Source organism: Periplaneta americana, chromosome 14, assembly GCF_040183065.1.
Source record: "Periplaneta americana isolate PAMFEO1 chromosome 14, P.americana_PAMFEO1_priV1, whole genome shotgun sequence".
Taxonomy (NCBI): Eukaryota; Metazoa; Arthropoda; class Insecta; order Blattodea; family Blattidae; genus Periplaneta; species Periplaneta americana.
In genome coordinates, this window is record NC_091130.1 from 112850554 (window position 1) to 112994732 (window position 144179).

The following is a 144179-nucleotide window of genomic DNA, read 5'->3' on the forward strand; positions in this document are numbered from 1 at the left end:
CAAGTTTTTTTGAGTATGTTCAATTACATTTGTGCAGTGTTGAAGCCAAAATTATGAATTTTAGAGTGTCATTGATAAACAAAATAAAATGGTCACTGCTTTTGATGGAATCAGTACTTTTGGCCCCAACCAGCACGAAATGACATTACAGTAGAGCGTTTCGTTTAGGCACAGTGGAAACGTAAACAAAGTGCAGGTAACGTGTGGGAGGAGGACGAGCCGTATGATAAACACGAGGGATGCGAAAGGTTTTAATTACAACATTTAGGCATGGCGGAAGATTAATTGAAATTAAATTTTCCAAACACACACAAAACAAAAGAAAATAAATTGCATAACATTAACAAACACGCAATTGCAACGTTCAAATAATTCAATAGGCCTATAACAAATCAAATTTGCTACTTATATGATGTTGCTTACAAGCACCATTTTCTCCAGTCATGAATTTCATTCACTGTATGACTAACATAATATCACAGTCTTCTGTAGCAGAAAATTAACAAAACTGCAGTATATTGGTCTAAAGTGACAACACTATTTCCTAAATGTAATTATCCCTTCTCAAAGTTCAATTCATTAAGACCAATATACTGTAGTTTTGTTAATTCCGCCACAGAAAACGGTGATATTATGTTAGTCATAAAGGGCCATATTCATAGACATTCTTAGCGCGGGCTTTCGGTGGATGGTCAGCGAACTAACGTTTTTGTATTCATAAACCAGTGTTAATGATATGATATGATATGATATGATATGATATGATATGATATGATATGATATGATATGATATGATATGATATGATATGTTGTAATAATAATAATAATAATAATGATAATAATAATTTATTTTAGCTGGCAGAGTTAAGGCCGTAAGGCCTTCTCTTCCACTCAACCAGCAAAAAGTGTATATACATATGCATGAACTTACAAAGAATTCAACAATTTGATTTAGATGAGAGTTACATGTATACAAGAGTTATTTACAAATTAAACAACAAAATACTATGAACTATTAATTAAACACTGAAATAAACTGTGTAGCAGAATTAAACTAAAATACATAGAACGTTAATATATTTCAAATAATATTAAATAATAGAAAGAGATTATTATGAGACAATTAAAATACAGCACAATCAGGATGATGTCTAAAGAAAAAAATAACAATGTAGTTAGTGATATTTTAAATCAGTATGATTGGAGTGAAATGCTAATAAGGTTATCTTTTAAGCTGTTCTTAAAGGTGTTTGTTGTCTTGCATGATGTGATATGATATGATATGATATGATATGATATGATATGATATGATATGATATGATATGATATGATATGATATGATATGATATGATATGATATATGATATAATATATTATATAATATGAATCCTGTACAAGTTACCAATCGATAGCCAAGACTAGTTTAGCACGCTCGTAGCGCGGGTTAGCGAAATGTCTATGCATAGCACCCACAGAAAATGAAATTTATGATCGTAAAAATGCTGCTTGGAATCAACATCATATAAGTAGCAAAATTTGATTTGTTATATTGAATTATTTAAACGTTACAATTGATTCTTTGTTAAAATGTGTGTTTGATAACGTTATGAAGTTTGTGTTCTTTTCTTTTGTGTGTTTTTGGAAAATATAATTCCAATTAATGCTCCGCCATAAATGTTCTAACTAAAACCTTGTGCATCCCTCGTGTTTATCGTACGGTTCGTCCTCCCCCCACACGTTACCTGCACTTCGTTTACGTTTTCACTGTGCCTAAACGAGACGCTCTACTGTATTCGGTAATCTATTAATTTGCGGATCTATGTTTACTGGAAATGTTTTGCTTCCCTTCGTTTTTATTTATCATCCTTATATTTTTTTTTACCAGTTTTTGTGTGTATGTGTGTATGTTTGTAAGATTAATTTATCTGATAATTACGGTTATAAAATTTAATTGAATTTGTTCGTGTTTGTGGTGTCATCTATTTGTTTCGCGACGCTGCAGGCTGGATTGCATGTCGCACAAGGGAGCACATCCTCAACACAAATGTCGGATTGAGAAGTGCGTGTCAGCATACTGATAAGCTTCAGTTTGGTAGCATGTGTGCCTGTGTTTTCGAATTATGATCCAGAGATTTACTAAACGACAAAGAATATAATTTATTTGTTGCCGGTTTCATAAAAACCGAATCAGCTGTTTTGAGTCGCACTGTAAGATATTTCCGGTTGTTTTTGGAATTAATTCTCCACAGTTGAAAAACAGTTCTCAGAATACAGAACAAATTCAAAGCTACGGATGAATAGGCCTACTAGATATGTCCTACATAAAATATATTAAAATTTACATAATGTTTTGTAATCTAATTTTTCTATTTTAAAAGAAATGGGCATTATTGTAGTCTACGTTTTGCATAAATGCTTTTATAAGAAAATTAACTCACAAATGGACAAAATTATAAAGTACCACAACAAGACTTATTAGAACTTAAATATCTGAGAAATTTATAAACGAAAGGTTACTAATAATATTTTTTCAAACCAGTATTATTAGAGTATAAAAAAAATCTGCAGTTACATCTGGTAACCAAAACATTCCTATGGTCTCTCCGACATCTTTAATATTTTTCCTACATGTAATAAACACTTGTTTCTGAAAAGTAGACTACTCTCAGATATGTAGAGTTGTTTATTTTAATACAATTAATTTTTTATTTGTCCTATATAAAATATATTAAAGTTTACATAATGTTTTGTAATCTAATTTTTCTATTTTAAAAGAAATGGGCATTATTGTAGTCTACGTTTTGCATAAATGCATCTTAAATCAGTGTACAAAATTTCAGAATTCTGTCTCTAATGGTTATGGAGTTATGAAATAATATGTGTGAAAATGTTCAAATTTTGACAAATTTAATTTTTAAGTAAAAAGAGAATTCTTAAAAATATTATTAGTAATCTCTTTGTTATACTTTTATCAGATATTTAAGTTCTAATAAGTCTTGTTGTACCTTGTAATTTTTGTCCAAATGTGAGTTCCTTATCAAATTTTAGAAATTTAGAGCCTGCATTTTCTGATAATATTTGTGGTCGTTCACTTACATATACCCTTAAACTTCAAAAGCGACACCAATAAGGCATCACTCATGAGGCAACTAAGCCTAGAGTTAATGGGGTAGGATAGCCAGTTCCCTTCCCCATCCACTGCATACATCGCTGTCTAGTAACTTTTTATTTTTATTTTATTGGGTTATTTTACGACGCTGTATCAACATCTAGGTTATTTAGCGTTTGAATGAAATGAAGGTGATAATGCCAGTGAAATGAGTCCGGGGTCCAGCACCGAAAGTTACCCAGCATTTGCTCGTATTGGGTTGAGGGAAGACTCCGGAAAAACGTCAACCGGGATTCGAACCCGGGCCACCTGGTTTCGCGGCCAGACGCGCTGACTGCTACTCCACAGGTGTGGACGCTGTCTAGTAACATATTTTATTAATAATACTTAAGATGTATACAAACAATCTGTTATTCCTCTATTGCCTGTCAAACTCCTGCACTGAAAGTGTGAAGGATTGCTTATGTAGCCTACAGACCGATTATTTAGTCCTGACAGCTCAGCGACACGAAAGAGGGGAAGTAATAGGAGTAGTGGGGGAGAGCGGTCGGGGGATAAGCTCTATAACATATTTTTATAATTTTTATTGTTTTTTATTAGTGTTGGTTTTATAATAACTATCATTTTAAGTTTGTTAACATTTTATTTTATTTTTTATTTGTTTAATATTTAATTATTTTATTGGAATTTTTTATTAAATTATGCAGCACAGATAACCTGTACTAGAAACACAACGCTATCCGCATGCGTGACATCCGATCGCCCTGACTGCAGGCGACAGGCTAACATGAACATCTCTTGGCTTAACTTAATGGACTCGCCTGACCCAGGCGCAGATTGCCGGCGGCTGTAAGACTAAATAATCGTACTGTAGCTAATATAAAATATACAGACGACACCATCACTCTATGCTTGCGTAGTGGTGAAGGCAGTTCCTACGTCTCGGCATTACTTACTCTGTGTTGTTTACCCTGGGCGGCTGTGTTAACAGTGCAGTGGCGTTTAGATATGATGGCGTGTAATGCGTATTTAAATCTCGAGTGGGAAAACCAGTATTTCTGCGTATTGCATAATGGAAAAGAGCGATGTTTGATTTGTTCTGTGGAACTAGAGCAGGCATGCCAAAAATCAATGTACAGGGTTTTGGCATGCCTGAACTAGAATGTCTAACACATTAAACGACATTTTCCTCATTCGCATGCAGAAATCTACGGACGTGATAAATTATCAGGATCCGCCCGAGAGAAAGCCATTGACGAATATAAGTAAAAATTTGAGAATAACTTAATCCTTCATCTTACACTACAAAAGCCGTGGTTCCTACGAGTTATAAGATATGTAAACTTATTGCATCTTCGTCTAACCATTCACTGATGGAGAATTTGTTAGATTGTACAAGGACATCGTTTTATTTTTACTGACATTTTTAATATTAACCTGGCTATATCTTTAGAGAATCGGAAACACAGATTGCAACCCACTTCCACGACTGTCGTTCGATGATACTGGCGTAAAACCCAAACAATCACTTTACTAGATACAGGAGGGACGAAAAGTAGTTCACCCATTTACGTAAAGTAGGAAATATCGCGATATTGAATTCGATAATTTTCATTAGGTTTTTGTTTAATCTTAATACAGTACTGTATTGAGAATAAGTGTTTTTACTCACAAACTGAGTTAGCCATGCGAACGTATTCATTATGCAGTGTATATTATACTGTCTACAGCACATTAGCGTACAATATAGAGAATGACGTTAAATTGAAAAATAATGATAATATGGATATTTAAACACATTTTTGAAAATGGTGGCCGTTCATTTCGATACAGGGTTCAGTTCTTTTGTGCATATTATCGCACTATGGACTATTGCATCTAATTCCAATTGCCAGTTTCGTCCTTCGTAAAAATAACTCATGTTAAAATAATTTTGTACCTAGTCTATAAAAGAGTACCTTACATACTATAAATTCAATCTTCACTTCTGCCCAACCCGCACAGATAAAATTATTCAGACATGCTATCTACTGTCCGTCCAAGTGGTTATGCCGCAGGTTCGTAGATGGGGGGGGGGATCAAGTGACAGTTAATTACTTAACGAGGCCCTTTTATTTAAGTTATTTCAAACAGTTGTGTAATATTACGTAAACGTCCAATTCCTAACAGAAATTAATGTTTTCAGAAAAGAGATAATAGATAATAAAGCTGTAGAACAAGTAACAAATTTTAAGTACCTGGGATGTGATGTGAGTTACAAAAAGAATAATGATATAAAAATAAAATTACACTCATTCCAAACAGTATGTGGCACAATTAATAGAACTTTGAAGAATAAAAGCAGAAAGGAAACAAAAATGAAATTCTACAATGTAATGGCAGTCCCTACTATTTTATATGGAAGTGAAAGTTGGGTTACAACAAAACCTGAAGTTAGTAAAATACAAGCGGCAGAGATGAGATTCTTGCGAAAAGTAAAAGGATGCACGAGATTGGATAGATTTAGAAATGAAGATATTAGGCAGGAACTAGGAGTATACCCACTTATTGATAAAATAGACAATTACAGACAAGATTGGAAATTACATGTAGAGAGAATGGACGACTACAGACTTCCCAAGAAAGCAATAAATTATAAACCAAAAGGACGAAGAGATCAGGGACGACCGATGAAAAGATGGAGCGACCTTTGAAGCCGGAACGGGCAATTACTCATACCATGAAGTGAAGAAGAAGAAGAAGAAGAAGAAGAAGAAGAAGAAGAAGAAAAGAGCTAAGACAGCCCAGCTTTTACAGAGGGGCGAACAGAAGCAGGTGGAGGAAATAGGGATGCGACGTGGGCAAACGGACAGTACCTGTGCGAAAATATGATTCAATACTGAAAGCTCTTTCGTCACTGGAAAACGCGAACGTATTTCTGGAACGTAACTATGTTCACTAACTCAGTGATGTTTACTATATGCGGTCTTAGATCTGTGTGTAGAGGACAGTTGGAACTTCATTAGTAGAGGGGTGGGAGTGAAGTACATTAAAAAACTCAGGTACAATAAAAATTGAAGTAAAAATAAAATGATGTGCCTTTATATTAGCAGCAGTGAAGGAAATCCGTCCTGAACTGATATCCACGTTCAAAACTAATAAGCTTGTCTCGCAACATTGTTGCGCAACGAATACTTGAAATGGGCGACATTTGGAACAGAAAGTGTCGCATAAAGTCAAGAATTTTATTTCCTATTCTTTAGCCCTAGACGACAGTACAGATAGGAGAGATACTGTACAACTAGCGGCGTTTATAAGGGGTGTGAACATTAAATTTCTTGTTTTCGATGGTCTCCTTGATGTTGTTTCACAGAAAGATCGCACATGTGGATAAAATATTTTTGATGCTATAATGACAATAATGGCCAAATTTAAATTTCCTTTCCTAAACTTGGTCTCTGTAGCAACAGATGGCGCGCCGTCTATGTAGGGCCATAACTCCGGTTGTGGGAAGATTAATCAAATGTTTAAGACAAAATGGGCTATCTTCAAATAATGTTACGGTGCTACATTCACAGTGGGCCAGACTGAGTAAAAAATGGGACAAAATTGAAAAAATGAACATTTCTTTTACAATACTTTTGACAGTGTATACTCATAGTAGGGATCCTGGTGAGCACTAAACTCATGATGCATCATCGATAACATGTTTTAACAACTGTGGCTACAGCCTTGAAAGAGAGCTATTGTAACCAGGCGATAGCGCACCAGTCAGTCCTAGGCCGCGCGCTTGAGACAGTGGTGTGTGTTACGTGGTCATATTCGTGAATAAAGAAATAACAGTGGCTGAGAATGTTAGAACAAAGGGTAGGTTTTATTAGGAATACATGTAATTTTGAATTGGTTTATATAGAGTGTAAATATTTCTGATAACTCGGAGGGATGCAATTTAAGCTAATATATTTAAGTTTTCAATATTTAAAGACGGTTATAAAGTGCGTGTCACTCGATGTTACGAAAACTTTTGTGTCGATGGTTTAAACAGACCCCATAGATTACAGAAAAGTCGTATTCAGTTGCAGCTACTTGCACTTTTCTGTTTAATGTGAAAAAATTCAGATACCTACGTACAGTATTATTCATTACTATTCCAGATGACCGCTGTTTTTTTACACTGTGAAATCATGGAAGCCTTCCTACAAAATAATAATGATAAGACAGCTGTTCATGAGTTTGTTATTTCATAATTAGGATTACGTGAAAATTGTCAACAAGATTTTTCTTCAGAACTAAAGAAAAAAATAGTTCATTCTGCAGTAATTTGAATAAAAAATAGCAGAATTGCTACAGAATGAAAAATAAATAGCGAGAAAAATATAGCAGTTCATTGGATCAAGAATTTAAACTGCTCCCATGTAATAAATTTCATATTGAACATGTGGCTGGGTGTTCATAGTTGTATAGTCATTCTGGTCATCCAAGAAAATTGTTCTCTGAATCATCTCAGAAGACCAAGAGGAGGAAAACTGAACATCTCAGAGAAGCTGCTGATCCTGCTGCGCTTGCTCTTGCTACACAGATAAGTCTGAAGGCTTCTGGTAAAAAGAAGCAGCTAAACTAATGGAAAATGCTGTACGTACACTAACCCGTGCGGCAAAAATTCCAACTGCATATAAAGAGCAAAGAGTAGTTCCTGCAAAAATGCTGCAAAATACCTATAGTGGTGATGACGTTTTAGCCCTGATAATGGATACGAAATTATCTAAGTACCAGTACACTTTATTGAGACTACAAGCAAAATGTATAAATGTAGATTTATATCCAACGTACAATAAAGTTCGAGAAGCAAAGCTGCATTGCTATCCGTGTGATATTACTCTGACAGAAATAAGTGCAGAAGTGAAGTTACAGAGTCTGTTAGATCATACAGCCAGACGAATTTATAAAAAGGAGAAAGGAAGAAATTCAGAGTCGGTTTCCAAATGAGATGGGACTTCTTGTGGACAAACCTAAACCAGGAGAGAGTGGAACCTCAAACAACGGGAATACTCCTAGAAGATTCTTCTCAAATCCCGAAGTTACAGAGTCTGTTAGATCATACAGCCAGACGAATTTATAAAAAGGAGAAAGGAAGAAATTCAGAGTCGGTTTCCAAATGAGATGGGACTTCTTGTGGACAAACCTAAACCAGGAGAGAGTGGAACCTCAAACAACGGGAATACTCCTAGAAGATTCTTCTCAAATCCCGAATTAACATATCCATAATCAGGGTATATAAAGACTTAATTATGCGTTTTGCTGTTGTTCTTCGAGTAATTTCTAGTGGAAGAGACATTAAAATTGATTCTTTCAATCAATATGCGCTAGAAAATGTAAAATTGTTCATTCAGAAGTATCCCTAGTTTAACTTCCCAGCTAGGGTACACAAAATTGTCATCCATGGGTCTCAGATTATTAACTCAGCTCTGGTTCCAATTGCACAGTTATCTGAGGAGGCTCATAATAAAGATATTAAAATAATATATCGAGAGCCCCACACAAGGAAAAGTTCTCGTAAAAACACAATGACAGATTTAGTCAACAACCTTTTCATATCTTCCAATCCTCTCATTTCAAATATCAGAATGTCACATAAAAAAACCAAAACTCCCTTGTGGAAGAAAGGATTACAGCTATTGAAAGACTCTAGTGAGGAAGAAGAAGAAAGTGCCATTCATGAAGAAAATGTCAGTAATGAAAATGTAATGATGAGGAATCAGATATTGAATAAAAAACTATTATGTTGTGAAAGTGCTTTTAACTTAAAGAAAAAGTGAAAACTATTGAATAACTATTGATTTTATGCATCCAAGAAAACAATAGAGACATAAAATAATTTTGTCCCATTTTGAGTCGATTCTGGCCCACTGTGCATTGTGATAAAAACTTTATGGCTCAGCTCTGATTGTGCTCCTTAACACTGAATCCTGCAAATTACTTTGCAATTATTATTATTGTGTTCCAAAGTGGCAGCACAGCAGTAGTTTCTATTATACACAGTTGACAGACCAATAGGTATACTGAGAAATACGAGGATTATGTTAAAGTTATTAGAGAAATAAGCATACATCAAAATAGGGGTGCAAAGTATATACACAGCACCAGCCGCCACTGTTACTAGTACAACAGCTCTGTTTATGTTCAAGCGCTCGGACCTACCTTTCATCTACCTTGAGGCAATGCAAGGGGCATGGAGCAGTCAAAAAACTAGTAACCACCCCCTTCGTATGTTCACGCCTTGAGAGCATGACTTTGACGGGCATGAGTCTAACACATATCGTCGAGTGAGATGTAATGCCTGAAAATGCATATATGTAGGTAATTTTATCAGCCAGAGATATTGTACTAAGTAAAAATTAGAATACCAGCGTAATACGCGGTTCCTTTCGGCTTTTACAATAATAATAATAATAATAATAATAATAATAATAATAATAATAATAATAATAATAATAGTAATTACTTACTGGCTTTTAAGGAACCCGGAGGTTCATTGCCGCCGTCACATAAACCCGCCATTGGTTCCTATCCTGAGCAAGATTAATCCAGTCTCTATCATCATATCCCACCTCCCTTAAATCCATTTTAATATTATCTTCCCATCTACGTCTCGGCCTCTCCAAAGGTCTTTTTCCCTCCGGCTTCCTATCTAACATTCTATATGCATTTCTGGATTCGCCCATACGAGCTACATGCCCTGCCCATTCTCACAAGTTTGGATTTAATGTTCCTAATTATGTCAGGTGAAGAATACAATGCGTGCAGTTCTGTGTTGTGTAACTTTCTCCATTCTCCTGTAACTTCATTCCTCTTAGTCCCAAATAATTTCCTAAGAACCTTATTCTCAAACACCCTTAATGTCTGTTCCTCTCTCAAAGTGAGAGTCCAAGTTTCACAACCATACAGAACAACCGGTAATATAACTGTTTCATAAATTCTAACTTTCAGATTTTTTGACAGAAGACTAAATGACAAAAGCTTCCCAACCGAATAATAACATGCATTTCCCAAATTTATTCTGCGTTTAATTTCCTCCCGTGTGTCATTTATATTTATTACTGTTGCTCCAATATATTTGAATTCGAAATATAATAATAATAATAATAATAATAATAATAATGATAATAATAATAATAATAATAATAATAATAGTAATAATGGCTTTTAAAGAACCCGGAGGTTCATTGCCGAACTCACATAAGCCCGCCATAGGTCCCTATCCTGAGCAAGATCAATCCAGTCTCTATCATCATATCCCACCTCCCTCAAATCCATTTTAATATTATCTTCCCATCTACGTCTCGGCTTCCCCAAAGGTAATAATAATAATAATAATAATAATAATAATAATAATAATAATAGGTTAATAATATCAATAATAATAGGATAATAGTAATAATAATAATAATAATAATAATAGTAACAATAATAATATTATTCGTCGTTGGACTCTCACTTTGAGAGATGCACACAGGTTAAGGGTGTTCGAGAATAAGATGCTTAGGAAAATATTTGGGGCTAAGAGGGATGAAATTACAGGAGAATGGAAAAAGTTACACAACGCAGAACTGTACGCATTGTTTTCTTCAACTGACATAATTAGAAACATTAAATCCAGACATTTGAGATGGGCAGCACATGTAGCACGTATGGGTGAATCCAGAAATTCATATAGAGTGCTAGTTGGGAGCCTGGAGAGAAAAAACCTTGGGAGAGGCCGAGACGTAGATGGGAGGATAAGATTAGGCCTAAAATTGATTTGAGAGAGGTGGGATATGATGGTAGGGACTGGATTAATCTTGCTAAGGATGGGGACAGATGGGAGGCTTATGTGAGGGCGGCAATGAACCTCCCGATTTACAAGCTGTTCTTTGAAGAGGATCATATCCGGGTTTTAAATAATAATAATAATAATAATAATAATAATAATAATAATAATAATTTTCGAGAAGCGCCCTGGTGCTCTTTTATTTAAGGCTACACTCCTGACAGGTAATGGATAAAGGTCCATTTTGTAGGCGAGACTCGAGGCACAACCGTGGCTTTCAGGTAGCATTGATCTTCACATATCTCGTTGTGTACAATACTCCCGGTTTATAAAATTTATTCTGTGAAAATAGCAGACATTGCGAGGAGGCGTGACGGGGCGCACCAGGTGACATAAATCCACTCCTGGATGCGGATGAGAGATGGGAAATGTTAGCGCCAAGGTTCATATGAATTGGCCTATATATTTTGCTCTTGTGTGTATACATAATTCTATTACACAATTTCCTCTGCATTCATGAGGAAGAAATCCTACTCTTGACACTGCAGCAATATATAACATTCGTGGAAAGAAGAGGACAGAATGTTGGCCACCTGTAGGTGGGAGACTACATCCTTTGACGTCATTTTACTTCTGTTAGTTCCTGTTGTGTGTGAAGGGGAGAGAGAGAGAGAGGCAGCTCTATCTCGTTCGCTCAACATTTCAAAAGACACGTATTATTTATTTGTACATCTCGACCGTTATATGGTCGGCTTGGTTAGTGAAGTTGGTGTAGCGCTGGCTTTCTATGCCCGAGGTTGCGGGTTCGATCCCGGGCCAAGTCGATGGCATTTAAGTGTGCTTAAAGGTGACTGGCTCATGTCTGCAGATTTACTGGCATGTAAAAAAAGTACTCTTGCGGGACAAAATTCCGGCATACCGGCGATGCTGATATAACCTCCGCAGTTGCGAGCGTCGTTAAATAAAACAACATTTAACATTAGACCGTTATGGAGTAATGTTTGGCACATCTGACCGTGAAACTACCAGGGCCAGGTTCAAATCCTGGTTGGGACAAGTTATCTGGTTGAGAATAATTTCAAGGGAAAAATTGTTCCGGGGCCGGGTATCGATCCCGGAACCTCTGGTTGAACCTACCAGCGTTTCGTCAGCCCACGCGAGTTGTGTGGATATAAAGGGTAAAATTGAGTCGGTGTCGGGTGGAGTTCCCGGGTAGCTCAGTTGGGAGAGCGCTGGTACGTTCAAGCAGAGGTCCCGGGATCGATAACCGGCCCCCGGAACAATTTTTCCCTTGAAAGTATTCAAATCTGCTTTACAGGGAGCTTCACCTGAAAGACTAGATTTGCATAATACATACGTCACTGTGTACGTTAACAGAAAAACACAATTCCAAGTCACACAGAGATTGTGTGCACTCGATGTGGGTCTCTGGCGTTTCGTCAGCCCACGCGAGTTGTGTGGATATAAAGGGAAAAATTGTGTCGGTGTCGAGTGGAGTTCCCGGGTAGCCCAATTGGCAGAGCGCTGGTACGTTTTACCAGAGATCCCGGGATCGATACCCGGCACCAGAACAATTTTTCCCTTGAAATTATTCAAATCTGCTTTACAGGGAGCTTCACCTGAAAGACTAGATTTGCATAATATATACGTCACTGTGTACGTTAATAGAAAACCACAATTCCAAGTCACACAGAGATTGTGTGCACTCGATGTGGGTCTCTGGCGTTTCGTCAGCCCACGCGAGTTGTGTGGATATAAAGGGAAAAATTGAGTCGGTGTCGGGTGGAGTTCCCGGGTATCTCAGTTGGCAGAGCGCTGGTACGTTCAACCAGAGGTCCCGGGATCGATACCCGGCCCCGGAACAATTTTTCCCTTGAAATTATTCAAATCTGCTTTACAGGGAGCTTCATCTGGAAGACTAGATTTGCATATCTGGTTGAGGTTTTTTACACGTTTTTCTCAACCAATTGAAGCAGAATTGCTGGGTAACTTTCAGTGTTGGACCTCGGATTCATTTCACCATAATAAATATACTTCTCTCTTTAATCATCATTATCATCATCATAATCATCTCTGTTTATTTCCCATAATTCGGAGATACTCTATTGTTGAGTCGGGTGCGGATCGACAACGAACTTGGACGCAGTGGTATGCTGCCATTAGTTGCTAGTGCTAAATTACGTTCAAAAGCCCATTGTCAAAAATATTGCGTTCGATCTCTAAAATATTTTTCTTCGAATATAACTTTTGTAGAATTCGTTTCTTATTTTAATATATCAATTTTCCTTTATTATTTTAATCATTCCTTTGATCAAAATTGTCTTATTTAACACAAAATTGTGATTGTTTAACGATTAGCTACGGTTAGATTATAATAATTGTCTCCAAAACAAGAACTGAGGGAAACTCTATTGAAGTGCTTTTTTTGGAATGTGGCATTGTATGGGGCAGAAACATGGACATTACGACTAAGTGAAGAGAAGCGAATAGAAGCATTTGAAATGTGGATAAGGAGAAGGATGGAGCGTGTGAAATGGACAGAGTAATAAAGTAAGCTGTGTTGGAAAGAGTGGATGAAGAAAGAATGATGCTGAAACTGATCAGAAAGAGGAAAAGAAGTTGGGTGGGTCACTGGTTGAGATACTGCCTACTGAAAGAAGCATTGGCAGGAATGGTAAACGGGAGAAGAGTTCGTGGCAGAAGAAGATATCAGATGATAGACGACATGAAGATATGTGGATCATATGAGGAGACAAAGAGGAAGGCAGAAAACAGGAAACACTGGAGAATGCGGTGAAAGACCTGCCCTAGCAGAACACTATGAATTAATGAATATAAAACAAGAACTAATTCAGTCACTAGTGATAAAGTAAGTTGTACATGGTGAAGAATCAGTAGAACGGAGAAAAATTCTCTCCGACACCAGGACTCAAACCCGTGTCTACAGCTTTACATGCGGGCGGTTTATCCATTAAGCCCATCGGATTCAAGTTCCGATGCCGGATTGAATCCCTGTCATTTTAAGTTCTACCTACTGTGTTCCCCTACGTTGGCCTACCCTCGTGTACCGTGTCACAGTATGTGTGACAGTAGACACAATGTCCAACCACAAGTACAGAGGTGCACTCATTACGAGTAACTAAGTGGCCGGGATCCGACGGAACATGGCGCCGCCGTCTTGAATCATAAAGTGATTAATTACGCTTTATCAGTGCTGTCATGCATCATATGGGAACCTACAATTTTTTAATTAAACGTATGGTGAAAAGAAAATTTTGTCTGTATGGAGCCATACGGCATATGGGTGCCTAAGTATTGTACGCGGAGATCTGTACAGATCTAAGATCAACTATTGCTCTTCCTAATGTATTTTGTTGATGTTCATAAATAAAAATTGTCCACATCTGCAGCACTGAAATCCAGAATTATATACAATAATGGTTGAAAAACAAGAAGTGTTGCAAATACACACTCCAAGATTCATCATAAGCCCCGGATTTTCATGTAATATGAAAGTGCAAAATATGTACATTAAAAATGTAGTAAATATCGGGGAAATATGTAATTAAATATGTAACATTGATAAAATATTGTGGCAGCGACGTGAGATTCGAACTCACGACCAGCGTCCCGCAAGAGAGCAGATCGCGCGGGCTCCACGGAGCACTGAAGGACGGCGCGCGGCGAAGAGAAGAGAGGGGAAAGGGCCTACGCGGCGAGGGAGTTTGCGCGCGCATCTTCTGCTTTCCTAGAGAGGCCGAGAAGTCCGTCGAAGTGGAAAAATCGCGAATTCGAACTTTCCAGGCTACGTCGCTGTGGTTATAAAAGAAGAAACGCGAGCGAACTTGGGCAGTTTTTCAGTTTATTCAGCCATTCAGTGAGTAAGCCAGAGCAAGCCAGTCTTGTGTACCGGAGTTCGACTCGAGTGTGCGTCCGCAACTGTGTCAGCATCCGAAGGCCTGAGTTCGAGTGCAGTGGACCGCAGTTGGAGGGACCTGAGTTCGAGTGCAGTGGACCACAGTTGGAGGGACCTGAGTTCGAGTACAGTGGACTGTCTCTGAAGGTCTGTGGTTCGAGATACTGTGAACTCGAGTGACTGAGCTAGAAGAACTGTGAACTGAAAACTGACAGTTCTGATTTGTAAACAGTGCTTTGTAAATATTAGTTAAGATTAACAGTTCATTGTTGTTCGTAATAGTCCAAGTAAATTGTCATTGTCGTTTGTGGAGTGCAATAATGAACGCTGTGTTGCTGTGCGGAGAGCAAATCCCATTGTTGACGGGAGTGAAGTTAAATTTTAGAGAGTGAAGAATAGTTATTGTTGAGATAATAAAGTTACATTGTTGAGTTGAAATAAAGTCACAATATGTAAGGTAGGTGTCCCTGATATGGCCATGCTAAGGTTTGGAAATTTTTCTAGCCGCCATTTTGAAAAAAAATCTAAACCACTTTTTTCTTACTCGTTCTCAGTCTAATGGACTTTCTTAAAACAATTTCGTTTCCCTTTAAAAATAGCTTTAATTGTCCAAAAAGTCCCAATTTCCGAACGTCTACCTAGTGGCCATATCAGGAACACGTGCACATGATATGACTACCCTTGTTCCATGTTCTACAAATCGTGATTGTTTTCAGTTTGATAGCGTAGTTGTGTTAAAATTAAATAATTTTGGTGTAAAATGAATAAACATGACACTTAGGCTAATAATCATTTCTATAATTCATAAGTGTAGTGAAAACAGGTTTTTCCATAAAAAATTAAGTTGTTTTTCTTAAAATACAAAATTTTTGCGTAATCCCAGCTATAAGGCGTGCAAATTTGTCAGGTGAAAAAATAAAAGTGAAATGAACTTGAAATGGCCATGGTGCATTTAATATGGCCATATCAGGAGCAGGTAAGCTTTCACGAAAATCGTTTGATTATGAACAACTCGTAAAAGATACGCCATCAACGACAACACCAATCAACAGAACATTAAAAACTTAATGGAGTACTATGGTTTTCACGAACAAGTCTTTGAAAAACATGCATAAAACAAAGGAGACTTACCAGAGAAAAATAAGAAGAGATCACATGAAAACCGCAAAACAGGCAACTGTCGCCATATTGCTCAACCTGACTGGATGGAAAACGGTCAAGTGACATACCAGGAAGCTCTTTCACTGGATGCTGCTGCAATTTAGCGGATTTTTTGGTTAACTAACTCACAATAACGGGGTGGCCATATTAGGAACATGGCCATAACAGGAGCACCCACCTTAATTTAAAATCACTATTATTTATTAATGAATTCAATTCACAAAAATGTCGTCACAATTTAACTAGTCAGTTTAAGTGGGAGGATATAGGCTGGAAAGTGACTTGCCATTTCCACGTCATTTTATAGTTTGCAGATACAATCTGTCTCGGCGACAATTTATGTTTTTTTTTTTTCTTGTGCCTTAAGATTTCCTAGAAAAATGTTTTTCTGTGACACACATAATGATACAGTATTTCGATTTGCCTGATACCCGACCCAAACCTCTCGCTAATAGCCTACTTTACGCTAGTGGACAATAACACCCTTCTCGTAATTGCAAATTTGTGCGCAATTCTCATATTATTATTATTAATAGCCTACTTTCAATTTGTAACATAAGTTAGTTAAATGACCGGCGCACCTGACCATCCCAGATTCTAAGAAAGCATTAGTGTAAATGTATAGAGTTGAGGCACTCCGAACTACTATGTTTTACAGACAAAGAGTTGGAATGCCTAGTTTTATGTTTATTTTTTATTTATAAAAGAACTATTGCATTAAGCCAGCTTTAGAAATTGAAGTATTTTCTATAGTTGTGAACAAAACATAACGACGTCAGTTACCACCATCGTGTACTACAGTCAGAACAAAAAGCGGCCCTCCAATCCGAGTAATGGGACAGGCACGTTAAGACATATGTCCATGAAAAAAAATTCAATAATTTACTCTGAAAAACAAATTAATAAAACATTAAAAACTGAATAACTGCCTAGATATGTGCAAAAATGTTACATTATTTACATAATATGAAAAATATGAAGTATTACTAAGAATATGTAAAAATATGTAAAATGAAACTCTACTATAACCATACCAGAACCAAAATTCGCTGACATTTGTCATTTTCAGTAGTCTACAAGTAAAGGAATGCAATATGTAATTACATAAGAATCCGGTCTCTACTGCATGTTCAGTTCAAAGTGTGTCATGGTTCGCTGCATGCCGTCATGTGGCTAGCCGATGAGCCTAGAGAATTCAATCTTCCTACACTTCCGCAAAGGCGTATTATCTAAGTGCCAGAGAAGTTGCCTGACAAGTACGGCGTTCATTCTGAAGAGTACTTACCGATACGTACGGTAACGCCGGTAGTGGCAGGAATGTGAACTGTTTGGAAACACGTACTGAGGTGAGTTTTTTTCTTACTGTCGGGATATGGGGAGACGGTGAAGACGATTACTTACGTACAGTATTTGACATTAACTTTGACGGTCAACATGGACACGGAGCATTTGATTTGTGTTGTGAAATGTTGCCATACGTAACTGATGATAACAAATACCCTGCGTACGACTTAGCCGCGTAAAACACAGTTCGAAAGAGGTTATGGTAGCACACAGACCGTACAGACCGCCATCTGTTGCTACGACGTTCAAGTTATACCGTACACGTTCTCAAGTTCAGATTGAACGCCTTGAATAATAGGCAACTTCTCTGACATAAAAGCTGAAACTCGCTTCAAATCGCTGACTCACGACAGTGACGTTATGACACACTTTGAAATGAACACCCAGTATAGTGAGAACAAAAAGCGGCCCTCCAATCGGAGTAATGGGACAGGGATATTAATACATATGTCCATGAAAAAAAAATTCAATAATTTACTCTGAAAAATAAAAAGAATTTAATAAAAAATTAAAAACTGAATAATTGCCTAGATATATGTAAAAATGTTACATTCTTTACATAATATGTAACATATGTAATATTACTAAAAATATGTAAAAATATGTAAAATGAAACTCAACTATAACCATATCAGAACCACAAATCGCCGACAGTTGTCATTTTCAGTAGTCTACAAGTAAAGAGATGCAATATGTAATTACATAAGAATCCGATCTCTAATCATCAATACAAGTGTGCATTTATGGTGGGGCTACATGGTGTATTCTTTAAATCAAGCTTGTTGTACAATTAAAATGTAAAGCAAAACAATTTCTTTATTTCTTCTTTAATATTAAGCGACAGTCGGAGAGATAGAGAGAGGAGAGTAAAATATATTTCAAGAGAGAACCAATGAAAACACTGCGCTTAATCACATTACTATTATGTACCGAAGTACATATGAAGTTTCAGTGCAGTGATTCTGTGTTTCCATACGGTGAAGAACAGGTAGAACGGTGAAAAATGCTTCACCATATGGAAACGCATAATTACTACGGTACATCATAGTAATATAAGTTGTACATATTGTACTTACATTTTGAGTTTCTAAATACTGTAGCATTAAACTGATTGAATTTCAGTTCAAGTGCTGTTCTTTTTTTTTCTTTCTTTTTTCTCTCTCTCTTCTTTTCCTACTCCTTTTTTTGGCACGTTCGGATTATCTAATTAGTGGGATTCGGACTACCGAGGTTCCACTTTAAATGAACTGGAAATCTGAGTGAAAAAGTCTACAGAAGCAGTGGCGAAAATGTGACTCACGAGCATTTTGTGGCTCGCAATGATAGTTGTGCATTTCACTTGCTTCCTACCTCCCCCAATCTCCACCCTCTCACTCACTGGAGTCAAATTCCGTTCCGTTTGTATTTGTCTCTCACATGCGAGTGACGTCATCGCAATGTATCTCTCGAAACCATGTACCTCTACAAAAATGAGAGTTTCAAGTAGGATGAGACGACGCATTTTTTTGTTGCTAATATGATGAGAATATTAAATGTATGATTTGTTTACAAGTATTACGAGGAAAACGGTTGCATAAAATAAAAAGGCATCATACTACATATCACTCATGAAACGTTAAAAGTTTAAGTGTTGTTGTTGTTATTATTATTATTATTATTATTATTATTATTATTATTATTATTATTATCTCTGTACAATCCTTTTTCAGCAGATCTACGAATAATGTGGTTAGATCTTCAATTTAACCCACAGATTTACAAGATGTTAAATGAAAGCTAGATGTAAGGACTTGACAAATGTTGAACCTTTCAAATCTTTGCCAAAAAGTAAATATCTGAAGCTTCGTTCTTTTGCTTGCTCTGTTGAAACCATGTTCGCTACAACTTACGTGTGTGAAAAATTATTTTCAACAATGAAAATAGTAAAAACCAAATTTAGATCACAACTGACAGACAAATACCTTCGTGATCAACTACGACTGGCAGTAAGTGACATAATTACTGATTTTGAAACTCTATCGCAGAGACATTCTGAAGATAGTTAAATTTAGGTTGTGATAATGTGTCATGTGTTTTATTGTTCATTTCTTTCTTCGTTACACGTACTAAACATTAGTTTGTAGCCTTGTACTGCATAAAATTATATTTAGGTGCTTGACGTAAGGAAAATGAAAGTCCGTTAATAAGTCAGACAGTAATTTCACTTCTCCTTCGATTGTCCGCCTCCCTCCATAGGTGCTATGCACGTTGCAGATTACACAGTGACTCGGCGCACGATCATATGCTGGTCTACAGCAATAAATCTTAATTTATCTTTTATTAAACAAAACATTTAATCAGAAAACAATTCATTAAATAACAGAAACGCTCCGTTTATATTTATTCAAAAGCCTTTTGCGATGGAAGAAATGTGGAAACATATTTGAAATCAGCGCGGAATGTCTGTAATTATCGTCCATAATGTTATCTTTTTTACAGATAAAAGGTTTAAATTTGTTGACCAGTGTAATTATTTGCGACATGATAAGCAACTCCAGATCGTATCTGATCATCATAGTAATCATGATGCACGTTATTCCAATAAATGTAGTGTACATTTTTTAAAGTTGATGTCATAAATATAACAAAGATAGTGAAGAAAAACTCAAGGACAAAGCATTCGCAAATCTGTTATTACAATTGATAAAAGATTAATGAGAATGTAGACATCAATTTCAGAACATGTGACGTCCTAGACTTTGATGGTGGTTCTGAAAATGAATATAAGTGCGGTGAACTGATTCCTGAGAGTGAAAATACTGATTTTTATTTTATGAAGTAGCTGTTTGAAGTTCAATATATTACATTCTTCCTTGAAAGTAACATTCTTTCTAGTTTTGATGATGACATTATTCTAATCAGTGGAATTAGCTTAGAACGCTTTATCAACTGTATTGGTTGTCGAGTGTCTGAGTCAAAAGAAGGTGATAATGAATCCAGGGTCCAGCGCCGAAAGTTACCCAGCAATTAATCATAATGGATTGCGGGAAAACCCTATTACATATAACACCAATAAGAAAACAACATCCACACCTGTGGAGTAACGGTCAGCGCGTCTGGCCGCGAAACCAGGTGGCCCGGGTTCGAATCCCGATCGGGGCAAGTTATCTGGTTGAGGTTTTTTCCGGGGTTTTCCCCTCAATCCAATACGAGCAAATGCTGGGTAACTTTCGGTGCTGGACCCCGGACTCATTTCACTGGCATTATCATTCAGACGCTACATAACCTAGATGTTGATACAGCGTCGTAAAATAACCCAATAAAATAAAAAGAAAACAACGGAATAATAATAATAATAATAATAATAATAATAATAATAATAATGTTTGAGAATCAGGTGCTTAGGAAAATATTGGGGCTAAGAGGAAGAAATTACAGGAAAATGGAGAAAGTTACACAACGCAGAACTACACGCATTGTAGCCTATTCATCGCCTGACATAATTAGAAACATTAAATCCAGAAGTTTGAGATGAGCAGGTCATGTAGCAGGTATGGGCGACTCCAGAAATGCATATAGAATGCTAGTTGGGAGGCCATAGGGAAAAATACCTTTGGGAAGCCGAGACGTAGATGGGAGGATAATATTGAAATGGATTTGAGAGAGGTGAGTTATGATAGGGACTGGATTAATCTTGCTCAGGTTAGGGGCCGATGGCGGGCTTATGTGAGGGCGGCAATGAGGCTCATGTTCTTTAAAAACCATTTGTAAGTAAATAATAATAATAGTAGTAATAATAATAATAATAATAATAATAGTAATAATAATAATAATAATCGTAATAATAGGAAGAGCAAAGTGTAGGTGTTCTAAGATTTAAACAATTATAATTTAGTGTGAAATTAGATTATTCGGATAGAATAAATAATTAACATAATGAAGGAAAATTGATATATTAAAAAAATAAAAATTATATTCTACAAAAGTAATAATTGAAGAACGATCATATTCGAGTCATGAAAAGCATTTTTTTTCCAATCGGCTTTTTAAAGTAGATAAAATCTGACAGCCATTTTACAGTATATAAACTAGAACACGCTATTTTTATCATTTATACTTTGAGCAAATATATATATATATATATACTATTTACAAAATAGGTGGGCTATAGTATTATTGAGGAAAATACCTTACATTACAATACACAACACTATACATAAAAGTGTAAATAATGTGTGATCAATGTATTATTAAGTAAAATACCTTACAACACTACACATGAAAATGTAAATAATGTGTGATCAATGTATTTAATGTGTGATCATTGTATTATTAAGTAAAATACCTTACATTACAATACACAACACTATACATGAAAGTGTAAATAATGTGTGATCAATGTATTTAATGTGTGATCAATGTATTTAATGTGTGATCAATGTATTATTAAGTAAAATACCTCACATACCTTACATTACAATACACAACACTATACATAAAAGTGTAAATAATGTGTGATCAATGTACTATTAAGTAAAATATTTTACATTACAATACACAACACTATACATAAAAGTGTAAATAATGTGTGATCAATGTATTATTAAGTAAAATACCTTACAACACTACACATGAAAGTGTAAATAATATGTGATCAATGTATTATTAAGTAAAATATCTTACATACCTTATATTACAATATACAACACTATACATGAAAGTGTAAATAATGTGTGATCAGTGTATTTAATGTGTGATCATTGTATTATTAAGTAAAATACCTTACATTACATTACACAATACTATACATAAAAGTGTAAATAATGTGTGATCAATGCATTATTAAGTAAAATGCCTTACATTACAATAAACAACACTATACATAAAAGTGTAAATAATGTGTGATAAATGTATGCCTACATTCTTTATAATAGTGTAAATAGAACTCAAGACAATAACCACCGTAGGCGATGCCACAGTGAGGTTGAAACTTTGGCTCATGTCATGGGTTCATGTCCATTTGGCGAAACTCTTCGTAACAGCTGGCATCACAAGATCAGGTCTGTAATCGCAACATGTCTTAAGTCCAATGACTAAACTACCGATGAAGCAGTCCATGGATAGCGGATACCGGAAGTCTTCGGCACATTGATATTGTAACATTTAAACCTGGAGAGACAAAAGGTTATATTCTGCATCCGATCATCAGATTCGTGACGCATTAGAATCAACTCGAGGAGGTTAATCTAGAGAAAAGGGCAATTTATGAACCAACTATCCCTTATTACCAAACATCGTATAAACTCAGGGATATAGAAGTCATCGGATTAATGGTGGGCGCTATAGGGACCATAACAAAACAATTCGTGTCATTCTGTCATAAATTTGGAGTCCCAACAACAACAATTAAGGAAATTTCTATGATAGCTTTGAAGGGTTTTCTGTAGATTTTACGGCGGCACTGTCTTGTAGGCCTACTTCAATTGAAATTACGGTTGAATTTTCTCAGTCTATTTTATTTTTATCTATTTTTTATTTTACTGCAAATTTTCATTATTGTAAAACATTATCTATTGTAAATTTTAGTTTATTGTAAACAAACTTCTTGTAAAACATGTTTAATGTCATACCTTAAATGTTACTGTTTAACATTCTTTGTCTTTGACAACCTCACCAAGTTGAGGCAGATTTATTAAATTAAATTAGCGTATTCTAGTGTAGATAGTGTAAATAATTGAGAATTGTAAATATAGTGTAATTGTTAAAACAGCCAATGTTTTGTTTTGCCCAACCTGATCAAGTAGGAATCGCGTGAGCAGCCAGTCAAGTACTTCGCTTGCATTTCACGGGCGTAGTCCACTTAAAAAACTCCAGTTATATACTTAACCTTGCTCCCTCGAGGGACAAAATACGGTCCTTAATCATCATTTAAAAGGGTTGAACTCCATAGTGAACGTATGGGCGTGAATAAGACAAATTTTTATCAGAATTTATGTTGATATATTTGTAAACTAACTGTATTAAAAGATAAGATATAATAAGATTAATCCCAACGATAAAACCTGACGTGGTTTCCAGTACACTCTTAACAGCAGTCTGGGCAGTACATCTCATGATTATGATAACGTAAGTTCATGTACACACGGTATTTCTAGTGTTTACGTAATAATATGGTCATTTTTTTACTTAAGTAATAATGTATGTGCACAGTGCTGTTTGTACTTGCAGTTTGACATCTAAAACACAGCGATAATCAATATTCGTAGTTATGAGGAAGATGAGATCTAATTCATTTTGTGAGTGTCGTCGTTAAAAACTTTAATATAAACCATGAAACTTCAAATTATTTCATTTGCGGAATTTTAAAAATAATTGTAATAAGTTATTGAATTGAATGAAACTAAATACTTCATCACATACGCAATCGGGAAAGCATTAAAGAGTTTCTACACAGAATTACAAGAATCTCTTCAAAATACCATGTAAGTATTATCCTGCACCTATTGATTTAAATGTTAGAAACATTCAAAATTATAAATTAATTGAATCGAAGAATACTAAAATGTTCTAAGTGAGTGCGTCCTAATTTATGGAAAATCACAAAGAAACTGTCTGGCAACCCGAAGGACAATTTTAAAAAATATAACAAAAATATATTTTATTGGGATAGTAATTACAATTCAAATTGCGGGGTAAGTGTTTGTTCTTTTCTACAATTTCATTAGTTATTTGATAATTAAAATGTCCGACTTAGGACCTTTTAGCTCACTTTCAAACTTTTGGAAAAAAAAGTGACACTTTTCATATGAAAATATTATTTTACAAAAGTCAAATATAAAACATAATTTAGGGTTGTTTAAACTGATTTAAAACTTGTTCTTTTTTGCAGGTTAATTACTTTTTTTATAAAAAATGTCAGACTTAGAATATTTTAGTTCACTTTCAGGCATTTGAACAAAATTGATACTTTTTACATGAAAAATATATTTTTTTTTTCACAAAGTCTGGACGCGTAAAGAATAATTAGGAGTTGTTTTAAACTTCTTTCAGCTTACTTAGAATAAGAATTTTCCAACATAACGCTTCATATAGGATTGTTTCCGATCTCTGATAACGAATTTGAATGACATCATGTACGTCAGGAGTCACACGACTGTGGCGCGAGGCGACAGACCAGTAGTGAGTGATCTCATAGAGTGCACGGCGACTCACAGCAGAACTTCCCAAGAAAATCGAGTCTTTTTGGGAGAAGCACATTACGACCATTGCCAAAGCCAAGTACAGTTAGGTGAAAATAAAAGAAGCCTGCAATAAACGAGGTTTCGTTATTTCCAAGAAAGGCATCTTCTGTGTACTTAATAAGATTGGTAAAGCTCGAATGCAATTAATTTGTATCATCTCGTGGGGTGCGGCGACTTGTGGCGGGGTGTGGATTTGCTTGCTTTTTCCACTCTGGAATTAATCCCATCCGAGCTTTGCCAGTCTTATTAGGTACACATAAGATGCCTTTCTTGGGAATAACGAAATCTCGTTTACTACAGGCTTCTTTTATTTTCGCGTAACTGTAGGCTACTTGGCATCGGAAAGAGTTGTTATGTACTCCTCCCAAAAAGGCTCGATTTTCCTGGGCATTGCTACTGTGATACACCGTGCACTCTGATTATGAAATTACTCACTACTGGTCTGTCACCTCTCGCAGCGATTCAGCTGTCAGCACATGATGTCATTCAAATTCGTTATCAGAGATCGGAAACAACCCTCTGTACAATATGATTAAATTTTTAAACTCGTTTCTGACAAGAAAAGTTAAACCACATCTCTTAGTCAATGTCATGGTCTTATTCTTCACTCACATCACCTGTAGACCAGTCCATTAGGGTTTCGTAGAACTCCATAACTCCATTTGTATGTATGGTGAAAGTGCTCTGATGTCTCTCAACTTTTGTAATTTAATAGGCACCTTGCCTGAAGTATAAGCCAGACGTGTTGGAAAAACTAGTTGCGGATCAGCGAGATGGGACAGTTTGTATGTTTGGACCACTAACCCATCAATGAGATTTCCTGCAACAATACAGCCTTTAATATTACTACCATAGGTAAAGTACATTAAAGAACTTATTCCAAAATGGACTTAGTTTCCCTCTTGCTTTCTCAGAGATACACATGTTTTTGAAATACTGTTGCTACCAGTTCTTACAATCTAGGATTTCAGATGTTTAAACTTCCTTCACTATGAACTCAGTGACTCAGAAGATATTATATTTATTTTATTTGCTCCTCATTCTCAATGTAAATAAGTCAAGACTTAGAATATTTTGTTTGCTCTATGATTATACTGCCTCGTGCATTCTGATAAAGAGACTTATAACTTCGAATGTTTGTAATACTCACCTTCAAAGAACGACTTCCCGCCATTAATTTAATTTCCTAAAAATGTGACTTGGAATGTTTTAGTATTCTTCGATTCAATTGCATTTTCTACTTTATCAGTGAACGAATTCAAAGAATATAATTATTGTGTTCAATAAATTTGGCTTCTTCATTTCCAGATAGCCTATAGGCCTATTTATGATGCTAAATTTATTATGTTAATTTTATTTTTAACCTATTTTGTGGCTACACACACACAGCAGCACATGCATTAAACATGACTATCTTAATTTGCATCAAATCTCAAAAGTTCTGTGACAAGTTTGAGTTTTATTGCTTTATCCATTAACGGTATATAAACTTATGTTTCTTTACCATTCTCAGCAATGTAAACAACGACTTAATTCACAGCACTGATTTAAAGGTTTTTAAATCACAGCAGTGAATTCAATTTTTTTTAATCTCTCTCTCCATGACAGCTAAAACATTAACAGCTATAAAACCCATATATTCACCCATTCATAACTTACTCACACAAAAAAACAAATTACAAAGGAAAGGCCTACAGTTTATGTTAAATTTAGATACCAGTAATAGATAAAATAATATAATAGCACACAAGAGTAAATCCCGAAAAGACAAAGTATATGATTATGTCTCGTGACCAGAATATTGTACGAAATGGAAATATAAAAATTGGAGATTTATCCTTCGAAGAGGTGGAAAAATTCAAATACCTTGGAGCAACAATAACAAATATAAATGACATTCGGGGGGAAATTAAAAGCAGAATAAATGTAGAAAATGTGTGTTATTATTCGGTTGAGAAGCTTTTGTCATCTAGTCTGTTGCCAAAAAATCTGAAAGTTAGAATTTATAAAACAGTTATATTACCGGTTGTTCTGTATGGCTGTGAAACTTGGACTCTTATTTTGAGAGAGGAACAGAGATTAGGGGTGTTTGAGAATAAGGTGCTTAGGAAAATATTTGGGGCTAAGTAGGATGAAGTTACAGGAGAATGGAGAAAGTTACACAACGCAGAACTGCACGCATTGTATTCTTCACCTGTCATAATTAGGAACATGAAATCCAGACGTTTGAGATGGGCAGGGCATGTAGCACGCATGGACGAATCCAGAAATGTATATAGAGTGTTAGTTGGGAGACCGGAGGGAAAAAGACATTTGGGGAGGCCGAGACGTAGATGGGAGAATAATATTAAAAGTTATTTGAGGGAGGTGGGATATGATGGTAGAGACTGGATTAATCTTGCACAGGATAGGGACCGATGGCGGGCTTATGTGAGGGCGGCAATGAACCTCCGGGTTCCTTAAAAGCCATTTTTAAGTTGTAAGTAAGCACACAAGAATAAATATATTCTATGCGCTCGTGAAAATTAGCACCCTCGACTTCGCCTCGGGAACTAAACTTTCCACTCGCGGACAAAATCTAATGCTATTCTCTTTTATTATTAATTACTGTTTATCACGCCACGACGACTAAAATTTAAACGAAACATGATATTAAAAAGCTCAGTTTTAATTATATCAAGATATTAGATTGTTACAGATAGGCTACTATAAAGTAAGTGATAATAGTGAGTAGTGTCCAAACGTTAAGTATAATTAAGATATGAGAAAATATTTTATCAATGAAGTATCAGAGTTACGCAAAACATAGTAAAAGAGTAAATCGAAAGCTTATCTCGCATGAAAAAAGTGGAAAACATTAAATTAACTATTAATTTTACTGCAAAAACACATACGCAAAAAATACCAAAATTTTAAGATTACATTCTGAAAAGAAGAAAGAGGTTAATGTGGGGTTTGGTTACTCCAAACACATGCCTCGCAACGACGTGACATCACAGTCTAGTACATACAGCCACGAAGCTCAATACGTAGCAAATATGCATCCATATATAGTTGCTAACCACTAGGATCGCTAATATCGCCCCATTACAGAAAATGCGAAATAGTACCGGCACAATCTATTGTTCCTAGCACCCTCACAACTCAAGCTTCGTGACTGTATATACTAGACCAGACATCTCCAAAAGCGTACTCGCGAGTAAGCCCCTGAACGGGACCGAAGCCAGTACGTAATGAGCGCGTTCCCCTCACCCATCCCCACCTGTACTGTACTCAATGTTTATGCTCAAACGAAGAGCAGTGGTGGACTGCCATTATCATTGTGTTGGTCGGAGTGTTCGACCGTTTCACAATGTCTTCCAATCATGGACGTAGTACATTCAAGAATGAATAGGAAGAGAAACTTTTTTGTGTTAGAGGGGAGAATGTGAAATGCTTAATTAGTTCGAAAATTCTTAAGGGTGTGTTAAAATTCGACATGCGACGACACTACTCGACTCTGCACAAAGAATATCATACAATTACAGGTATGTTGGACATGTGAAAATAATTTATTTTGGGGCTATCTGTATAACTGTTGGTTCTACATAATAATCAGTATATTACAATACGTTTACACTCAGTTCCGCATGACAAACATATAGTTTTTCGTTTAATTTTAGCTGAAATGCGTAGGCCTACAAATATTTTGATAAATAAAAAACAATACAATATAAAAACAAAAATCACACACGTGTCCTCAGTCTTAAACAAAAAAGCTTCTTGCTATCTATGCTCTAGCTTGGAATATTAGAAAATCAATGAAGCCCTTTACAGAAGCATCTTTTCAAAAATAGTGCATACAGGACGTTACTAAAATACTGTGTCCAGAACAAAGTCAAAGTTTAAGAAAATTAAATTGTTTCCAATTAGAGTTCAGAGAAAGAATTTCAAGATTGCAAATGTAATTGAATCTGAAATCGAAACCACAATTAACCAGTTTGTAGCTTACTCACTTGCATTGGACGAAAGCACAGATAGAAATGACAAAGCTCACCTAGCCATTTTCATCCGAGGAGTTAATGAACATTTTACTGTGTCTGAATGTCTTCTAGATGTAATTACAAAATACAAATGGAGAAGATCTTTTGCAGGCACTGAAAGGCACCATAGAACAGAAGAGGTTGAACTTGCAATGGCTTGTGTCAATAGCAATAGACGGGGCTCCAGCTTCATAGTATGTCAAAATAATATACAAACGTATGATATTTTTTATTCTTTTCATGTTATTATTTGTAAACATAAGCAGACCGTTGCCGCGATCCCCCACTGATCGCTTCCATCTGTTGAGGTATGAGTCCCTTCCCCTGCTCTAGCCTTACAGCAGACTGTGTTCGGCGGGCAGTATCGAGAGCACGAATGACGATACGCTTTTTGGAGACCTCTGTACTAGACTGTGGGGACATGCTCTGCACATAGTGGTACAAGAGCTCTACTGGCAGTTGGTTCCATTCCTCATGAAGAGCAGTGCGGAGGTCTGGAATTGTCCGCGATGGAGGCTGGCGGGCTACAATTCTTGCCTCCCAGTCATGCTCTATAGCAGCGGTACTCATTACGCGGCGGGCCGCATCCGGCTATCGAGGACATTAAATTTTATTATGGTTCATAGAATAATTTTACTTTTATTACATTTACATCTAAATTGTAACTAAATTCTAAGTATAAATATATTTTTATGCTCGATAATGCCGAAATGTAGTAATTATACATCTGGTAGCAGCCCTTTAATGGACCTCATTAAAGTACACCTATTCATTAAAGTTCAGGTATTCCACCAATCAGAAAATAGCATTGTAGCAATATCAAAGCGCAAGTATCGATAATTCTCGGATATGAAATCGAAAGACAACTAGCGAAACGTCACGGAGACTGGAAATCCAATACTGTCGCAGAAGGTTATGTTGAAGAATCGATCCAAAATAAAATTGAAATCTCAAATACAATATTAAACTCAGTCGAAAAAAACAACACACAAATTAACATCAATTCACCGTCATCTTCCAGCCTTTCACAAAGCACATTCCCGCAAATTCATTTCACCAATTGCACAATAAATCATCTATATTTGAAATAAAGTCAGTTCTGTTACTATAATAATTAGCGTTATTTGTAAATAATATTCAAATAAATTCAATTTGTCATCTTGTTTTTCAATGTCTAATTTAATTTCACTCTCTAGATTATATCAAGGTCAATGTGGACATTTGTTTCTCGGAAAAAAATCAATACTTTCGCGTCTGCGCACATCTCATAATTTACGAGCTATTGCACAAGGTCAGTTCCGCTCCTCAGTCAGATAAGAATAAAATGAATACTTCTGAATAATTTCAAGTTGGAAATATGGTCGAGCATAAAAAGTCTTATGAAACTTGACTATAATGGTAATTAAGACGCTCGTATGAAAATTATGAAACTCGCTAGCGGTCGTATCATAAACATACTCGCGTCTTTACTACCATTATTGGCTCGTTGGATAATGTACTATTATTGAAATTCTACAAAACTTTGGTTAGGCCTATCTCTGTACCATTCCTAGCAGTGTAGTGCAGTAGCGCACGTGTTCAACAATGCAATGTATTAAATTTCAATCTTCAGCCTTATTGGTTTTGATGAGGTGTACGTATGTTTGGCAGACCGTTTGAATTTGTTCAATTCGTCGGAAGTTTTCAAAATGATAGCTCCTATGAACAAGCGACTGAATACTCGGTTACTGTTATAGGCTACTACTATTCAGTTGAATAGTTAATTGATAGTGGTACGTTTATTACAGTGCAGTGTTTAATAAATTGAAGTTTCAAATGTTGGCAATACATATCAGTGCTACTTGAGCATGAGTTTTTCAAACATTAAAGTTACTGTATTTCAAAATGTACTTTTAGTCACTTAACATAGTCTTCAACCGAACTGCTCATTTTTTAACTATTGAAATCTTGAGAGTGCGTAGTTTTCAATCACAGACATAGAAATAAATGAAATTTCAGCATTTTCTTGTGTTAAATTGGGGTAATATCAACATTTAAATTTTAATTGTACCTAATTTTTTTTCGAATGATTGAACACTGCAAAGTTTTTCCCTCCCTACAAGTGAAGGTAGATATGTAACATCACAAATTTTGTTCCAATAAAATTATGTTTCTTTTATTGCAATTAAAATCAAAATATGAGTGATATACAGGTTGCTTCCGGGCTAGTGTTACAAACTTTCAGGGATGATGGGGAAGGGCACATGTAACAATTTGAGAAAAGGAACCGTGGTCCGGAAATGATTGAGTCGAAAGTTATAAGCAAAAATAGTTGTGTGGAAATGGAATTGTAATTTCGCACCACGTGCCCTCCTTCCTTTAACCTTTGGAACAGTAGTGGAAAGATGGTATGGGTCGGATGTCTCCTACGTGGGTACTAGGACAGATGTATTCTGTGAGCTTGTCTACTGCTCCCATTGGCTCATCCGTATTCGAAAATCAGGTCTGCATACGCCGCTCTCGTGTACTCCTCCATTGCACTAGGATTGATCGACTGGACACTGCAACTTGTACACATACACTGCTGTCTACAGACGTGCATATCAGGGCCTACCATGTCCGTAACACATTACGCCATTTACACTGCTTCAGTGTAGTTTCCTGTACAGTATATGTAAGATGTAGAGATAAATAAGGCGTACAGAGGAATAAAATTATTTCATTTCCACACAACTATTTTTGCTTGTAACTTTCGACTCAGTCATTTCCGGACCAGGGTTCCTTATCTCAAATTGATACATGTGCCCATTCTCATCATCCCTGAAAGTTTGTAAGACTAGCCCGGAAACACCCTGTATATATAGGTCTAACTATAGAAAGTCTAAGTGAAAAGAAAGGCAAGGTAAATATTTTAACAAGTGAAATTCTCTTGCAAGAATTACCCAAACCAAATTGACAGTAATATATTGTGAATTTTATATGTGAACAATATCTCAATATTTTTAAATCCTACAATTACAATAGCGTAATAATGCAGGGGGTGTACAATGAGAGTGGACACAATATTAATACTATTTGTTTCTGTTATATATTGGTGTACTTCGTCTGCAGTTTCGTTTCCTAGTTCTTCTCACCGACCGACAACGAAATATAAGAAATTAATTTTGTAGTATACACCCTAGATATTACAAGCCACTTATACAACAATAATTTTCGTCTTAAAACTACCGGTATTCATGATTTCTGAAAATAATTTGCAATAGAGTTCATAAGTTGTTTGTTTAAATATGTTACCTACATATTAAGATACTCCAAACAAATTTGTGTTCGAATGTCATCAAAATGTTGGAAACACCTTATTCATTTTACAGATAAATTAAATAAACCAGAAAGTAATGTAACAAGTCAGTAAACAACTACAGACGTGGACAAATTATTAGACTAAAAGGTTTTTCTTGCAAACATAATATAAATCGTCATATCAACTATCAGTATAATTCACAGAGTCTCTATTGTTGTAAATATGATTGTTTACATCTTCTGGTATATTTTTCCAATGGTTAAGTATATTTTGTCTGGCTATGTTGGTACTAGCACATCATATATTTACTGCAGGAATAGATGTTGATACACGAGCATATTTTACATCAGCTATTATAATTATTGCAGTGCCCTGGTGTTTTAATTATATACTGCACAAGATATTCAACAGTCTGTTCTCCCATGGCCTGCAAGGAGACCGGACATGAACGAAATTATAAATCTGTAATCTATACTGAAGAAGAAAGTGAACAAAAAGAGGCTTACAAGAAAACATGGACTCATTTAAGCACTGTTGATATCTGGCTAAATGATGCTGATATTCAAAGAAAGTGTCAAACTTTGGTTTCCAGCATCCCTGACAAAAACAACATGTTAACGAAGAACAAGAGAATGTTCACAAAATGTTAGTAACCTGCAGACTCAATTTTAAGTCCATTATTTCTGTACAAAATACATTTTTGTTCACTATTTCTGCCGATAAATACAGCTTTGTAGCACATAGGCCTATAATTAATTTAGTCTAATAATTTGTCCACGTCTGTAGTGTGATTCATTAGTTCCACTAACGCGTGCGCTTTTTCTGGGAAACTGCTTATCTTCGGGACTCAGTTGCAAAGGTCGCGCTGATGTTAGCATTTCTGAAGTTCCAGAAGGACGTTTTATCGCGTTTTCTATAGAAATCCATGTTATCAACGCAATTTGTAGCGCGCATTGATAACGCGTAAGCTTATCACAACATTTTTTAAGTTATTTACTCCATGTTAGACAAAGGATTTAATTCCAAATGCGTTTGAATGTGCGTCAAAATTACCTCTTTTATAAAGTTTTTTACTATTCGTCCAAGTAATTGTTTACCGGTATAATTGTGCTGTGGATATCTATCTGTATGTTTGCATTTCTATATCTCCGTTTGCAAATTTTATCTGTATTTATAACTGTTCAAATAAAGACCTTGTCCATTAGTCACTTTTGAGTCATTGAGAGTGTAATATAAATTTCTCGTCGAAGTCAAGTAATATAGGTATGTATGGTTTAGTAAATATATGTTTTCTCTATATATGTATACAAATCATAAATTTGTTAAATTGAAAGCGTTGTCTCCAGAATGTGTGAAGTTATTTAAAAGGAATGTACATCTTGATTACACAACTTTTAACAATATATCACTTCGGAAAACGATTTACTGTCTTTCACGTGTTAAATTTTATATTGCTTTGTTAACATATTTCAGCCTGCTATTGGCCATCTTCAAAACTAGTTGTTGCTGGTCTTGACGCCTTTTGTTTTGTTTCCTGTGGGGATGTGTTTGTGTAGTGTAATGTGGAGTCAAAGAGTGTGTGTGTTCTGAAATTGAGTTGTGTGTTGAGAATTTCATTTGGATATGTTTTTGTGTGCCTGTATATTTCGTATTGTTCTAGTGTGTTTAGTTTCTGGCTTTTTGGTTGGATGTGTAGAATTTCCATGTCTCTATAAGTGTGGTTAGAATTTGTGATGTGTTCTGCACATGTGGAAGCGTTTTGTAATTTTGTTATGGCTGTGATGTGTTCTATGTAACGTGTTTCAAATGACCTGTCTGTCTGTCCTATGTAGAAGTTGTGCAGGTGTTGCATTTTAGTTTGTATACGCCTGTGTGGTTGTATTTGTTTGTTTGTGTTGCTTGTGTATTGCGATGTTATTGTAGAGTGTTATTTGTTCTGTATGCGATGTTATAATTTAATTTCTTGAATGAGGTTGCAATTTTGTGCGCGTTTTTGTTTTCGTATGTTAATGTGACGTATTTTTTGTGTTCTTGTGTTTGTGTTGTATTTTTATGTTTTTGTGATTATGTTTTGTCTTTCGTATTATATTGTCTATTATGTTGGGGTTGTATCCGTTTTCTTGTACTATGTATTTGATTGTGTTTAGCTCTTCTTTGTTAGCATGTTGGTTCATTGGTATGTTGAGTAGTCTGTGTACCATTGTTCGGAATCCAGCAGGAATGCAGGAATAATTTCAATGTGTAAGTTTCGAAATAATAACAATACGGAATGTAAAAACTTTCAAGACTTGCAAAATATGCTGCAGACACTTTTATTTATAAAATAAAAACTAATTAATAGCTGCTGCTACTGCAGTATAAAGGGACTTCAAACGCCGACTACTTACAAAAAACGATTGCCAAAAAGACTGCTATTCGTCTCTAGAACATGATCTTTCTTCAAATAACACTTTTGTGGAATACGACTTTCATTTTTAACACGAGTATATCAATTATTTTATTGAACACTAAATTGTAACTGTTTAATTCTTCTAATTACACGTAACTAAACACATCTACATTTTGTTATTATTATTCTTCTTCTTCTTCTTCTTCTTATTATTATTATTATTATTATTATTATTATTATTATTATTATGTTTTTTGTGTTGCTGTTATTCATATTTGCTACAAATTTTTATACTGGTTCAATGGAAGAGAAAGTCTTTTGATCTTAACTCTGCACAGTGAAAATAAATGAATTAAATAAGTGAAGAAATAATTTAAATTGTAGGAAACATCTTCGTATTATATCAGTCTTTATCACTATAAATCCTGTAAACGGTCTATGATATCTAGTTTTTAATCATGAATAGAACGTCAACTTCAGCACAAACAAGATGCTGTGGCACGCGTCAAATATGACGTCACGTAATATAGTCTATGAATAGCTAACCTTGTTTCCGTACGCCCTGGGACAAAATCTAGTCCCTAATCATCATCATCATCATCATCATCATCTTCATCATGAACATAGGCTTAGGAATGCGTTGCCTGTTCTTCTCAGGGTTAAAATTTTTTCTTCCATTCAGTTTTAGGTCTTTCTCTTCCGGACATAAGAGATTTAAAAAAAAATATATATATACATATATATTTTTTTTTTTAATTGTGGGAGATAGGAGGGAAACGGAGATGGGTTGTACAAAATATTGTCAACATTTCGAAGTAAAAAAAAATGAATGCAAAATGTTTTTAAATCCTTTTCTTTAAATCCAAGTAGTAGTTCTTGTACGAGTAAATGAAGATAAGAGTAACAACCTCGAAAATTTTCAACTTAATTCAGCAAGGAAGACTTAAGAATATGGGAAAAATTAAATTTATGAAGGATTTTTTTTTTTTTTTTTTTTTTTTTTTTTTTTTTTTTTTGATATGTAAGCTTGATGTTTCACCTCTAGAATTGTTATCGAAGAATGAATTCATGAAAATTCATGCAAGTAAGCTTACACTAGCCCACTGTGCTCTATACAGGGTGTATGGGATATAAGTGTCATTATTTTAACTGATGATTATTCATGTGATAAGGAAGAAAAAATGTCCTCACAATTTTTTTTCTAATTGCAATATTCAACTAATTATTAAAGTTAACAATATTAGACGTTTTGCAACGTTGCTGGATAGGGAGGAGGAAGTTTGTAAATACACAGTACAGCTCAAGCGGATACAGACATAGCGGATCAGATGCTCTGTTCTAGTGCAAAAGCGGACTATGATAATAATACTGTTGTTTTATGTATAAAACGAGCAGCAAATACAAACTTTCACTCTCATTAATAGAACATTATGGTAAATTCACATTTTATGTAACAATATTGCTTCATTTTTTATTGTACGTCTAAATATAAACAATAATTATTTTCTGCACAAAATCACAGGAACTTTTTCTAATGCAAAATTTTAATCTCTCCCGCTTCCATAAAGCAGTATCATTTTTAAACAAATTTCTGGTTGTGTGATTTTGGAAACGGGGTAAGAGACTCCTGGTTTCTAAAAATTGTTGAGAAACGTTACAAAAGTTCACCGATTACGTTTGAGAAAAACGTTGGCGGTACATCCTTCTTGTCTCACTTGAATTACGATTTTCTCCATAAATTAAGAGTAATAACCAGGCTTAGAGACTTTAGACCCGATAGATGAAAACAGTGCGATTTCAAGTTGGATAGCAGGACTGTAGTGGGTGGGGGCAGTGATGGTAGCGATCTACCTGTCGTCCCATGTGCTTTATTTACTCAGTCATACTCATAAGGCAGGGAGAGGAGGTACTGTTCTGACAATAAAAACAGTACACCTAGTTCACTTTATCAGAAGAGAGGACAGAAGATAGCTAGTAGTCTAGTTTTGATCTGTACATGTGGTTATCTACATATGTGATTAGTCTAAGAATATATGCGATATTCTATGATATAAATGACATGCTAGCAGGGAAGAAGTCTACGGACACTGATGGGGTAGCGAAGATAGATTTCAATGACTTAGTGTTTTTTCGTTTTGCATTCATTACATCATCCACACCTGTGGAGTAACGATTAGCTCGTCTGGCCGCGAAACCAGGTGGCCCGGGTTCGATTCCCGGTTGGGGCAAGTTACCTGGTTGAGGTTTTTTCCGGGCTTTTCCCCTCAACCCAATATGAACAAATGCTGGATAACGTTCGGTGCTGGACCCCGGACTCATTTCACTGGCATTATCAACTTCATCTCATTCACATGCTAAATCACGTAAGATGTTGATAAAGCGTCGTAAAATAACCTACTAAAATAAATCCATTACATCATGTGATGTAGAGCGGAGCTTCTCCCAATATAAACTTTGTCTTGCCGACTACCGAAGAAAGTTTAGTTTTGAGACCTTCAGAATGTGTGTTGTAGTAGGCTACATTGTAACAGTACCATGTATTGTACTTCATAAGTTCTGTATGCTGTGCAGAATTATTATGTATGTTGAGTAAGTATTGCACTTGTGCTTATGACAGAAGCCGAAAGGAAATGCATATTAATTAATTTTGAAAATTTCGCATGATAGGTTTTTTTATTTTAATCTATGTAAAGATTAATTTTTTGGTCCTATAGAATTTTTCTCCTCTAACAATCATTTTATTTTAATGTTTGATAAATTAGTTGCCTTTTTTTGGAACGTCACTGTACAGTACCAGCAGACTAGACTGAACTTGGTTTCATGTACACATGTCTCTTCTTCTGCAGACTCTAACACAATGAAAAAGCTGCCTATAGTACGGACGTAGTAAACTTATTCTATCGGGTCCAAAATCTCGATGTCTGGTAATAACATATGATAATCCTAAACTGTGAATGACGTAAGTTGTTTACTGAATACCCTGTACTGAACTGTCATCCGCTCGTCAGTAGACCTATGGACAGAGAGCTTGAACTCAGCTGACTCGTACTTATATACTGTCTGCTGAACGTTGCCACGTCTCTCACGCCAGAATATTAACAAATTTAAGCATGAATTTTTATGTAATTTCACGAAAACGTAATGGAACACACAAATATTTATTTAAACTAATATTAACTCTTTGCTAGATATACCTACTAATGTAATTGTTTTCGTAATTTTACTAACGATATAAGCAGTAAAACGCAAATAAAGTAAGGAAAGAAATATTTTTTCTGGGAAAACTATCAAGTTTTGACCCTATGTTGTGTGGACATTTTTTGATCCTGTAGACCGTTCCCGACGACTTGAAACGGACGGTATTTATACTCCTTACATACTGTATATGTGATAACTACTCCTATCTGACAGATTGTGTTCGTGCATTCATAAATACAATCCTAACTCAGCCCTGACAGAGACAGATCCAATCCCCGAAGGATGAGTTTCGGGCCCGTAACCCAAAACCTTTCTACATAAGTAGAGAAGATCAGAAACTCGCACTACCCTTAAGATTTCACCACGAAAAATCTTTAATTATTGCAGATTTAGATGGCATAAAGTGGAAGTGGACAGTTATGGTGGAATCTTAAAACGGAACGCGAGTACTCCGAGACGAACTGTCTGAGTCTTCTGCTTTGTCTACCACAAATTGTATGGCGACCAGGCCAGGGATCGAAACCGGGCCGCTTGGAAGGAAGACTAGTGCTGAGTGCTGAGCCACAGACGCGGCCTAGTAGTCGCAATAGCAGTAGGCATAACAATTTTAATTGTAAAATTAATATAATTAAACATATAGAAAAGAAATTTTAACTGTCACGCAGAATCTTCTGGAAATAACTAAGTATGAAGTGTGCTAAAATAATTGTACTCTTTTAAATTTACTTACATATCCAATGGTCCTAGCACAATAAAAAAGCTTAGAAAATTATAACACATTTGATTAAAATGAGTTAGATTACATTGGATTGGATTATGTTCTACTGAATTAGGTAGAATTGCATTGGATTAGACTCGCCTGTACTAAGCCAGGCAAACGACAGGACGAGATCACATGAAACTTTAGATTAGATTAAATTGGATCAGATTAGATAGTACAAGAGGCTGGTAAATATTGTGCCACGACCTTGATTCTCTATTGTGCGTCTCATGTGACTAGAAAACGCACTTTTTAGTCAAGGTTCTTTGCCTTCTATTGGAACTTCGGGATTCTCACTTAGATCAGTAAATCAGCTTTCGAAATTGCAACATGTTTTGTATATAAATTTATGTAGTAATTTAAATTCAATCAATTATGAATAATAAAATTACGACTCACCAAATAAATATCAAACATTAATCACCACAAAGCACATCACAAACCATACGACACAAAAACCGCAATTATTTCTAGCTGCACAATATCATAACACACTATTGCCAACATTAGAAAACTATTCATATAAAACACATCACGAAAATAATCAGGCACTGGTTTTTGTATCTACAAACATCGTAATAAATATTAAACAAATCATTAGCAAAGTAAAAAATATTTCTGCATCTTATTCTACAACAGACCAAAGATATTCTGGTATATACTATTGACAGCGGGTAGTATCTTGTTGCAGTTGTCATTGAAACAGCCGGTTAATAGTGTACACTGACATTCAAAGATATCTGACGTACGATTTTATGATCGTGTAAGCGAACTTTCAAACTACGATATAAATCAGAACCAAAGATATGAAAAATTGACAAACTTTGAGAGAATTCCGCTAGTACTCAATAGATGGCACCATTATTAGAGCGGTTAAGAATGTATCAGGGAAAATGATTATGTAGATTAAGCATAAATTATTCTCATAATTGACAATATCAGCAGTTTCCAGCTAAACCCAGTGTTGTTTTACAATAATTAGTAAAATGGGATGAAAAATTGAATTCTATAATGGGGACATATTTACTATATGCGATAGGTATCAATGACTATTATCTTCACCATCTATTTATAGAAGTAATAACTAAAGAAGCAACACTTACACGAATAAATTATCGAACCCTATCGATTAGTGGAATCAGGTATCTTTGAACGTCAGTGAATATATGGTGTAGATAATAGTCAGTGTCGCCAATCGTACATAAATATACACGCATTATAGAATTCAATTTTTCATACCACTCTTCTGATTGTAATCAACACTGGATTTAGCTGGAAACTGCTGATATTGTCAATTGTGAGAATAATTTATGCTTAGCCTACATCATCATTTTCCCCGACACTTTTTTAAATCGCCCCAATAATTAAGAACTAGCAGAACTCTTTCAAAGTTGTCAATTTGTTATATCTTTGGTTCTGACTTATCCCGTGGTTAGGAAGTTCGCTTACACGATCATAAAATCTTAGGGGCTTCTATAGTTATTACTTCTATAAATAGATCGCGAAGATAATAGTCAGTGTTGCCAATCGATCATAAATATACCCGCATTATAGAATCTAATTTTTCATACCATTCTTCTGATTGCAAAACATGACTGGGTTTAGCTGGAAACTGTTAATATTGCCAATTATGAGAAAGAAGCCACACTTACTTAATCTACATAATCATTTTCTCTGACATATTTTTAACCGCCTCAATAATACTGCCACCTATTGAGAACTAACGGAACTCTTTCAAAGTTTGCTAATTGTTTATATCTTTTTCCGTTGGACGCATTCGTGTCGATGGAATTTAGATACCATGCGGATACCAAAGATTATAATATACTACATAATTGAAGAGGAAAGGTTGATATAATCAACTGAAACTCTAACCAATTAACAAGATAGACGACTTGTGTGTTTTATATCTTTGGTTCCGACTTATTCCGTGGTTGGAAAGTTTGTTTACACGATCATAAGGACAGTCACATACTTTAAGAGATTTCGCTAGCGAGAAAAGTCAAAGATTGATAACATGGATTCAAACGGACGTCCACATACTGGAAGAGATTCTCGTTCGAGGCGAAAACCTCGAGTGAGTTTCTCGTTGGAATCGGTAGCTCAGCAAATTCTCTTGACACATTTATCAAAGATGTTTGATATTATACTTATTGATGATTGAGTGCAGAAAAATATAAAGTAATATCACAGGTGGCGTTGAATGTATTGTATTGTTTTATTGACACTGACAATGAGGAATGATGACTGATAATAATTGCAGTGACAAACTTATCGAACTTGTACGATGTCGCCCGTAGGCCTATTGATATGATACAGGGATTAAAACTATTAAAAAAAAAAGAAACTTAAAGAAGAAATCTGGAGACAAATATCAGATGATCTGCAAATAACTAGGGCTATATTTTATTTTGATGAACTTTAATAGTATTAATTATAACATATATATATATATATATATATATATATATATATATATATATATATGTCTTAACAGTTTACATAATTTTAATCAGAACATAGCAGAGAATCCTTTATCACAGGGACCGTCAAGTGACTACACTCTCGTGCGTACGTACAAACCCACAAGCCCTGACGTACGGCTGCGGGCAAGGGTAGCTGCTTCCACAGTGGCGGAGCTAACAACTTGTATGTGAACCAAATTTGTGATAAGAATGTAAATTAATTTCAGCTTTTAATTGAAGCACGCTTTCACTGTTAATTGCACTATACTGAAAAACAGTACTCTATACAATTTTGTACAGTTAACTATATACGAAACAAATTTTTGCATGTTTGCACAATAATGAAACAAAACAAAATATAAACTTTTATACAGATTAATATACTGTTTGTCTTCTTCTCATTGCTATACAATTCAATTAACAAAATAAAACAACAGTACAAACGTTGTCATTCAAATACAATTCTCTAATAATAGTACTTTTTCTTAGACATCAGAGATCCGCTGCGATTTTTGCAGTTTTCTGTTAGTAAGCAGCTATTTAATTCTCGGAGCTATTGTTTTAATACCAGCCAATCGCAAACATGCTTTCAATTGTTCATCACTTAGTTGTTTCTGTGACGTGACTTTGTAAACTTCATTAAACAAAACAGTGTTTCGCATACGTAGGTTGTCCCGAACATTTACAACGTTCTTGCAGCAAGATTGTACTGTTTAGGAAACCTTTCTCGTGGAAAACAAGTATAGAAATGGTTAATACTTCTTCTGTTTTGATACTTATCCTTTAGCTCAATATCGCTTTGTAAATCAAGTATTTCTAATTGTAGTTCAGCAGGAATATCCAGGACACTCACTGAAAAATATATTGCAAATATCTTAAATTGTTGTTCAAGATCTCTAATATCCTCAAATCTACGTTCGAAACTTCGCACAATTGTTGCATTATTCTTATATATTCTTTCATGTCCAAGGCTTCTAACAGGTTTCCCATGTACATCCATAAATAAGGCAGTTTCATTTCTAAGTGCGAGAAAACGTTCCAGAATTTTTCGACTTCACCACCTTACCTCGGTATGGTAGAGTAAATCCCCATACTGTTAATACCATCAAGCAGTGCCCTGAAGTCCCTGTGATTGAGTCCTTTAGACCTTATGAAATTAATTGTTCGCATAACAACATCCATTACATTGCTAAGGTTCATGTTTTTAGCACATAAATATTCCTGGTGCAAAATGCAGTGCACCGGTGCCCCCAAGCGACCTCGATAGGTTCCACCACTGATAGACTGCAGTGTACAACTGTACTGCCCGCAGTGGAAGCCGTAAGTAAGCCTGTACGCCCTCTCGCGATCTTGACTCGACTTGGCGGAGCCTGCTTTATCATACGATGAATTGCAAAAAACTGAGGTCTATTCAACCTGAAATAATGTCTAAACGTATCATAATCCGAAAGACCGAAATCAGTGACCGAAACTCGCCTCTATGTTCGTGAGATACAATGTGATTTCTTATCCAGATTTTTCTCGATTTCATTTTAGGCCTACATTTTCTTTTCATTAACAAAATACAGGGCTACTACAAAAGAATCATTCGTTTTCAAACTGCTATATTTTCCAAAGTATTACTCGTACAACAATGAGTGATACATCAAAAGAACCGGAAACGCAACACATTTATTGCCACACTCTACATAATGTTCTATGTGTGCCCCTCGGGTGACACGACATATGTCCAGGCGGTAGTCCAGTTCGTTCCACACATTGTGTAGCGTTGTCCTGTCAATAGTTATTATGCATTATTGATGCGCTCCCTCAGCTGTACCAGTGTTTGTGGCATTGGAGGTACGTAGACGCGATCCTTAATGTACCCCCAAATGTAGAAGTCACATGGCGTTAAGTCTGGTGACCTGGGGGGCCAAGGAAACAGAGCCTGGTCATCTGCACCAACACGCCCTTGAATTGTCGATACCATCGCAAAATGCTCTGTTTACTTGGCGGTTCGTCTCCATATTCTCGTCTGAATGCGCGTTGCACTGTTATAACAGACGTACATCTCGCATATTCCAACACATAAAAACTCTTTTCTTGTTTCTTGTAGTGCAGTCACTACACTCGTGCTGCCAACGGTTGTTCACAATGCAAACCAGGTGTGTTTCCGTTTCTTTTGATGATTGTTGTGCGAGTAATACTTTGGAGAATATACAGGGTGCGTCAGAAAGAACGGATGGATTTCACATAGCAAGAAAATTGTAAAGATTCATCAAATCAAAAATTTATTATTATCAACATATTCACCAATACATGCAGTTTATTTATGGAAAACAACATTATCCATATGATGTCCTTGGCTTTCAATACAGGCATCGAGGCGTTTTCTGATGTTCGCCATCACTTTCACAGTCATAGCTGGTGCAATTGCCACGATTTCTTCACGAATCGCCGTCTTCAGTTCGTCCAGTGTATGTGATCGATGTTTACAAACTTACGCCTTCAAATGGTCCCAAAGAAAGAAGTCGCAGGGCGCGAGATCTTACCGTAGCCTCGGACAATCTCAGTGCAATAGAATTTCGTCCAGGTGATTTCTTCTTTAATGTTGAACCTGTGATACGAAATGAAGCCACCCACCGCAAAATTGTATTCCGAGTTGGAATCCTAGCGTGACATCCGATGTCGAAATGAGTCCTGAGTGGCGATCACAGACTCTTCATTTTTCAAAAATGTCTCTACGATGAAAGCACGTTGTACACCAGACCAACACCATATTCTCAACTGAAACTGCATTCTATGGCTGACCCAACAGTCGTGGTCCCCCTCACTATATCTCTCTCCTCGTTGCGTATCGATAGTTTGAAATCCATCCGTTCTTTCTGACGCACCCTTTAGTAGTTTGAAAACGAATTATTCTTTTGTAGTAGCCCTGTATGTTCATATAATTTCATTTCTTTATCATCTGAAGATTCAGATTCAACATAGTGGCGTTCGTACATCATTTGTAAAGTACGACAATATACGTAACCTGTACTATTTCCCACAACGAGTGCTTACTACAATGAGAAAAATACTCTCTGCATGAAGGCAGTGCATAGAAGTATGGAGGAGGGTTCTTCACCTCTTTCTCGGTACACATTTCTCGGTAGCGAGATCTCTTCAAGTATATGACGGGCCTAAAATCGTAGGTGAGATATCTTTGAACGCCAGTATACTTTGACAGATCATGGGAACTTTTCCTACTTCTTAAAAAAATAGAGTCTGTTTGTGACTACTTCGTACATAACAATTATTACAGCAATCAAGTCAATTTGGGTTTGTTGTAATTTTGAGACATTGAAACAGATGGGTAATGCAGACAGTACAGCAGCGCCGACTAGGCTCAACACTAGTCACCGGGCCATGTCAAACAAAAGAGAATCGAAATGTTGCTAGTAAAATGCATGTTTACATTCTTCAAGGATTCACTGCACTAGTCCAATGCAAGATTTACGCAGTATAACGGGGAATTTTTAATGCACTAAAAGAAAATGGACATTTTCGAAGATATAAAACATTATCGCAGCAAAATGAAGAAGAAATATGATGTGGTCCAGGGAATATAGTTGAAGTTGAATAATTTGAGATACGAAAATATTATATCAAAGGGATAATGAAGGTAACATTCACGTACAGTATGTCGTTTTTGCGCAAAGCACAGTCACTCATAAATCCCCTCACCAAAACCTACCTATCCATGTCACTAATATATCCCATCACCAAACCCTATGTAACGTTAACAATTAACAGTGCATGTAATTGACACTAATATATTTCCTCATCCAACCCTACCTAACCTTGTCACAAACAGTGGTGTTAATATCTTAATAACATTAAGGACGACGGAGGAGAGAGAGAGAGAGAGAGAGAGAGAGAGAGAGAGAGAAATAAACTTCTGCTGACAACGACGCCACAGGTTGGCGACATCGTGTACTTGGTTGCAATTGACTGTCATCGTAACGGCACGGTTGAGAGCTATTGAACCTAATTCTCCACATTAGCGGTTACATTTTATATACGTATGTATCAGATTTAAAATATTAGTTGTAGGGACCTACTTATGTTATCCACTGCTATTTGTTATTAACCTTCATTACTCAAGCATAAATTAATTTGGTTCAATGTATGTGACAACAATTTAATTCGATAAGGTGCACAGATAATAATGCAGGATAATAGATAACATGATATACAAACAATAAATTAACCATGCAAGTCTAGTTTTCAGGTAAGACTCCCTGTGAAGCAAATTTAAATAATTTCAAGGGAAAAATTGTTCCGGGGCCGGGTATCGATCCAGGAACTTCTGCCTGAACGTACCAGTGCTCTACTGAATGAGCTACCCAGGAATTCCACCCAACACCTTCTCAATTTTTCCCTTTATATCCACACCACTCGAGTGGGCTGACAAGACGCAAGAGACCTGCATCGAGTGCACACAAACTCTGTGTGACTTGTAATTGTGGTTTACTACATGTTTTACAAGTGTAATTAACGATTCTTAATTTGTCAAAGTGGATTTTTCAGGGTGTAAATGGATTTTTAGTTTCTAAGGGTGCTATTCATAGACATTTCGCAGCACGCGCTACGAGCGTACTAAGCTAGCCCCGGCTATCCACTGGTTACTTGTACAGAATTCAAATCATATCCTATCGCTAACACTGGTTTATGAATACGAAAAACGCTGATCATCCACCGGAAGCCCGTGCTAAAAATGTCTATGAATACGGCCCAATATGATTAGTATGAAGGTTAGAATACCTGAGATAGTATATATATGTTTATTTTCTTTGTGCTCTAGGGTTCACGATTGGAAGAAGGGAATGATTCTACATCGGCTTCACCAGAAACGCATTCAAGCACTAACAACGACAGTAATTATCATCTTAATATTGTTGATAAATTTGCACTTCATAAAAGAGCCTCCCAGAAAAAAATTTCTTCCCTACGATCCTCAATTATTTGCTAAAATCGAAGGTAGCAGTTTTGAAGGCTTCAACAACGAGACAGGATCTGTAAATGGTGATTATATTGTACCGAACTATGTTCACTTCATATTCTTCGGGAAGAGTTTCATAGACTACGTAACGGCAGTGTGCGTGTTAGCGGCTTTCAAGAATCAACGACCAGAAAAGATATTTTTCCACACAAATGTCGACAAATTTACAGGACCGCACTGGATCAAAATACGGGACACTCTAGGATCTGTGTTAGATATTCGACGTATTGAAATGCCTACAGAAATATTTGGACAAAAATTAAGAGAAGAGTGGGTTCAGTGGCATGCGGGCGATGTGACTAGGATTAGAGTCCTCATGGAATATGGAGGAATATTTTTAGACAACGATTCTTACATTGTTCGAAGTTTGGATGTTTTTCGTAAATACGAAATGACAATAGGCATTACAGATCGCGATTATATGGGAACACAAGTGTTGGTAGCGCACAAGGACGCAAGACTACTGAAACTCTGGCTGGAGACGTATCGGGACTACCATCCTGAAGACTGGTACATGAATGCAGGTGAGAAGCCCATGCGGGAGGTCCTGCAGTACAAACCAGAGCTCGCGCATACCGTCAAGACACTGCTGGGTGTCCACGGGTTGACTGACAAACTTTATGTATGGGACTCGTGGAGTGCTTGGAGAAGCTATTACAGCATACATCTCGTGATCAGACTTAGGAGATATGACGTGTATTGGTGGCAATATCTGATGTGGCCAATACTGGACGAAACAAACATTTGTAGTTACAATAAACCGTTCGGAGAAATGGCGAGAGAAGTATATTCAGATTTCTGTAGATAATAAAGATTAGAATTAATTAGGTATATGATTGTGTAGATTGTAATTCATAGATCTAGAGCAGTGGTCTCAAAGAAAGCGCATTTTTCTGACTTTGACGTCGTGCGCGGGCATCAAGCGCTTGGTATGGAAGAAGGACTAAGAAGATTGTTGGCTTAAGAAAACAATGGAGTACAAACTTTAAACGGAACGTGAAATTTTATGTCGTTATTTTTATATAGCTTCTTTCTGTTTGATATTATCTATTTGTCTGTAAAACAAAAGTATTAACACCAATTTCTTAATATTGCAGTTGTGTTTTAAATGTTAATAACATAATAAAGAGTTAAGCAGGAATATTCACATAAATTCCATAGTAGTACAACCATACTGTACTAAATGAATTATACACATCACTCATAAAGAAAGTGATATTCCAAAGAAAGAGATTATGATATGATAAGTTGGAATTGACATTGATGGTACCTTTAGCCTTATAAAAGTAATCAATAAACTAATCAAAACAATATTACAGTACAAAGCAAAGTTACCTAGGTGCTGTATATATTTTAAGTGTAACTAATATTCCACAACAAAATTCCTTTCGCATTATGCCTTTAAGGTGATATTGGTGAGCAACTTCCTATCATCAGAATATTAGATTATTTTCTCCAAATGTGCTGAAGCTATAGAGCTGACATTTTTACAACACATGGGCACGTATCTTTTATTTATGATGTAACAGTAGTTGCTTTGTTAATTCATTTCCTTACAAACAATTTCCATGCGAATATTTTCAAAATTTTTAATACACTATCTTCAGTAATAATTATTTACGGTATATTAGAGTTACGAAAACATTCTGTAAGGCTACTAAATAAATAGGCCTATATCTCAAAATTCCACTTTTCTATAAAAAAAGTTGAGAAAATATTCATTTTGAATAAAAAATCAAACTTGTGAAAAATGAGCATTAAAATTAAAACTTACATTCTTGTAATGCACTTATATTTCTCAGACAATCCAAAAATTAACATGGATACAGTTTAATAAGTTTTCTTTCCTTTATCTATTGGATCAGTTTGAATATAGCTCGACCAAGCGGCACATATTACCTCTTTCGTCTGTCTCTTTCCTTTCCGCTGTAAAGCGCTCAGGCTCTCCTGAGATCTAAAGCGCGCGCTTGCTCCTATGGGCATCAATTGACACGACTCATCTAGAGAATTCGTAGCCAGTGTATGTTTGCTCCATTTTTCTTTTAAATATTCCTTTCGCCATCTTATGCTAATGCTATCACATTTGCTGATCTGCATTTTTAACATACATTAGAACAGTGGTTCCCAACCAATGTGCCGCGCAGCCCCATGGAGTGTGTCGCGAAATTTTGGAATTGAAAAATAAATTTTATGCCATCCAGAAAGTCTCTTTACAAATTATTATTTTCAACAAAGTCTTTGTAACGATACATTTTGTTTTGAAACAGACATTACCAATTAAACGTGAACACGTGCAACAATGCTTAGTAATTCGTTTACTATTCTCACTTAGTAATAAATGGGCCCTAGAGTTTGTAATCACCAGAACATATTGGTCAGTTTCAGTATGAGCGGATGATAGTGCTGTATTTAGAGTTTATCATGACAAAGTTTTAATTTGAAATCAAGGTTTGGGTTAGAATTAGATAACAGCAGTGCTAATTCAAGTAATGTGAGCAAAAATTTCCTTCAGAGTTCACAAAAACGTACAGAGTTTCGTAAATATAGTGATGAATACTTGCAATATGGTTTTACATGGCGTGGAGATGAATATAAACAAAATCACGAGTGTCTTATAAGCGGAAATGTTTTGTCAAATGAGTGGATGGTGCTGAATAAACTAAAAAGACATTTAGAACTGCCGTTTTCAACGTCATACTTGTGTGAATCAGCATTTTCTACCATGAAAATAGTGAACTCTTAATCAAAGTAACAGACTGCTGCATCTTGAAGATGATTTACGTGTCCTGTGAATCATAAGGCCACGTATAGAGAAATTCTGTGCAATCCACCAAGCGCAGACTTCACATTAAATAAGTGAGTTTTCAAAAACGATCTTTTATCGGACATCCAGCATAGATAGGTTTGGACTTTTTTACACATACTACGTTTGTTTTTGTCTAATTCCACTCAAGTTGCTGCTTGTTTTTCTAGAATTTTCGATTGCATGTTAATATCGGCCTATCCACAACACTGGATGTCTGACATTACACAGAAGTTATCAGTGCTTTTTTTCTGGCCAAACACACTGGAACGGCATTTATTGCATTTTTCGTCATGCAACCGAAATATGTGTGAATAATTATGTTTTTAATTTAATTTTTCCTTAAATTCCGCTTAGGCCTTGGAAGTCTTAGTTGGACGAAAATGAGGATAAAACGAAAAAATTCCCGTGCAGTGAACAGTAATCATCTCCTAGTACGCTATAAAATATTCTACACAGAGTTCCACCATCTTTTCCTCCAAAAGAAAATATCTGGTTGGTATTATATTGTTATTAATAAAAACAAATAAGTGTGTCGCGATATCGTGGGTGTTCAGTATGGTGTGTCGTCAGTCAAAAAAAAGTTGGGAACCACTGCGTTAGAAGATAGAGCAATACGTGACTGTATACCTATTTGCTACATTTATGGCAGTCATAGTCTTATATTTGGAGCTGAATTATATACCTACCTCTATTGACGTGTGTCTTATGTTTCAACAACCATTCCATGATACTCTCTTCATATAGGCCTAATATATTTCTTGAACGTCCTAATATTGCTACGACCATCGTGTGTGTGTAATAAAGGTTTACTAGAATTTCATTTTGGCTAATTTAGGTTATATTGTATTGTATTTAAACATTTTATAGATTTTTTTATTTATTATATTTGTAGTAATGATAGAATTTGTAATTGTAAAACACTGTTCTAAATATTATGTTTGGTTTTTAAATAATTTAACACTCCTGATGCTCTATAATATTGCTGCGTTAATTTTGAAGACATAATTTCATTTTTCACTTCAGTGAATTCTTGTAATATGTAAAAACACAATAAAAGAAAAGTAACGAATAGTTATTTTTTCAAAGTAGATACTGTAGTGACTTATGAATTGACGTGTATAAATAATTGAGATCGTCATAGGCGGAGTTGCGGCGGGGGGTTGGGGGGTTATATGGGGGGCAATGCCCCTCACCAGGTCTAAGCTATAATGGCTAAGTTACTCTCTCTTTAGCATCAGGTATGAAGAAAGCATACCTAATTATGAGGAGTTATAATTGGTTTATTTGCAAATCAATATACAAATCAATATTTACGCAAACGTAATGTTTCTAAATGTATACATTTATTATGTGATTTATTTTTTTTAAACTATGGGTGAGAAAGAAATGGAACAAGCCTGGAACTTGTTCTAAAGAGAATTCATTCATTTCACTTCATGTGACAATGAGTTCACTAGACATCAGTTCCTTTTTAAAGTATAGAACAAAGCGGAAGTAAACGTATTAGTAATAATTGGACCACGAGTGTATGTATGAAAGACCTATTACAGACAAACACGTTTCCACACATTTGGGGACGATAGGTCCAATTTTTATTTTGCCTTTTTTTTTTCTATTTTAGTTCCCGTTGCCTATTCGAAGGTTAAATACCTTTTTCAACCTTTTTACGTCGTTACTGTACATTTGCTATATTTTTAATGCATTTAAAATAAACCGCACATAAACTATATATAAAAAAAAACAAAACAAAAAGAAAGTTATAAAAATTAAAAATATATATTCACCTCACACAAATATTTGCTGAGAATCTTATTCCCCAGCAATACATATGTTTCCAAGAAGTCGTAAACTTTTCTCCCTCACCGATTCCATATTTTATGTCATTTAACAAAGATGTTTGAACAGTATAACCCTCAGTGCTCAGTCACTTCTGAGTTTACCAGCGTAAGAAAGGGGATGAGGAAGTATTAAAAGCAAGTCTCCAGGTCCCGTTACTGTTGTCGCTTGCACGCACAAGTCATGCGCACTTTGAAGTCTCTAATCCCTTCTCACACCCCTCTTTTTGAGACAATACACAGTCGGTTTTTCCCGATCTCTGAAAGAAAGTAGAGACAGTCCTTCTGAAATAAATTGTTTTAAGTTTGCTCCAATCACTTCAGTAGAAGTAGAAAGATCTTTTTCCACCATGAAAAACGTTCTCTCTGATAGGCGGCTCACTATGGCAGTTGACAACTTAAAAAATCATCTTGTTGTGATATGTAACCAAGAAACGTGAACACCGTATGGGATAGTTTATTAAGTATTTGTCTACTTTTTTCTGTTTTCATAAATAATAAATGCCTATTTCACTGCCTAGTTTTACTATTTTATTGCCTATATTCCTGCCTATTTTAACCAAAATAAATGCCTAAACATCCGTGTTCTAGTAATAATGAATAACCTGATAATACTACGGATAATATTGTAAGTGTTGGTGCAGTCCACCGCTGTGGAGTAATGGTCAGAACGTCTGGCTATGAAACGAGCGGGCCCGGGTTCAAATTCTGGTTGGGACAAATTACTTGGTTGGGTTTATTTCCGGGGTTTTCCCTTAACCAATTGAAGCAGAATTGCTGGGTAATTTTCCACGTTGGATCTCGGACTCATTTCACCATCATTAATTCACATATTATTATCTATACAATAGCCCGGGTTAAGTTCACGGTGAGGCGTGCTGTACTTGTACAAGAGCTTGGCCATTCGGCTATCCATCATTCACAAGAAAAGTGGTAAGCACAATAAGCCTCAGGCTGCAGTATTAAGGTAAGTGTTCATTACATCGTATCACACTCACCGGACGAATCGCATGGATTGGAAAGTGACAATCTTTACTGTAATAGTTATGTCATCGTGTTCACTACATCGCATCGCACGCATCGGCTCTCAGTAAATCCGTCTACGTTTCTCGGATGAGCAACTTTTCCGATGCGTGCGATCATGGCCTTCTTTAATAAATCAATTTTAATCGCTCAACTGTTACTATTATGTTGTGCCATGATCAGTGTCGCGCCAAAATAGCAGACGGAAAACTTATTTCGTTTGTAGAAAACTGCGAAGAATTATATAATTTGAGGCGTTCCCATTACAGTCGTTTCTTACGTATATATTATGTAACCAATATCTCTTTCGTTTCTTCCTCTTCAATTAAGAAGCATGAAACAATTACAAATTCTTATTCGCTAACACTCATGATTAATAGATCTAACCTCAACACTCCTCTGTTTTCAGCAATGTCAATATCGTATGTCATATGTTTTAAATAGCTGATAGAGAATCCGAGGAGACGATGAGGTAGAGCCGTTACAGTGAACGCACTGCACTAAAATATCCGTTGCGTGCGATTTGTACGAGGAGTGCGATACGATGTAGTGAACGCTTACCTTAAGCCTTCGGGTCCCTCCTCCGTAAAAAAAAGGTGGTGCAACTGCTAATACTGCGGGTGATAACATTCAATTTACAACTAGTGACCTTACAAATAAGAATAAGTGGCGAAGTGGACAAAAATATGAAGAATGCTACAGAATCAGTGATGGCACAGTCCTCTAGTTCAGCGTTTCTCAAACTATGGTCCGCGGACCATCTGGATCTCGAGTTCTGTCCTTTTGGTCCTTCAAAAAAGACAGAAGAAAAAATAAAATTCAAACGAATTGCGTATCACACTGTAGCTGAAAATCTCAGACTTTGGAAATTACACATGGGAATCGCCTTTCACTTTTTCTCTCAGTAATAATATTTTATTAAATTTCTTACCATACCCGTCTACCCACTTCCCACTCAACTCTCAACAACAAAAGAGGGATTTAAAGCACTATAAACGTGGCGTTTCTCGCCATCTTTTCCCTGCATATCTGATAGCGAGCCTGTAACCAGCCAGAGACCACCCGAATTCATAACAGAGGGCCAAAGTACCGAACCTTTTCATGTAATGATGACTTTCTTAATAGTTTTGCCGACACCCAGTCTGCATATTGAAATGGACACGTACTGTACATCGTACACCAGTAATAGAACGTGCCAAATTGCATCTTTACTTCTTGAAAATCGGACATGTTTCTGCATTAATTTTTTATTTGTTTTTCCAGATGACGATATAAAAAATGTTAGACTCCGCCTATTTTAAAATCCGACAGGTTTACTTTTTACACTTTAGTGTTTCTCTCTAAATGCCGCTTCAATTTCGCGGGTTTCATACACTCGTTTGGAAGCACTTTGTAATAAACAACGCACCGAGGTTTTGATTCACTCTTATTGCCACACCAAGTAAACCCAAGTTCCAAATAACTCTCTTAATATTTACGAAAGTATGTTTTCTTTGAACAGCTACTAGTAGGACCAGATATTTCTTTAATGGCTCTATAATTAATATATTTCTTCACACACAGCTTCTGAACTATTACCACTGCCTAAAGGAAGCGTAGCATCATGTTCCTTTCTTTTCAAAGATCCGAATCAAAGCCAGTTTTCCATTATTTATAATGGGCACTATTTAACAGATACATGGACAGCTACTAGCGTGTACCACATAAGAAGGATTTCAAACAACTAACTGCTAACAAGCAGCCATGAGTCAACAATGCACAGAATTTGTTATAAATTACTTGTGATTGGCTACAAAAATATAATTAGAAAAGTATTATAATTAATTAATTCTATTTTAAATTATAAGTATACTGGTATTAAAATATGCTACAAAAATTATAAATTTTCTTTCCAAGGGAACAAGAGTAAGGTGGTCCGCGGAACTGTTCTGACTTAAAAAAGTGGTCGCCACTTCAAAAAAGTTTGAGAAATGCTGCTCTAGCTCATACAAGAATATTAGGTCTTGTTGACAATAGTCGACAATAGGCCTTACTGTATATTTGATATAGGCCTAAATGTAATTTTTATATATCTAGATAAGTATATTATAGATTTCAGAGGACATAATGAAAGTAGGAGAGACTGTTGTACCTTTAGCATAGTGTACCTTTGAACATTTTTTGTTTTTCAATTTTTCCTGCTACGTAGAGGACTCAAACTGAAGTAGATTGTAGAGTAAGCCGCTAAGTAGCTCTGGTCGTAGTTTCAATTTGGTTTATTGCAAAGTGTGAGTTCTGTGGACAAAATACTTTTTTTAGTACTAAAAGTAAACATTTCGTTCATTGATATAATATGTTTTCTAACACAAAACCAGAGTGTATTATTTTGTTACTATCCATCAAGTATGGTGTGTTCCCTATCATCTGGTGAGTATTAACGTATTTTAATTTCCATGATTTATTCCAATCTCTAGTTTTGGGAGCCATATTTGTTTAAACATGCAACCTGTTGCACTTTTGAACAAAAAACATCTTGTAACATGGAACATGTTCCAAGGTACACGATATTCTCGGTTTTTGTTTTTCTTTCATTTTAAGATCATGTCACGAAGTAAGTCTGGAGTTAAGAAGCCCTCAATTGATCCGTATGCCTTGAAGAAAGCTGTTGAAGCAATTACTGCTCCTCCAGGAAATAAAATTTCAATCAGAGAGGCCTGCTCTGGTTTATGATTGCAAATACATTTTAAATATGACTGTCCGTTTTTAAAGTAACATTCCCACCTATATCCCATGTGTTCCAACTTACAAGAGGGTATGTTCCAAGGTAGCCTAATGAACCTGTTGTACCTTCGAACAATTTACCCATTTTATTTTCTCCGCCCTTAACAGATCTGTAAAATAGGAAAATACATACAGGAAGTTGTAAAGGAATCTTCAATAATTATTTCAAGCATTTTTTCATTAAAAAATTCATTTCCCAACTTAAAAAAATAAAATGTAAAAAGTGTTTAAAGGTACAACAGTCTCCCCTATATTTTCTCATTGTGTATGTATGTATGTATTTGTGTGTACGTATTTATCCTTTTTATGCATGTGGCCACATTCGTATGCTCAGACCCGTATTTAAGAATGGGCCAAATAAGCCTAGGACTAGGGAGGCAAATTCTTAGGGGCGGCAAAACTTTGACAAATAAAAAAAATCAAACCTGAAAATAAATGTTCGATATTTTCGTACTTTGAAAATGCCTGCTCTTTTTTTTACAGTTTGACAGCTAGATGTCTAAGCTTTGCGTAAGTAACGAGGCTGTGCCACAACTTTACAAATAAATTGTGCAACGTAATCATAAAAGTGACAAAGACAGTGCACTGTAAAACACTGTGAGGATATTTGAACTAATATTATCACTGTCAATATAGACAGCATTACATACAAACTGTATAAAATAAACGTAAAAGTGACAAAAACAGTTCACTGGAAGATACTGCAATACCAATAGTCACAGGAAGTGTGTTGAATGTAATCGAAAAGAACCAGTGCCATCAAAATCTGAAAATTATGAAGATATTAAGTCGACGTTTAGCATGATTTATGTAGCCTACCATGATGTTCAGTGCCAACAACCCAATTAATAAATTAAATAATCTATATTTCAGGGAATTTCTGGAAAAGTACATAGAAAATTAGTGCGTTTGTGATGAGCGACATGCAATATCCTAATGATACACGAAGAAGTATCAGACATTAGGAATATCTTGTACTATATCATGCACCAATAACGTCATGTGTTATTGAAATAATTTCTTGCAATATAAAATCATCCCAAGTTCAAGTTTCATAACTTACGAATGCACGTTATTATTCACTGCAAAGATCACAACGAAAATGAAAATCATGGCTAAAGCATGTGTTTACTAACATGTTAAATCATAGATAACTCTGTTTGTACAAGTAACTGCCTTTCCAAAAAACCGGGCTATTATTGCGGATGACGACATTCAACTACAACGGTGACTCTAGAGTATTTTGGAACCTAATTTAGATTTCACCACTGAATGACTAATTGGCGCCTCACAAGTTAATGTTACATTCACAGATATATATAACACAATATTATTCCGCACTCCCGTTACTATAAGTCTGTGCATTTCGAACTGGAGGTAGAGATGGGTAAAAAAACTGGAACAGTTTTTTTGAAACTGTTTCACAATAGAAATTGTTTCGTATCGAAACAGTTTCGTAAAATAACCTGTTCCAACTATTCCAAAGAGTGTTATACTGCTCCAGTGACCACTTCAACGTTCCAAATGGTTCCAAGAGATAAACAGTTCCCCTCTTCTTTTCTGTCTGCAAAGAACACGTGTAGCGCTATCATTCTTGCTATCATCGACCTCTAATCGAAAGTAGATAATATAATATCGATGTTCCACACGGCCTTCGTGCAACAGTAGCCTATGTAGGACTGCGCAATTTGATTGTACGAATCACATTCCCTAATACATTTTAGATTAATTATTACCCGCCCATTGATCGAGAATACATTCATGGTGCCCAAACTTGGTATCTATACTAATAATAAATCTGTAGCCAAAATTTTTCTGGTAATTTTCGATTTTCCAAAAATAATTGGTGTTAACATGTATAATTAACCATTCTGAAACCGAAAATCGCTTTTTTGAAATTTTTGTTTGTCTGTCTGTCTGTCTGTCTGTCTGTCTGTCTGTCTGTATGTTTGTTACCTTTTCACGCGATAATGGCTGAACGGATTTCGATGAAAATTGGAATATAAATTAAGTTCGTTGTAACTTAGATTTTAGGCTATATGGCATTCAAAATACGTTATTTAAAAGGGGGGTTATAAGGAGGCCTGAATTAAATAAATCGAAATATCTCGCTTATTATTGATTTTTGTGAATAATGTTACATCACAAACATTTCTTCAAAAATGATTTCTGATAAGTTTTATTCCTTGAAAAATTTTGATAGGACTGATATTTAATGAGATAAATGACTTTTAAAATTAAAATAACTGCGATCTAAGGTGGTGTACTGAAATAAAAAACACTTGACTTCGTCTATAAGGGGCCTTGGACACAACAATCGAATGCTATGAAACATAGCCTACAGACAATGTTTTTGTTTTTCTATGAAGTAATATCGGAAGCTAAATTAACCGATTTGTATAATTAATTATTATTTCATCATTGGAAAGTGTAGTTTCTCTGGATGGACATAATGCTATAATGTTATTACAGTAACTTGTGAGTGAATTGAGGACAGGGAAGATTAAAATAGCTTCTTATGCACAGAAAACTTGATAGGTTATTCTGTATATTCATTTCCTACATTTCTTAAAATAATGTTCATGAACATATTCATTTTTATCTCAGAGAATTAACGAACAACGAGAGTGTATTGATTTATTATGCAGTAATAGTACGTTAGCTTAGCAATCCATTATTGTGTAATTCAAATTTTAACTATGCTCAATTGAATCGTGTTAAAATGCATAAAATATATATGCAAAAAATGCAATGCAAAAGAATTGGGTAATGAGCCAAGCAGATTATGTTGCGCTGTTGTAAAAGCTATTCCTCCTGAGATTCAAGAGCTCCCACAACAAATTAAAAACTTTCTAATTCGAGTACATCCGTTATCAACACACTTTTTACATAATATAATATAATATAATATAATATAATATAATATAATATAATATAATATAATATAATATAATATAATATGTCCACACCTGTGGAGTAACGGTCAGCGCGTTTGGCCGCGAAACCAGGTGGCCCGGGTTCGAATCCCGGTCGGAGCAAGTTACCTGATTGAGGTTTATTCCGGGGTTTTCCCTCAACCCAATACGAGCAAATGCTGGGTAACTTTCGGTGCTGGATCCCGGACTCATTTCACCGGTATTATCACCTTCATTTCACTCAGACGCTAAATAACCTAGATGTTGATACAGCGTCGTAAAATAACCCAATTAAAAAAATAAAAATATATATAATATAATATAATATAATATAATATAATATAATATAATATAATATAAACATAATAATAAATCTGTAGCCAAAATTTTTCTGTTAATTTTCGCTTTTCCAAAAATAATTGATAATAACAATTAAGAAACATGTTAAAGGAACTGTCATTGCACCAAATGAGTGGTCTCTGGATCAAAATGATCGCATTTTAATATTTTAAATAAAATTTTAATTAAGTAACATATTAAACGATTTATCCTTCTATCAAAGACGAATGTTCCCTGGATCAAATGTCCTATTTTAATTATGTAATTACTTTATATTTATTTGTAACGAGTGCAGCGGAGCGCACGGGTACGGCTAGTTATTAATATACCGCGAAAAATAATATCGTTTAATTTCTTATTGTTATTAAACTCTCCTAGGGTTATATGCGTTATTTTTACTAAAATCGATTCATTTTTAATTGTAGTTATTTACTATACTCTTTAACAATAACCTAACAAAAATTACTTTCGTCGTCATAATACACTGAACAGCTGATTTAGAGACGATCAAGGGCTTTTAAACATGTTCCTGAAGCAGATGAGAAGTTGAAACAGTTGGCACTGACATTGTAAACATCATCTTATGAAACTGTTTCTTTGAGACTGTTATTTTGTAACAGCTTCGTTCATGAAACTGTTACAGTCGAAACTGTTTCTTAAAAAGAACAGTTTATCCCATCTCTAACTGGTGGTTCAAAGTCAAGCAATGGACTGAATTTGTCATGCGTGCTTATCCCCACTCCTAGACCGTTCTCCTCAAGCAAGGTCAGCTGGACCAGTGACGCGGCATTTTGGAGAGGAAGGAGACCAACCAGAGCTTAGGAGAAGGGATACAGTGTGGAGGAGACGAAATGACCTTGATCCGCCGCCAGTTCGAAATGCACAAACTATAACCACTTACGACTGCTGGTTGGTTAAACAGTGTCATGTCATGACATGAGAGGATAGAAAGACTTACATTTTATTGATACGGAGTGTCTCTCAGCTGCGAGCATAGTTATTGTTTTCATTCTTCCTCCTTCCTCTTTCCCTCCTATGCACATGTGTGATATCTTTATTATGACGCAAAACACAGCTCGTCGACTAGCCAAAGAAGCAAGGATAAGGACCAAGATTGTTGAATCCAGCTTTTCACTTCTTCCCTGCTCTCTAATAATGATGATGACAACGATGATTAAGTGATAACATTAATCGTAATGAAATAGTTACAAACGAAAACTATTTCACAGTAGCATTTAAGTAACAATTCAGTTATTCCCGCCTGTTACTGTCACAACTTTGTGAAATTATTTTGAATACAAAAGACTAAAAGAGCGAAACATATCAAGTAAACTGTGGATAGCAAGGCATGCTAATTTAAGAAATGAGAAGAGGTAGAAATGGGACAAAATAAGAAGGAAGAGCAAAATAAAAGAGAGACAAAACTATAAAACTGTCTAATCTGATGTATTGCATACAAAGTGAACCTTAAGCAATACCATTAATTTCAAGGAGTTATTCTTTGAGATATTTCAAGCAAAAAAGTTTAATACAGTTTTGTTCGTTTTGCTTACTTTCCGGGATAAAAATTGCTTGGGTGTTTGAGAATAAGGTGCTTAGGGAAATATTTGGGGCTAAGAGGGATGAAGTTACAGGAGACTGGAGAAAGTTACACAATGCAGAACTGCACGCATTGTATTCTTCACTTGACATAATTAGGAACATTAAATCCAGGATTTTGAGATGGGCAGGGCATGTAGCGCGTATGGGCGAATCCAGAAATGCATATAGAGTGTTAAGGCTCATTCACAATCAAAATTAAACATAACGTAAGCGTTAACTTAAGAATATAAACGTTACGGTAAAATCAAGAAGTCATACCATCATTCACGATGGGAACATAAACATAACAGCAAACATACTTGGTAACCATGGAAACATAACAACGACGCCATTTCCTCATATTTTGTCGTATACTTCAGCGCTCCACGATTATGTTCTGTTTGCAAATCACGTAAGCATAAGCATGAAAGTTTGTAGTTTGCAAACTTTCATGTTAACGTCTTACGGTAATGTTTATGTCAATGCTTATGTGAATCATTGTGAATGATCCCATTTGGTAGCCTGGGCGCAAACTTCTGTGTTTATGTTACGGTTATGTTAACTTTTCATTGTGAATGGGCCTTTAGTTGGAGGCCGGAGGGAAAAAGACCTTTGAGGAGACCGAGACGTAGATGGGAAGATAATATTAAAATGGATTTGAGAGAGATGGGATATGATAGTAGAGACTGGATTACTCTTGCTCAGGATAGGGACCAATGGCGAGCTTATGTGAGAGCGGCAATGAACCTCCGGTTTCCTTAAAAGCCAGTAAGTAAGTATGAAACATTTCATAGCGTATTTTGGGGAAGTCACTGACTGAATTCTCAATATGCTCAGTCAATTTAAGAGAGCATTGTATTATGAGAATAGATGATTGAAAGAATTTTAATTTAGTCCTTCAAATGTTTAGAAATTTGATCTTAACAAATGTAACTTTTCGTTCTAAAAAGTAAATTTAAAGTGGTACATTTTTCGGATCAAATATCTGCACATTTAAAGGACAAAACTAAAATTATTTTAATCAGTTATAATACACTGCTCTCTTAAATAGAATGAGCACATTGGGAATAAAATCCAATGACTTTCCCATAATAATTAGCGTTAATTGTAAATAATATTCAAATAAATTCAATTTGCCATCTCGTTTTTCAATGTCGAATTCAATAATCAAGGTTATATCAAGTTTAACGGGATTACATCAAGGTCAGTGACATTATTGTTCCTCGGAAAAAATCAATACTTTCGCGTCTGCGCACATCTCACAATTCACGACCTAGAACAAGGTCACTTCCGATCTTGTCAGATACAAATAAAATGTATACATCTGAATAATTTAAAGTTAGAAATATGATCGAGCATAAAAAGTCGTATGAAACTTGCCTATAATAGTAATTAAGACGCTCGTATGAATATTATGAAGCTCGCTTGCGCTCGTTTCATAAACATCCATACTTGCGTCTTAATTACTATCATTATAGGCTCGTTGCATAACGTACTATTATTTAATGACGGTCGCAATTGCCGAGGTTATATCAGCGTCGCCGTTATGCCGAAATTTTTGTCCCGCAGTTCTTTTACATGCCAGTAAATCTACTGACATGAGCCTGTCTTATTTAAGCACACTTAAATGCCATCGACCTTGGGCACAGAAGGCCATAAGGTCACAGGACAAGTCTTGCCTCCTTTACTGTAAATCTCGTAATTCGGACAGATTTCCGCCCACTTTACTTCGGGTTATCGGCAGTTCACTGGAATTTGCAGGTAGTACTTATGCATTTATATAGGTAACATGGTTTCTTACTCCTGTTAGTAGTCCATATTTTCTCATGTGTTGGCCTTTGTAATACTGACACACTTTTTTCCAATATGCCCTACATCGTCACGCAATTTCATGTACGTTGACTTTATTTACTGATAACCATCCCACTCTTATGAAGTAGAGTTATCTTATCCTCTACAATGATTAGGTGCTTTGATATGAAATGTTCTGTTGCCAGTAGTCATTATCTCAATGTATAGTCAACGTGTGCTTGGTGTTCTAGAAATATGTGACAAAGTTAAGGGTAAATACTATTTCAGTTTCTTCACTTATTCCATTTGAGCTATGTTGGTGGATTTATGTAAACGATTATTCATGTTAATCATAAGGTAGATTAAGATAAGAATGTGTGATTAAGATGTAAAACTTAATTTATGTGATAGTGTGTGGATAGTCACGTCTTGCTTCAAACCTTTCAATTAAATAATTGGTTTAAACAAATCTTAAAAACATAAACTTATCTACACATAATTCAGGAGGAACGGTACATGTTTTAAGAGACGGTAATATGTACTCTTCTGAATAAAGTTTGTATAAATATGCGGCCACTTTGTAATGGGTGTGGAAATAAAGCTGTATGGGTGTAGCGTTACAAGTGGCAAGAAGGAAAGACAGATGATTTAATGATTGCATTTATTGTTTAATTACATGGTATCAATACATTTCAACGTGTTGTCACAGTCTAGTACAGGAACATCATTTTAATTTTATTAACATTTCTAATATTAACATCGCTATACCTTTGAATTAACGGTTGAAGAACCGGAAACACCGTTTGCTATACCGTCCACAACTGGAGTTCGATGATACTGCGTAAAATACAAACAAATCACTTTACTAGGTATAGGAGGGAAGAAAAGTAGTTCATCCATTTACGTAAAGTAGGAAATATCGTGATTTTTGAGTTTGATAATTTTCATTAGGTTTTTCTTTAATCAAAATATAGTACTGCATAACAATAAGTGTTTTGACTCACGAACTGAGCTATCAATTCGGACGTATTAATTATCCAGTGTACATTACACTGTCTACAGCACATTAGCGTTCAATATAGAGAATGAAGTTAAATTGAAAAATAATCATAATATCGATATTTAAACACAATTTTGAAAATGGTGGCCGTTCATTTCGATACAGCTTCAGTTCTTTTTTGCATATTATCGCACTATGGACTATTGTACCTAATTCCAATTAGCAGTTTCGTACTTCGTACTAGTAACTCATGTTGAAATAATCCTGTGCTACTCTATAAAAGAGTACCTTACGTACTGTAAATTCAATCTTCACTTCTGCCCGATCAGAAAAGATAAAATTACTCAGACATGCTATCTACTGTCCGTCCAAGTGGTTTTGTCGAAGATAGGAGGGAAATCACGTGACAGTTAATTAATTAACGAGGCCCTTTTATTGAAGTTATTTTAAACAGTTGTATAATATTACGTAGACGTCCAATTCCTTACAGAAATTAATGTTTTCAGAAAAGAGCTAAGACAGCCCAGCCACTAGTCTTTGCAGAGGTGAGAGCAGAAGCGGGTGAGGGGAACCGGAATGCGACGTAGGCAAACGGACGGCAGTACCTGTGCGAAAATATGATTCAATATTGAAAGCTCTTTCGTCATTGGAAAACGCGAACATATTATTTTCTGGAACGTATTATACTCACTAACTCAGTACTGTTTGTGTTTACTATGACCGTAAGGCGACTTTGACTATATACGCTTGGTTCTGTGTTGAGAACTGTTGGAAGTTTACTAGTAGAGGGGGTGGGAGTGAAGTGCATTAAAAACTCAGGTACAATAAAAAGTTGAAATAAAAATAAAATGATATCCCTGTATATACAATCACGAAACTTGAGTTCTGAGGGTGCTAGGAACAATAGACTGTGCCGGTACTATTTCGTATAGTCTGTAACGAGGCGATATTAGCGATCCTAATGTTTAGCAACTATCTATGGATGCATATTTACTACGTATTGAGCTTCGTAACTGTATATACTAGACTGTGGTGTTATTCAGAGTGCTGTGTTTTTGTCATCTGTTTCAGACCTGCGCGTGCAACGGATTTGCAGCCCACTACATGTTAACTAAAAACAGCTGTTTTTATACATCCATTATGAACAGTGCTGCCCTCTGATGATCTCAGAAGAGCGACACGTAATCCTCTATTTCTTTGTGCGTAGACATTTGTCGTTCCTTCATATCTTTTGTAAGGCTTGTTGCACGTAAAATTTAAACAGCTATATCTCAACAGTCACTGAAAATTGGATACATATTTACATGAACTTTCTTACTCAGAATAGTTCGTAGTCTTCTTCTTCATCATCTTCATGGTAGGCCATCTGCCCGTTCCGCTCTCAGAATTCGTCTTCCCATCGTCTTCTAAGACGTTCCACATCTCTGTGACCTTGTGACTGGTATAATAATGCTTATTTAATTAGGTTAGAAGAATCCATTCTTAAAATATGTTCATGACATTTTTGTTTACAACTTTGTATTTTTTCATTTACATTTAAAATTTTGAGTTTTTGTCTCATTGTTTCACTAGGAATATGGTCTTTTAGAGTACATCCTGCAACGTATCTGAAGAACTTCATCTCTGACGTTTCTAATAATCTTCTGTCTGATGTATTCATGGCCCAATTCCTTATCCATATGTCACGATGGGAACTGTCATTACTTTATAAAACTTTAGTTTTGTTTCTTTTGTTGTTTTTGTTTGTAATGTTCTTTTAATCGTCCCACACATGCTTTGAAATTTGTAATGTTTTCCTTTTATATCATTTTCCCAATTATAAGATATGTGACATCCTAAATATTTAAAACTCTGTACTTGTTCGATAATTTCATCGTTTAAAACTATTTTGGATCGAACTGCATATTTCCCTCAAAAGGCCATTGTTTCAGTTTTTTCTTTTTTTTTTTTTCTTTCTTTTTTTTTTCTTTCTTTTTTTTTTTTTTTGTTGAAATCTTGAGATTATAATTCTCCATAGTTTTTTTGTCCGATTTTTGTAATTGATTTTCTGATTCTGCACATATGACTTGATCGTCTGCGAACATAATTGTGTCTACAATGGCAGTCCCTAGTTTAAAATGTTTACTTAGCTGTGTTTGCCATTGTATGAAGCTGTTCATACTACCACCTATAATATATTTGCCATTCCTCTCGAATCACCGTGTGTAGCCTATAGAGAAGAAGTGTTATAACCAGACTGCGGAGCAGGGTACCGTAACACATTAAGTTATGAACGCACGGACCACTGTCTTGTGTAGAGTAAGGTCCGAAAGTCTTGTCACCCCCCCTCCCTTGTTTGTATGTTGATGTGCATCCATTTTGAACATGTCATAGCAGATGTGTGACAATGGTTGATACTTGTTTAGTGATCCAGAACATCAGTATGGGACCATCATTGTCGCGGAACAAAATGATGCGGAGCCATGTCCTGTGTGAAATTTCCCTGAATGCCTCCCTAACAGCTTGCTTCAAATTTTCAATTGTCTGGTATCGATGTTTCGAGACATGCTGCTTAATTATTCCCCACAGAGAAATCACACCGCCTTTGCTGCTGAAAATTTCACACGGGACATGGCGCAGCATCGTTTTGTGTCGTGAAAATGATGGTTTCCATACTGCTGTTCTCGATCACTAAACAAGCTGGAACGTAAAGTATCAACCATTGTTACATATCTGCTATGACATGTTCAAAATGGATGCACATCAACAGACGAATTGGGGAGGGGGGGTAGGACACAAAATAAATGTTCACGTTTACAAATATATTATATACAGTACATTTCTAGTACAGTACAACAAACAATAGCCTAACATTACATGTTTCAATTTACATTGCACTGTACAAGTTTTAACAATACAAAATAATAATTTGTGTGTAGGATGTCAAAAACTCTGAAAGTTAGAATTTACAAAACAGTTTAACACAGGTTGTTCTTTATGATTGTGAAACTTGGACTCTCACTTTGAGAGAGGAACATAGGTTAAGGGTGTTTGAGAATAAGGTGCTTACGAAAATATTTGGGGCTAAAAGGGATGATGTTACAGGAGACTGGAGAAAGTTACACAACACAGAACTGCACGCATTGTATTCTTCACCTGACATAATTAGGAACATTAAATCCAGACGTTTGAGATGGGCAGGGCATGTAGCACGTAAGGGCGAATCCAGAAATACATATAGAGTGTTAGTCGGGAGGCCGGAGGGAAAAAGACCTTTAAGGAGACCGAGACGTAGATGGGAAGATATTATTAAAATGGATTTGAGAGAGGTGAGATATGTTGATAGAGAATGGATTAATCTTGCTCAGGATAGGGACCAATGGCGGGCTTATGTGAGGGCGGCAATGAACCTCCGGGTTCCTTAAAAGCCAGTAAGTAAGTGAGCAGAAAAGATAAAAATTTACAGTACTTACATAAAATACATTTCTTCACAATTCAACGCACCGAATTACAAGGTACATTCGCAACGTATCGAAAGAAAATTATTTCCTACTTTCACTAAAAATAACTTTTTTCAAGAAATGCTGAATGGATGTTAGCATGTACCAACATTATACACAAATCTCGATTAAATTATTTTTTATGTCTTATATCTGATCTCGATGTTGAAGGCCAGTTTTGGCTGTATAATTAAATATTTGCCATGTATCTTTTGCTATTACACTTCTGAAAGAATCGAGTTCTATCTGTCCTTATACTTTTTCAACAATTTGTAAAATTCAGTGCTTTTTTCCTTTAATAAGAAAATATTCTTTCCGAACTTCTCTATAAGTTGGTTCTGAACGGAACGCTTGGTGCTCTTAATTTTCGACATATTGCTCAGTAGTGTGAGTTATAAAACAGCTAAATTAACACTAAAACAAATACACATGTAAAAATAATGAAATAATAGTACATTATGCAACGAGCCTATAATGATAGTAATTAAGAAGCGAGTATGGATGTTTATGAAACGAGCGCAAGCGAGTTTCATAATTTTCATACGACCTTCTTAATTACCATTATAGGCGAGTTTCATACGACTTTTTATGCTCGACCATGTTTCTAACTTTAAATTATTCAGATGTATACATTTTATTTGTATCTGACAAGATCGCAAGTGACCTTGTTCTAGGTCGTGAATTGTGAGATGTGCGCAGACGCGAAAGTATTGATTTTTTCCGAGGAACAGTAATGTCATTGACCTTGATGTAATCCCGTTAAACTTGGTATAACCTTGATTATTGAATTCGACGTTGAAAAACGAATATTATTTACAATTAACGCTAATTATTATAGTAACAGAACATAACCTTCTGCGACAGTATTGGATTTCCAGCCTCCGTGACTTTTCGCTAATTCTCTTTCGATTGCAGATCCGAGAATAATCGATACTTGCGGTTTTATAACGGTACAAAGCTGACTTGTCATTGGCTGAATACCTGTAAGCTGAGTTGTCATTGGCTGAAAACACCTGTACTTTAATGAGTAGGTGTACTTTAATGACATGCATTAAAGGACTGCTACCAGGTGTATAATTACTACATTTCGGCATGGTCGAGCATAAATAAATAAAATAAATACACAGAAATAAAATATATTTGTTTACTCAGAGGATCTTAAGTACGTATGGTGATTGCAAGGATCCACGCCAAGCAGAATTATGAAGACGGTAATGCAAATTCTTACGAAACCAACTGTACACTCACAGAGCCATTCCACTCCATGGGTCATGACGACATGTATATTCCGTGTATTCCAAACTTCACTCTCGCGAATTGGTGACCTAGACTGTCGTCTGCTTATAACTCTGAAGATTTTAACAGACTATTCCATGGATATAGTACAACAAAAATTCTAATACCAAATTAGTCCCAAATGAATACTTTTCTTGGTAGAAATAGTTGTCTATTATATGTTAACATTGTTTTACTCGATGTGCTATCCATACGATTCTGATTTTTAATCTTATCATTTGAGAAACTGATATGAAATAACTTATCTATTTGCAGTTGTTTAACAAAAAGATTAACACGTATCGTTATTTCCTGCCATTAGAAAGTCTGGCAAGCCTATTCCAGTGACTGACGGATGTAATGCAGCTATTTAGAGCTGAGTTGTTTGTGTAATCGTAGGTGAGTCGGCGATGCGCTGTTGCCAAACTACGCACACTTTCATCCTAATTTTCTAATTAAACATGTACTTAATTACAAAACACTTAATGACTCTCCTCACTTATTTTAATGGATTCTATTGCACAGTTATATAATTTCCACTCTGTATACCTATTTAAAAAACGAGGGAATCAATACGAGACATTATTTAAGATTTTACCTTTCATATACAAGGTTACTTAAAAGTCCCGCACCACCTAAATAACTTTTGAAGCATGTGGTTCAGTGACATGAAATTTGGTGTGTGAGGGTAACCATATATTAAGAACTGAATAATGGTATTACAGAGTTTTTCAACTTCCGGTTTAACCAGAAGTAACTCCAGGTCTCTTATTTTAAATGTAACACCCAATATATATTTTTATTTTTGATAATGCTCATTAAGAGCTTTTCAGAAAGTACTCACATTTGATACTTCTGTACAAATTCAGTGTTGATAAATCAAGAAAACATAAAAGTATATCTAATATTAAAATACTCGTTCCTTACACAAACAAAACAAAGCTAGCTCGCCTTCTAAATTCTGTGTTCAAACTGGTAGCCCTCGGCTGCTTGCCAATGTGCCAGTCGATCACAGAAATCATTTAAGGAATTTTTATATATATATATATATATATATATATATATATATATATATAGAGAGAGAGAGAGAGAGAGAGAGAGAGAGCAAGAGAGACCCAAAAGTCACTACCCATTATTGCATTTAGTTTATATTTTCAATCTCCCATGGATTTCAAATTACCCGACTTTGATTTTCATCTGATAATTAGACTAGTTACTGCTATTAACACAGAAACTAGAGTGTATTGCTATATAATCAATCAATTGATTAGCTGTTAATAAAATATCACTTTACTATTCGATCTGTGTTTTTTTTTTTTTTTTCAATTTAATTGGTAGTGACTTTTGACCACCCTGTATGTATGTATGTATGCATGTATATATGTATGTATGTATGTATGTATGTGTATGTATGTATGTAACTGATTAACTTTACTCATATATATAAATAATAGATATATACTCTGACCACCAAAATATTCTCTCCAACCAGAATCAAATACCTTATATGATATAGGATAACCCAAAGATAATGGAGTATTAGATATACCATAAGTAGAAATATAAGGCATAAACCATATAGAACCTATAAATGTATGTATGTATGTATGTATGTATGTATGTATGTATGTATGTATGTATGTATGTATGTATGTATGTATGTATGTATATGCAAGGTGAACTGTAATTAATTTCAAGGGTTTATTTCAAAAACCAAAAAGTTTAATACAGTTTTGCTTTCCCAATATGCGAATTTAAAAGAACAGTATATTATGATAATGATTGAAAGAATTTTAGATTCGTCCTTTAAATGTGCAGAAATTTGACCTGAACAAAAGTAACTTTTGATACTGGAAAGGAATTTTAAAATATTACATTTGTTCGGTTCACATTTCTGCAAATTTAAAAAACAATCATTTGTCATATAATAAACTATTGTCTTAAATTGACTGAGCATACTGGAAATTAAAACAATGCCTTTCCCAAAACACGCTATGAAATGTTTCATATAAAACGATTTTTATATAGAAAAGGTAGCAAAAACGATCAAAATTATATAAAAAGATTTTTGTTTGAAATAACAACCTCCTGAATTTAATGACATTACCTGGAGGGACTTTAAATATAACTACAAAATTAACCACCCTATAGAAAATTATAATGAAGAACTCGACTAAAGAAATAAAATGCAGGTATAAAATATATTTTAGAGTAAAACGTTTGAAAATAAAACAAGCAAAATACATATTTTTATGGACATAATCGTACATATATCATATAGGCTTGCAATAAATATATAAATATGCAAATAGGCAAACATATAAGGAGGTAGGAAGGCGCAGAAGCAGAGAAAGAAAGAAACAAATATATGGATGGATGGATGGATGGGTGGATGGATGGATGGATGGATGGAAAAATCAATAAATGAGTGTAAAATGAATGAATCAATGAATAAATGAATGAATAAATAAGTACATAACTGAATAAGTAGATAACTAACTAAATACAGTAGAACTCCAATTATCCGAACCTCAGTCATCTGGATCTCCAATTATCCGAATCGATTTGGGGAAAAAATATAAAAATTAAAATTAACACTGTACACGAATATTGCTTATCGTCAAGCGTCTACGGGATCTTGCGGCACTGTAAACGAGTTACTTCTTCAAAGCTACTTACGCTATTTGAGATGCTCCAAGTAAAATAGAGTACAGGCACTATACAGAATTATGTAATGTACTAAAATAAATTTGTATACAATACTGTATTTTAATTTTAATTTTTTACTTACTTTAACGTACAATTTTAATAGTACAGTACATACATATATATCTATAGCTTAGTTAGTTTTTATCAACAGTAATCTCACTAGAGGTTTTGATTTATCCACACAAAATCAAAACTCGAGTGGGATTTAATCGACTATTACATGATTAGAAGAAAGTATATAACGATTAGAAGTAACGAAGTACTCCAATACAATAAAATATTAATTGACTTACGAAAATACAACTGTCTTTAAATGTAATATTGTACCATCTCAACATTACAAATATTACGCTAGATGCATGCTAGATGGCAGTAGTGTGTTATGATTAGCTGTCTTCGAACATAAAATATACTTTAATGCTCGAAGTTAGCTATTATCTTGCTATCAGTTGTGCCAACTATGGAATCTTCATTGAACTCTGTAGACGATTACTAGCAATGCCTTCTCGATCTAGTTCACGATGGTAGTGTTACTAGTCAAGAAGGCTTTGTTGATCCAGCTTCATTTTTATTAAAACAGTTGCATTCCACTTGAATTATCCGAATCCCAGTAATCAACGTCACTTGACAGATGATTTTAAATAAATCTTAATATTAAACAATCTCTGATACGTGACTATCCATAATATCATATAGCAGAAGCTATAACATAACCTAAATAATATATACAAGTGTTAGAAAAGTTTTAATTAACGACGATGACATAAAAAATGTGAATAATTTTAAAAGGAATAATTATTGAATGTACAATTTTCAAATTTGAATGTTTTAGTGCTTGGTGGTTCAGTTGATGTTATATTGGACGTGTGCGCAAAACAAGTGGAACTCGTTCGTTGATGTAGGCCTACATGGTGTATTCCTCAACTTATTCAGGATTTCCGAATGGTGCTCTTCATTTATTTGTAAATAGGATTTCAGGGAAGATGCATAGGTATGACCAGTGATCTTTATTAATTATTGTTCTTGAATGCCAATGCGAGTCATATTTGAAACTGATGTGCATCGACTGGAGTGGTTTGCAATTTTCTGTTCTTATTTTTTTTTATGTCCAGACCAGCGCAGTTTGAAATGTTGGCAAAAAAGAAACAAATGCTAGGGACGCGATAAAATTAAACAAATGCTAGGGACGCGATAAAATTAAACAAATGCTAGGGACGCGATAAAATTGTGCGATAAACAAGCAGCCATGATTGGTTGAAATACGTCCTTTCGTACCGTTCTATTGGTCAAAAGTATTATGACGTAGTAAAAGTGTAATAGTCAATAAAAATTGGGTTTTTACTTCGTCAGAAATCGGTTTTCCTTAATTATTCCTGAGCTATATCTAATTATCCGGATTGGCCAAACCTCCAATTAGTCCGGATAATTATAGTTCTACTGTATATACATATTCACTCGCTCTGTGATATACACTTAACTTGCTGCACCAAAATACAAGGCTATGTTGCAAAATGCTTGGCAAAAGTCAGGTTATGACATTGACATAATAATATTATAGTTTGAAAATGTACTGTAATTAGTGTAGCTTTTGATACTGCACTGCTTGAAAGCGGAAGTGATGTTGAATGTGAAAAAGTAGCTTCAGTCAGATGTGCATATTGTTCAGTTCCACGTCGCTTTGACCACTTCATTGAAATCCCACACCTGCACTATCAGGTGAGTAGAAAAAATGGTTATTGTTCATGTATCGTAATTATTTTAAGCAGAGGTTTTGTAATACTGTTGATTGGAAATGTAATAATATAGTTACAACATTGAAACATGTGTTTTTGGTCCTTTTATATCGATATTTTGTTTCTTTGCATAATCAAGGTTCTTCACTTAGACCTTGAATAGGTGATCATTAAAATTCCTCTCTTGGTAAGACACGCAGTTTTCCATTTAAATAATTCATATCACTGTTTTGTGATGAGTGATTTACATTACAAGCATGTTTTTGTGCGGTTCTGAGTGTTCGAGATCAAGTACATCCCTTGTAAGCGAAAACACGTGCAGTCTTAGAAAAAAGTGGTCGCACAGGTACTTTCTAAGTCCCAGAAAGGAGGCAGTGCGCATGATCAGACACAACGAAACAAAACTAATTTATTACCTCAAATAGTCGGTCTCTTGTGAACCAGGTAACTCATCCTCTGATCATGCGCACTGCCTCCATCCTGGGACTTGTAGAGACAAAACTTTTTTCTAAGATTGTACGTCACTGTCGACCTTAAACATGCATTCTTATTATTTTGTTGTTACATTAGATAAATTCTGATGCTAGGTATTATTACCAGGTTCATGCATTAAGCATGTTTTACAGCGGAGCCTTACGTTAATAAACCTTTTTATATGGAATATGGTAGAATTTGATACCAATAGTTACTACATATTTTATTAAGACTATGTCCTAGAATACCTGCTTTGGTGTATAACTCAATTTCATAAAAAACTGTATTAGGCAGATTTTGAACCGGACTCCCTCAATTATTGTTCCTATACTTACTTACTTACTGGCTTTCAAGGAACCTGGAGGTTCATTGCCGCCATTGGTCCCTATCCTGAGCAAGAATAATCCATTCTCTATCATCATTTCCCACCTCCCTCAAATCCATTTTAATATTATCCTCCCATCTACGTCTCGGCCTCCCTAAAGGTCTTTTTCCCTCAGGCCTTCCAACTAACACTTTATATGCATTTCTGGATTTGCCCATACGTGCTACATGCCCTGCCCATCTCAAACGTCTGGATTTAATGTTCTTAATTATGTCAGCTGAAGAATACAATGCGTGCAGTTCTGTGTTATGTAACTTTCTCCATTCTCCTGTAACTTCATCCCTCTTAGCCCCAAATATTTTTCTAAGAACCTTATTCTCAAACACCCTTAATCTCTGTTCCTCTCTCAAAGTGAGAATCCAAGTTTCACAACCACAAATACCAACCGGTAATATAACTGTTTTATAAATTCTAACTTTCAGATTTTTTTACAACAGACTGGATGATAAAAGCTTCTCAACCGAATAATAACACGCATTTCCCATATTTATTGTGTGATTAATTTCCTCCCAAGTATCATTTATATTTGTTACTGTTGCTCCCAGGTATTTGAATTTTTCCACCTCTTCAAAGGATAAATTTCCAAATTTTATATTTCCATTTCGTACAAAATTCTCGTCACGAGACATAATCATATACTTTGTCTTTTCGGGATTTACTTCCAAACCTATTTATTTACTTGCTCGAAGTAAAATTCCCGTATTTTCCATAATCGTTTGTGGATTTTCTCCTAACATATTCACGTCATCCGCATAGACAAGCAGCTGATGTAACCCGTTCAATTCCAAACCCTCTCTGTTATCCTGGACTTTCCTGATGGCATACTCTAGAGCAAAGTTAAAAAGTAAAGGTGATAGTGCATCTCTTTGCTTTAGTCCTCAGTGAATTGGAAACGGATCTGACAGAAACTGACCTCTACGGACTCTGCTGTACGTTGCACTGAGACACATTTTAATTAATCGAACTAGTTTCTTGGGAATACCAAATTCAATAAGAACATCATATAAAACTTCTCTCTTAAAATTATTGTTGCTATAGCTAAGGTAAGCCTTGATTTTTCTCAACCGACACATGCGACGTGTGAGGTGTGAGGCCCGCCTCGCACAAATCCGGACTACACGAGAGATATCCGAGGTCTGCGCACCTCGTAGCTATAGAAAGCACTCAGTATCTCTCGTGTAGTCCGGATTTGTGCGAGGCTGGCCTCGCACGTCGCAGCGTCGGTCCAGAAAAACCAAGGTCTAATAAAGCAGGAGAAAAACTGTCATATAATTCTAATTCACTTCTTAATAAATTAAACGTCAAACCAAGCAATGTATATTATAGTTAAAATTACTTTACATAAAATAACAATTCAGCCACAGGCGTAGCTCAGGCCAAGCTGCTTGCCTGCCGATCCTAAGTTGCGCTCGGGTGCGGGTTCGATTCCCGCTTGGACTGATTACCTGGTTGGATTTTTTCCCAGGTTTTCTCCAAACGTAAGGCAAATGTCAAGTAATCTATGGCGAATCCTCGGCCTTATCTCGCCAAATATAATTTCTCTATCACATTTACATCGACGCTAAATAACCACGTAGTTGATACAGCTTCGTTAAATAACCAAGTAAAAAATTGGAAACTCGCTTTTGTCCACCCAATTCCCAAGACCAAAACACCGACATCTTATAACGACTACAGACCTATCAGCATCCTACCTGCCCTATCTAAAGCATTGGAGCGCATTGTACACAAGCAACTGACAGAATACTTAAACAAATACAAACTTCTCGACTCTTATCAATCAGGTTTCAGAGCCGGACATAACACAAGTACAGCATTACTTAAAATCACGGAAGACCTACGCGAGGCCCGGGACGAACGTAAATTGACAATAATGACTTTACTTGACTTCAGCAAAGCCTTCGATTCTGTAGACATTGACTTATTAATATGTAAACTCAGAAGACTACACCTAGAAGAGCACGTTGTCCTGTGGTTTGACTCTTACCTTAATGGCCGCCAACAAAGTGTGATAGCTGGAAATCGTTCTTCCCCTTGGCAGGCCGTAAGGTCAGGGATCCCACAGGGATCAGTTCTTGGCCCTTTACTATTTACAATTTATATCAACGACATATCAGAATCTCTAAAGTACTGCCGACACCATCTCTATGCAGACGACCTTCAAATATACATAAAATTCCACACTGACGAAATAAACGATGCAATAACTAAAATTAATGACGACCTGAACTCAATCTGCACATGGATACGGAAATTCCGACTTAAACTAAATCCAGAAAAATCACAGTCAATCATTGTGGGCCATTCACGTTTGTTAAGCACTATTACCATACCAAATTTGTCCCCGATTAAAATACACGGCACCGAAATTCCGTTCAGTGAATCAGTAAAGAATCTAGGTATTTATATGGATAAAAGTTTAAATTGGAACATTCAAGTTGCAGAAACCTGCAAAAAGGTATTTTCATTAATCCACTCGTTTAGACGATTGAAGAATTTTCTACCCCTTTCCATGAAAAAAATGTTAGTGCAAACACTCGTGATGCCCCACTTCGATTACTGTGATATTCTGCTTACTGACCTAAGCGTTACTTCGGCGCAGAGACTACAACGTGTTCATAATATGTGCGTCCGTTTCGTCTGCAATATTCGCCGGGCTGATCACGTAACACCATCCCTCGAAATGTTGTCCTGGCTCCGTCTAGAAGATCGTAGGAAAATCCACTGTCTTTCCCTTCTCTTTCACATATTACATTTCTCCACTCCTGTCTATCTTGCGTCTCGTTTTCAAAATTTATCCACCCATCATAACCTAGACACACGATCACAACACTCCTCAATATTATCCATTCCCTCCCACCGAACATCCTCATATTCATCTTCTTTCACTGTGGCTGTTCCTCGACTTTGGAATTCCCTACCGAGTAATGTCAGGGACTGTCAGACATCAAATCAATTTAAGAATAGGTTAACGAGATATTTTTCTAACAATTATTGTCAACAATAATAGCTGTTTCAGGTTTCTCAGTGTTTAATGGTTATATATATCACAGATAAATATATAAATTATCTCATTATTATTATTATTATTATTATTACTATTATAATTACCATTATTGTTATTATTATTATTGTTATTATTATTATTATCATTATTATTATAACTATTTCTTACCAGTGTTTATTATTGTCACACTAACATTAGTTATCCAATTTTCATCATTTACTTTCATGTTGTTTTATGATCTAGATATTAATGTTATAACTATGTAAGCAAATGTATTTAATTAGAATTAGAGTCTGGCTGGGCGGAAGAGAAGGCCTACTGGCCTTAGCTCTGCCAGATTAAATAAATAAATTATTATTATTATTAAATAACAATTCACAAACAGGCTAACTATAAAGTCAATATAAAAATAATTGTAGAGCCTTTTCACAAAAGAGGAAAAGTTAATTTTTCTTAATTTTACAGGAAAAATTGTTTTTTTTTAATGTCCTACTCTATAAACACAAAGCTCACACGGTTGCTTACAAACAATATCAAATAACGGACATGACACTGTCACTCTGAGAAATCTATTTTATCTATCTCACAATAACTGAAACCAAAAATATTATAAATAGGCCTATTGAAATGAAGAAAAAGTGCACTGCTTATGCCCTATAGAATAATACATTCAGCTTCGAAGAAAAACTACTTTCCGCCTAAATTATTAGCTTCTCTTCATCGCATCGAACTGACACACACTACCTTCTGCCATTCTGGTTACTCATAAGTAAGGTTCGGATAAAGTATCTGTATCTGGATAGGCTCTATATAGCTGTATAAGATAGGGCCTTGACTTGATTCAGACTAGGTAAACAGTACCCCCTTCCACTAGCTAAAACTCTACCTGTTGGGAAGAGCGCTCCCATCCCTAGCTAAAATGTCAGTGAATAGACAATGGGGGACACGCGACTGATAGTTATAGTGCGTTTCAGGAATCGAGAGAGTTGCCTCACCGGGTTTTTAAATCAGTAACAGGTCAGTTTTCCAGGAAGGCAAGAGGACTACCAAACGTTTCCAAAGTAACTTGATAATCCTGGTAGAACACTAGTGTATGTATCATGTATTGCGTTATCCATAACAATCACAGAATTATGTGGAATATTAGGTAAAAGCTGCTCCTGAAACCATTTTTTAAACGGTCGCTCTCCAGTTCTTCGTAATAATCCTTAGTTGAAAGCGATTTGAAAACCAATAACCCATTTTTTTACAAACCCCTGTTCACTACCGGCATGGAATACTACAGAGTGATTTATATAGAACTGACACATTTCTTTCTTTCTTTATTTCAAAACGAATGATGCTAGCCACAATTTGTTATACCTCAAATGTAGAGTATCTTTTGGAGATTACTAACCTCTATTGCAAATGTTGAAAATTCTTTATTTATTCGGCTGAAAATTCACTTAATGACCAGTTTTTAACGTCATATTAAACAGAAGTTTTGATTCCCTGTCATGAGATGCGCAGATGTTTATTTTTTATTCTGTATATTTGTCATATTCTTTTAGAGATCCAGTTGTTTCCAATTTGTTTACCAATCCCAGTATTGTGTTTCTTTGGGGGGGATTACGAACACCAAATTCTCTCTGGTATGCCCTTTGAGTAGCTGTAATTGAATTCCTAATCCAGTATTGCTTCACAAGGTAGAGCTTTTAATTTAATGTGTACTGCATTTTCTGTGACTAAAACAAAATGTCGAAAACAGCTGCCAACAATAAGGAATAAAGAATAAACATCTGCGCATCTCCTGACAGGGAACCAAACTCCTGTTTAATTTGACGTTAAAAACTGGTCATTAAGTGAATTTGCAGCCGAATAAATAAAGCATTTTCAACATTTGCTATACAGGTTAGTAATCTCCCAAAGACACTCTACATTTGAGGCATAACAAACTGTGGCTAGCATCATTCGTTTTGAAGTAATGAAAGAAAGAAATGTGTCAGTTCTATATGAATCACTCTGTATAATCCTCGAACCTTTACTAATCGACGCATGAGGAACTGGGTCGTCATCACTCATTGCCCATAGTTTATCTTTTGTCATGTTCCCATTCATCCATGTTTCGTCGAGAGACGTTCGGTTGATCTTATATCTTTATTTGTAAAAGAAACTGATTACACAACGCAACTATGTCTTGACGTTCCATGAAATATTTCCGCACCATGTTATTCTTCTCATTATCCGCCAGAGAGATATCGAGACGCAGGGAAACACGACTTCTTTTTGGCTCTTTTTAATACGTCTTTCAACCTTGGAATGTAGCCTTCTCCACACAAATTTAAAATATTCCTTCGTCATGCATCACTGTCGAAATTAGCTACAGTATTTTCAGAATTATCCCGCCGCCATTTCTTCGTTGGACTTTTCAAATCGCTTGTTTATTTCTCCAGTAATAATAATTTTCAATATACCAGTTTTTTTTAAGATGGGAGCGCTGCGATAGGAAAAGCAACTGAGTGTCACATAGCGTGATAGGCCTGTTGCTATGGTAACGGTTGAGTTGCCAAACTTACAGTTCCCACGTAGCGAGTGTTTAATAGCTCTCTTGGCGACATACATTGTGCACACAATGTTAGCATCGGTACGTTTCGTCTTTGATTCTTTGTCGATTTTTGTACTGTTCTTTTTACCTTCGCGTCAATTATCAATTAATGTTTTAACGTCAACCATCCATGAGCTGACAGCATGGTAGTCCATATTGGCAACATAGCGCTATACTTCCTAGTTCCAAGTTCGGCCACTTAACTGTCATGTCCCATCTTAAAAAAAAAAAACAGGTATAATTCCAGTCGCTTTAATAGTTCTTTCATACATCTAGTCACGGATAACATAGGTCTACCGCATCCCGTATCCTTATATTCTATCTGAATACTCGCGAATCCGATATGTAAGTTCTTTATTTTCGGAACGAATAGTTCCCGCGTTTGAGATGGGCAGGACATGTAGCACGTAGGGGTGAATCCAGAAATGCATATAGAGTGTTAGTTATAATAATAATAATAATAATAATAATAATAATAATAATAATAATAATAATAATAATAATAATAATAATTTATTTTAGCTGGCAGAGTTAAGGCCGTAAGGCCTTCTCTTCCACTCAACCAGCAAAAAGTGTCTATACATATGCATGAACTTACAAAGAATTCAACAATTTGATTTAGATGAGAGTTACATGTATACAAGAGTTATTTACGAATTAAACAACAAAATACTATGAACTATTAATTAAACACTGAAATAAACTGTGTAGCAGAATTAAACTAAAATACATACGATGTTAATATATTTCAAATAATATTAGATAATAGAAAGAGATTATTATGAGACAATTTTGAAAATACAGCACAATCAGGATGATGTCTAAAGAAAAAAGTAACAATGTAGTCAGTGATAGTTTAAATCAGTATGATTGGAGTGAAATGCTAATAAGGTTATCTTTTAAGCTGTTTAGGCTGTTAGTTGGGAGGCCGGAGGGAAAAAGACCTTTGGGGAGGCCGAGACGTAGATGGGAAGATAATATTAAAATGGATTTGAGGGAGGTGGGATATGATGGTAGAGACTGGATTAATCTTGCTCAGGATAGGGACCAATTGCGGGCTTATGTGAGGGTGGCAATGAACCTCCGGGTTCCCTAAAAGCCAGTAAGTAAGTATATAGTTCCCTTTTCTACCAATAAATAAGACACTACAATAAGCATAACATAAAATTTACACCTAAGATTGCCATTGTTCACAAGACCACCATTCACATAAAACTGCTTGAAACAGAAAACTGATTATGACTGTAGCAATAGCAATAGAACTAAGAAACATCAACGACTTTATTTCAACTCCCCCTATACCTGCATCAGAAACAGTAACGTGCAAGTTTTCCAGAAAATGGTCAAGTAGCATCTTAAGATTACTGAGATCAACCTCTCTATTCGTGAAACGCACTATAATCTTTGTAAACAAAACGCACGGACCAAGGATGCCTATTCTGATACAGTTACTTTATCCTAACCTTATTCATAAATAGGCAGCGCATTTTCGTTCCCAAACGTACAGAAGATCGAGTAGTTTCGTCTGGTAGCTATATCTGTTACGTCACGTGGATACGTAAGCAAGGTCGAATTGTAAGCAGGTACGCATGGGGCCATTAAATAATAATGATGAAATGTATTATAAATATGTCCCTGTAACGTCATATGAAGTAGAAAGAACATTCTCTTAGTTTACACAAATATTATATGACGTTCGTAAAAGATTTGCATTTCATAACCTCAGAATATATTTTGCAATTCATTTTTAATTTTCAGAGAAGTCTATATTGTATCTTAAAAGTACTGGGTGTTCAGTTCAAAATGTGTCATGGCTCGCTGTATGTCGTCATGTGGCTATCCGATGAGCCTAGAGAATTCAATCTTCCTACACTTCCGCAAAGGCGTATTACCTAAATGCGAGAGAAGTTGCCTAGCAAGTACGGCGTTCATTCTGAAGATTACTTACCGATACGTACGGTAACGCCAGTAGTGGCAAGAATGTGAACTGTTTGGAAACACGTACTGAAGTGAGTTTTTTTCTTACTGTCGGGATATGGGGAGAGGGTTAAGACGATTACTTACGTATTTGTTGACATTAACTTCGACGGTCAACATGGACACGGAGCATTTTGATTTGTGTGGAATGTTGCCGTACGCAATCGATGATAACAAATACCCTGCGTACGACTTGCCCGCGAAAAACACAGTTCGAAAGAGGTTATGGTAGCACACAGACTTTACAGACCGCCATCTGTTGCTACGGCATTCAAGTTATACCGTACACGTTCTCAAGTTCAGATTGAACGCCTTGATTAATAGGAAACATCTCGAAATAAAAGCTGAAACTCGCTTCAAATCGCTGACTCACAACAGTGACATCATGACACACTTTGAAATGAACACCCAGTATTTATTTCAGCCACTGACTTCACAGCATATGTTTAAGGTGCTACACCTTTACATTACACATTTAAAAGACGTATGAACGTTTTCGTTGGTCTACGCCAACATCATCAGATACGAAGTACATTTCAGCAATATCAGTGCTCTCTACATAATATCTACAAATAGAAAACATATTTAGTGGCATGCAAAATGAGAGATATTAAAAACCAACATTGCTGTGATACACATTGACATTGTATATGACTGCCTTGATTGTCACTTACTTAAAATACACGTATAGATTACAAAAAATATTGATTTACATATATATATATATATATATATATATATATAAATGCAAGTCTTCACATATGAGAAAATAAAATGACATGATTTAAAAGTGATAAAAATAATAAAATATAAAAGTATTATGAATGGGAAGAGTTGCAAAATTACAGTAATTACATTTATTTCTGTTTCACAATAATATATATATATATATATATCATATTTTCTGCCTTCGTCTTAGTCTCCGCATTTGATCCATGTAATATCTTAATGTTGTCTATCATCTGATATCTTCTGATTCGAACTTTTCTCCCGCTCACCATTCCTTCCAGTTCATCCTTCAGTAGGCAGTTTCTTTTTAGCCACTGACCCAACCAATTATGTTTTCTCTTCCTGATCAGTTTCAGCATCATTCTTTCTTCACCCATCCTTTCCAACACAGCTTCTTTTCTTATTCCGTCCATTTCACATGCTCTATTCTTCTATATATCTACATTTGAAATTCTTCTATTCGCTTCTCTTCACTTCGTCGTAATTTTCATGTTTCTGCCCCATACAATGTTATTCTCCACACAAAGCACTTCACTAGTCTCTTCATTACTTCTTTTTCCAGAGGTCTGCAGAAGATGCTCCTTTTCCCATTGAAACTTTCCTTTGCTATTGCTATACTCCTTTTGACTTCCAGGCAGCATCTCATATTATAACTTATCCAATGAATGTTTATCATAGGATGACTGACTACATTGTGATTCCTTATTTGGAATTGTGTATAGTCCAATCGTGATTTTTCACATGTTCTAGTTTTATTTATCATAAAATATAAGACGAGGTTAACAGAGCTCAACTGTTCTTTCAGATAGACGTGAGACCGCCCAACATGCATCTTTAAAGCATGTATTGGAAGAGAATAACGTCGTTCACAATGTGTAGAAATCTTTAAAGGATAAGAAGATAAAGCGTACACTGAAGGTGAGGTTTAAAAAATGGTTACATTTTAATAGTGTTACAGTGAATTTAGACCAATCACATTGAGTTAGTCTATTTATTATTTTCTATCAATGTACAAAGTTTTCAGTAGTTTTATAAGGTAGAAACCTACATGTACAACAGAGCACATAATAGATCTTTACAGAGTAAGTACAGGAGTGCGTCATGATTTGTGAAATTCGTGTGTTTAAGATTCAATTGTGATACAAATATGCTTATAAGTAAAAATAAATGCGATATAACCTATATAATTGAAGTTGGTCATTACAGATCAATCTTAGAATAGAAATATTATATTCAAATAATAAATATTATTAAAACAGGACGATGAAATTGTGTTCGATCTATACCAGCGGTGACCAAACTGGGTATCGTGATTACAGCGTGTAATCAAAGACATTCATACTGGTAAGGGGAGTTTCCTGTACATTGCTCTCTGTCTCGCTCACGTACTGAAGGTAAGCAGTGTCGGTACCATGTCGCTCTACAAACCATTGTCTCTACCAGCAGGAACTGATATTCTTCAGAATGGGAAGAGGAATTTATTCGCTGTTCTGTCGGAGAAAATGTAATATGTTGCTTTGCTCAACGGTTCAATTAGTAGTAGCTATATAGAAGCGACATTACAGGGGATTACGCTGAATACACAAGCATAACAGATATTATTATTATTATTATTATTATTATTATTATTATTATTTATCCGCAAGTGTTACCATAATTCTCATAAACGGGCCTGAATATATAGGCCTACATCTTCCCTTGAAGGATAAAATAATTGCTACGCTATATTTTCATTTTTATTTATTTTTTAATCTTTTGATGGCTATTATCAGTTATTTACTAGTTATTGATTTAATAATAATGATAATAATAATAATAATAATAATAATAATAATAATAATAATAATAATAATAATAATAATATAGAGAAACTGAGTGAATATTACGTGCTAATGTAGTAATGAAACGAGCTATTAAATTCCAAGAACTGAAATCAACCTTAAAACATCGTCATGAAGAGGAATATGACATAAATAAATATGGCGAACGATATAGCTCCTTTTCTTAAGCCTTCCAACCAAGGAGAGTTTTACAAAAGTGTAATGATCAAGGTGGGTTAAATAATTTCTCCGATGAATGTTAATTAATTTTGAAAAATTACGCATTTCTCGACTAAATATCCAGAAGAGAATTCAGGAAATTTCTGATTGTGTGCACTGAGGAATATTTTTTAAAAGCCAGAAAATGTGTATATATTTTTAATTGGTTCTTGATGACAGTAGTGACATTACTGATACAGCAAAGCTTGCTATTTTTATTCGCGGGGTTGATGAAGAACTCAATGTTAGTGCACGAACCACCACTGGTTGTAGTTTCCATGCCATGTACCTCTCCCCCGTCTCTTTACTTCTTAGACTGTCTTTCGCGTGTAATCTCTGCGGTTCGAGTTTTGATCACCGCTGATCTATATTCTAAAATCAGTAATATATTAATTTAAATCTTAATGACTTATCAAAATGAAGGTATGAGAAAACTTACAGTTTTAATATACATTCATCTTCAAATTCGCAAACATTATCAATTTCTTTCGAGAGCTGCTTTTTCAAAATAGTGCCAATTTAAAAATCAGTTTGTCTTAGTAGGCCTACTTTGAACGTAAAAGACATTTTCTGTCTCTTAAAAAAAGAGTGCATGAACTAATCCTTACTTAAGTTTGATTAAATCAACAGTTTCAAGTTCCTGCATTGTACAGAGATTCGTAGAAGTACACATACAAGATTGTATCATCTTTTAAGAAACTAAAATACAACATTGGATACAGAATGCACTACAAAATCATCTTAAGGGGTTGGGTACAGCTTACAGCAGTAAAACTTTGGAAAAATTCATCATTTTTTCCCTCCATTACTGTATTTTGTTCAATAATGAAAATTAGTATGTGTAAAACACTGTCCTTCTGCTATATGAAAACATATTTTTACGATTTAAAAAATTTACATTTTATTTTATTCTATTTTTTTAATTAAGTTCACTGTGCAGTGATGAAGCGTTTCCCACATAACTCAAAAAGTATTCAATATTCTGTAATGAAATTTTTTGTGTGTATTTATGCATATCATACCTACAATATGATGCAAGATCACTTCTCTGACTTTGATAGATTGTCTGATAAAAAATAAATTCATTAAAAATGATCAAATATCAGTATTTTCTTGTAACACAAAGTAAAAAAAAATTATTTATTAAGAAATGTGGTGGAAAAAGCATAATATTGTAAACATGAGTTTCAGCAATAAAATAAAAGAGAGAGAACATTCCAAGAAAAATTGACAAGTTTATGAGTTATGAGGGAAAAGCTTCACCACTGCACAGTGATCTACCATCATTATGAATTAAAAGACATATATATATATATATATATAAATATAATCGTAAAGTATTTCTTTCATATAGGAGAAGGACAATGTTTTACACATAACAATTTTCATTATTATACAAGGTAGAGTAATGGAGGAAAAAAATGTTGCATATTCCCAAAAAATTTACTCTGTAAGCTGTACCAAACCCCTTAACACTCACACACACACACACACATGACAAAGAAATACAACTTAACAGGTGTATGCAAAGTATCATGTAATAGTTGCAACGACTTTTACAATGGAAACACTGGAATATCATTTATGCTCGACCATGCCGAAATGTAGTAATTATACACCTGGTAGCAGTCCTTTAATGCATGTCATTAAAGTACATCTATTCATTAAAGTTCAGGTTTTCTATTATTCTCGGATATGCAATCGAAAGACAACTAGCAAAACGTCACGCAGGCTGGAAATCCAATACTGTCGCAGAAGGTTATGTTCTGTTACTATAATAATTAGCGTTAATTGTAAATAATATTCAAATAAATTCAATTTGTCATCTCGTTTTTCAATGTCGAATTCAATTTCAAGGTTATATCAAGTGTACTCTCTAGGTTATATCAAGGTCGTCGACATTCGTTGCCCGGAAAAAAACAATACTTTTGCGTCTGTGCACATCTCACAATTTACTAGATTGCACAAGGTCAGTTCGCTCCTCAGTCGCATAAGAATAAAATAAATACTTATGAATAATTTCAAGTTAGAAATATGGTCGATCATAAAAAGTCGTATGAAAGTTGCCTATAATGGTAATTAAGACGCTCGTATGAAAATTATGAAACTCGCTTGCGCTCGTTTCATAAACATCCTCGCGTCTTAATTACTATCATTATAGGCTTGTTGCATAATATACCATTCAAACACATCATAAGGAACATATCACAGCCATAACCAAACATCGAAAACTCCAATCACAACTACGGCAACATAGACACTGACATGAAAATACTACACATCCAGACAAAAAAAAACAGAAACTTGTCATTCTAGAATAATACAAAACTTACAGACATTCAAAAACACGTCCACAGCACATCCTGAACATTCAACTGAATTTCAAAACACACATCCTTGTGTACAATCACGAACACACCCCACCACAACAGGAAACCAGAAAATAATACGGGGCATTCACTGCATTTACTAGGCTTTGGACAATGAACAATATCACTTCGAAACTAGTCAGCCAGGTAAAATTCCTCATATTGACACAGAAAAGTGGTTACAAAATTATTTTTACACATAATATTAATTTTTATTATGATAGCGTTTGTCTCTCACACTTTGCAATAAGATTATCATAAATGAAATGATACGTCTATCTTCTTCTTCTTCCTTTTAAAATTAGGATCCAATCCTGTTCTATTTCAATCGGTGCTATTGTGTTCGGAGGCAGGTGACCAGCTTTCTGCCAACGTTTCAATGGTCGTCTCTATGGTCTAGGGGCATCTAGTTTTGCTGTCATTGCGAGTTTTGGTAAACGATCGTCCGACATCCTCAATACGTGGTCTCTCCATCCTATTCTTCTTGCTTTGACCGATTTTACTATGTCCTCTACATCACATATATTTCTAATTTCCTCATTTGTTTTCCTGTCTTGTAAGCTGTATCCTGTGATGCTTCTTAAGGTTCTCATTTCTATAGTTGTCAATATTTGCTCAATCTTTTTCGTTTCAGCTCTCGTTTCAGTAGCATAAGTGAGAATGGGCCTAACACATGTTTTATAGATTCTAGTTTTACTTTCAATATTCATATATCTGTTCCTTCAAACGACGTCCTTTAAACAACCTGCCATAGTTGATGCCTTTATTGTCTGTTCTCTGACTTCTTACATTATTAAATTTTTATTGCTTGCAATTTTTTATCCTAGATAGTTGAATGACATAACTTGTTCTATACTTTTGTTTTATACTGCTAGTTTGCATCTTAATGGTTGTTTTGAAATTGTTAATGATTTTGTTTTTCTGTTGATATTATCATGTTAAATTGCTAAGCTGTTAGTTGGAATCTGTATAGTAATTTCTGTAGATTGTCTTCATTTTCAGCAAGTAAGGCCGCATCGTCTTCGTAACATATTATATTAATGTTTTTATTTCTCAATCTATAACCTGCACTCGCTTTCCTGGCTTATTTTATTATTTCCTCCAGGATGACGTTAAAAAGGATGGGACTTAAACTGTTTCTTTGCCTTATTCCTGTTTCGATTTGTATCTTTTCTGTCAATTGGTTATTTATTCTAATTCTTGTACTGTTATTAGTATTTAGTACTTCAGTAGTTTTAAATAATAATTATTGATACTTCTGTATATTACAAAATTAAAATTAAAATATAAATCCTTTTCTTATTTCAATTATAACGTCTATACGTAAATGAATTCAATATAAGCCTAATATAGTGTACAGTTTCCCATTTCTTTATATTATACATAATTTCCTATTTCGTAGGTATATTCGGAGGCACCGATTTTGGCAGATGACCTCGATGACATTTCCAGTAGGCGAGCCAATATTGTTTGTGTAAGCTGCGAGAATGAGATGCGATAACATTCTGAGTCGTTCATATTTTCATAACAGCAGCTCATATCAATTATCCTTATTATGAAACACACCACGGTACAGTCCTACTCAAAGAATACCTTTAATAAATGTAAATGACTTCCGTTCGCAATGACTTCCGTTCCTACATTTTCTAAATTAAATTAATACTTAACTAAAAGGAAAATCCTCCCCTTACCAGATAAATATACAAGATTTGTCCAGTAATAATCTAGGGATCGTCTACTGGTGGTGCGACAATTCAAGTTAATAAAATTACGATTCTTCTTAATAATCCAAATATAATTTGGTTAATTGGGTAAAATTGCATGCTGCGGAAGTTAGATTTATATAAGAGCGTAATAAATAGGATTGTAATGAATATTACAAGGGCAATAATTTCTTCACGCACATTGTGAATAGAACAGAGAAGAAAGCATTTTAAAATATTCGAAATCGTACAAAATATCGGAGAAACCAATTTTCCCTGCACAAATTGCAGCAATTGAAAAATATAATTACCATTCACAATAAATACTGTATTTTATGGATTCTAAAAAGTTGTTTATTAATCTAGAAGTATTGGCTGATGACTATATTAAATTCCAGCACAACATTCATTCAGAATATGTAGAAATTACACTTTGGATTTTACTAAATGTATAGGCCTACTATCAAAAGGTGTTACATACCCCCTTAAATACTGTACATGTGTTACCTGTGCGATATCCGATGTTTAATTTTTAAAAATATAATTCATAGTACTGAAACTGCCATATTGAATTCGCACAAATTGTATTATTCGTAACTTTCACCTCGAAAACCCCTAAGATAACTAATTTAATTTTTCACCCATTTTTGTCCCACTTTAGGGACAAAGTCGGACTAAATAATACCTTATTCGTATTCTGCGATCGCAAAGATCCCCAGATATCGACTTTCATCGAGATCGGATGACATGAGATTTCTCACTCCCTTCTGCCTTTTCATCAGTACCTTAGGATATGGTATTTAAAAAATCTAAGAATGTTTAACCAATATTATAGAGAGTAACCTTCATTTTAAATTTTACGTCTCTAGTTAAATATAGTTTAGTGAATTTTAAAATCGTGGACTTCTTTCTCCTCTCTGCTCGGAAGTTAAAAAAAAAAATGAAGTTATTTCAAGGGAGTAGCCTACATGAAATTGAATTTTTTTACTTTCCTTATACATTTTAGAAACAATTCTGAGAGATGAGATGAATAGTCTAACCCAATTTTATGAGTGAATCTTTGTTTTAAATTTAAAAGCACGTCTGCTGGTTAAACAAAATAAATCGGTATAATTATTTTGATCATTACTGCCTCCCATTTTCCATCCCTTAATGTTCGTATTTCGAAAAACTCAGTCTTATCTATTGACTAAGGATTAACATATTTCCATATACATATATATTTCCATATATATAACAGATTATATTTCCATTTCGTACAATATTCTGGTCACGAGACATAATCATATACTTTGTATTTTCGGGATTTACTACCAAACCTATTGCTTTATTTGGATCAAGTAAAATTTCCGTGTTTTCCCTAATCGTTTGTGGAGTTTTTCCTAACATATTCACGTCATCCGCATAGACAAGCAGCTGATGTAACCCGTTCAATTCTGTTATCCTGAACTTTCCTAATGGCATATTCTAGAGCGAAGTTAAAAAGTAAAGGTGATAGTGCATCTTCTTGCTTTAGCCCGCAGTGAATTGGAAAAGCATCAGATAGAAACTGGCCTATACCGACTATGCTGTAAGTTTCATTGAGACACATTTTAATTAATCGAACAAGTTTCTTGGGAATACCAAAGACATATATAGACTACTGTAATATTTGTTTAGTTTTTGGAGGTAACTGTCCAGAGTGCACAGATACTCAGGCATACATGTTTACTCTTATGTCCTACCCATTCCACTGCGACAGAGATAACAGCCGATCTTGCAGCGGTGAGAACTCGCTCTCCAGTTCACATCAAGAAAATCCATCTGCCAAAATCCCTGGCGCGACCTATATCAGAGAATTTATTTATTTAACCTGGTAGAGATAAGGCCATTAGGCCTTCTCTTCCCCTCTACCAGAATTTGTGGAAACTGTTAGGATAAAGAGATATAATACAGAAAATTACCCACTATCGTCCTCCACAACAAATTTTATTTGAAATGACCGAGGTTTAATCTGACATATCTATACGTGGATTTTATGGGGTAGATTTATGAAAATTATCTTTTGTTTCAGGTATTAGGAATGGATTTAAAGCAGATTAAACGACTTCTGAAGGATCGCAATTTGATGTATATGTTACTTCTTTTAAATACTGTAGTGATATTCGTGATAGTTCAGAAAACTCTCTTTCAACATAAGGAACCACGATTTCTTCCCTACAATCCTGAACTCTTTGCAAATATTGAAGAAAGTTTTTTTGATGGATTTGACAATGAGTCAGGAACAATTGATGGTTCGTACATAGTTCCGAACCACGTTCATTTCTTGTTTTTCAACAAGTCCTTTATCCCGTATGTGCATGCAGTGTGTGTGTTAGCAGCCTTTAAGAATCAACAACCAGAGAAGATATTCTTCCATACCAATGTTGATCATTTTACTGGAAGACATTGGAAAAAAATAAAAAGTACTTTAGGTTCTACTTTAGAGATCAAAAAAGTTACATTACCAAATGAAATATTTGGACAAAAATTAAGTAAAAATTTTCATTTGTGGCATGCCGGAGATATAACAAGAATACAAATTCTTATGAGTCATGGAGGGATATTTCTGGATAATGACTCTTATGTTGTGCGTAGTTTAAATGCTTTTCGGAGATACGAAATGACAGTTGGAGTTACTGATGGAAATTATTTAGGAACGCAAGTATTAATAGCAAATAAAGACGCAAGGTTCCTAAAGCTCTGGTTAGAAACATACAGAGATTACGATCCGGATAGTTGGTACTTCAACGCCGGCCAGAAACCGATGAGGGAAGTACTATACTATAAACCGGAACTTGTACACACTTCCAAAACATTGTTAGGCGTGCAAGGATTAGCAGACAAATTATACATTTGGGACAAATGGGACAACTGGAGAAAATATTACAGTATTCATCTTATAATACGACACCGAAATTACATGGATACTGTGTGGAACAATTTCCGTTGGCCTTACTTGGATGAATACACAATCTGCGATTATCCAAAGCCATTTGGAGTAATGGCAAGAGAAGTTTATTCAGATTTTTGCCCGGAAAAGAGTAGAAAATAATGAACTGAAATTGCAGCTTAACATACCTCTGACAATTGAATTCAGTGATAAGTTGGGAAGGGATTTGGAGTACTATTAATTAATGGTGAAATATTGTATATACAGCCAAAGTTGTTGTGAACTTCAACCGAGCTACTGCACTGATCACGCAGGAGTACAGTTCAGTCAGTGACATTTATAAGCAACTCGTTAAAAAATTATTTCAGAACCGGCACAATACTTGCTACGTCGAGTATAAACAACTACACAGTACAGCTGTGTTCAAATGTGTCAATCAGCAGTTCGTGCACATTTCTTCCAGAGATATGCTGAAAAATAGAACAAGTACAGTGTAGACAAAATTAAGAGCACGTGTTTCAGAATTTGATGGTGTATTTAATATTTAAAACAATAAACTATTCTGAAAATTTTGTAAACGTCATGTGACAGGTTCTAGGAGTTTAACGTAAAGCGCCATGTAAGCACTATTAAACACAAACGTGCTTATGATGATAAATTGAATTCTGAGACTCGAGTTACACTGTCTCGGCCGCTGCGCGACCCGCCAATTCGTGCCTTAATTTCCCCCACTCCCCGCGTATCGCTAGATGACGTCACCCGCTCCAACTCAAGGTTATGGTGGATACATTGATTCTTCGTCTGTCAATCACCCTATACATCATTTGAATTTGTCATGTAGTATATAAATAAAATTATAGAAGCGACAAAACTCGTCTGAAAATGTGTCGGCCGACTTTCTGAGATGGCATCCTAATACTGAATAGAACTTATAGACATATTCACGTCAACACAGTGGATATAGCACACCAAGTGAAATTCCAAATGTGTTATCGAAGACATATTCTAATGACGTCATTGAAGATGTACATTTAAGTGACGTGCCTAATTTAAAGTATGCTGCAACTTTGTCAGCCACCGAGAAACGCAGTTATTCCATGTGTAGGCAGTTTTTTTTTCTTCTATGTAACAGGATGTCGTTCTCGATGGAAAATCTGAAAATGATAATCACTGTTTGCTATTAAAAAATCACACAAATATTATAAAGTTTATGTTTGTTAATATTTAATGTGTAATATTCTAATATTTGCGACGTCGAGAAAGTATAGGCCTATGTATCTCTGTCTCTTTATCTTTTAATTGAAAGACATCAGTCAATTGATATAAATTTTGGGAAACTAGGAACAAACTATATTAAGAAATTTAAAAAAAATGTTTTTTTTTCTGATTGTTAATAATGTACCTATGTGATATTCTGAGAAAAGCTTTTAATATTTTGATGATTTATTTTTTAAGAATTTCACTAATTTTCACACGTTAAAAATTAATGACGTCTCCTTTCAAAAAAAAAATGGATTCAATTACGTAGTTCGAAATTAAATATACGAAATGTGTATTATATATATATATATATATATATATATATGTTGGCCAATATATTTCTTTAAACTATGTGATACATTCATGTGTTCTCAAATAATTTTGTAATACGTTGCGTGTAATTTTCGATAAATGAACTGTACTTCTGTTTTGTCAATGCAGTAGCTCGGTTTCAATTCACTAAATCTTGGGCTGTAATCATATATACTACGTTTCAACATTATCTTATAGCGCTCCAAATCCCTTGCGCTGGTGATAAAATAACACGTTCCATGTAAATAACTACTGCCTATAATAATTTATGAAATGTTGTGTAATGGTCTGCTTGACATTGTATAGGTCATTCGTCATCTCGTGAAACCAAATGCTTGCGTGCGCCTTTGCACATAGTAAGAAACTTATGGTGGGGATAAGTGAGCTCGCTTGCTACAAGTAGAAGCGTAGCGATGGAGGAAAGCTTCTCAGTCCACATTCTTCTTCCCCTGAAACGCAGGCAAGTTTCACGAGATATCGAATGGCCTATAACTTCGTATATTTTACGTATGGGCCAACTTTTACTCATTCGTAAGAACTGATATAAGATAAATTGAAGTAACGCTTATTAGAGTGCAAATTAATGTAGACAGGTAGATATGTGAGTTGCCTACATTTACTTAAATTAGGAGAGATATGGAACAAGGGCTTAAAATATGACATATTATGCTCATTTTTTTTTTTTTTGGTAAAGCAGCCTATAGCTCGCGCAAGGAACGATTACCGAAAAGAATAGTGGTGGCGTTACTGTCTGTTTTGACGTGTGTATGTAGGCACGCCGAGGGAGCGAGAGATACGGGCCGGTGGAAGTATTGCCTCTTCCAAGAAGATGAAAAGATGGGGACATCGCCTGTGCAAATGAAGAGGCTAGCAAGAGAAAAATTCGAAGCGAATTAAACGTGCAATATTATGTTTACGAATAAAATAATGATACTCTGCGAGGGGAACGCTCCATCACTACATAATAAAATAAACGCACTTGGAACAAGACACGTATTCACATGCAGTGGAACTGAAACTAAAACCGTAATGTAACTATCACAATGCAAGACTGATTCTATCGATGTCGTTTCTCTTCCGACAGTACTCTTGAATATCATTCAAGTTATCTCGCGATTTTACTGTCGCCCGCTCTTTCTTATCGAATTGTTTCGTTCGCATTCCTATCGTCGGTAATCCTTGCTTGTGAGACCTGTATCAGAGATGACAAATCCATTTTAAAGTAAGGTACATGAGCCATATTCCGACACTCTAAGCTTCGAAAATTTATATTTATTTTTTCATTTAACGTGGAAATTTTATAATTTGTATACGATTAGTATATTTAAACAAATACTTAGAAAAAAATATTTCAGGTATATACGTACAGTGAAATTCAAACAGTAGAACGAATTTGAAAAGTTTACAAAGTGTCGGAATTGCGACCCTGTGGTCCTAATTCTGACACATGATGTACCTTAATTCCGACACATAAACAAATTTAACAATAACCTTGTGAAACATTAAGGCAGTCTTACATAAGTGAAATTAATTACTTCTAGACCATTTTCATTATATTTATTACTATAATCATCAAGTTAAATAAAGCTAAACACATTCAATATGGTGACACAATACAAGCAGGATGATTTGAAAAAAGAATAAGGTAGAAAAGATTAACACATATTCTTGATTGAAACTTTGGTACATAGAAACTGGACAGAAAAATCTTTTGACTGGAGAAATACATTATCAGTCTTCTTCACAATCAGGACAAACGAAGGATCAGCACTTATGTCAGCACATTCTTCATGCACATACTTCTTACACTTGCAGCACAATCGCATATCGGCGACTCTGTCCACCATACATATTGTGCAAAACCAGCTTTCTTTTCTCTTTGAAGGCATTCCACTTGGTCCTGCTTCTTGATAATCCTGCACAGACGTAGTTTTACTGGGACATTCGGAAATTTTCTTTGTAATTTTTGATGCTATAGTCTTTGGAAGATTCTTCGTTTCGTGAATAAGGATTTCACTATACGTTGAACTTTTGCGTTCATAGCGGGACGTCTTGGCTTCGTTTTCTTCTCCTTAAGTTTGGGCAAGTCAAAATTTCTGTGAAGCTTGTTGACAGCCTTTCGTCATTCACAGGAACTCCACTATCAGTGACTGATGAGTTGCAAAGCTCACTGTTACTGTCACTCTCCTCGTCGGATTCTAACCCCTCTCTATCTTTTTTGGATGGTTGCAGAAAATATAAATCAGAGGGCGCGAATGCACTATCTGTTATTACCTCAGGGTTAAATGGACAGATCCCAGTGGCCCTGAATCTAGACATGATATTGTTAGGTGTCATGGACTTCAACCAAACGTCGGAAAAAATTCTCCCAAATATTGCTTTCGTAGTGGTTCTTTTGCCATGATTGCTCCAGTATCGCAAAACGGCCGGATCCCAGTATTGTTCGAAGGGTCCGAAAACTGCCTTGTCTAGAGGCTGCAATTCGTGTGTGCAGTCACTCGGCAAGCAAAACAATATTATGTCATGTTCATCTGCTACATCAACGATATTGGCATCAAGGTGAGATTTTTGCACCATCGAAAATGAGCAAGGATTTGCCGACAAATTTAGCAAAATGAGCTGGGCATTTAATAAAGACCTGACACGTCATTGAGCCCTTTTCTGTCATTTCAATAGCTGTGCCTGGGTGCATGTCATCACCCCATTCCGGTTGTCTCCTTTTTACTTTCAAGAGCATCATGGGAGGAATAGTTTGGCCTACTGCGTTGCAACAAGCTACAATTGTTACATTTTCTCCATGTTCTGGTGCAATCAAATGTAAGCGTTTAGTGCCTTTAGCAGCAAAAACTTCCTGCGCGTGATGAAGAGTCAATCGACACCCCTTCTCATCGATATTGTAAATATTCTCAGGTTTTCCCATAAATCCATGTTCGACCATTATGGCTTCCAGTTTATCAATAGTCTTTCACAATTACACGATTTAGTTTCATTGCCCTGCCCTGGTTCAAAGTTTGCGCTTTCCTTTTTGACACATCTTGATGCCGCTTTAGAAATAATTTCGTCTACTTCCTACCAGCTAACCCTAAGTTTTTATTCAAATTATTCTTCATGCCGTTTATTTCACAAAATGTGAAAACAGTTCTTTTCACAAGTTTACTAGTCAACGGCATCCCTACATCTGCAAGTCGGAAAAGTCGGCTGCACAATTCTCTTTCTTGCGCGAAACTTAAAAGTGCAGGACGACCAATATATTTCTTCTCAGCCCCGGCATTGACATGACACCTAAGGGTGTTCCTAGCTATACCGTAGCGTATAGCAGGTGTGTTAAAAGGCATACCATTCTTCACAGCTGCAACAGCCCGTACCATTACATCCTCAGGAATTTTCGCTAGTGGCTTACCCATAATCTAAAATAAAGAAGAGGTATTAAAGATTACGAATTTTGCACCTAATTTCTGAGCTAAACATGCAGTAGTTTTGGTAAAATGCATTAATACTGCTAAGTATGCCGTTCCAAGCTAAAGAGCATTAAATGACTCGAATTTATATTGAGATGCTTTATCATAAATCCTGTAGTAGGCATAACTGAAGTCAGTGCAACAGGGTTCATAATTCCGACATGTGTCGGATTTAAGAGCACCTCGTTTGCTGTTACTAGTCGCACTATTACACAATCCATATCGATAGATTCTGAAATTAATGAACGTCATATTAAACTACAATACTTTACACTGTGAATGATATCCAATATGAATTACATACCTTTGTCAAAAGCAGAATACTCAGACAAAATATGCTTCCTTCAGACAATACTTCTATCACACAAAATGTCAACTCACGCTCCGACCGGCAGAGAACCGCTTCTGAAAAATTGTTTATCACGGAACTGATATTGCTCTAAGACTGCTTCAAGAAACTGCAATCCTCTGTCGGTTTAGACCACAAGTTTTGCAGCAGAGCCCACTGTCGTAATTAAGACCATGTCGGAAAATAGCTCACCTACCTTATTAGATTTTTCTTTCGCTTTAGAAATAGTTATCTAAATATAAATTAAGCTTTACCCCCTTTTTCCATCAAACCACCAATTTTTCTGTAAATTAGAGGTCACTTTTTTAAGAATTACTATTCTATTTTTGAAATGTGTGTTTATGATGAATATTACAAGGTTGAATAATAGGACAAAAACAATAAAATGCCTTATTTATTACAAATATAGCAATGAAATGTTTTTTTCTTATTTCACTGTCTTAATCACTTTCCTGTCCAAAGAAAATTCATCTTCTTCGGCACATTGTTCTTGATCTTGTTGAACATGTTGAGGTGTAACTTGCTCATATTATGTCCTAACTGGATATGGGACAAATCGGCATAGGCTTCTAACATCAGACAACTTGGCTGCCATCGCACTTGGTTTTTCTACTGCAGGAAACACTATTTCTTCAGGAAAAGGCTTCTTTGTATTTCATTTCATTTAAAGAAGCAGAAGACGTCCAAGGCGAAGATGGTCGAACGCTTGACAGAGAGAGACTGGAGCGCAGTGGAGAGAACAGCGAGGGACAGGCAGGCATGGAAAAGACTGGAAGAAATTACGACCACTACGTAAACTGTGTATAGTTTTGTATTGTTTATACATAGTTCTTTTTGTGTGTGTTAGTTTGGATAGTCTGAGTCCGTGTTTAGTTGGTATAGCTCATGTATTCAGTTAGTATAATTTTTGGGTTTAATTGTATGGTTTTTGTATGTTTAGATTAGATAGTTTGTGTGTTTAGACTGTATAATTTATGTGTGCAGTTTGTATAGCTCTTCTGTGTTAAGACTATAATTTGTGTTTTCAATTTTTATAGGTTTTTGTGTGTTTAGTTTGTGTGTGAGTTAAGACTGTATAATTGTAAAATTTGTTGCGTGTTTAGTGTGAATAGTTGTGTTTTTTTTTTTACAATTCATTTTTGGTTTCAATCTATTCAATTTTGATAAGTTTATTTTAAAATGTTCAATCAATATGATTTATCTATATTTTGCAAAACAAGACGATTGACTACCACAGAAGATCCAAATGTATTGCAAAACACATGCCATTAACTACATCGTAATAATAATAGCATGACACTATAGTTTTCTAATTTAGACACAAAGTATAACATGTAAATTTTATCAATTTTATCATTTTAATTATTTATTTTTATAATAAGTGTTATATTTTTTATAATAAGTGGTATTTAACAATGTCACATGAGTTATATGTATCTACAGTCGCATCCACAATTCTAAAATTTATATTTCTCGAAATCAAATTCAAAATTGAACTGCTTATCAATAATCTTCAATTACGTAAAGCTCATGAAATCAACTTTGTCATGCACATTACTATGTATGGTCTACTGGATTAAGTTTAGATTTCGTCCTTTTAAAATATCTGATGATGCCGAAAAGGCGAAAACGTTAATATCCAGTTGAGATGTCATAGCAAATAACAAAATTGGCAAAATATAGATAAATCATATTGACTGAACATTTTAAAATAAACTTATCAAAATATAATTTATGTGTTCAGTTTGTATAGTTTTTTTTGTGGGTGTTTAGTTTATATAATTTATGTGTTTAGTCTGTACAGTTTTACGTGTTTAGCTTATATAGATTGTTTATGTGTTTAGTCTGCATAATTTTTCGTGTTTAGCTTATATAGTTTGTTTATGTGTTTAGTTTGTAATTATAGTGTAAGCTCTCTTGATCTGTCTCCCCAACTGTAGTAGGCTTTTAGCTCACCGTACACTCCTGTAGGAGGCCGTTGCCCTTATGGGATTTCAGGCTTTTCATATTTAATAGATCTTACATTCATAATGATGCTTTAAGATATGGAACAAATCCAAATTTTACAATTTTCATTTTTTGGCGAGATGTAGTGAGATGAGGCCGAGGATTTTCCAACAGATTACCTGGCATTTGCCTTATAGTTGAAGAAAACCTCGGAAAAATCCAACCAGGTAATCAGACCAAAATGGGATGAAGTGAGGTGAAACCGAGGTACAATTTAAAGGTGTAAACATCTTTCTGTCGTAACCACTTCTATGGTATAAACTGACTTTCTTTCTTATAATAAAGTTATCGCGATGAAATCTTCATTACAGTATTCCACAAGAAAACGTGGATTTTTGGGACCTTGTTTAAGACCTGAAGAAAATGACCAAAATTGGCCAAAACTCAATTAAGCGTTCCGTTAAATCATATCTGTATATCTTACACAATTTATTAAGAAAGAATGTAACACTGAAATCAAAATACGCTGAATCTATTGTAGACTAAGTAAAGTAACAATATACAATTAGTTACGATTTAGGTATAATGCTAAAAGCCACTGGAGGGTTATCGGTTTTAAATACGTCCTAAACTGGTAGTTGTCATAATTATGATGTGTTTTCAAAAGTCAAGGTCACCTGAGTCTCTGGTCGCACCATGTGTCCATGAAGTGTCAAACTGAAACATATGAAAATGTTTATATCCTCCGACATTCATATGTAAATCTTCGATGTATAAATACATAAACTGAGAAAATGACGCTCGCAGTATTGACTGTAAAAAAATGGAATATAAATCTACAGTGCTTGTTTAATAAACATACGTAAATATAATGCACTTACGTACTTACTTACAAAAGGCTTTTAAGGAACCCACAGGTTCATTACCGCCCTCAAATAAGCCCGCCATCGGTTCCTATCCTGTGCAAGATTAATCTAGTCTCTATCATCATATCCCACCTCCCTCAAATCCATTTTAATATTATCTTCCCACCTACGTCTCGGCCTCCCCAAAAGTATTTTTCGCTCCGGCCTTCCAACTAACACTCTATATGCATTTCGGGATTCGCCAATACGTGCTACATGTTCTGCCTATCTCAAACGCCTGGATTTAATGTTCCTAATTACGTTAGGTGAAGAATACAATGCGTGCAGTTCTGCGTTGTGTAACTTTCTCCATCCTCCTGTAACTTCATCTCTCTTAGCCCCAAATACTGTATTTTTCTAAGAACATTATTCTCAAACACCCTTAACCTATGTTCCTCTCCCAAAGTGAGAGTCCAAGTTTCACAACCATAAAGAACAACCGGTAATAATCGTATACAGTACTTTGTCTTTTCGAGATTTACTTCCAAACCTATCTCTTTACTTGCTTCAAGTAAAATTCACGTATTTTCCCTAATCGTTTGTGGATTTTCTCCTAACATGTTCACGACATCCGCATAGACAAGCAGCTGATGTAACCCGTTCAATTCCAAACCCTCTCTGTTATCCTGGACTTTCCTAATGGCATACTCTAGAGCAAAGTTAAAAAGTAAAGGTACGTAAATGGATGCACTAATTTTCTGTTAGGAATTGGACATCTACGTAATATTATACAACTGCTTAAAATAACTAAAATAAAAGGGTCTCGTTAAGTGATTAACTGTCACGTCATTTCCATCTTTCTACGGCCCTGCTACATAACCACTTGGACGGGCAGTAGATAGCATGTCTAAATCAATTTATATGTGCGGATGGAGCAGAAGTGAAGATTGAATTTACAGTACGTAAGGTAATATGTTATACACTACGTACAGAATTATTACATGAGTTACTGGTACGAAGGACGAAACCGGAAATTGGAATTAGGTACAGTAGGTTATAGTGCAATAGTATGCACAAAAGTACTGAAACCTCTATAGAAATGAGCAGCCACCATTTTCGACAATTTGTTTAAATATCCAGATTTTAATTATTTTTAAATTTTAATGCACTATCTATAATGTATGCTAATGTGTTGTAGACAGTATAATATACACTGCGTAATGAATATGTGCGTATGGATAACTCAGATCGAGAGTAAAAACATATTGTTAATACTGTATTGTATTCTTATTAAATAAAAACTTAACGAAAATTATCAAACTCAAAAACGTAATATTTCCAAGTTAGGTACGTAAATGGATGCACTAATTTTCTTCCCTTCTATACCTAGTAAAGTTATTTGTTTGTGTTTTACACTAGTATCATCAAACTCCGGTCGTGGAAGGGAGTAATAAACAGTGTTAACGAATCTCAACCGTTAATCCAAAGATATAGCCAGGTTAATATTAAAAATGTTAGTAAAAATAAAATGATGTTCCGGTATAATTTTACTATATTTGTGCTAGAAGACATTCACTTTATAACCAATTACTGAACAAAGTTTTTCTGGCACACCAAGAACACTTTTTTTTTTTAGTGGAACATAAGTAATGGTAGAATTTTATCTGAAAACGACACACAGAATTCAACAAGATTTTCATGATTTAAAAATCAGTGTATAATATGGCTTCACTTTGCAATTTACCATTGGTCCATATTTCTTCGAAGAAGAAAACAATGAAATAACTGAGTTTGTCACAGTAAACAGGAAGTCATATTACAGTATGCTACAGATCGTCGCACCTGACAGAGGAATCACGACCTGGGAAACATAATTTTCATGCAAAATTGTTCACCGTCCCACATCTAGACCTCTGCAAAACAATATTCACTACACCGATCTTAGACGACAGTATTATCAGTAAGCACTTTTGAACAATATGGCTCTACTAACACCAGACCTCAATCAGGCCGACTTTTGCCGGACCGTTGCGCTACATTCATCACTTTCAACATCTGTTGTGATGCAGGTACGCCTAATGTTAGTAGAGTAGTTAGTGTTCCGTGCCCATGACTTGCCGGTCGTGGGAAAAACGTAATACGGCGAACGCAAAGCTCCGCCCACGTCCCCTTTCCACTTTTCCCCTACAAGCTCACCACACACCCTAGCGGGAAAGAGTGGAAATAGGGGTTTAGAGTGGGGTGACATCTAGTGTAGGAAAGTGGAACAAAAAGAGTAACGACATCTACTAAGCAAAAGAGGAACTTCATCCTGTCTCTCTCTCTCTCTCTCTCTCTTTCTCTGTTCCTAGCTTCATGTCTCTCTCTTTTTCTTTTTCTTACGACTTCGCAGGAGGGGAGATTCGATCCGAGAAAGTTCGTACCTAAACCTAAACGCACGCTTTTTGTTCACGCTTTAGACCTCTCGGCTCCCGAGGCGAGTTGGCGATAGAAGGGAAAATGAATCTATTTAAGTTTAAGGGAACTGCCATAACGTATTGTAGAAGGGGACAATGACCGAATAGCGTGGGTAGAAACTGGTGGGCTTGTGAATGTCGCTTGATAGGGGTTGACTACGGGGGTGGCTTCATTGTGTCCGTGTCCAACTTCGTGTACAGACGTAACCACGTGTAGTGATGATCCGTACCGAAGACGTGTCCTCATTACGAGTGTCCAACCTGTGGGAAAAAAAAAAGACTATTGTGTTACTTCGAGGACGTGCAAAGTTAACAGGTGAGTGTTGTTTAATGAAAACCACATTACATTGTGTTGTGTTGTGTTGTGTTGTGTCAGTACATGTTGTGGACAGTTGTCTAATGCGTACTGTCTAATGCGTATTGCATTGTGGTTGTGGACAGTTGTCTAATGCGTATTGTCTGATGCGTATTGCATTGTGGTTGTGGACAGTTGTCTAATGCGTATTACAATGTGGTAGGCAGTGATCCATCGAAGCGGGACATATAGTAGAGAGAGACAGTAGAGAGAGAGAGAGCAGGCGAGCGAGGTGCCGAGAGGCGCGGGTGGGGATAACTTCCCCTACTGGCGTTCGCCGTAATACGTTTTTGCCCCGGTCGTTTACGTGCAAGTCTGGCGGCAGGCGCGCCAATTTTCACCCAGTCCAAGGCCGCCGCGGGACGGTCCGGCCGAGCAACGAACGCACTGTAGTTTTCGTGTCACACCCAAGATCTCTACAGCAACTGAGAGATGCAATCTCGCAAGACATTGTCTACAAAATCTTTACAAAATAATATATCTACTGTTTCTGAACAAGAGAACAGTATTCCCAATATTTTGTAAAATCAAAATCCCTTATTTATCCAACAAAGTGATGTCTATCTTTTATTTTCAACGTTATATATTAAAATATTTATAACGATTCAAATATGAAGTGATATGAAAAAAACTCTTTTTATTCAGGAAGCATATTTTTAAATATATTAGTTAATATTTAAACATAGACCTAGTTTATATTTAAGTAAAGATTGAGATGATTAGACTGAAAATGTAATTGTAGATGCAGTGAAATTACCTAAGTTGTGTCACGTAATTAATTAAGATAAGTAATTAATTAAGTTGATATATAATTGAGACGTTCAGAAGTCAACATGATTAACTCCTTTTCCAAAGATTTTGAGATATTCAACGTTAAAGTTAAATACACACAATTAATTCTGTGATGTAGTCAAGAAGAATACTGCATTCTGTGGGCTTTTTACTGAACTATGGAGTTAATCACATTGACCACTGAAAATATGGTCAATTTAATACGTTGCCAACTTATAAACTCTGAAATAACCAAAAGTGAAGTTAATCATGTTGACTTCTGAACGCCTCAATTAAATAAGGTTAAATGTAATTAAGTTTGTATGTAATTAATTAAGGTAGATATGTAATTACTTAAGTTGATAATAGTTGGGTTTAATAGAAGTACTTATAAGTTAGGTTTACTTTTGCTTAATGTAGGCGTTATTATAGCATAGTTTTCATTTATAGCACTAGTTTTATTGCTTCTATTTAATTATAGTTAGAATTAGATTTACATTTATTTTCTTTCTTATTTTTTTATTCCTGCAATTATTGTAAATTTTATTAATAGTTGTAATGTTATTATTGTATATTATATAACACTGCCACCGGGTGTATACCCAATTGCAGTGTTTAATAAATACATACATACATACATACATACATACATACATACATACATACATACATACATACATACATACATACATACATACATACATACATACATACATACATATCCTTGATTTCATAATATTGCACAAATGAATAAGCAACAATTTCCTTTAAAATGCATGTCATCTGCTTTACCCATCGTAAATTCAATTTTCACGTAATAACATGAGAAGTTATGAATTCTTTATTTCATAACCATTTATTTTCTTTCCTTCATTTTTCATGATATTCCCCGTCTCGAGGTAAACACTAGAAGTATTATGTAATACTCTGAAAACGTTGCTATGATGAAGTTATATGCCAATAATTAATAAATGCTCATCAAATATAACGAAGAGAAGGTTGTGATACTAGGAATTCCATAACATCAACTGAGTTGAGAAGAAAGTAAGACTAACTTTTCCTTCCTCACAAAACAGAGAAGGACAGAGAGATAAAGAAAGAAAATGGAGAATGTTTAAAAAGAGATTATTCAGATAAACAGAGTTTCAGAGTTAATTTAAATTCAGCTTTTTGCTTCCTTTGTAAAATTTCCTTTTTGGCAGTTAACAGGTTTGCACTCTAAACCGAGGATGATTTATTTTCTTTTTAAATTGATAACGAATTTTATTTTACTCTATTCTACATTCTACTTCAGTTTCTCAGCCTTTTGCACGATGACGCCATTCTTTTCCCACGTTATTTTAGGGCGGTCCAATGATCCTAACTGTAGAATCCAAAAGCTACATAGTAATTTGAAATTTGACTTATTTTTAAAATATTACAATCATCTAAGTGGATTAGTATTAGATCATTCGGATATTGCTAATGAATTAATGAAAGTCTGGTATAACTTCAAATTTATTTAAATTGTTAACAATATAATTTAAAAATTATTATTATTATTATTATTATTATTTAATTATTTACAAATGGCTTTTAAGGAACCCGGAGGTTCATTGCAGCCCTTACATAAGCCCGCCATCGGTCCCCATCCTGTACAAAATTAATCCAGTCTCTATCATCATATCCCACCTCCTCAAATCCATTTTAATATTATCCTCATATCTACGTCGCGGCCTCCCCAAAGGTCTTTTTCCCGCCGGCCTCCCAACTAACTATCTAAATGCATTTCTGGATTCGCCCATACGTGCTACATGCCCTGCCCACCTCAAACGTCTGGATTTAATGTTTCTAACAATGCTAGCTGAAGAAAACAATGCGTGCAGTTCTACGTTGTGTAACTTTCTCCATTCTCCTGTTACTTCACTCCTTTTAGCCCCAAATATTTTCCTAAGAACCTTATTCTCAAACACTCTTAATCTCTGTTCCTTTCTCAAAGTGATAGTCCAAGTTTCACAATCATACAGAACAACCGGTAATATAACTGTTTTATAACTTCTAACTTTCAGATTTTTTGACAGCAGACTAGATGACAAAAGCTTCTCAACCGAATAATAACAGGCATTTCCCATATTTATTCTGTGTTTAATTTCCTCCCGAGTGTCATTCATAGTTGTTACTGTTGCTTCAAGATATCTGAATTTTTCCACTTCTTCGAAAGATAAATCTCCAATTTTTATATTTCCATTTCGTAGAATATTCTGGTCACGAGACATAATCATATAGGCCTACTTCGTCTTTTCGGGCTTTACTTCCAAACCTACCGCTTTACTTGTTTCAAGTAAAATCTCCGTGTTTTCCCTAATCGTTTGTGGATTTTCTCCTAACATATTCACGTCATCCGCATAGACAAAAACCTGATGTAACCCGTTCAGTTCCAAAATATTATTATTATTATTATTATTATTATTATTATTATTATTATTATTTTGTTCGCGACCTCCCATTAATTAATTGCTCTTTGGCTTTCCAGACGGTCGCGGTCCCCCGGTTGAGAATCACATTAGTTTGGTTGAGATGGTCTGTTAAATCTACCGGAAAAGTAAAGTAAGATGTCCAATTCATATGACGGAACTGTGGCACTGCAATAGTATTCAGTTTCACGAATATTGGAAATTGATCTAGAAGTTCATTTCGGTCAAAAGGATCATTTCTCACCTTACTTGGATATCAAATATTCAAGATCATCTGAAAGATGTTGAAGTTGTGTGTCAAGTCCTTGCAATCTTATCTCGCTAGTCTTGCTAACAATGTTCGTGATGTAGGAAGGTGTGTCGTGCGGATATGAGTTACAGGTTTTTCCTAGAGTAATTTCTTAAATCTTACATTACACTAATAAATGCAGGGTGCGTACTGATAAGAAGTGTCTCGCGAAATGCAAGTATTTTCAATGTCGTCTTCAATACAAATCGAGATATCTGTGCATAACGTGTTATCTTCAATGTAGGTTACGTAATAGATTTATCGCCTACCTCACTTCAAGGTTTATATTTACACCTTGATACGTTAGCATGGTTAAAGTCTGGGTTTTTCTGAACCTACGCATGCGAGTTGCGAGGCCGGCCTCGCACAAATCCGGACTACACGAAAGATAGGCTAGTGAGTGGTTTCTATAACTGCGAGGTGCGAGGTCTATGTACCTTGCAGTTATACGGAGCGCGTCAAAAACTCCTAACGGTTTTTGCAATGCAATACAAATCATTCCCGCTGAATGTCGTTGCTGTAGTGGGTGTCCTTGTGTTGCGTACGTTTTGGAGTTTAGTTGAGATGGAACATTGGTTTACTGAACACCAGTAGCGGCTGGTGGTCAAAATAATGAGGGTGCTACAATTTCTATATTGGCCTACTGTATACACTTATATGTATTTATCTTAATTTGAGACTCGCCTAGTGACGAAATATGAAATCCATACGACGTTCCTTCCTACTGTAGAGCCTGTCAATTACCCTGGTGTTAAACCCTTCATCTTGGATATCATACTCTTTTCTATTGACACTGTTACTTCACAGAAGGGATCCTGTGAATTGTTGGAGGCTATGTACCGTAACAATTGAACAGCTCCATCTATATTCCGGAAGGCAAGGTGTTCCGTATAGAACTCAAAGTTGTGTCTTTAACACTCTTTTGTTTAGTACAGTATAGCTGTTGACAGCAACTTCAAGTTCGCGTTCAGGAAAATTAGACTATCCAAAAATTGCCAGAAAATTTGCTGTTTAACAATTTTGTTGCATCTAGATAGCTTAAAGACTGGAAACGGTGAGTAGTTTTCTGAATTATACGGTCACATACTTCCTTGGCTACAGTTTTCTAGGATTCCATTCTCCGTCGCTTGCTGACTGGTTCAGGAGGAACCTCAAAAACCAGGTAGACGGCAGCAGCAGTCGGACACTTGAATTACCAAATAGGCCTACATTGTAAATAGTTCCGAGTTCTTCCACAAACAAGCATTCTTTCGTTACGCTTTGCTTTTGCAATCTCCAAGCTGTGTTGTGCTGAAGCTGACTACAGCACTTCCCCGCGTAAAAATAGCCAATCAGGGCAGTGATTTCAGCTTCGCACATGCGCATTAATTGTCTACATTCTCATTTAGAGTTTTGAGTAGCACATTGTACCTCCTGAGGCACCAAAGAGCTAAGAGCGAAGACTAAACACTCTATAACGCGTCATGAACATAACCACGGAAAATTGTCAAATGGAAATCAGATACTATGGTGGTATTGCAAATACATTATTTGAGCAAAAATTATCATTGTGCTGTAGCACTGTAGCACATAAGGACGGGCCGCCCCTGCTGCACACTAGTGATGGGGTAAAACGTGATTTTTCAATCACCGGTGAAGCAGTGACAGCTAATTTTCGATCACGGTGATTTTAACCAGTGATCCAGTGATTAGAGGCGATTTCCAGTTGCCAGTGATGACGAGAGACCTGCGCTATAGAACGGCCTTGAATCAGCTGATCACTAGTAGAGCAGTGATCTAGAGATTGGGGGCGATTGGGAGTGATTTTTCACAACGAAATGCGAGCAATCAACTGTTTTGAATTAATATTGGAGAATGAGATCTTATGGGTCCATTGACAACGCAGAGAAAAAACATATTATGATGAAATCAGACACATTATAAATCTTGATTACACTACTTTTAACATTATATCACTTCGGAAAAGGTATTATTTGAGATTACTTGCGAAATTTAAAAATAAAAATATTTAACTTATATTACCGGTATTATGTAATTTTCATTTGGCTGCGTATATAATAATGGTGGTATTTGTAGACCTGCATTGTTACATTAACCCTCGTAATTCTAGCCTCACCTTCCATTTTATTCACACGTTCCACAGTTATTTACTATGGTTAAACGACTATAATATAGGTAATATTAGTGGTAATTCTCCAGAAAAGATACCTCTAAGAAGACAAAATTTTCTTTAGCTTATCTGGCTTTTGTGATATGCATATAATGATAAACATGTGGTTTTACTTTGCAGGTACAAACACTTTCAAAATAAAACTCGTTTGATGCTTGCCAATATATTCTGGTGCGCTCTTGTAGCCCCCTTTCTTCTGGTTATTTAACGACGCTGTATCAATTACTTGGTTATTTAGTGTCGATGGAATTGGCAATGACATGGTATTTGCCGAGATGAGGTCGAGGATTCGCTAGGCCTATATGTTATCTAACATTCGCCTTACGATTGAAAAAAAAAACCTAGGAAAAACTCGAACCAGGTAATCAGCCCAAGCGGGAATCGAACCCACGCCTGAGCGCAACTCCGTCACAGCAGGCAACATGCTACCGCCTGAGCTACGCCGGTGGCCCCCTTCTTGTCACTAGGCCTCATTAATTTTTACTTCAATGAAAATAAAATTCAGACTTTTCAATTGCGTTTCTGCAATTCCACCATGCTGACTAGTGAAATTTTTGCCTCACTGATGAGCTACCATAAAATTTTTAAAGCCCCACTAATCTGCTAATTATCAACATAACATGCGAGAGGTCCAGGATGAAATAATAGACAAATGGTGGTTTCCCTAGTATTGCTTTCATGGACCTCTATTTGAAACAAGAAGGTCAGAAGGGCTACAACAGTGGATTAGAATATAGCTACACTATAGCTAACGATTGAATGATTTTTATGTTGGAAGTGTTTGGGCTGCAAAGTAAAACCACTGTTTATGAATATATTCATCTCACAGGAGTCATAAATTGGTTAATTCTTCATAAAAGCTACTCTTGCACAATTTTTATAACCCTTACAGAAGTTAAAAAAATTATCAGAACTTTAAAATCTTCAAAGTCTCCTGGGCCGGATAAAATTAATAACCTAGTTCTTAAAAATGTACCATACAAAGTTATGGCACATCACTAAGTTGTTCACCTTAGCAATAAAATTTCTATATTCTCCTTCATCACAAATCATTACAATCTTAAAAAGAAAAAAAAATCCATGTAATATCAGGAAATTAAAAAATTACTCAACAGGTGACAGAAGACTGCAAGTAAGACATTGAGCTGTATATTGAGATCACTAGGAAATAGTGATACGTTACTGTTGCTTATGGTGCAGTGAGTGAATCACCGCCTGATCACTTTTTCACTGGTTAATGAACAGTTCACTCACTGGAGTGAAAGTGATTTTCAATCACCGGTGAAAAATCGCTGGTAGTGATTTTTCCTTCCGTCTCTACTGAACACCGCATTGCTCCGGTAGAGTTGTTTATCAAAACGGAGTCCGTTACTGTTACACAGCGTGGGTTTCGACTTCAGTTTGATACACCTCATGCACATAGTCGCAATACCTTGGCATTGTGGGTAGCAAAATGGCGTACAGAGGTGTCAATAAAGGATACCAAGCCACCAGGACGTCCTAGTTCGGCTCGTACACCTGCAAATGTGGAACAGGTTCGGGAAGCAGTGCAGTCCAGGCGGTCAACTCGGTGACATGCTGTCGCTCTTCGTTTGCATGACAGTCTTCTAAGAATGGCCATGGAGATCCTAGCTGTGTGAGCTGTTGCTCCATCTTGCTGGAACCACCACTCACGATGACCACGGACGAAATTCGGAGGAAGAGTTTCTAGCATGTTCATATAATGCTCTGGGTTTAGTAACTGTTGCTCCTTCCTCGTCCTCGAAGAAATAAGGCCCAATGATGCCATCCGGACAAATTCCGCATCAGATTGCCAACTTTTCACTGTGCAGTGGGCATTCATGCAGGTCCTGAGGATGGTTGGGAGCCCAGTAGTATGATTTTTCAAAGGATCCCCAGTCGGTCTCTTTTGTTGCGAGAACTTAGCCACACGGTCCACCCCGGTCATTAAGGGACGCGTGCGGAAATTTCTAGGCGCGCAGTTGTCACGTTTTACATTGACTTCGTGTCGTGGGTATGAAACAATCATATATTTATTTCTATACAATAAAATTGTACTTTCATTCAATCAATCACGAATTAATGAATGGTTAATTTTGAGTTACTGTGTGTATAAAGATCCGTTATAGAATCATTGTAGGTCAATTTCTTCAAACTAATATATTTTCATACTTAGACTATAATAATAATAATAATAATAATAATAATAATAATAATAATAATAATAATAAATTACAGAAGACATTCAAACAGCGAACAGAAACACTTGTGAATTGTTTGAACATATTAAGAAAGACTGCAGTTAGTATTAGCATTCAGGGGAAAATTGGCAACATTTATGTTTGCCTCAGAAAGCGGAAACAGAGATTACCCCATCCCCGAGTGGACAGAAAAGGTTGAGGGGACCGTCTTACTTCAAAAGACAACCGCTCAGCGTGCGGTAGCCTCTGTCTTTAACTGGGGATCTAAAGAGCGATCCTACTATAATTCTGCTTGTTTACGTATCCACAGAGGTGGAAGCGTGCTTCATCGGACATGATTAACGTACCCACAATACCAAGGTATTGCGACTAGGTGCATGACGTGTATCAAACTGCAGTCGAAACCCACGGACTCTGTTTTGATAAACAACTCTACCGCAGCAATGCAGTGTTCAGTAGACCAACATTCCATCTCAACTGAACTACAAAACATACACAACACAACTGCGAAACCAGGTGGCCCGGGTTCGAATCCCGGTCGGGGCAAGTTACCTGATTGAGGTTTTTTCCGAGGTTTCCCCTCAACCCAATACGAGCAAATGCTGGGTAACTTTCGGTGCTGGACCCCGGACTCATTTCACCGGCATTATCACCTTCATTTCATTCAGATGGTAAATAACCTAGATGTTGATACAGCGTCGTAAAATAACCCAATAAAATAAAAAAAATACACAACACAAGGACATCCACTACAGCAGCGACATTCAGTGGGTATGATTTCTATTGCATTGCAAAAACCGTCAGGTGTTTTTGACACACCCTGTAGAAACCATTCACTATCGTAGTCTGGATTTGTGCGAAGTAGGCCTCGCACAACGCATGCGTCGGTTCAGAAAAACCAAGACTTAACTATGGTCCACCTTTGTGGAGTAATAGTTAGCACGTCTGATCGTACAACGAGGAGACCTGGGTTCAAATCCTGGTTGAGGTAAATTACCTGGTTGAGGTTTTTCCGAGGTTTTCCCTCAACCATTTGAAGCAGAATTGCTGGTTCATTTCGCCATCGTAATTACGCTTCCCTTCTTTTATCGTCATTTCCGTCTCTTTCCGAGGTTTCGGGCTTACTCCAATGTAGAGTCGCCTGTTGGCCTCCGCCGAACTTGGACTCCATGGATATGTGGTCACTCGTTGTTGGTGGTAGCGCTATGCACCGAACTCATGGTAACTCGTGGGACCGGGGTTGAAGGACTGCGGTGAGGACTACGTGGAAAAGCAAGGGATCATGTAGGCTGTAGGGGAGTTCGAAGGCGGCGCGCGGAGGGATCTGTAGCACAGGGGGCCTTAGGACACGCACACCATTCAATCCCGGCTAGTACAGAGCTATTATTATCATACGTTCCAGAAAAGAGCGGCCGGCACGCCGGCCACACCCTACATGCTTTCCGCCGCGTTCTAACAGTTTCTCCCGCGCAATCGACCTCCAGTAGCCATATGGCATTCAGTGTGCTTAGAAATCGTGTAATGAAACTCTCAATTCTTCAAGTGTACAACGTTAGTGTATAAAGCTTAGTGATTATTGTGTATTTAGGTCATGCCTAGCAACAAATTCTCATTGTGTATATGTACAATACGTACATAAAACGTAGAAGATCGTGTGTGAAAACAAGACGAAAATTTCGAATAAAGTTTCCAAACAGATCTGTGTCTTCTGCCAAAACAATTAGACTACTCCCTAAAAGATTTAAAGAAACAGTGAAGAATCGAAAATTGAGCAGAAAACGTAGTGTTCCTATGCGGAACGATTGTCAGTTTATTTCCAACAATATTCCGCCACTGCTCATATAGCTGCCGTGTCAATGCTGGAATTGAGGCGTATTTTTGGTATGAGACTAATCAGTAATAATTTGTGTCCTCCACGAAGTCCAGAAATAACACCCTGTGACTTTTATTTATGGGGAACACTATAAGGTAGAGCTTATAGGAAAAATCCTCATTCTATAGAACTAAAAGACTATATAAGAGAAGAAATCTCAGCTATAAATATTGTGGAACTTCAGAGTGTTTTTCATTCCTTTATCAGAAGATGTCAGTTGTGTGTGACGGCAAACGGGGGCCATTTTCAGCAACGACTGTGAGCATGGTACGTGCAAATTATTGAACATTTATTGTTAGTACTGTTATATATTGCAGAAGCGCCGGAGAAATGGTTACGCGCTCTGCGGAAACGACGCAGGGCGCGGCCGGCCGGCAGGCCGATCGCTCTTTTCTGGGACGTATGATAATAATAGCTCTGTATAATGGACCCACTCGAGCTGCCTGCGTGCGAGGACAGTCCCAGTCCGTGCCCTCTCCTAAAGAAGGAATAATAGATAGATGGTTGACTATGAATGTTTATTATGTTATATCTGCCATTTCGTCCAGAACCGTAAATATTGTCATGAAACAATACAGTTTTCGTCAGTCTGAAAAATATGTTACTGTAGAGAGCATTTTATGCATAATGTTACATATCCTTATTTGATTCTATTTCTTTTCCAGTTAATTCCGGTTATTCTTTTACTATTGCACCATATTACAAACTATACAGCGAGTTCCCAACATGTACAGTTATTTTGTAATAGCTGATTCAAATGTCTTAATCTCCACCGACTAAACTGAAACATTCCTATCAGCCAACAAGATTATAAGGAAGAAACAGACACTACCAAATAGGCTTACATAGCACAGGAAAATGAATATAACCCCAACAGAACAGACAGCATCATAAGAAAGACTAAAACAAGAAAACGAAATACAAACACGACAAAATAAATACATCAGACTAACATACGAAAACAAAAACACGTACAAGATTGCTTCTTCTTTCAATAAACTAAAATATAACATTGCATACAAAACACAGAACAACAACATCTTAACACCCAGACAAGACAAACAAATAAATACGGCTTAATTTTATACAAATTATTAAGCAATAGATGCAATGACTTCTACATTGGACAGACTGGAAGATAATTTCCAACACGTTACAAGGAACATATCACAGCCATAACCAAATCACACAACAATTCAACCTGCCACAACACATCACAAACTCCAACCATAACTACAGAAACATAGACACTTACATGAAAATACTACACATCTAGACAAAAAAACAGAAACTCGACACACTAGAACAATATGACATTTACAAACACACAAAAACATAACCACAACACATCTTGAATACTCAACTGAATTTCAAAACACACACCCCCTTCGACACAATCATGAACACACCCAACCACAACAGAAATCAGAAGACAGCGCTGAAACTCACTAGGATTCAGAGGATGACGCAAACCACGTCGAAACTAAAGTCTGTCTGATGTATTTTGTCTCACTGTGAAAATAGAGAGAAAGGAGACATGTCTTACTTCGTCTGTATTGTTATGGCGATGGGGGAGTGGAGCGATGCCGACCATCCATCCAGTGGCGGAAGGGACTAGTTGATACATTCTGTAGCACAAAATAAAATAACAAAATATCTCTCTTCGTACTGTGTAGTTCCGTCACTGAGCTTGTCCTTCAAGAAACTGAGTTCCGGTAGCCTGTACAATAACAAGGTTTTGAAAGGAATCCTGAAAATTTACAACCCTCCTATAATCTCCACCCTCATTTGAAGGGACTTGGTTTTATTGTTACTGAGACAGGATAAAGCTTACCAGGTATAGTCAAGCAGGTAATTTACCACCAAATTTATAGTATCACAGAGCGTATTCCGAATCTCACCGGTGAGCAATCCGATGGCATCATGGTGTTCCGAATTCCACCGATCACGTCATTGATGCTCCACTGGTGTCGCACCGGTGCCACCAACTTGCAGAGGTGGTGGCAGTCTCCATCAGCCGCCATCAGTGAATCTGATTGGTTCTTGTATAGGGCGGGAACTAGCAGACGAATAACATCGTGTACTGTTGTGTCATGGCGGTGTGTTCTGCTTTGGTTATGCTGTATTGTTTGTAATGAGCACAACGTAAAAACAATATATTAATGGATTATGAGCGAACATGTCAACGGACCAGTTATTACTATTGGTTCAAGAAATAAATTGTTTATGCAATCTTTTCTTTGAACGAGATGGGAGTACGAAAATTTCGCAAAATTTTGCTAGCGTAGCACAGATAACAACTTGTACAGTCGCCATGACAGCATCGATCCTTCCAGCAGTTTTGTTCCTTATTTCGCTGCAACGTGACGTCATTGATGCCACCGGACCGGTGAGATTCGGAATACGCTGACAGCGAAGCAAGTTTGACTTGCTCAGTAACGTTCATAAGTGAAATTATAATGTGGTTCGTTATATAAAATATATAAATATCCGAGATATGAAATGCGTTTATGCCAGAAGAAGCAACAATATTAAAATCGCTTTGTAACATTAAATCCACAGTTACATAAGAAATTTCCAATCGGAAATTTTCTGACATCGATATCAGCGTTAGGGAAATATCAAATAATACACACACATACACACATTTATTTTACGTGAGAATGGTAACTGCTTTTTAAAGCTCAATCAGTGTGTTTTTTATGAGAATTTAAACGAATTCATGAATTGTTCAACAACTCCTAATAGTAAAACTGTATTTCAATATAGTGATTTTAACTTTAATTTCCCTATTGATTCAAATGAAAGAGTTTATATGATAGGCCTATATATTATTTAGGCTGTGTAGTTGCTATACAAAACTGTTTTCGCAACTACCGGGGATAAACATGGGTTAGATATGTTTACTAGCCTGCAGCGGCGTTCTTATGACAATCCAATGACTCGGGTTTCTCTGATCACAAGGCTATTAAATGTTCGAAGTATTTGCTCACAGTATGGATTTAAATTTGTGTCTGGATAAAACATATGAGGAAAATATCTTTTGTCGCCATGAATGAATTTAGTATAGTCTTTATCAATTATTATTCATTACGAATTATGACACTGTTAATGTAAACCATAATCTATCGAAAGTTTACTTCATTTTATATCTTTTATTGGTGACATGTTGATTTTTAATAATTTTTCCCGTTGAAACGTGCCACCGTCACAGACAACCATGGGCATAAAGTTTATTGTTGCAACAAAATTTACACTTTCTTCACTGATGTAGTTTATTAACCCTGCTGCTACCATGTTTTTTGCAACATACTACTACCAAGGGGAGAATGCAATTACCCCCATCAAAATCATGGTACCGGCCTTTGTTAAACACTTGGAATATTAACAATGCATATATTATACAAAATGTAAAAATATAAAATAATTTTCCACTTTTCACAACTAGAGTGTGATTCAAAAGTCCCGTTCCATTTTGTTGAAAACGTGTACCAAAATTAATGAACTTCAGATATGTTATTGGTGACAGTATGAGAAAACATTTTAGTAAAGTTAAACTTGTCTATCTTCCATTTCAAGGCAAACTCCTCAACGCTATATAATTTTGACAGAGTGGAAAACACAGCTACATGCAATGAAAGTCACAGTATTACAAAATAAATTGTAAATCATTTCGGTTATCGTATTTGTTGAAATTTAAATATTCAAATACAATATATACATCCATGAACATCTTCAAGACATTTGTTTATAATAGAATAAAATCTTTAAAAAATTTTAAAGATAAATAAATAACAATATAAATCTAAGAAAATTAATTTTAGTTTTTGCTGAAATTCAAAAATATTAACACCACATACAGTGAAACCTCTCATTTACGGACATCGAAGGGACGTAACAACCTGTCCGCATCTGGGAGGTGTCCTTTATTGGGAGGGACGCTCCCCAATGTAGCAGTAAATTTATAATATCCATTATGTATCCCTTCACGCTTTAAATGAAATGTATTACTGTAGTTTAATTCTAAATACAGTCTACTGTACTACAGTAAATTCTTTGTAACTTTGAACTACAGTAGATAAGACGGAAAAAGGAATATACAGTACTGTGCCGTGCAATTTTATTCTAGGTCTACAGTTATGCAGTACTGTAATTTACAGTTTTCAACTTAACCTTTACGTTCAGGTGCCATGTCTCTCGAAACAGAACAACTGATTGAAGTGAAGAGAATGATTCTACTAACCATATCATGTGCAGAATACAATTTCACGATCGCTGAAACCTTGGACTCATCAGACAGGTTAAATTTTATGACTTTGTTTATCCATCCACTTCCAGCTGGGCTAGTGGTAGCCTACGAGACAGTTATTGTCATTTTTCATGTTAAGGAATTTCTGTACATTTCTCAAAACTAAATTTTCCATTTTTGTAACACATTAGGTCTTGAAATCCAAGTTCTGTCCGTAGTCAGGAGGTAAAATAAGCTTTAGGACTGTGAAACAGCTGTCCTTGTCCATGTCTGAGAGTGTCCGTAAACGAGAGTTAAATTTATCATTATTTCTATATTATTTCAGTTGGGACACAAAAATCTGTCCGTATATGAGGAGTATCCGTATCTTGAGGGTGTCCGTAAGGAGAGGTTTCACTGTATATTGCAATGAATATCTCTGAAGAAGGCTCTAATAATAATTATTTCTAACAAAATCACTTTTAGAGTATCAATAACACACAGAAATAAGAATTTAAAATACTTGGAAGCAAAAATCATGATACTCATGATAATATAATAACAATATGAATAATGATACGAATAACAGAAAATAAAATTATTTGGTAGCAGACAAGCTCAAACATGTAGAAAATTAACCTAAAAGTCGAATTTCATATGTTCTGGAATTTTCATAACAGACTACCAAGGGGTGCAACAAGATCACCCCACTTAAAAACTCGAATTACTTATCAAAGTAGATTAATTAATTATGTTATTCTTATTTCAAAATGCTAGTACACATAAAACGAACAAATAGGCCTACATAGAACTTCAAAAATAAATATGGAGAAGAATGAAAATAATATTGAAAAATCATCAGTGGGTAATTGGTAATTGGTTGCAGGAGGGTTAAGCGGATATTTAAAATTTGCTTAAGAACGTCAGTTTATTTATCCAACAAAAGATACATTCCAATTTTAATGTTTTTTTTTTCAAACTCAGTAAATATATAAATACATTATTATTGAAATATTGTTACAAAAATTGTCAGAAATATATAAGAGATCGTGTCTTTCTACTAGAAGAAATCTAACATGTCCTTTAAATTTTTACAAAACAGGAATAATTAATATATATTATTTTATATATTATATATACTATTTTAATGTACCGAAGTACATATGATATTTCCATGCAGGAAATACATCGTAGGAATAATTAAGATAAAAATTAGAACTCAAATCAAGAACAGAACAAAGTTTGAATAATTAAAGACCTCCCAAGATAAGAATGTAACCAACAAAACCGTAGTTCATGTTTCAGGAGAAAATAAATTAATTTCAGGGGCATATTTCATTAAGCTTATATTTACTACTGTCCAAATTTCACGAGAGGATCCCTGCGAGGGGAGTATGGTCCTTGCGGGTTAATAGGAGAGAGTAAGCCAGTAACTCGGCGTTCTTGAAGGAGCAGGTGGATAGGAGTGGTGTCATTGGCCGGCTGGAAAAAACACGGTTCAATCCGGTATGGCATAGTTGCGCTCCGCGGTCAATTGGGAGGCCTAGGCATGGCATAATTACGCCCCGAAGAAATCAGGTAGCAGATGGCACATGGCATAGTTGCGCCCAGAAGAAATCAGGTAGCAGGATGGCCATGGCATAGTTGCGCCCCGATGAGCATAGTACACACGAAAGTGATTGTCATAAAATAAATAAATTACTTACAAATATTACAGTGATAGCTGCATTGAAATCAGGTAGGTCTAACGTATGATCAATTTTGCTATTTAAAATAACACTTTTTTATTGATCACACACAATAAATGAACTGCATTTTTTCTTTCTACATCGATATCTTAACCCTACGGTACAGGGTTTCGAAAATTGAAACTTAGAACCATTATCAATTATTAACTCTTCACTCTTTTCACTAAACTTAACATTCATTTTAAATTAACCTCACTATACGCCACAGACGGTGTGAAAATCACTAATAAAATGTCAAGACTGCTAAGGCCCCATATTCCAACGGCTCACTCATTTGAATATGTCAGTTAGTAAAGTACTGCCAACTTTATGGTGTTCATTTTAACGGTATCGATAATGAATATAAATCGAATAAGAAATCAATAAGGTTGGCTCGAGTTTCCGTAGTGTCTTTTTCTCTACCTATTTCATCGGGGCCATGACCTTTTCTCTACCTGAAGGGAACGGGGCGCAACTATGCCATGCCTTTTTCTCTACCTGATGGGAACGGGGCGCAACTATGCCCACAAAACAGGGACCCTTTTTTATATGCTGCATTTTATCTGACCGTGTGGCGCAACTATGCCTTGCCCGGTTCAATTAATGACCGGGAGGTTCCGAGTTAGGGATAGGTTATAAGAGTGGGGGGAAAAACTCGCATTTCCTACTCGGATCTTCTCGTGAAATGCGGACTGTACCACAACTATTTGACTAAACAAGGATACAAGTTCATTTAGTCAAAGACACTATATTTTAAAGAACTATGTTTAAGTAATTAAAAAATTCAAGCAACTAATACAAGAAATGTCGAAGTGATAACCTAAAGGCAATAAGTGACCAAGTTAACAAAATTAAATTAAAATTTCTAAATATGAAACGCCCACAGAAATGAAAAAGTGCTGCTATAATGAAAGCATGTCACGTAGTATGCTGCAATTTATTCCATATTTTTTAATCAACAATTTACAACACAGTACAGATTTTTTAAATCTAAAAACATAGTTTTTGTTACTTAATTACTTGACTTATGCTATTCAGTTTGCCTTGAGTAGTCTTCAGCTGTGGTCTGGTTTACAGTTGTTTCTTCAATTTGGAGAATGAAACAAAACAATCAGCAAATATAATTTACAACAATGTGAATCTATTTTTTTCCCCAATAAAGTGATTCTCACTATTCGTGAATGGGAGGATCAACGACAAAATATTAAGAAAATACAATTACATTTAAACCGCCTTAAATATTCCAAATGTATTAATAATTATGACTAGTATTCCATTCCTCGTTATGTGATTATTATTAACTAGTCGTACCCGTGCGCTCCGCTGCACCTGTTAGAAATAAATATAAAGTAATTACATAATTAAAATAGGACGTTTGATCCAGGGAACATTCGTGTTTGATAGAAGGATAAATCGTTTAATATGTTACTTAATTGAAATTGTATTTAAATAATTAAATTGCGATCATTTTGGTCCAGAGAGCACTCATTTGGTGCAATGACAATTCCTTTAACATGTTTCTTATTTGTTATTACACGCAATAGTTTAATGAAGATTGACATATCATTTAGTTTTAATGTGTAAACTTTATATTACTTGCTATATGGTTCCATTGAATTATGGTAATAACTTAATTTTAACCCTTGTTTTCTATGTCTTCAGTAAATGGCGCTTGGTCCACTATGATTCTGAAACCTTCAAATAACTTAAATAGTGATACAGCATAAACAGTGATATGTAATTATATTTCTTTCTTTCGAAAATGTAAGAATTCACGATCTCCTATGCACCATTGCCATGGAATGAATAAATGTGTTTTTTCTTCCTACTCAAAAATTTTATATTCTGCACATGGGAATTACTGCAGGAACAACAACGCTACAATCTGAGGCGGCGGTGAAAACGTATTGTATTGTTATTTTAAAAGTCTATCAGACCTACCAAATTTTGCATAGAATAAAACTTATCGGAAATCATTTTTAAAGAAACTTTTGTTATGTAACATTTTTCACAATAAAGCAATAATAAGCGAGATATTTCGATTTAATTCAGGTCCCGTTAAATGAAGTATTTTGAATGCCATAATATAGCCTAAAATCTAAATTACAACGAACTTAATTTATATTTCAATTTTCATCGAAATCCGTTCAGCCATTATCGCGTGAAAAGGTAACAAACATCCAGACAGACAGACATACAAACAAAAATGTCGAAAAAATGATTTTCGGTCTGAGGATGAATAATTATACATGTTAACACCAATTATTTTTTAAAAAGCAAAAATTGCCAGAAAATTTTCGGCTACATATTTATTATTAGTATATATTATATTATATTATATTATATTATATTATATTATATTACATTATATAAAAAGTGCGTTGATAACGGATGTACTCCGATAAGAAAGTTTTTAATTTGTCGTGGGGGCTCTTGAATCTCAGAAGCAACAACTTTTACAACAGCGCAACGTAATCTGCTTGGCTCATTACCCATTTTTTTTGCATTGCATTTATTGCATATATAGTCTATTTTATGCATTTTAACACGATTCGATTGAGCATAGTTAAAATTTGAATGATAAAATAATGGATTGCTAAGCTAACGTACTATTACTGCATACTAAACCAATATAGTCTCGTTGTTCGTTAATTCTCTGAGATTAAAATCAGTGTGTACATAAATAATATTTTAAGACAGAAAACGAATGTACAAAAAAGCCTATCAAATTTTCTGTGCATAGGAAGCTATTTTAATCTTACCTGTCCTCAATTTACTAAGAAGTTACTGTAATAACATTATAGCAGTATTCCATCTGGAGAAACTACACTTTCCAATGGTGAAATAATAATTAATTATTCAAATCAGTTAATTTAGCTTCCGATATTACTTCATACAAACACTGAAACATTGTCTGTAGGCTAAGTTTAATAGCTTTCGATTGTTGCTGTCCAAGGCCCCTTTTTCGAGTGTTGTTGTCCAAGGCCCCTTATAGACGAAGTCATTTGTTATTTCATTGCACCGTCTTAGATGGCGTTATTTTAATTTTAAAACTCATTTATCTCATTAAATATCAGTCCTATCAAAATTGTGTAAAGAACAAAACTTATCGGAAATCATTTTTCAAGAAACTTTTGTTATGTAACATTTTCACAAAAATCAATAATAAGCGAGATATTTCGATTTATTTAATTCAGGCCCCCTTATAACCCCCCTTTTAAATCAAGTATTTTGAATGCCATATAGCCTAAAATCTAAGTTACAACGAACTTAATTTATATTCTAATTTTCATATAAATCGGTTCAGCCATTATCGCGTGAAAAGGTAACAAACATACAGACAGACATGCAAACAAAAATGTCAAAAAAGCTATTTTCTGTTTCAAGGTGGTTAATTATATATGTTAGGACCAATTGTTTTTGGAAAATCGAAAATTACCAGAAAAATTTCGGCTACAGATTTATTATTAGTATAGATATAGATTAACACAGCTATTAAAACATTTGCTTGTATGCCTATCTTCCCCAACCTTATAGGGTCGAGTTTGCACCTTAATAGATGCAAAGAAATCTCTTCTAACGTGAAGTCAACATTCACCTACAGGATGTCATATCAGTAAAAGCGTAAACGGCAACAATATTGTGCTAGGATTGAACAAAAGACTTGAGATACAGATGAAAACGTAGCTAGACGTCAGATAATAACCAAAAAAAAATATTGCTTTGGTGCCGTGTTGCCAATTCCAGCCTGTACTGAATGATGAACGATGAAAGATACGATATCTTGTTTTGCATAATATGACTATAAGACTGTGGGAATCAACATATGTTTCATCAGCGCTTGTCCAAGTGTACACTTACACATGAATAATATATTTAGAATAAACAGAGGTAAAATTAGATACAGCAGATAACCCCACAGTGAATCCTGGGGATGTTCTAAGTAATTCGAGCTGAGCAATATGTGATACAGAAGTCCAAAAATTGTATAAAAATAACACAACTTCGACATTATACCCAAAGTACCACAAAATAAAATTACCTTCAATACTTTTTGGTTACGAACATCTTTAAAAATGTCGTTTCCAAGAGCAAAGTGATATCTTTTCATGGCATATTATTAGTAATGCCTAAATCCATACTCACATATGTTGCGATATCGGTGAGGAAATAAATAAAGTGAAAAATTCAACTACAATGCAACACAATGCAATGGAAAATATCCAAACAAGACAATAAAAGAATTCAACTTTGTCATCATCATCATCATCATCATCATCATCATCATCATCATTGGCTCGACAACCCATTGATGGTCCTAGCCTTCCTCAGTATTTTATTCCAGCCGTCTCTACTTCCGGCTTTGACTGTCCACATTCGTGCACCAATAAAGTTGGTATCTTTGTACACATTATCCTCCCATCTGCTCCTTGGTCTTCCTTTGGATCTGCTTCCTCCAGGATTCGATGTAAAGGCTCTTTAGCGAGTCTAAACAACATTTCATAGAAGTTGAGAGGATGCGAAGGCATTTATTTCCCCTTCTACTTTCCCTGAGTCCGTCAGTGATAGACCGGTAGCTGTTACGTCTTATACCTGCACCCCCCGAACTGTACACACTAGAAAATAAAATATTAACTAAAGTACATAAGTGAATATAAATTACAGTGGCATAGATGTTTCACAATTACATGTTTCAGTATATTTTAGTGTCATTCTTACAATATTTTCAACTAATAATTAAGTTAAGAAATGTCAGTTTGTAGTATGAAATCGGTGTGTGGGGGGGGGTGACACAGTGCAGATTGTTCCATTGTGTATTTTGTAGAGTAGCAACTGGCAGGGCGAAAGCATTATCTTCTGCTGTCAGTAGCTTTTTAATGTGCCAGTTGATATAAACAGAAATAAAATGAAATATAAACGCTTAGTATACACTCTCGAAATATAGATTACCGGTAAATACTTTCAATAATAAAATTTGTCACTGTATTGAAAGTAATTTAGTTGAACGTTAGTAAGATGGACAGTAGCATCTTCCCCTTCACAAATGGTAGAGAGTGTGAGTAGAGGGGAAAGCCTATCAACCAAACTGAAATGGGGAATAGTATCGTCCATTCTTACTAGGTGTCCAGCCCACTGCAATCGACCAATTTTAATAACTGTTATAATATCTGGCTCCTTAACCCATTACTGCATGAAGTTATTAATGACTTGAAAAATGCGTTTCTGAGTTTAAGTTTGCTAGTTTTTGACTTAACAATGCTTTCTTACCATTTTTATCTTTATTTACTTTCTGGGATAAAAATTAAGGACCGTCCCATAAATAGGACGCTATGCATAACGGTCAGTGATACAGTAGTTGAAGAGAATAACTCCTCTTTCAGTTCAAATAGTATTTATGTGTTTATTATGCAGCAAATACATATACATATTAGAATCAATGGTTCCACTGCCCTCCTCACACAAGCCTACGCATTGCACAACACTATTTTGTGTGGTAAGGGTAGAAACATTTAGGGTGGAGTCCAATTTGACACTTGCTGCAGATGGACTTTGCTTTCCCTGTACAATTAGCACACCTTCGATGCGTTTCATTTTCAACTGGCCAGTAGTGTTGACCATCAAATCTAATGTCTCCTGATGGAATGGGAACAATTTTTCCTTAGTGGGAACTCACCCCATGCCTTTTCAGTACTGTAAAAGCCAGGAGACGGCAAAAGTTGAGGAGCGGTTCTGAAGGGTTATGAGGCTTCATTTTTCTGTACAGAAACCATGCATTTACTATGGCAAAATCAAGAAAATAAGCGAAGATGGACCACCACTCTGTTGTTGCCGCTGTTGCTAACATCGGTACTGCCAACGCTGGTGGTGCTGTTTCTGTGCTAGCGCTGATACTGCTGTTGCTGCTAGTGATGGTGCTGCTATTGCTGCTGCTAGCGCTGGTGCTGATGGTGGTGATTGTAAAAAAATTCATAGCTTTACAGCCCATGAAGGACGAAGGCCGACCAACTTGCTGCTGGTCTTACGTCCACATGCCGAAATAGAGGTGGACAATTATCCAACCAGAATGGCGGTATCGTGTAGTTAGCACGATGATTCCCCCCAGCCAATATAGCTGGTTTCCGAAACCGGATTTTCGCTACCTATCGCAGGTCCACAAATGCATGATGATGCTGGGTGGGCACCGGTCCCATACACTGGCCGAAATTTCATGCGAAAATTTCTTCCCCCATGAGGACTCGAACCAGCGCGCATTCCGTAACGCGATTCCGAGGCAGGATGCCTTAGACCACGATGCCACGGCGCGGTACGTTGCTGGTTATAGTAGTAATAATAGTACTTATAGTTGTAGTAGTACGATGGCTCTTTCTTTTCGGACGGCAATAACTTGTGCGAGAAACCTCAGCTCCATTTTTGTCTAATGTACTTTCAAAATCATTTGTTGCAGCTTTTATGTTCGAAGACTCTGGCATACTTTCATCAACAATGTCATCTTCATTATCGTCATTACATATTTTTTTTGTAATTCCGCTTTACTAAGTAGCATTTTACCGCCAAGATTATTCAAATAAGCCTCATGCTCGTCGTCCGATTTATCACTTTATTTATTTGTATCATGGAAATCTTCTGGAGGGGTCACATATATTAGACTCCCATTATTATTACTTTGATTTTCCATTAACCCCAGAATTTCACCCACGGTTAGACTGGAAATAAATCAATGTAATGGGAACCATATACATATTATAGAATACTACAGGAGTGCACACTGCATGGCGTCCTATTTTTAGGACGGCACTTTATTTCACCGTGTACCTAGCAACATATAAGAAAATTTTATTGCTGTTATATACCACATGAAAACTGAAGTATTCAACTCATTATGTTAAAATAAAAATCAGATTTCTGTATCACCATTACAGAGTAACTAAGAATGAACTTACCCGCTGTGCGTCACAAAATACTGTTAACCTGCCATCTTGTAAAAAATTAGCTGGTATGAACAAATGTTCGCGCGGAATTCAAACACTGTAACACCATAATACAATGTAATAATTTACATTCTAAACAATGCCTCCAACTGTACTAAACAAGAAAAAGTACCATAGAAATCAGTATTTTAAGCACGTCCCATTTTTAGGACGCTATGCCGTAATGGGTTAAACAGATAGTATATTTCTTTATTATATATAATTCTCCATTCATTATTTATTTTGACGGGTCCATAAATTGCTCTCAGAATTTTCCTCTCGAAGATACTAAGACTTCTGATGTCCTGTTTGTTCATAGTCCAAGTTTCCGAGGTATACGTCCACACCGGCCTAATAAGCGTCTTGTATATTCTTATTTTAGTTGAGATGGTTAAGAATTTCGATTATAATATTTCAGTAATCCAAAGTAACATTTATTTGTTATAGATATTCTTCTCTTAATTTCAAGACTGGTGTCGTTATTATTGATCATGGAGCCAAGATATATAAAATTTTTTCATGTTCAAATTTGTAATTTTCAATTGTAAGATAAGTTGGTCCTTTATTAATAACTTTGTCACTGATACAAAATATAGGCGCGCGTCTGTCTCTGTCTCTGTCTCTGTCCCTGTATCTGCCTCTGTTCCTGTCCATGTCTCTCACTTACGACTTTTAGACAACCCGGAGGTTCATTGCCGCCCTCACATAAGACCGTCATCGGTCCCTATCCCGAACAAGATTAATCCAGTACTTACGATCATATCCCACCTCACTCAAATCCATTTTAATACTATCCTCACATCTACGTCTTGGCTTCCCCAAAGGTCTTTTTCTGTCCGGCCTAATTAATACTCTACATGCATTTCTGGATTCACACATATGTGTTACATGATCTGCACATCTCAAACGTCTGGATTTAATGCTTCTAATTATGTCAGGTGAAGAATACAATGCGTACAGTTCTCCGTTGTTCAACTTTGTCCATTATCCTGTAACGTCATCCTTCTTAGCCCCAAATATTTCCCTAAGCACCTTATTCTCAAACACTCTTAGGGCCGATTGTATAAACCATTTAATCTTAGATCAAAGGTTAAATTGATCCTCGTTCTAGCTGAACTTGGAATTTTGTGTTGTATAAAGTCTAATCTGAGCTTAATTTGTCTTAAACTAAAGTCAACTTTGACTGAAGAAATTTCTCTGATTAATTTATATGATCGAAGTTCAGTTATTTCTTTTCTGTTTGAAGTATACGAGTGGCAGATTGTGCAAAAAGAATAACCGTTATTATTAATATATATGGTAGATACATTTATAATTATACATATATTTTGTTTCAATTTCTTGCCTTAATATACAAACATTCTTATATTTTATAAGGCTTTATCGTGTTCAGCAATATCAAATAACATAACCTATAATTATATTATGTTTATAACAACCATTAATTATTCATGGATATGATAGGTACATTCATAAATTTTCAATTAACTGTATTAATAAACGAAAATTGTCGTTTTATAAAGATTTATTATGTTTAGCAGTATCAAACACCATAACATGATAACAATTTGGAGAACGGTCAACCTTCTTCTTATTGTCCGCCATTATTTACAACGCACAACACAAACCAGTGTCTCCAACAGAGTGTGAGGAAAGTCGCCAAAAAGTAGTTTGGAAGTCACTAGATTTCTTATTATCAACAAAGAAAGATTAAATTTTGTCTCTATGAGGTGCTAAAAAGGTCGCTACATCCCTATTTAAGCAATATAAAAGTTAAAAGAAATTGTCGTCGAAAAAGAGTTAAAGTCGCTAAATTGGCTACACTGAACAAACCTGCACAACATGGCCCGCGCATCACATACTTCGCCTGTTTATGCGATGTTGCCAAGTCCTTTTCACATGAACTTAGATTGCATTTGAACCTAGGTAATTTGATCGCAGAAAAGTTTTATACAATAGAAGAAATGCCTGAACTCGGTTCACTTTCCGATCTTCGATCAAAATGATCTTTAGTCAGGGAGTTTTATACAATTGACCCTTAAAGCCCAGTTCCCACTGTGTTTCTTTTCTTGCGTGTTTCCTTGCTGATTAGCAAGCTGGATCCCGTGGTGGGTACGATGCTGGCTCCCGTGTTGGCTACGGTGATGGTTGTGGTTCTCACGGAGCTGGCTCTTTTCACAGTTCATATTGGAAAATCATCTTCTATTTCATTTGGTGCCAACACTCATGGTCAAGAAGAAACTAAACCGTGAGTGGAAAACAACTGAAGTCCTACATTAACAACAGTAAATGTCGTAATAAGGTAATTAAACCATAAGTGCAAAACAGCTAAAGTCCGATATATATTTAATTGTTGTTTCTTACAAACTAGAGAATATAGAAAAAACAGGTTTAGTTGGAAAACAACGAACATGGCGACATGGTTTCATCATCTTTGGTTCCAGCCTGCAAACCAACACGAAAAATAGCCTCGAAATCCAGTAAGCTAGCCACCAAAGCAGCCACCAGAGCGCATTACTTCCAGCAAGTGAGCACGCAGGGTAGCCATTAGCGCAGCCACCTTGGAATCCATCACAGAAACAAGCACAGTCTGAACCGAGCCCCTACCACGCCGTAGCGGAGAAGTGAGAAATATGTTCCCAAATTGAAGCAGCAGAAAGCCGCCATTTGTTAGGTAGAAAACGCGCGGGATTTCGAAACCGCTATTTGAATACGTGTTGTATTGCGTATCCGAAAGCTAAATGTTTTTGTTTAAAGGAACAATACTTCCTTTGCGATACCTTTAATACCGTGTCTCTGCTGTCAGTAGGGTTGCTAGGTTTTCTGCGAGGGAAGTCGGGATATCAGAAGCTAACCTAAGACATTAGACTTGTCAACAATTTAGCCTATCATAAGATGTATAGCAGTTTTCTGCACAGTGTTCACGTGCTTTTTAATGTAATAGGCCTATTCGCCTTCGTGAGAAACACTAAACTACGAAGGATACAGTACAGTGAACACTACAATGATTTTTTTCTTTTACTAACCGCGAATAGCCTATGTTTTAACAATTTGCTAATAAATTAATTTTGGAACCGGTACTGCAACAGTTTCACTATCTGACGATGAATCCATGTTTAAACATAGTTCACTAAACTATAAAACGCAGCAATTGTATGTCTCTGTTATTAATGTAAAGTACGATATCAAAACGCTATCTTTCTTGCCAGTCAACGCACTTGAAATACACAATGTTTACTAACTGCGAGAACAGCGACTAGGGACCGGAACGGAATAATCAACAATGCGGTAGAACTAGAAGAAGTATTATTTTGCGAATTTAGTTACCTTACGGCAATCAGCTGGGCTACCTCATAGACTTACTAAATATCCGCGGGTTATCTCTGTGTTTACAATGTTACCATTTGAGTCAATATATAAATAAAAATATCGGATATCAGGAAATACAGACTAATTTGTTTAAATATTTTCAAAGCTAATATCTGTAAGATCGGGATTTTTGTCAATCCCTACTCCCTTTAATCGGGACTCGACCAGGAAATTGGGAGAATCCCGCCTAAATTGGGATACCCGACAATCCTGGCTGTCAGACATAGGTACTGTGTTTAGACTTGCATCATTTTCATAGGAACTTTGAATGTGAACATTCATAACCACGGTTAATAAAATAATTAATATGTCAACTTTTTAATTCAATCTGTAGGTTAAACTGCTGTATGAAGTCAAAAAAGTAGCAGCAGCAGTAGCAGGAATAGTAGTAGTAATAACAGCAGTAGCAACAGCAATAGTATAACAAAATGTTTCATTAATCCTTAACTAAGACAGGAATTACTTTCAATCAGTTATATTTTTAAAATATCTATTTTTATAATTTATGCAGCTTCTGTATGTTTAAGTTCGGTGAATATTTTTATTATTCATGTATGCACTAAAACAACAGCTGTTTGAAGAAAATGAATGATATGGAGTGAGTGAAGGACAATAACGGTGTAAATAACGTAGTTTGAAAGGTAGCAACTGTCTTCGAAATGAGTTGAACATATTGAATGATTCATTGTAGCGTAGAAATTCTCTCTGCGGATTGCACCTATCCACTTTCGGTTAAGGGAATCTTTACTCAGAGGAAACTTGAAGCATAAAGAGTCACATGGCAAGTACAATAGTTTGTCTCCTGTAACATAATATGGAGAAAAAAATTGTCGTAGAAATTAAGGATTAACTAACCAGTGAAATATAACATCCCTTCCTTCTTTATCTTTACATCCGTGTGCATTGCTGCAATAAAAAGCAGCACACGAAAGAACCATAGGCCTACTTATTCAGCTCTACCAACAAATGGCCGCTCGTCGACTGTTCAATTTGGGAGCATAACACTAGCGCCAGTGAGCGGTCTAGCGGTTATTTAGTAAGTCTATGGTCTGAACCGGGCTTTAGCCTCTGCTTCTTTGAGAGTCCAAGTAATAAAATTCACACACAGAAAAACGTTACAATAACATACAAAATCTAGCACTTCCTTTGTATACTATGATTGTTTCGGTAGAATTGTTACAGAAAAGCATAACTTCTTGAAAACAGAAATTTTCTGAGGTTTGTGAATAATCATTTTTACTAGTAGAGGTTATCACACTGTAGCTAAACTCTTCTACCTGGGGAACAGGGACTACAGTATATAATTGTGGGATTACTCATTCCTCAGAGAAGTTGCCCTCACCACGGCTGCCAAACCTTCTATTTTTAGATGGTTATTTAACGACGCTATATCAATCACTAGGTTATTTAGCGTCGATGAGATTGGTGAAAGCGGGATGCTATTTGGCGAGATGAGGGCCGAGAATCCGCCATATATTACCTGGCATTCACTTTACGGTTGGGAAAGACCTGGGAAAAAGCCCTACCAGGTAATCAGCCCAAGCGCGGATCGAACCCGCGCTCGAACGCAACTTCAGACCGGCAGGCAAGCGCCTTAACCGATTGAGCCACGTCGTGGCTCCGAACCATCTCAGTCCTTTGTGGACCACTTTTAACTTCCTCTCGCACCGATCAGCAAACAAAGGTTTCTACGGACTGTTAGACGCCGTACGAAATGAAATAAAAAATACTGAATCACACAAGACATCGGAATATTTTCCAGAACAGAGAAGATTTGAAAATATTGACAACTAAGCACATCACCAAAATGGAATTAAATTAGAAAGACTTACAAGATCATAACAGAGAGAAGGAAGAAAGAAAGAAAGAAAGAAAGAAAGAAAGAAAGAAAGAAAGGAAGAAAGAAAGAAAGAAAGAAAGAAAGAAAGAAAGAAATCGATGGCTGTATAGCTTCAGTCAGCTTCATAACTTTATACTTTATATAGAAGAACGTGTAGGTGCGATAACATATCCACAGGTGCATAGCATGCTTCATTCCTTTATATAGAATTGCATGTTGGTGATGTGAGAAATGAAATAAGAAAATTACAAGAATAACTGGAAGGCAAGGAGAACAAGTGAAGTCAAGGAGAACAAAACGAAGTCAAGGAGAACAATGCGAATATAAGGAGAACAAAGCGAAGACAAGGAGAACAATGCGAAAACAAGGAGAACAACGCGAATACCAGGAGAACAATGCGAAAACAAGAACAAAGCGAAGACAAAGAGAACAATGCGAAAACAAGGAGAACAATGCGAATACCAGGAGAACAATGCGGAAACAAGGAGAACAAAGGGAATTCCAGGAGAGCAATGCGAAGACAAGGAGAACAAAGCGAAGACAAAGAGAACAATGCGAAGTCAAGGAGAACAATGCGAATACCAGGAGAACAATGCGAATACCAGGAGAACAATGCGAATACCAGGAGAACAATGCGAATACCAGGAGAACAATGCGAAAACAAGGAGAACAATGCGAATACCACGAGAACAATGCGAAAACAAGGAGAACAATGCGAATACCAGGAGAACAATGCGAAAACATGGAGAACAATGCGAAAACAAGGATAACAAAGCGAAATCATGGAGAACAAAGCGAAAACAGGGAGATGAAAGCGAAGTCAAGGAGAACAATGCGAAGTCAAGAAGAACAATGCAAATACCAGGATAACAATGCGAAAACAAGGAGAACAATGCGAATACCAGGAGAACAATGCGGAGACAAGGAGAACAAAGGGAATTCCAGGAGAGCAATGCGAAGACAAGGAGAACAAAGCGAAGACAAAGAGAACAATGCGAAGTCAAGGAGAACAATGCGAATACCAGGAGAACAATGCGAATACCAGGAGAACAATGCGAAAACAAGGAGAACAATGCGAATACCACAAGAACAATGCGAAAACAAGGAGAACAATGCGAAAACATGGAGAACAATGCGAAAACAAGGATAACAAAGCAAAATCATGGAGAACAAAGCGAAAACAGGGAGATGAAAGCGAAGTCAAGGAGAACAATGCGAAGTCAAGAAGAACAATGCGAATACCAGGATAACAATGCGAAAACAAGGAGAACAATGCGAATTCATGGAGAACAATGCGAATACAAGGAGAACAATGCGAAAACAAGAAGAACAAAGCGAAGTCAAGGAGAACAATGCGAATACCAGGAGAACTATCCGAAAACAAGGAGAACAATGCGAAGACAAGGAGAACAATGCGAATACTAGGAGAACAATGCGAAAACAAGGAGAATAAAGCGAAATCAAGGAGAACAAAGCGAATTCAAGGAGAACAAAGCGAAAACAGGGAGATGAAAGCGAAGTCAAGGAGAACAATGCGAAGTCAAGAAGAACAATGCGAATACCAGGATAACAATGCGAAAACAAGGAGAACAATGCGAATTCATGGAGAACAATGCGAATACAAGGAGAACAATGCGAATACCAGGAGAACAAAGCGAAGTCAAGGAGAACAATGCGAAGTCAAGGAGAACAATGCGAATACCAGGAGAACAAAGCGAAGTCAAGGAGAACAAAGCGAAGTCAAGGAGAACAATGCGAAAAAAGGAGAACAAGGCGAAAACAAGGAGAACAAAGCGAAGTCAAGGAGAACAATGCGAATGCCAGGACAACAATGCGAAAACAAGGAGAACAACGCGAAGTCAAGGAGAACAATTCGAATATCAGGAGAACAATGCGAATACCAGGACAACAATGCGAAAACAAGAACAAAGCGAAGACAAGGCTAACAATGAGAGGACAAAGGAAACATGCGAAGATAAGAAGAAAAAGGCAAAGACAAGGGAAAGAAATGAGAAAACAAGGAGAAAAAAGACAAGGAGGACAATATGAAGTCAAGGAAAACAATACAAATACAAGGAGAACAATGGGAAGACAAAGAGAACAAAGGAAAGAAAAGGAAATCAATGAGAGGACAAAGAGAACAATGCGGATAGTGGAAGAACAAGGAGAAGACAAACGCAGCAACGATAACAAAATGAGGAGGAGAAGGAAAATGCAAGGAGAACAAGGAAAATACTATGAAAACAAATTAAAAACAAGGAGAACAAGAGGAAAAAAGAACAAGGAGCACAATGAGAACACAAGGAGAAAAAGGGGAATACGAAGAGAACAAGGTATGGTGTTAAACTTTTATACGACTGTCATTTCCAAATTTATTCCCACAGCTAGTGTGGAAAACGACGTAGTCAAACGTAAAAAAAATTTACAATATAAACAGAAGAGGAAACGTGAGATAGGTAGATCGAGGAAGAGATGGGCTGGGGTCGAAACAGGTCAAACGATGCATCCATGGAAGGAGAAATATAGAATTAATGAGATCTGAAAGGACTAAAATGACGGGACGACAGTAGAACACGAAATCCGCAGTACGAAGGAAACAATGCAAAGCGATATACAAAATGATTCATACAAAACTATCACATTTCTTTCTTTATTCATTTCAACAAGAATGATGCATTTTATCTCAAATGTAGAATATTTGGGAGATTAGCCTACTAACCTCTACAGAAAATGCTGAAAATTGTTTTTTTCCTGCCAAGAAAGGTTAGGCCTACGTATTTGCAAACTGTTAAATAACTATAGCTTTACTCTCCCTAGGAAAATGGCTTCATATTAATTATACAGTTAGTTAGACAGGATGCCTGAAGTGAAATTTTGATCATTTCAGTAAATATACTAAAACAGCCGAACAGGAGCGTATAAATTCACGCATGGGCCGTTTCAGCTCGCAGACAAACAACTGCTGAATTCACCAGCGAACAATGTGCAAATGTCTACATGGAATACACACGAATTAACACTTACCGGTAATAATAATATTAATAATAATAATAATAATAATCAGTATAAGGTTTAGCCACTCTTGAGTCTCTTTTGCCTTCAACATTTGACTTCATCTATGTTCTCTCCATTTCTTAAGAAGTCTTTAGATCTTCTCCCTTCTGGTCTATAGTTGTATACTTTTATTGGTATTCTGCTGTTATCCTGTTCTTGTAATGTGTAAATCATCTATGTCTGTAGATTTTAGAATTTCTCTAACATTTTCTATTAGTGCCAAGAAATGTAAGGAGTTCAGGACTATCAGTCTAATATCACACTCGGCGAAGATTCTCTTGCGAATACTGAATCGACGTTTAAATTCTAAGATGGAAGGACAGATGGAAGAAGAGCAGTTTGGCTTCATGAAGGGAGAAGGCACGAGAGATGCAATTGGACTGCTACGGATAATCGGCGAAAGATATCTAGAGAAGAATAAGAAAGTGTATGTAGTATTTTTTGACATAGTGGATTAGAATAAACTGATGGGAATCCTAAACAAATTTGGCGTGGATTGGAAAGAGAGAAGACTGTTCAGTAATCTTTATATAAGCAACGAATCAAAGTCAGGATAGGAGAAGAAATGTCAGAAGGAAGAGAAATTGGGAAAGGAGTACGTGAAGAATGTCTTTTATCACCTACCTTGTTCAACATCTACTTGGAGAATTTAGTAAAGAACTGTTTTCAGAACATGGAAGAAGTGATAGTAGGAGGAAGAAGGATAAAGTGCATAAGATTTTCTGATAATATGGCGTTGTTGGCAGAAGAGAAAATGATAGTAAGGAATATGCTAATGGAGCTAAATAACACCTGTGAGCAGTACGACATGAAGATAAATGCAAATAAGACGAAAAGCATGGTCATAGGAAGAAAAATACAAGAAGGTAAAATTGCTAATTCTAAATGAGACAGTAGGGCAAGTGGACAGTTTCAAATACTTGGGGGTGTGCTATAAGCAGTAACATAAGCTACTGCCAGGAAGCCAAAAAGAGGTTAGCAATGACCAAGGAAGTTTTCAATAGAAAAAGGAGCATCTTTTGCGGACCTCTGGAAAAAACTAAGGAAGAGACTAGTGAAGTGCTTTGAATGGAGTGTGGTAGTGTATGGGACAGAAACATGGACATTACGACAAAGTGAAGAGAAGCGAATACAGTAGAAGCATTTGAAATGTGGATATGGAGAAGAATGGAACTTGCGAAGTGGACAGACAGAATGAGAAATGAACCGGTGTTTGAAAGAGTGGGTGAAGAAAAATGATGCTGAAACTGATCAGGACGAAGAATAGGAACTGGTTGTGTCGCCGGCTGAGAAGAAACTGCCTACTGAAGGATGCACTTGGAGGAATGGTGAACGGGAGAAGAGTTCGGTGTAGAAGAAGTTATCAGATGATAGACGACATTAAGATATATGAAATGGAATGCAACTGTTTTAATAAAAATGAAACTCAATCAATAGCACTTTCTTGACTAATAATTGTCTATAAAGTTCAATGAAGATTGTATAGTTGCCCCAACTGGAAACAAGAGAACAGCTAATCATAACGCACTATTGCCATCTAGCGTAACATTTATAATGATGAGATGGTACAGGGACATCACTTTATTTTTACTTGCATTTTTATTGTACCTCCGTTTCTGAATGTACTTGACTTCCACCCCTTTCACTAATGTTCTTGCTTCCGTCAGCCACACAAACTTACGGCCGCTGTTGCTTTCGAAGTCTGTTAGCAGTAAAGTAAATAGTACAGAGTATAGTGTGTTCCAGAAATATGGTTGCGTTTTCTATAGAAGAAAGAGCCTATATTATTGAAGCTTATTTCCAGGGGCAGGTATTTATGGAGATTAATGTTATCATTTGTGTGTTTTTAATATTGGTGTCGGCGGAGATTGTTGGAAATTGATTTGTACTCTTGGTGGATATTAATGGAAATTTTGGAAAATACAATTATTTTGAAATTGGAGTATTAACTCAGTATGAATATTACTTTCCAAATAATTAATATTAAAAGTTCGTTGGATTCTGGTAAAGGTGCAGTATGGCCAATAGACAATATTTGTTGGATTGAGAATGTATTTAACACACATTCATTAAACACGAAAAAAAAACTTTGAGCCCTCAAATTAACACTTTCAAATTATTGGTGAAATGTTGAATTCTCCGTCTTTTGAGTTCGCTAATGTAATCAGAACACCTGGAATACCATGTAATGTAGCCTACTTGAATGTATAACAAATTCAAAAGAAAAAAAGTCCTAAAAAAAAGAACTCAGAATATGAAATTCGCTATAAAACGACGCAATAATAATAATTCGCGAATGTGTTCATATTTCGCTATTAGAACTCTATTTCGCGATTTGTCGCGATTGTTTTATCCGCTTGTTATTAATCAGAATCACTTAATTCGTAAAGATTAGTAAAAATATATTGTATATCTATTATGCCGTGATTTTCGCGATTTCCATAAACACCCGGCCCTGCTATTTCGCACAAGTAAGGTGTGTAGCATGACTGAATAACTTTATCTGTGTGGACAGAGCAGAAGTGAAATTAGAGTTACCCAAAGTACGGTAATATGCTGAATAAAGTAGCCATTATATGATGCATACAACCGCCTGAAGAGTTGAGATTGTGAAAAAAAGAGTTACTACTCTACTGAATTTTGATAAAATACCGTAAAAGTAATAAACAAACTGAAAATCGTAATATCGTATTTGCCTGTAACATAAATGGATACACTACTTTTTTCTCCTCCTATAGCTAGTAAAATGATTTGTTTACATATTGCACTAGTAACACCAAACTCCTGTAATGGAAGGGGATAACATTGTTTCCGAGTATAGCCAGGTTAATGTTAAAAATGTTGGTAAAAGTAAAGTGATGTCCCTGTACAATAATACATTTGAAAACAGTTTAGTATTTTCGTAAGTCAATTAATATCTTATTGTATTAAAGTACTTTATTTCTAATAACCTTTATATTATTTCTTCTAATCATGCAATAATCAACTCCCACTCGAGTTTTGATTTTCTCTAGATAAATCAAAAACTCTAGTGAGATTACTGTTTATGAAATCTACCATCTCAAGTGATTGGTAAAATCGTACAATCTGTCAAACTATAGTAATTTACGATGAAGGATGGACAGAACAAAGAAAAATTCTCTCCGGCACCGGGACTCGAACCCGGGTTTTCAGCTCTATTTGCTAACACTTTATCCACTAAGCCACACCGGATTCCAGTTCCAATGCCGTATCGAATCCTCTCAGTTTAAGTTCTACCTCTCAGTCTTCCCTTTGGTGGCCTACCCTCATGTATAGTAGTGCCAAAAAAAAAAAACCGGACCGACGGAATAATCAAAGTCCCCGAAATGAGCCACGGCGCATGCCACGCCCGCATTCACAAGATAGCGAGTAATCTATTGAAATTGTTGTAGTTTCGACTGCTGACATAGCCCATTTCGAAAGCCATTAAAAAATAAGCTGGTAAAATTCATCTTCTGAGAATAATAAGTCAATTAAGTAGTAAAATATCGCTGCAATCGAAAAGTATTGGGAATAAATTTGAATAAGGAACAAAAAAAGTGTCCTTCCCAGGCAGGATTCGAACCACGAAAGTCTTAGTTACGAGTCTATCGTGCTCTGGAGTGAACAAGGCTCGGAAATCAGCTACAAGGGTCGGTCCGTTTTTTTGCCACTACTGTACTGTCACAGAATATGCGACAGTGGCACAATGTCCAACGCACTATGTACAGAGGTGCACTCATTACTAGTGACTAAGTGGCCGGGATCCGGGATCCGACGCAGAATTCCTGCAAGGAAATATAATATGTATTTCGGTACATCATAATAATATAGTCATTTACGTTTATGGGGGCAGAACAGTTAACGATATGCCTAAACGAATTTATTTCCAACTTTTAGTACGATGTATCCTGGAACAAATCGTTTCCTATCTGGGCCGTTTAAGGAGCGAGGATGGTATTTTTCTTAACTTTTTTCCTATTTGGTGTAAAATATTAATTTTTTGTATGTAGAGAGCTCATAGCTGTGGCAACTTAACCAAATAAAAATATTTTGAAAAAAAAAATTATTTGGGGGGGCCCAGTTTGAAAAAAAATATACCCAATGCAGGATTGTACTAAAACCGATATATCTAAACCGTTTTCAATGATAGATTCAAACAATTTTTTGCAATGTATTTGCAAAAGCATGTTCTACAAACTGTCTGTAACAGAATTTTGATATTAGTCTCTACGTTTGTAAAATAAACAATTAAAATTTAATAACAATTTTCTGATTTCCTTTCTTGCAAACAAACGGACGTATTTTTAAAATGAAATCAATTAACAAAATTCTGTTACAGAGACAAGTTTCCTAATAATCTAAAGAATGTGTGTTCTAAATTTCATGCATGTATCTTTAATAGTTCAGAAGTTATATCCATTTTTGTCTGGCAATGTAGCAAAAAAATGAAGTTACTGGAAACCGATAAAAGCGGGCGTGTGATTTAAAAATCCATAGCGCAGGAAGTTTAAAAATGACGTCTCAACATCCGATAAGGGCACAAATACCCACAAAATGTTATGCAATGTATTCCACATATATCAAAAGGTATTTCAAAGAAAAAAATATTTTTTTGAAAATTTAATTTACCGGAAACAACAATAAAAGCGGGCGTGTGATTTAAAAATCCAAGCGCAGGAAGTTTAAAAATGACGTCTCAACATCCGATAAGGGCACAAATACCCACAAAATGTTATGCAATGCATTCCACATATATCAAAAGGTATTTCAAAGAAAAAATATTTTTTTGAAAATTTAATTTCCCGGAAACAACAATAAAAGCGGGCGTGTGATTTAAAAATCCAAGCGCAGGAAGTTTAAAAATGACGTCTCAACATCCGATAAGGGCACAAATACCCACAAAATGTTATGCAATTCATTCCACATATATCAAAAGGTATTTCAAAGAAAAAAATATTTTTTTGAAAATTTAATTTCCCGGAAACAACAATAAAAGCGGGCGTGTGATTAAAAAATCCAAGCGCAGGAAGATTAAAAATGACGTCTCAACATCCGATAAGGGCACAAATACTCACAAAATGTTATGCAATGCATTCCACATATATCAAAAGGTATTTCAAAGAAAAAATATTTTTTTGAAAATTTAATTTCCCGGAAACAACAATAAAAGCGGGCGTGTGATTTAAAAATCCAAGCGCAGGAAGTTTAAAAATGACGTCTCAACATCCGATAAGGGCACAAATACCCACAAAATGTTATGCAATTCATTCCACATATATCAAAAGGTATTTCAAAGAAAAAAATATTTTTTTGAAAATTTAATTTCCCGGAAACAACAATAAAAGCGGGCGTGTGATTAAAAAATCCAAGCGCAGGAAGATTAAAAATGACGTCTCAACATCCGATAAGGGCACAAATACTCACAAAATGTTATGCAATGCATTCCACATATATCAAAAGGTATTTCAAAGAAAAAAATATTTTTTTGAAAATTTAATTTCCCGGAAACAACAATAAAAGTGGGAGAGTAATTTAAAAATCCATAGCGCAGGAAGTTTAAAAATGGCGACTCAACATCCGATAAGGGCACAAATACCCACAAAATGTTATGCTATGCATTCCACACATATCACAGAGTATTTTAAAGAACTTTTTTTTTAATTTGCTCATTTTTCACTAAAAAATACCATCCTCTCCCCTTAAGAGGAAGGCAGATAATAGAAAAGATTGGAGGATGATGGGTTTGCAGTGAAAGACCTGTCTTTGGTTAGAGAAGAATGAATGAACGATAATAATGATGATGATAATGATGATAATAATAATAAATTTAAAATTGTTTAACGACACGTTAAAAGTGTTAAAATTTTTTAAAAAGGTTATGTACCTTAGAGAGACGGCTCGTTTCGATGCCGATTCTGCGTCATCTTCAGTGTCCTACGAACTATTGATGTTCCTGTTGATCTTGCATACTGCTATTTGCATTCGTCAGTTGTAGGGGTGGGGGTGTGTTGCTCCTGTGATGGGGGGTGTTATGTATCATGATGTCGAATAATGTGTGGGCTACAAATTTCTTAGACATCACCATAACCCAAACAAATAATAGACATGAATTCAAAATATACAGAAAACCCACCAGAACTACAACACACAATTCATCAAACCATCCTATACAACATAAACATACAGCTTTCCGTGCAATGACACACAGATTAATTAACATACCAATGAACAATGACAACTACATTGAAGAACTAAACACAATAAAATATATAGCAAAAGACAATGGATATAACCCTAACATAATAGACACACTAATAAAAAAGGCAAAGCGAAAACAGAACAAACCAACACAAACACCACGCGAGAATAAATACATAACATTAACATATCACAATACCAATACTCACAAAATTGCAACTTTATTCAGAAAACTAAAATACAAGATAGTAAAAAAAAAACAAATAATACAACACAGAAATACCTAAATAATAACATCAAACATTCAAATAAATACAGGGTGTTTAAAAAATACAAGGCATAATTTCATGTATGTATTTCCCACATGTAGACAATCAAAATAGTTCATTACAACATGTGTCCGGAAATGCTTCATTTCCGAGTTATGGCCTTCACAACATTGAAATTCACCGGAACGTTTTTCTTTCCGGAGGTCTTTGTCATTACAGAAGATGTTCAAAATGTCCACCTCCTGCTTGAATACAGACCTCACATCGATGTCTCATTGACCTGCGAACACGATCCCAAACTCCAGGAGTATTGCGTATGTCCTCAGAACATGCCACAATTCGATTCCGAAGGGATTCCAAATCAGGCACCGGAGACGAATAAACCAATGATTTTAAATGGCCCCACAAGTAGAAATCGAGAGGGTTCAGATCAGGTGAGCATGGAGGCTAAGCAATTGGGCTACCTCTACCTATCCATCGATCAGGAAACCTTCGATCCAAGTACCGGCGAGCCGTACGACTGAAGTGTGCAGGAGCGCCATCATGCAAGCAGTGAATGTGTTGAATTGATCAGTGGAGTGTCTTCTAAAAGATGAGGTATGGTTCCGGTGAATTTCAATATTGTGAAGCCCATAACTCGGAAATAAAGCATTTCCGGACACATGTTGTAATGAACTATTTTGATTGTCTACATGTGGGAAATACTTACCTGAAATTATGCCCTGTATTTTTTAAACATCCTGTATAATTCAAGTGGGGTTTATAAACTAAAATGCAATAGTTGCCCACATTTTTACATAGGACAGACAGGAAGAACCTTTCAAACAAGATATAAAGAACACATTAAAGCTATAACCAAACCATACATCACATCAAATTACGCAGAACATATTATCAACAATAATCATGACTACAATCATATAGAAACAGATAAGGAAATTCTACACATCACACCAAAAAGTCCCCAGTTAAAAATCTTACAACAATATGAAATATACAAACATACAATAATACACCCACAACATATACTTAATACAAAATCACAGTTCAATACCCACACATTATTCGACATCATGATACATACCACCCCCCACCACAACCCCAGCCCTACAACTGACGAATGCAAATAGCAGTATGCAAGATCAACAGGAACGTCAGTAGTTCGTAGGACACTGAAGATGACGCAGAACAGGCGTCGAAACGGGCCGTCTGTCTAAGGTACATAACCTTTTTTTAAACATTTTAACACTTTTAACGTGTCGTTAAACAATTTTAAGTTTTTTAAACAAAGTGTTAAAGTGAACCAGAATCAATGAATAATAATAATAATAATAATAATAATAATAATAATAATAATAATAATAATAATAATAATAATAATGATAATTCGACGATGAGAATTTCTGATCATTCTGTTCTCGCTCTTGCGAATGGTACGAAATAACAACAGCAAGGGATCTTTCTGCCATGTGACATTATAGCACAATATCACTGATGTATGCCACACAGCATACTATAAAATTAGGCAAGTATATTCGGTCTCCAATTCCCTGCCGGAAATCGAAAGTGGTTTTCTCAATTTCTTGAGAAAAAAAATGTTGTCATTTAAGGCAAAGCGGAATTTATACGTATCCTTGATATTGAAAAAGAAATCAGAGAGATTGTTTTCAATTCTCTTCCCTTCCTTCCGCCTCTCTGTTTACGCGTAATATTACAAACTGGCGAAGATTTTGCAAGAAGAAAGAAATCCCCTCTTGGCCCAAATTACGTGCAGATTCGTTTCGTCTGCGCCCACCCAGTCATTTCCTTAAAACAATGAACTGTAATGAACCTTAAGATTGTGTTTACTGCACGCATCTGCGAAAGATGATTCGAATTTCTATGTGCGTCATATGTATGAATCTATTTATTTACACTGCAAGTGGGCAAGCACCCGGTGGCAGTGGTATACACAAAATAAACAATACACAATAAAATTACAATACGCAATACAATTATATACACAATACAATAAGAATACATAATACAATTTAACACAATAATTACAATTAATAATAAAACATAAAATAACCTAATTTTACAATACAACCTACATATGTATAGGTCTTACATAAGTTTCAATAGTCTTTCACTTTACTCTCATCTCACACTCACTGTAGTGGCACTATGACGCATTTCACTGACACTTTAGGACACATTTCACTGACACACTATAACACATTTCATTGACACTATAGAACACATTTCATTGACGCTATAATTTATCACTGATTGGAACTATTCACTGCACTGTAAAACCATAACATCACTGATTCACCTCGCTTCACTGATACAACAGTTCAAATTAGTCAAATAATTACACCCTTATGCATACTTATAAACAGTACTACTTTTAAACTAAAGATTTCTAGTCTAAGGCTCTCATACACGCTATTTTTAAATAATTTACTATTGAAACCAAGGAAATAACTCGTCAGGCTAAATAAAATACATGTCACCTTAAAACATTAAATGTTAAATGTCATCTTAATTAATTTGCACTTTATACACAACTTTTTAAGTTATTCTGGAATCTCCTTAAGGAAGGACAGACTTTAAAGACCGCTGCAGGTAGGTCATTCCAATCATTTATACTTCTATTTAAAAATGAGAATTTACCTACATCCGTTTTCTGTTTCCTACATTTGATTTTAAAATCATGATCATTCCTACCATAGTACGTTGGCTTTTCTAACCGAGCCGTTATGTCTACCCATGCTTTCTGACCTAGATGTGCTCTATATAATGATATTATTCTAGTTTCCATACGTCTGTTTTCCAAAGTTTCCCATTTAAGTTCTTTTATCGTATCGTTTCCATCTTCTCTTTTACCTTTAACAAATTTAGCTGCCATATACTGGATTCTTTCTAAGGAATTTACCTCATATATTCTATAGGGATCCCAACATGTAGTTTCGTATTCCATTAACGGTCGCACTAACGTTAGATATGCTATTTCCCTCGATTTGGGGCTAGCCTTTTTCAAGATTCTCATAATAAAGTGAAGTGCCCTCCATGCTCTACCCGTAACATTATCAACATGCTCTCCCCAAGAAAGTTTGGAGTTTAAATACACTCCTAAGTATTTACAACACTGTTCTTGAGGAATTACAACACCACTGAATTCGTAATTAAGACTAGTTTCCTCTCGGGTTTTACAAAATTTTATAGATTTACTTTTAGAACCATTTATTTTCATCCTATGCATTAACGCCCAGTTATAAATTTTATTCAAGTCTGTTTGAATAGCATCCACATCTGAATTATTTCTAATCTTTCTATAGATAATGCAGTCGTCTGCAAACAGCCTCACATTTGATGTAATATTCTGGCAAATCATCTGAAATATAAACCAAGAATCCAAACTGCCATAACCCAGGAAACGTTCTGAATGTATTTCACTAACGTGTGGTCCATAGTCAGGCCTTACATAGTAATAGACGTAGAAATTGAGAGGCGCGGGGATTCCCATTGGAAATCAAAATAATGGTAGTACGGTTCCCTGATTTCCCATTCCGGAGGCAGCACACCTTGTAGGCCTACTGCTTGTAAGTGGGGCAGGTTCTCTGGCAAGAGGGAGGAACAGGGTGTGGACGGACGTGTCTGCGGAGTGGTCCCTGAGGTTCAACCCCCTGACTTAGAGCCCAGACGGCTACAGATATGTTGGCAGCATTGGACTAGTGATGAGCCGTTGGTTCAGGCTCCTCGACGAGTACGGAAAATTGATCTGATTTGACCTTCAATGAAAGCGAGTACCTGCTGAGAATTCCGAATGTCGCCTGCTTTCTTTCACGTAAAAGGGTCAAGAACTTATAAAACGATAAAGTGAAGTAAAGTTGTATGTAAATACTGAGCTAATACTAGGTTCGTTCCAACAACAGTCAGGAACCGTTCGTAACCATCGTGAGCATGCGCAGTACAGAAAAAGCGTTCCAACACAATCCGAACCAGTCCTGAACCGGAAACATGTACTGCAGTCGAGCGTTCCAACAAGCTTTTGACACGGGTCCGGAACGGTCAGAAATAGTCCGTGGATTGAGGCATGTACGGAAGAGTACGCGAGACGCGCATGCGCATAAGCTCACCAACGTCTCCTGGATACTGAAGAAAGACATGATCGACTGTTCACATCAATGAGGTTAAAGATGAAAAGTGACAGTGCAGACGAATAATAAAACTAGAGATTTAATTTAAATTTTCGCCAAAAATAAAAGGGAATGGAAATTATTCGGGTATTGAAATAGTTAATTACAATTTCAACATGCAGCTTTGATTAAAAATATAATAAATAACGTACATACATTAATAATTAAAAAAAAAGAAATATTTTTAGATGAGAATACCCTAGTAGCCTACACGACATTGAATTAGAGGAATTCTTGCCTTCCATATTTTTTGTTATCTTGTTATAGAAAATGACCGAAATTCTATTTTCCGGAATTAGAATTAGCTGCAAAACGATAATACTAAGCATCCCGTTCTTAGCAAAGATGATCACAGTTACAGCATCTCTGGATTTAGTACATAACGATCCGCGAAAGCGTTCCAACAGCGTCCAGTCCAGTTTCAATCCCATAGCAGCTGCTCAACTAGCGCATGCTCATAAGATGGTACAGGAGCCGTACATGAACTGATCCATGAACCGCTTGTTGGAACGAACCTACTTATACTTGATACAAGTGCTTTTATTTTCATCTCTTTTCTTTAAATTTTGGCATAAAGGAACGATAGTCGCTTTTTTCTCGCCACATACAGTACTCTCAATTTAACAACATAGTTTTGTTATAGGCCTAACTAGAAACGTGTAATTATAACTATAGGCAAATGCAGTCTAATAATAATAATAATAATAATAATAATAATAATAATAATAATAATAATAATACTTACTTACTGGCTATTAAGGAACACGGCGGTTCATTGCCGCCCTCACATAAGCCCGCCATTGGTCCCATTCCTAAGCAAGATTAATCCAGTCTCTACCATCATATTCCACCTCCCTCAAATCCATTTTAATATTATCCTTCCACCTACGTCTCGGCCTTCCCAAAGGTCTTTTTCCCTCCGGTCTCCCAACTAACACTCTATATGCATTTTTGGATTCGCCCATATCTGCGCTACATGCCCTGCCCATCTCAAACGTCTGGATTTAATGTTCCTAATTATGTCAGGTGAAGAATACAATGCGTGCAGCTCTGCGTTCTGTAATTTTCTCCATTCTCCTGTAACTTCATTCCTCTTAACCCCAAATATTTTTCTAAGAACCTTATTCTCAGGCACTCTTAATCTCTGTTCCTCTCTCAGAGTGAAAGTCCAAGTTTCACAACCAAACAGAACAACCTGTATTATAACTGTTTTATAAATTCTAACTTTCAGATTTTTTTACAGCAGACTAGATGACGAAAGCTTCTCAACCGAATAATAACACGCATTTCCCATATTTATTCTGTGTTTAATTTCCTCCCGAGTGTCATTTATATTTGTTACTGTTGCTCCAAGATATTTGAATTTTTCCACCTCTTCGAAGGATAAATCTCCAGTTTTTATAGTTCCACTTCGTACAATATTCTGGTTACGAGACATAATCATATACTTTGCCTTTCCGAAATTTACTTCCAACCCTATCGCTTTACTTGCTTCAAGTAGAATTTTCGTGTTTTCTCTAATCGTTTGTGGACTTTCTCCTATGATATTCACGTCATCCGTATAGACAAGAATCTGATGTAATCCGTTCAATTCCAAACCCTCTGTGTTGTCCTGAACTTTCCTAATAGCATATTCTAGAGCGAAGTTAAAAGTAGTAATAATAATAATAATAATAATAATTAATAATAATAATAACAATAATAATAATAATAATAATAATAATAATAATAATAATAATAATAATAATAATAATATGAATTTTATGAAAGTGGTAAATTCTGTCAAAAAGTAGGTATTTATAATATCTGTTTCAGCCACCGACGTAGTTCAGTCGGCTAAGGCGCTTGGCTGCCGATTCGGAGTTGCGCTCGGGCGCGGGTTCCATTCCCGCTTGGACTGATTACCTGATTGGTTTTTCCCGATCTTTTCCCCAACCGTAAGGTGAATGTGAGGTAATCTCTGGCAAATACTCGGCTTCATTTCGCCAACACCATCTTGCTATCACCACTCCTATTGACGCTAAATAACTAAGTAGTTGATACAGCGTCGTTAAATAACCAACTAAAAGAATATATATGTTCAAAATTGTCAGTTTGGCAACACAACCAGTTTCTTCCCATCATTCCCTTGTGAACACAGCAAAAACACTTCGGCAGCAGTGTGGTAAACTGAGTAACTTACCACGATATCATACTGTGCCTTGAATCATAAGAGTTAAAACCCCTGCTCGAACCCAGGAACCTTCGGACCGCGCCGCCTAAAGGAAACGTGCCTTACTCTTCGTAGCCACCCTATCTGGCAAGAGACTAAAATAAAAAGTTTAAATTGTATTCACACTCCACTTTGATATATCTGTTATTTCGAAATGTTGTACACACTGCTGCCAAAATAAGAATAATTAATTTCCTTTGCCAAGTATCGAAATAGTATATCTGTCGCATCTGTGCTATCAGCAAATACCTTACTGTAATAATACCGGACAGCTAGCCATTTTACGTACGAA

General features: G+C 35.7%; 1 protein-coding gene and 1 long non-coding RNA gene across 10 annotated transcripts; both read left to right on the forward strand.

Annotated features, from left to right (window-relative positions):
• The first annotated feature begins 23360 nt into the window (after positions 1–23360).
• On the forward strand, positions 23361–50833 carry LOC138713679 (uncharacterized). 9 transcript variants are annotated; one of them, XM_069845955.1, is made up of 4 exons: positions 23428–23776; positions 25251–25390; positions 37812–38016; positions 45475–50833. In XM_069845955.1, exon 4 carries the CDS (start codon positions 45497–45499, stop codon positions 46478–46480), a length of 984 nt encoding a protein of 327 aa, XP_069702056.1. In that variant the 5' UTR covers positions 23428–23776; positions 25251–25390; positions 37812–38016; positions 45475–45496; the 3' UTR covers positions 46481–50833. The 9 variants fall into 9 exon arrangements, with proteins under 9 accessions (XP_069702052.1, XP_069702057.1, XP_069702055.1 ...); XM_069845956.1 differs by lacking the exons at positions 23428–23776; positions 25251–25390 and adding an exon at positions 23376–23420; XM_069845954.1 differs by lacking the exons at positions 23428–23776; positions 37812–38016 and adding an exon at positions 23377–23420.
• Positions 50834–60894: 10061 nt separating this feature from the next.
• Positions 60895–94883, forward strand: LOC138713680 (uncharacterized). The gene is made up of 4 exons (XR_011335968.1): positions 60895–60994; positions 62794–62921; positions 80880–80992; positions 88239–94883. It is a non-coding gene; the product is annotated as an uncharacterized lncRNA (long non-coding RNA).
• The last annotated feature ends 49296 nt before the right edge of the window (positions 94884–144179 follow it).